At 45.5% G+C, this 144,179-nt stretch overlaps 3 protein-coding genes across 3 annotated transcripts in view; 1 reads left to right on the top strand and 2 right to left on the bottom strand.

Moving 5' to 3' along the window:
• Positions 1-7,283: 7,283 nt before the first annotated feature.
• LOC149453591 (ecto-ADP-ribosyltransferase 5-like) lies at positions 7,284-22,896 on the top strand. The gene is made up of 5 exons (XM_089688145.1): positions 7,284-7,462; positions 14,611-14,688; positions 15,487-16,171; positions 20,610-20,642; positions 22,674-22,896. The coding sequence occupies exons 2-5, from the start codon at positions 14,623-14,625 to the stop codon at positions 22,739-22,741; spliced, it is 852 nt and encodes a 283-aa protein (XP_089544271.1). The 5' UTR covers positions 7,284-7,462; positions 14,611-14,622; the 3' UTR covers positions 22,742-22,896.
• Positions 22,897-52,495: 29,599 nt separating this feature from the next.
• Positions 52,496-75,576, bottom strand: LOC149453590 (ecto-ADP-ribosyltransferase 5-like). Its single transcript, XM_089688141.1, has 6 exons — positions 75,495-75,576; positions 64,991-65,068; positions 60,557-61,238; positions 56,925-56,957; positions 56,107-56,139; positions 52,496-52,569 (listed from the first exon to the last, which is right to left on the bottom strand). The coding sequence occupies exons 2-6, from the start codon at positions 65,054-65,056 to the stop codon at positions 52,496-52,498; spliced, it is 888 nt and encodes a 295-aa protein (XP_089544267.1). The 5' UTR covers positions 65,057-65,068; positions 75,495-75,576.
• Positions 75,577-134,054: 58,478 nt separating this feature from the next.
• The window catches only part of TAF1C (TATA-box binding protein associated factor, RNA polymerase I subunit C), a 74,255-nt gene continuing 64,130 nt past the window's right edge, over positions 134,055-144,179 (bottom strand). Inside the window, exons 13-15 of the mRNA XM_089688157.1 lie at positions 142,629-142,806; positions 140,232-140,369; positions 134,055-135,775 (exon numbers count right to left, since the gene is read on the bottom strand). Of these exons, the coding sequence (XP_089544283.1) occupies positions 134,142-135,775; positions 140,232-140,369; positions 142,629-142,806 (1,950 nt within the window). The 3' untranslated portion in view covers positions 134,055-134,141. The remainder of the gene's footprint in view (positions 135,776-140,231; positions 140,370-142,628; positions 142,807-144,179) is intronic.

Below are 144,179 nucleotides of genomic sequence, written 5' to 3'. Positions count from 1 at the left end.
TGAAATGTGAAACCCTCCCATGGATAAAATATAAACTCATGAATTATTAATTTGCTGCACTTTATTTAGGAGCGCTGTTACTTTATTTCAGAATATTCGGTAAATCATAAGAGGATACTATTGTAACAGCAATAGGAAAGAGGAAAAAAAATAGTTTAGTGGTGCTGATTGGGAAACTGGGATTCTCTAAGCACAAGTGTCTAATATTCTGCATACATCTACTGTATATATATAATTTTTTTAATAAATTATTGAATATGGCCAAAATTGTAGTATTTCAAATATATGTTTATATATTTGGGAAGAATATTTTTAAAATATATTTCAGATATATTTTTCTTCCGTGTGGGCTAATACAGTGATAATATTATACATGGTCACTGTAATAATGACACTAGCTAGGAAGGAGTTAAGCAATCTCAGGGTAATCAAGGGGTTAAATGTGTGCCCAACAATGTAATGTGTGTAATATGTGCTGCTTTTTAACTAAAACTCGGTTTGTTTCTTCCCATATGGAAGAGAAATATATTTTCAATATATTTAGAAAAACAATTTATACATGCGACCTATATTTACAATATATTGGCCTACACAAATATATTTTAACATGTATTCCAAAAATGTCAATTAAAATATATTTTCCAAAGGCATATATTTAAAGATATATTTTTCAAAATATCTTTTCCAGATGTTTTTGAACATCTACAAAAATGCATTTAAACATAGATTTTTAAATATACTTTTTAAATGCATTCCAAATTACACCTTGATATATATGGCAGTGTGCGTTCTGAATATATATTTAATAATATATTCACAAATATATTGAAATATATTTTTTAAATATATTTAATACAGCCAAAATTTTAGTATTTGAAATATATGTTAGTATATTTGGGAAGAATATATTAAGAACGTATTTTTAAAATATATTTTTCTTCCATGTGGGTTCTCCCAGCTTTGTAGAGAGAAACGCGCAGATCGTTTCCTCTGTACAGAGCTCTGTGTGTTTGACAACACAGGACTCTAGGCTGTGATTGGACACAGCTGATTAGCAGGTCTCAGCCGTGAATCATTGGCTGAAACCTGCTGACAAAATCCTACTGTGTCCAATCACAGTGGGAGTCGGTGGGTGGCGTGCGTGCACGCCCTGAACCCAGAAATAAGAGCCAGTGTACAGGTACGTGGTAAACATAATCCGAAATATAAATGTAAAATATTGCATTTTTTTTCAATGGGGGCGTTACATTTTGTATAGTCCAAGTTAAACAAGATGGGTTATGGCTGCAAGGACAAGTCATCTCTTTAAAGTACGCAAAATGTAACATTTTACAAAATGTTAAATAAAAAAAAAAAAAAGAATCTTTAAATTTGTTTACACCCTCCATTTTCCAGATTTAATAGTATGAAGGGTAATATCAGCCTCTCTATAGGAGTCTATATGAGAAAAACAAGAAGCATCCCTTACCTGGTGATCTGTATCTCCGCCGCAGATGTGTTTGTCCTCTGGTCCTTAGCTGTGGTTTTTATTTATATCAGGCCGGTCCTTTTCACTTTCTGTATGACACAGCTGCACACAGCACCCAACCACAAACCAAAAGTAGATACAGATACAGGTTTTTTCCCCAAAATTTGTATGTTTAAGCAAAATAATAAAAACACACATTTCCCTGAGCTTTATCTCTGCAGCTTAACTAGTTCCCACCTAGGCAACTTCTGACTGTTCCTCTCCTGCATCATTATTTTATTTTTGCTATAAAATTACTCAGAACCCCCAAACATTTTATACATATATATATATATTTATATACAGTTGCAAGAAAAAGTATGTGAACCCCTTGGGATTACGTGGAGTTTTGCATGAATTGGGCATAAAATGTGCTCTGAATGTCATCTAAGTCTCAAAAATAGAAGAACACAGTCGGCTCAACATAATACTACACAAACATTAGATGTTGCCATGGTTTAATTGCACGTAACATGTAAACATTCACAGTGCAGGGAGGAAAAAGTATGTGACTCCCTAGCCTAATGACTTCTCCCAGAGCTAATTAGAGCCAGGAGTGCGCCAACCTTGACTCCAATCAGTGTGATGATATTGGATGTGTTGCTGACAGCTGTCCTGCCCTTAAAAAACACACACCTGTTTTGGGTTTACTGATTTCAAGAAGTACTGTCTGATGTGAACCATGCCTCGCAGAAAAGAGCTCTCAGAAGACCTACGATCAAGAATTGTTGACTTGCATGAAGCTGGAAAGGGTTACAAAAGTATCTCCAAAAGCCTTGATGTTCATGTGTCCACGGTAAGACAGACAGTCTACAAATGGAGAAAGTTTAGCACTGTTGCTACTCTCCCTAGGCGCGGTCGTCCTGTAAAAATGACTGCAAGAGCACAACGCAGAATGTTGCATGAGGTAAAGAAGAATCCCAGAGTGTCAGCTAAAGACCTACAGAAATCTCTCACACATGCTAACATTTTTGTTGACACATCTACAATAAGGAAAACATTAAACAAGAATGGAGTACATGGGAGGACACCACGGAGGAAGCCATTGCTGTCCAAAAAGAAGATTGCAGCACGTTTGAAGTTTGCCAAAGGGCACCTGGATGTTCCACAGCACTACTGGCAAAATATACTGTGGACAGATGAAACCAAGATTGAGTTGTTTGGGAAGAACACACAACACTATGTGTGGAGAAAAAAAGGCACAGCACACCAACATCAAAACCTCATCCCCACTGTGAAACATGGCGGAGGGAGCATCATGGTTTGGGGCTGCTTTGCTGCCTCAGGGCCTGGATGGATTGTTGTCATTGATGGGAAAATGAATTCCAGAGTTTATCAAGACATTTTGCAGGAAAACGTACGACCATCTGTCCGCCAACTGAAGCTCCGCAGAGGATGGGTGATGCAACAGGACAATGACCCAAAGCATACAAGTAATTCAACAAAACAATGGCTGCAACAGCACAGAATACGCCTTCTGGAGTGGCCCAGTCAGAGTCCTGACCTCAACCCGATTGAAATGCTGTGGCATGACCTTAAGAGAGCGATTCACACCAGACATCCCAAGAATATTGCTACACTGAAACAGTTTTGTGAAGAGGAGTGGTCCAAAATTACTTCAGATCGTTGTGCAGGTCTGATCTACAACTACAGGAAACGTTTGGTTGAGGTTATTGCTGCCAAAGGAGGGTCAACCAGTTATTAAGTCCAAAGGTTCACATACTTTTTCCTCCCTGCACTGTGAATGCTTACATGTTATGTGCAATTAAACCATGGCAACATCTAATGTTTGTGTAGTATTATGTTCAGCAGACTGTGTTCTTCTATTGTTGTGACTTAGATGACGTTCAGAGCACATTTTATGCCCAATTCATGCAAAACTCCACGTAATCCCAAGGGGTTCACATACTTTTTCTTGCAACTGTATATATACACACATATGTATACTGCTCAAAAAAAAAAAAAAATATATATATATAATGTTTTTGAGCAGTGTGTGTGTTTGTGTATATATATATATATATATATATATATAAAATGTATTTTAATTAATATTATATATATATATATATACACAAACACACACACTGCTCAAAAACATTATATATATATATCATATAAATAAAAGAATTAAAGAAATGTATGTATGTATATACATATACTGTATATACACACACGGCTCAAAAAAATGAAAGGAAGACTTTGAAAACACATCAGATCTCAATGGGGAGGAATCTCCTGCTGGATCTCTATTCTGACATGGACGGGGTGATGGGTGAGGAACGTAAGGACGCCCCATTGTTCGATGGAAATGAAAATGATCGACCTACAGAGGACTGAATTCAAAGACACCCCTGAAAATCAAAGTAAAAAAATATGCAGCAGGCGAGTCCATTTTGGTGAAATGTCATTGCAGCAACTCAGAATGGTCCTCAGTAGTTTGTATGGCCCCCACGTGCTTGTATGCATGCCTGACAACGTCGGGGGAGGCTCCTAATGAGACCACGGATGGTGTCCTGGGGGATTTCCTCCCAGACCTGGACCAGGGCATCACTGAGCTCCTGGACAGTCTGAGGTGAAACCTGGTGGTGTCAGATGGACCGAAACATGACATCCCAGAGGGGTTCTATTGGATTTAGGTCAGGTGAGCGTGGGGGCCATTCAATGGTATCAATTCCTTCATCCTCCAGGAACTGCCTGCATACTCTCACCACATGAAGCCAGGCATTGTCGTGCACCAGGAGGAACCCAGGACCCACTGCACCAGGATGAACCCAGGACCCACTGCACCAGGAGGAACCCAGGACCCACTGCACCAGGAGGAACCCAGGACCCCCTGCACCAGGAGGAACCCAGGACCCACTGCACCAGGAGGAACCCAGCACCCATGGCACCAGAAGGAACCCAGGACCCACTGCACCAGGAGGAACCCAGGACCCACTGCACCAGGAGGAACCCAGGACCCACTGCACCAGGAAGAACCCATGACCCACTTTACAAGTGTAGGGTCTGACAATGGGTCCAAGGATTTCATCCCAATACCTAATGGCAGTCAGGGTGCCATTGTCTAGCCTGTAGAGGTCTGTGCGCCCCTCCATGGATATGCCTCCCCAGACCATCACTGACCCACCACCAAAACGGTCATGCTGAAAGATGTTTCAGACAGCAGAACATTCTCCATGGCTTCTCCAGACCCTTTCATGTCTGTCACATGTGCTCAGGGTGAACCTGCTCTCATCTGTGAAAAGCACAGGGCGCCAGTGGTGGACCTGCCAATTCTGGTGTTCAATGGCAAATGCCAATCCAGCTCTATGGTGCCAGGCAGTGAGAACTCTGCTGACCAGCTTTATGAAGATAGGGATTTCATTTTCCAGCAGGACCAGAAGTACCAGTACCTGGTTTAATGATTATGGTATCACTGTGATTGATTGGCCAGCAAACTCTCCTGACCTTAACGCCATGGAGAATCTGTGGGGTATTGTCAAGAGGAAGATGAGAGACACCAGACCCAACAACTCAGACAAGCTGAAGGCCACTACCAAAGCAACATGGGCTTCCATAACACCTCACCAGTGCCAAAGGCTGATCACTTCCATGCCACTCCATATTGATGCAGTAATTCATGCAAAAGGAGTCCCGACCAAGTATTGAGTGCATGCTATACTGGACAAGGACAGACTTTTCAGTAAGCCAACATTTCTGTATTAAATTTTTTTTTTTTTTTCATTGGTCTTATGTAATATTCTAATTTTTTGAGATACTGAATTTTGGGTTTTCATTAGCTGTACGCCATAATGATCAAAATGAAAAGAGAGAAATACAGGATATATGTTACTCTTTGTGTAATGAATCTTTATAATATATGAGTTTCACTCTTTGAATTGAATTACTGAAATAAATTAACTTTTTAATGCAAAAAAACCACAATATAATATCCTTTTGTTTGGGGGGCCAAAATATAAAAAATGATGTTACGACAAGGAAATAATGAGGAATTTTTGAGGGTAATTATTTATGTATTTAATCATTTTTTTGAGGATAATACACTATTGAGTTTTCTTTGTTTTGAGGTACATGGTAATTATTGGAATCATACGGCAAGTTTTTTACAGAAATTGGAGAAAGATTTATGGACTTATTTTTGGGTTTTGTTTCACATAATTTGATGGACAATAAAAGGGTTTATTATAATTGATTTATACTTTCAAGGGTGAAAGTGGGACTTTTTGTATTATTTTACAGGGTATTGTAGAGTGTATAAGTTTAAGACACCGATTTATATTTTATAAAATACTCACCATGCCTCTTTTTAAATTCCTTGGGGTGTCTGCGTTCCAAAAAGGGGTCATTTGGGGGGTTTGGTGCTATTCTGGCATTTCAGGGCCTCTGAAACTGTGATAGGTAGTGAGGAAGTGAAATGAGGAAGTTGCGCACCTTCAGGCTTTCAAAGTGATTATTGGATTTCAGGTTCCTGTATGTGGCTAGGCTCACAAAATGTCTCACACATGTGATATCCCCATACTCGGTAGAAGTAGCAGAATGTACGTTGGGGTGTAATTCCACATATACCCATGGCTTGTGTGAGAAATATATCATTTAAATGACAAGTTTGTGTCAAAAAAATAAAAAAAAATATTTTTGTCATTTTCCAAAAACTTGTGGAAAAAAAATAAATGCTCCTCAGCAGATAGTTTAGGGTGTCTACTTTCCGAAAAGGGGTCATTTGGGGTGTTTGTACTGTCCTGGTATTTTAGCACCTCAAGAAATGTGATAGGCAATCAGAAAGTAAAAGCTGTGTAAATTCCAGTATCTATACCATAGTTTGTAGATGCTATAACTATCACACAAAGCAATAAATATACACTTATTATTTTTTTTTTCTAAAAACATGTAGCAGAATACATTTTGTCCTAAATTTATGATGTAATTTGAGTTTTTTGGACATTTTTTATGACAGAAATGAGAAAATATCGTTTTTTTTTTTTTAAAAATTCAAAAGTTTTTTTGTTTATAGAGCCAAAGATAAAAAGTGCACAGGTGATCAAATACCACCAAAAAAAATCTATGTTTGTGTGAAAATAAGGACGTCAATTTCATTTATGTACAGCATTGCATGACCGCGCAATTGTCAGTTAAAGTAGTGCAGCGCTGTATAGCAAAAAATTGTGTAAATTGCAGTATCTATACCATAGTTTGTAGACGCTATAACTTTCACACAAAGCAATCAATATACACATAATAGGATTTTTTTTTTTACAAAAAACATGTAGCAGAATACATTTTGGCCTAAATTTATGACTAACTTTGAGTTTACTCAAAGTAAATTATATATTTTTTATAACCAAAAGTAAAAAGTATTCTTTTTCTTCAAAATTTTCAGTCTTTTTTTTGTTTATAGCGCAAAAAATAAAAAGCGCACAGGTGATCAAATACCACCGAAAGAAAGCTCTATTTGTGTGAAAAAAGGGCGTACATTTTGTTTGGGTGCAGCTTTGCATGACCGCGCAATTATCAGTTGAAATAGTGCAGTGCCAAATAGCAAAAAGAGGCCCGGTCAGGAAGGGGGGTAAATCCTCTGGAGTTCAAATGGTTAATACAACTAAAAATACAATTGCCCACCTTGTTGGGGTCTGTAAGGAGGCTGCACCTGCAGGAAACGGGGTCTCCATATGTAACCATCAGATAAAGCTACCTCATGAGCAGTGCTTGTACAATCTACATAGAAACAAAGTTCCTGTATGCAAAATGTGAATCCGCCTTCCTTTCTAAGAGGAACCCTCGGCAAATAAAACAGACTGTTTTGTACAGAGGAAAACACAAGAAAGGACAGTCGACCCGTAAGTGGTCTGAATCGGCAAACAGTGCATCTCATCGGAAGGACAATCCCCATAACCCAGGGAGACAAGGGTGAAAGGCACAATTAGACCGAAGTCATAAGTAGGTCTTACTAATAAGGTGAGAGGCTGAAGGTGGTGGTATCTCCACAAGGTGGTGGTATCTCACAAGGTGGTGATGGTATCTCCACAAGGTGGTGGTATTTCCACAAGGTGGTGGTATCTCACAAGGTGGTGGTGGTATCTCACAAGGTGGTGGTGGTATCTCCACAAGGTGGTGGTATCTCACAAGGTGGTGGTGGTATCTCACAAGGTGGTGGTGGTATCTCCACAAGGTGGTGGTATCTCACAAGGTGGTGGTGGTATCTCACAAGGTGGTGGTGGTATCTCCACAAGGTGGTGGTATCTCACAAGGTGGTGGTGGTATCTCCACGTGGTGGTGATATCTCCACAAGGTGGTGGTATCTCCACAAGGTGGTGGTATTACATTTATCTGTTTCGTGCACTTGGATGGGAAGGACCTAACTATATGGATATTGAGAAGGACATATATATATATATACTGTATATATATATATATATGGATTATGTAATTTTGTATGTAGTGCTGTCCCAGATTTTTTGTTTATTGGTATACATGTGTGGTGGGATCATATTGGGACATAACATTGAGATGCATTCAGTTTCCATCTAGGAATATTATTGTTTATTTTATTTATTACAAGTGACTGTGCAAAGGTTTTTATTTTATTTTACCCATCATAAATATTGCAGCAATAGAGGCCACCAGAGAAGATACAGACCCCTTGTCTCCTCTAGGTAAGTGATGAGAATCACATCTATGAAAGGGATACCTTTAGCTACAGTACTGTGGAAAAGTTATAGGCAGGTGAGAAGAAAATGTTGTAAAGTAAGAATGCTCATCAAAAATATGTATTTTTATTGTTTATTGTTATCAATTTACAAAATGCATAGTTAGCGAACAGAAGAAAAATCTAAATCATATCAATATTTCGTGTGGCTACCCTTTTGGCTTCAAACCAACATCAATTCATTTCTTCAGGCTCTTTTGCAGAAGTACAAAGAAACGGGCAATGTTGAGGAGCATAGACTGGTCAGGATGAATGGTGTCCTCAATACTGAGAAATATAGGTAGATACTTATCCATCATGCCATACCATCAGGGAGGTGCACAATTGTTGCCAAATTTATTCTGCAGAAGGACAACGACCCCAAACATACAGTCAGTGTCATTAAGAACTATCTTCAGTGTAAAGAAGAACAAGTAGTCCTGGAAGTGATGGTTTGACTGACACAGAGCCTTCATCTCACCATCATGGAGTCTTTCTGGGATGACATGAAGACAGAAGGATTTGAGGCAGCCAACATCCACAGACGATCTGGGCTCAGTTCTCTAAGATGTTCAAAACAACCTACCTACCGAGAGCCTTAAAAAACTGTATGCAAGTGTACCTAGAAGTGTACTTACTGTTTTGAAAGCAAAGGGTGGTCACACCAAATATTGAATTCATTTGGATTTCTCTTCTGTTCATTTATTTTCCATTTTGTTAATTGCTAAAAATAAACTATTAAAACTTCTATTTCTGAAAGCATTCTTCATTCACAGCATTTTTTCACACCTGCCTAAACATTTTCCAGAGTACTGTAAATATTGCAGCAAAGTAACCAGAGCCTACCAGAGAAGATGCAGATCACCGTGCTTCCTCCAAGTAATTGATGAGAGTTGTGTCCGTGGATGGAACAAGCTTAGCATTTTGTAGAAAGGGGATCAGAGACCACCAGAGAAGATACAGATCACTGTGTCTCGTCCAGGTAAGTGATGAGAATCGTGTCCATAAAAACGACAAGCCAAACTAAATATTACAGCCAAGTGACCAGAGACCACCCTAGAAGGTGTAGATCACCATGTCTCCTCCCGCTTAGTGATGAAAATTACATCTATGAAAGCAAGCTTAGAATAAATATTGCAGTCAATGGGTCCAAGGATTTCATCCCGATACCTAATGGCAGTCAGGGTGCCATTGTCCAGCCTGTAGAGGTCTGTGCGTCCCTCCATATATATGCCTCCCCAGACCATCACTGACCCACCACCAAACGGTCATGCTGAACCATGTTACAGGCAGCAGAACGTTCTCCATGTCTTCTCCAGACAGTTTCACATCTGTCACATGTGCTCAGGGTGAACCTGCTCTCATCTGTGAAAAGCACAGGGCGCCAGTGGTGGACCTGCCAATTCTGGTGTTCAATGGCAAATGCCAATCCAGCTCTATGGTGCCGGTCAGTGAGCACAGGGCCCACTAGAGGACGTCGAGCCCTCAGGCCACCCTCATGAAGTCTGTTTCTGATTGTTTGGTCAAAGACATTCACACCAGTGGTGGCCTGCTGGAGGTCATTTTGTAAGGCTGTGGTAGTGCTCATCCTGTTCCTCCTTGCACAAAGGAGCAGATACCGGTCCTGCTGATGGGTTAAGGACCTTCTAGGGCCCTGTCCAGCTCTCCTAGAGTAACTGCCTGTCTCCTGGAATCTCCTCCATGCTCTTGAGACTGTGCTGGGAGACACAACAAACCTTCTGGCAATGACACGTATTGATGTGCCATCCTGGAGGAGTTGGACTGCCTGTGCAACCTCTGTAGGGTCCAGGTATGGCCTCATGCTACCAGTAGTGACACTGACCCTAGCCAAATGCAAAACTAGTGAAAAACAATCAGAAAAGATGTAGGGAAAAAAATGTCAGTGGCCTCCACCTGTAAAACCATTCCTGTTTTGGGGGTCATCTCATTGTTCCCCATCTAGAGCACCTGTTGTTAATTTTGTTAACACCAAAACAACTGGAAATGATTAACAACCCCTTCTGCTACTTACCTGACCAGATCCATATCCCAGGAGTTTAGATGACTTAATGCTAGACTCTGATTAAAAAGCCTTCCTTTATTTTTTTGAGCCGTGTATATATACACAGTGAAGGAAATGCGTATTTGCTCCCCTGCTGATTTTGAATGTTTGCCCACTCACAAAGAAATGATCGGTCTAAATATCGAATGTTCGGTGTAACACTGAGAGACAGAATAGCACCACAAAATTTAAAGAAATGCATGTCTAACAAATGATGACTGATCTGCATGTTCATGAGGGAAATAAGGATTTGATCCCCTTCACAAAACATGATTTAGTACTTGATGGCAAATCCCTTGTTGGCAATCACAGAGGTCAGACGTTTCCTGGAGTTGGCCCCCATGTTCACACACATCTCAGGAGGGATTTTGGCCCACTCCTCTTGGCAGATCCTCTACAAGTCATTAAGGTTTGTTAGCTGACGTTTGGCAACTCGAACTTTCAGCTCCCTCCACAGATTCCCAATCGGATTAAGGTCTGTAGACTGGCTAGGCCACTCCAGGACCTTAATGTGCTTCTTCTTGAGCCGCTCCTTTGTTGCCTTGGCCGTGTGTTTTGGGTCATTGTCATGCTGGAACACCCATCTATGACCCATTTTCAATGCCCTGGCTGAGGGAAGAAGGTTCTCATCCAAGATTTGACGGTACATAGCCCTGGCCATTGTCCCTTTGATGCGGTGCAGTTGTCACCTTAGCAGAACCCCCCCCAAAGCAGAATGTTTCCAGCACCATGTTTCACAGTTGGGATGGTGTTCTTGGGGTCATAGGCAGCATTCCTCCTCCTCCAAACACAGTGAGTTGAGTTGATGTCAAAGAGCTGGATTTTGGTCTCATCTGACCACAACACTTCCCACCAGTCCTCCTCTGCATCATTCAGATGTTCAGTGGCAGACTTCAGACGGGCCTGGACATGTTCTTTCTTGAGCAGAGGCACCTTGCGGGCACTGCAGGATTTCAGTCCTTGTTGTCGTAGTGTGTTACCAATTGTTTTCTTGGTGACTGTGGTCCCAGCTGCCTGGAGATCATTGACAAGATCCTCACGTGTAGTTCTGGGATGATTCCCCACTGTTCTCATGATCATTGACACTCCACGAGGTGAGATCTTGCATGGTGCACCAGACCTAGGGAAACTGACATTTGTTTTGTGTTTCTTCCATTTGTGAATGATTGCACCAACTGTTGTCACCTTCTCACCAAGCTGCTTGGCCATAGTTTGGTAGCCCAGTCCAGCCTTGTGTAGGTCTACAATCTTGTCCCTGACATCCTTGGACAGCTCTTTGGTCTTTGCCATGGTGGAGAGTTTGGAATCTGATGGTTTGATTGCTCCTGTGGACAGGTGTCTTTTATACAGATAACAAAATGAGATTAACAGCACTCCCTTTAAGAGACTGCTTCTAATCTCAGCTTGTTACCTGTATGAAAGACACCTGGTAGCCAGAAATCCTGCTGAATGATAGGGGATCAAATACTTATTTCCCTCATGAACATGCAGATCAGTCATCATTTGTTAGACATGCATTTCTGCTGAATTTGTTGTTGCTATTCTGTCTCTCAGTGTTACAATACACCGAACATTCCATTTTTAGACCGATCATTTCTTTGTGAGGGGCGAACATTCAACATCAGCAGGGGAGCAAATACGCATTTCCTTCACTGTATATATATATATATATGTATATACAGTGTATAAAAAAAACGTAAAAAAAGTTAATGTATTTTATTGGGATCTTCTGTGCCAGAGCAACACAAAGTGGCACATAATTGTGAAGTGAATGGGAAATGATAAATGGTTTTCATTATTTTTTACAAATAAATATCTGAAGAGTGTGGCGTGCATTTGTATTCAACCCCCTTTACTCTGATACCCCTAACTAAAATCTAGTGGAACCAATTGCTTTCAGAAGTCACCTAATTAGTAAATAGAGTCCACCTGTGTGTCATATGATCGCAGTATAAATCCAGCTGTTCTTTGAAGCCCTCAGAGGTTTGTTAGAGAACATTTCTGAGCAAACAGCATCTTCGATGGCCAAGGAACACATCATACAGGTCAGGGATAAAGTTGTGGAGAAGTTTATAGCAGGATCTCTCTCTGTCTCTCTCTCCCTCTCCCCCCCCCCCCCTCTCTCTCTCTCTCTCTCTCTCTATATATATATATATATATATATATATATATCCTGAAAGTTATAGCATCTACAAACTGTGATATATATACCGGATTTTTTATTTATTTATTTTTTTATACTAGTAATGGCGGTGATCAGCGACTTATAGTGGGACTTTGGTAGTGCGGCAGGCAATCTGACACTTTGTGGGAGCTGGCTAACTGGCATTGACATCTCCAGTAACACTAATACAGTGATCAGTGCTAATACTGTACACTGTCACTTTACTAGTTACCTGGGTTACCATCTCTGGGTAATCAAAGGGTTAAGTGTGCGCCTGACAAGTGCTAATGTGTATAATGTGTGCTGTTTTTTATGAAAGATCGCTTTGTTTCTTCTGCTTGCTTTGCAAACACAGAGATTGTTCATAAAAACAACAGTAGCCCCCCCCCCCCATCGTATCAGAAGCCCTCCAGCACATCACAAGTCCTCCCTTCACAATAGAAGCCCCCCCATCTCACCAGAAGCTATCCCTTCATATTAGAAGTCCACCCCCATTACATCAGAAGCCCCTCATCTCACCAGACATTCTCCCTTCACATAAAAAGCCCTTCATATTATAAGAAATCATCCATTCATATCAGAAGCCCCCCCCCCCCCCCAATTACATCATAAGTCCTCCCTTCACATCACAAGCTCCCATCTCATCAGAACTCCTGCCTTCATATTAGAAGCCCCCCCCCCCCATCACATCAGAAGACCCCCAGCACATTATGAGTCTTCCCTTCACATCAGAAGCCCCCATCTCATCAGTACTCCCCCCTTTACATAAGAAGCCCCCCATTTCATTAGAACCCCCCTTTACATAAGAAGTCCTCCCTTCACATCAGAAGCCTCCCATCTCATCTGTACCCCCCTTTACATAAGAAGTCCTCCCTTCACATCAGAAGCCTCCCATCTCATCAGAACCCCCCTTTACATAAGAAGTCCTAAGTCCTCCCTTCACATCAGAAGCCTCCCATCTCATCAGAACCCCCCTTTACATAAGAAGTCCTCCCCTCACATCAGAAGCCTCCCATCTCATCAGAACCCCCCCCCCCTTTACATAAGAAGTCCTCCCTTCACATCAGAAGCCTCCCATCTCATCAGAACCCCCCCCCCCTTTACATAAGAAGTCCTCCCTTCACATCAGAAGCCCCCATCTCATCAGTACCCCCCCCCCCTTTACATAAGAAGCCCCCCATTTCATTAGAACCCCCCTTTACATAAGAAGTCCTCCCTTCACATCAGAAGCCTCCCATCTCATCAGAACCCCCCTTTACATAAGAAGTCCTACCTTCACATCAGAAGTCCCCATCTCATTGGAACCCTCCCTTTACATAGGAAGTCCTCCCTTCACATCAGAAGCCCCCCATCTCATCAGAACCCCCCTTTACATAAGATGTCATTCCTTCACATCAGAATTCCTCCATCACACCATATGTCCTCCCTTTAAATCAGGAACCCACCTTCACATTAAAAGTCCCCCTTTCATATCAGAATCCCCCATCTCATCAAAAGCCACCCCATCTCATGAGAAGTCCTCCATCACATCATACGTCCTTCCTTCACATCAGATGCCCCCCATCACATCATACGTCCTTCCTTCACATCAGATGCCCCCCATCACATCATAAGTCCTTCCGTCACATCAGATGCCCCCCATCACATCATAAGCCCTTCCTTCATATCAAATGCCCCCATCACATCATACGTCCTTCCTTCACATCAGATGCCCCCCATCACATCATAAGCCCTTCCTTCACATCAGATGTCCCCCATCACACCAGATGCCCCCCATCACATCATAAGCCCTTCCTTCACATCAGATGTCCCCCATCACACCAGATGACCCCCCATCATATCATAAGCCCTTCCTTCACATCAGAAGCCCCCCATCACATCATAAGTCATTCCTTCATATCAGAAGCCCCCCCCATGTCATCATAGTCCCCTATCCTCTTACATAGGGGCCCCATCAGAGCCCCTCTTACATCAGTGTCGCCATCACAAAGAGAGACCAGTTGATCTGAATCCCCAGTCTGTTCACTGATGTAAGGGAATGCCACTGACCCCGGCCACAAATAAAATCTCGTAGTGGGCCACATGTGGGCTGTAGTTTGGAGACCCCCGATCCACAGAATTGTTACACGTAGCTCACTGCAGCAATTATTGTAGAATGATCATACAATTCATCACTTTCTTTGTTCCTGCAGGTTATTGTCAGAATGAGATTCTCTGCGGGTGTACTCCTTTCTCTCTGGCTGATGTTTGGGATTGGATGGACTCAAGAGGTATGTAGATGGAAGTAAATGGTCACCGAAGTGTAATTTACCATAATTGCTTGTGATTCAGCGGTTTGTTTTCTGACAATAATGGATGTAAGGTATATTCAGTGCCTGGCCAAGGTCATCTAGGGCAAACATGCTGAATTGCGCCCCCTCCAAGATGTATGAGCATTATACTGTCAGCAAAAATCCCCCCCAAACAAATCCAGCACTTATCTGCATGCTTACCCCCTAAGGATAAATCCCCCCTCCTCCCAGCACAAATCTTTGTTCTGCTATCCCCCTAGCTCAAATCCTTTCTCCCTCCATATGCCCAGCACAAACCCCCTCCCACCAAAAAAAAAATCCCCCTCCTTCCACAAATCCTCAACCCCTCATATTTCTCCTCCAAGCACAAATTTCCCCCTCAGTCCCAAAATTCCCCTCCCCCAATTTTCCCTTCCTAGCATGAATACCCCCAACCATCCCTACTAGTAGTCTAGGAAGCTGAGAACATGGGAGAAACTCACAAAGATACAAGAAGAACATACAGATTCCATGAAGGTACCATTCCTGGTAGAAGTGGAACCCAGGACAACATCATTGTAAACCCACCATGCCATCTACTAATCTGCTGTGATGGAGTTTGTATGTTCTCCCGTTCTTGTGGAGGTTCCTCATGGGTACTTTGATTACTTTCCATAGGCCAAAAAAAAAAAAAAAATTCTGGTGGGTCAACCGACTTCTGATTATTCTGACCCAAAATTCTACATGTGCATGTATGACTGTAGTATGACCACAGCAGAGTTCTTCTGATCATTGCAGGAACACACTCTAAATATGAATGACAACGCATTTGATGATCAGTATGAAGGCTGCAGAAAAGAGATGGAAAGTATAATAATAAAATCCCTACTTGCTGAAGAAAAACGGGCTGACCCAGTGTTTAATAGTACTTGGGATGCGGCAAAAGAGAAGTGGAACAAAGAGAAACTGAGAGTACCAAGAGGCTTTCGGGATGAGTACGGCATTGCCATTATGGCATATTCCAACCGCACAATTTATTCTAGCTTCAACAGGGCAGTGAGAAATTATAGCAGTTGGGACACGTTCCGTTACCATTCTCTTCACTTCTTCTTGACACGCGCTGTAGTGCTCCTTAGGTCGAGTTGTTGGTGGTCACGATGGAAGGTATACAGAGGGATGAGAGGCATATCTTTTAAGCCTGAAAGAATCGGGGGAGAAGTCAGATTCGGTCAGTTTGCTTCTTCATCCACCAGCCAAACAGTAGCAAAGATCTTTGGAGATGACACGTTCTTCAACATCACCAGCTGCTTCGGTGCCGACATCAAAAAGTATTCCTATTATCCAAAGGAAGAGGAGGTTCTGATACCAGTAGACGAGGTTTTCAAAGTGACCATCTTTACAAGGCAGGGAGGTAAAGGAAGATTTGTCCTTAAAACCACAAAGAGAAGATGTCACTACTACAATTGTGACTACCTAAAAAAAGGTTAGTAAACTTTACTTATTTGTCTTACTTGTTTGGTTTGGGCTTTAGTTGTCGGTCCAACTAAATATACACAAGAAATTCAAACTTAAAGTGGTTGTAAACTTCAGACATGAAATATGAACTAAGCATTTCCCTCCATAGTGTGTACTTGTCTCAATCCAAACCAAGTGTAGTTTCTGTTTGCTGCCTCCTCCCTCTGCATTCAGCATGAATCACTTCTGACAAGTTTTCCTGACACCAAGAGAAAAATGGTGACAAGGGAGGGAGCTCCAGCAAATTGACAGTCTCAGCTCTGTTCCTGTGTGCTGTGTGGAGGGTGTGTGTCCAGGGTGTATTTACCGCCAGGCAAAAAGGCATCTGCCTTGGGCAGCATTTTTCAGGGGCCGGTGTCGCCCCCCCAGCAGAAGTGACACTCTTGTGGCAATAGCACACAGGAGCCGTTATGTTTGCAGGCTTGCAGCAGTCTCCACTACATGGAACCCGAACCACGAGAGGACGGTGGTCGCTGGATCTGAAGGCCACACACAGGCCGGAGCTGGTAGAGAGGAGGAGCCGAGCAACCGGATGAGGAAGGAGCTCTGCTGATCGTTGAGTGCTGCCTGAGAGCGGCCAGAGCTTGGCTCTGCCCATTGTCTGTGTGGAATTCTGGGGAAGGAAGAGTGGAGGGTGCCGACTGTGGATGGGAGAGGGAGCCAAGCATGGGGGAGGGGAGATGGCTGGGGATGAGGGGGCGCACAATTTTTGTGTTGCCTACGGCAGCACAAAGCCTGAATAGGCCACTGGGTGTGTCTCTTCCCTCCAATCAGCTCTAAGAGTTCTCCTCACTGGCCTCTGCAGAGTGTAAGTCAGCTGTCCGCCCTGTTTTCTGAACTCCCAGGCAAGCTTTATAAATTCAGCACTTTGAAGTGATGTAGAGAAGAGAAGACTGCAGATGAATAGGTACAACTTATGTAGGAGGATTTGTTTCATCTGAGGACAGTCACTGCACTGGGAACATGTAAGGGTTCACAACCACTTTAACATGAGAAAAAACACCATAGAAATGACCTACAGTAATGAATTCTATACAGTAAGTACATAGATTGTCAGGCTGAAAAAGACACAAGTCCATTGAGCTTGACCAATAGTAAAATTAATAAAAAAAACCTGCAATTTACAAAGAAATAAACCCGCAGTTGATCCAGAGGAAAATAAAACTTACTTCAACAGGGTCCCAGTTTAGACCCCTGATATCTCACCACAAACCCCCCGCTACAGTACATAAATAAATAAAAATAACAACAAAAACAACGCAAAAGTAGCAAAAAAAGTAAAAACTAATTTTAAAAATATAAAAAATAATCTAAAAAAAATTGTAAAATATGATTTTTCAAAATTCTAAGACAATAATAAAGATTTGTAAAAAAAATAATTTTAAAATATTGTAAAAAATTATTTTAAAAAATGAAGGGCTCATTTACACGGCTCTCTGGCCCATACAAAGTGAATGAGCTGTTTGTTTGGAACCTTCTGTTACTCTATCAGGAGTAGGTGTGTGAGTATCCCTGAATACACTGTCCATACACATGTTTGTGTCCGCTGATAATGATTTCAATGTATTTTTAACCGCTTAAGGACCACCCTATAGCAGATATACTGCACACAGGGCAGCCCCTGTGTGAAAAATCACATATATATATATATATATACTGTATATATACCTAATTTAGCATTTTCGGGTAGTGGGCGCACGCGCCCTACTCGCGCTGCCATTTGCGGCTGCAGGTGTCAATCACCGGGTCCCGGAAGGTGATTACCCACTGGCACCCGGTGATTACCGGCGATCACCGATAGGGAGGAGGGCTGCTTTGTTTACCAACAGTCCTCCCTGTCAGTTTGGGGACACTGCTCGGGATGGCTGAGCACAGCCATCCCTGTCAGTGTGCTTACAGTGAAGCACCCCCCCCCCACCCCCTAGTAAAACACTCCCATCACACAGTTGACCCTTTGATCGCCCTTCATGTTAACCCCTTCCTCCACAGTGCCATTAGTACAGCATCAGAGCTTTTTGTTAGCACTGATCACTGTATTGTTGTCACTGGGGATGTCAGTGACACCAAGTCAGTTCCCCCCAGTGTCAGAATGCCCGCCGCAGTCCTGCAGTACTGCTATAGGTCGCTGATCATCGCCATAAGTCGCTGATCGCCACCATAAACCGCTGATCACCACCATTATTAGTATAAAAAAAATCCAGTATCTTTCCTGCCATTTGTAGACGCTATAACGTTCACATAAACCAATTAATTTACACTAATTGGGATTTTTTGTTTCAGCAAAGACATGTCGCAGAATACATTTTGGCTGAAATTTATTATGAAATTAGATTTTTGAAATGTTTTACTGTTTAATAGCAGAAAGTCCAAAATATTGTTTTTTTTCTTCAGAATTGTCAGACTTTTTTTTATAGCGCAAAAAATAAAAACACACAGGCGTTCAAATACCACCAAATGACAGCTCAATTCATGGGAAAAAAGGGACGTAAATTTCATTTGGGTACAGTGTTGCATGACCGCGCAACTGTCAGTTAAAGCAACGCAGCGAGGTAACACACCGCTTCTGTAACCGCTTCCTGACCGCCCTATAGCAGAAATACTGTTACAGGGTGGCACGGGTGTGCAAAACCACGTGTATGTATATATATACGTAATTCGCGCTCCCGTGGATTTCACGCCCCTCCCAGATAGCATCAGATTGCTCGTCAGTACACCAGTCATCACATTTAACCCCTTGATTGCCAGGAGCACGCCCATGTACAATAAACCTCCATTGCTAGCTTAGTGTCTGAACGGATCAATATCTTTGATCAGATCAGCGCTATACCAGCGTTCACATTAGTATAGCGTCCCCAAAATGTAGCGTTAGTGGAATCAGCCCCTGCACCTGCCAGCACCTGCGTTTAGCCCCTACGCTTACCCCCCCTTCTCCCCCAGCAAGTGCAGTGTCAGTAGGTCACTGTCACTTGATACATTGCACACAAAACCGCAGTGTTCGCAGAATCAGCCCTGATCTCTGTTAGCACTTGCCGGTAAAGCTGTGTCATTGGACACGGCTGATCACGTGGTAAAAGGTTGCTGTGATTGGCCTCTTTGCCGCATCATGTGATCAGCTGTGTCTGTAGGACACAGGGATCACAGAGATTGCCGGGTGCGCGCCGCTGGGGACATGTGGGAGGGCGTGTTCTGGGAGGACGTCATATGATGCCCTCCCAAAACTGGGCAACCGAGCTGTAGTTGTCATTTGGCTATAGCGCAGTTGGCAGGTGGTTAATGAAAAAATAATTTTGATATGTTCTGGGGTGGGGGGGGGGGCTGCGGTGGAGCTGTCAAGTAGGCTGTACAGGGCCCCATGATTTCTAACAGCAGCCCTGGCTATGCCAAATTAAACATTTTAAATAATGCCAAATAAACACAATATCTGATATAATATGAGAGAAATGCCCGTAGTGAATAGGGAAGAATGGAAATAGCGCAGGGCATACATGACGAGGCCCAGAGTGGTGTAGGGAACGGAAGGGGTTAAATTTAGTTCCAGGGGGTGGGGAATTGATTGGGAATTATATTATTGGCAGATGTGGAGTGTAGGAGGGGTCTGTGGTACCTTAGGGTGGGGGGTTCTGCGGAAGGGGCATCAGTGGAGCAGGACGTGGCGAGGACCAGAGCTTCCCTCCCGCCCTCCATGTTTTTGGTTAGGTATAGGGTCTTGTCCGGGGGCAGGTGAGTAAGACAGCGAAACAGAACACGACCACAAGAACAAACTGGACACCAGTTGGAAGGGGGGTTTTTCCGTTGGTTCGTGGGCGGTTGTTGGTCTTTGGAGGCGGTTCTCATCTTGGAAGGTAATACAATGGTGTGGGACCCCATCCGTGGTATGGGGGGCCCGGTGGATATTCCCAGTTAACCAAGGTTTAACTGGAAGGTGGTGTTGCTGCACTGCGGACGGTATGGTTGTCTCCGAGCTGGTTGGTTGCGGCTGGAGGCCTAGTGTATAGGGTTGTCCGCAGGTGCATTTTGGATCGTTTGTGGGTGCCTTTGAAGACCAACAACAATTCTTTGGTTTTCCGTTAAGGAACGGTTGATGTATGTTAAAATGTGAAGTTGTTAATAAAAGGCCATGTTGGCCATTTACTCCAAATGGTGTCATGTTTTTTGTAAAGTTTAGTTGGTTAAGGGGGGTGTGGAGGGGTATGGATAGGTAATGGTGGAAGTAGGAGTGGACAAGCCTATCTATGGTGCATTAGTCATGTTCTGATGATTTTACCCTGTATAAAGCAAAACCGCAAAATAATAAAAAACAAAGACCAGTAATCAATGCTACTGCTCACTGCGCTGGCTGTATTCCTTGTTGTTGTAGCTCCTGTGTTCTTGCTGTGATGTGACATATCTGGTCATTATTTTTACAGGTGGAAAATCCTCTACATGTATCCCCAGTAGAGGTGAGTATGAAACCCTCTCCTAAACTAATCATGAATACTATTACTTCTATCACAAGAAAGATAGACTATGTATTTCTTGATAGGAAATCCAAAACATCAAAGAGAATATTCCATACTTCCTAGTTCTACCTTTTATAGAGGGTCATGCTGAAGGGTGTGATATCCTGGTGGTGGGTGGAACTACACATTTCGAGAGAAGGCCAGGAGCAGAGTACTTTTTATCTTATGGAGGGTCATGTCGGAGGGTGCGATATCCCAGTGGTGAGTGTATTCAGAAAGGTGGAGAGAAGGTCAGGAGCAGGGTGTTTTCCATCTCATGCAGGGTCATGTTGGAGGTGTGATATGCCGGGGGTGAATGTAATCAGGAAGGCAGAGAGAAGGTCAGGAGCAGGGTGTTTTCCATCTCATGGAAGGTCATGTTGAAGGGTTAGATATCCCAGTGGTGGGTGTAATCAGAAAGGTAGAGGGAAGGTCAGGAGCAGAGTATATTCGATCTTGTGGAAAGTCATGTTGCAGAGTGTGGTATCCCAGTGGTGGGTGTAATTAGAAAGGTAGAAAGAAGGTCAGTAGCAGACTATTTTCTATCTTATGGAAGGTCATGTTGGAGGCAGGCCTGGACTGGCCATAGGGCACATTTGCTGGACGGGCTTTCTCTTTGCTGGTTTAGGTGTCGCTTTGCTGGTTGAGCTGTCTTTTTGCTGGACTGCTGTCTCTTTGCTGGATGAAATGTCTCTTTTCTGAATGGGCTGTCTCTTTGCTGGGCAAGATGTCACTTTGCTGGATGAGCTCTTTGCTGGACGGGCTGTCTCTTTGCTGGATAGCAATGTCTCTTTGCTGAATGGCAATGACTCTTTTCTGGATTGGGCTGTTTCTTTGCTGGATGGGGATGTCTCTTTGCTGGACTGCACTGTCTCTTTGCCCAGTTGGGTCCAGCAAAGAGACATCCCAATTCAGCAAAGAGACAGCCCAGTCCAAGAAGGGACATCCCCATCCAGCAAAGCGACATTTCTGTCCAATAAAGAGACACACCGCCTCTTTGTGGATTGGGATGTCTCATTGTGGATTTGGATATCTCTTTGTTACATAGAGATGTCTCTTTGCTGGACTGGGATGTCTCTTTGCTGGACTGGGCTGTCTCTTTTCTGGATGGGGATGTCTCTTTACTGGATTGGGCCATTCCTTTGAATATATAGGGGGCACTGTGATTAGATCTCTTGGGACACTGTAATGTAAAGGGGCACTGTGACATAAAGGGGACTGCGTTGTAAAGGGGCACTGTAATCAATACAGTGCCCCTTACAGTGCAGTCCTTTTTATATTCACTATGAATATTCACTATTCTGTCACTAACTGCCGCCACAAATGCCCTTGCACACCCAACTTCCCCCCACCCCCCCAGAAATTGGCTGATCAGTCTTTACCCGGGCCTATTTTTTGTCCCAGTCCAGGCCTGGTTGGAGTTGTGATATCCTGGTGATGGCAGTAATCAGAAAGGTAGAGAGAAGGTCAGGAGCAGAGTATTTTTTGCTCTATGGAAGTCTTACATTAAAGCAGAACTGGTGGCAAAAAACAGATTGTACTGAGCAGTGGGGCTGTGGCTGCACTTGCGGGGGCTAACTACTCGTTTGTGTCTAGGGGTGATAACAGCAAAGATATACTAACTTAATCCACCGATCCTCTGAGCGCAAGACCGGTCCCTGCCATCCCTGCATGCTAGTGGCTTTGGGAATAGACTGTTCCTGATGTCACCATGCCCATAGACCGTCTTCCGGGCATAAGGACAGCAGGAACAGTCCACCACTGGACATGGGGGAGCACTGTTTTTGGGAGGTTTGAAGGACAAGGTATAGTAGTATAGCCTTTCAGGGGACCTCTGGAACAGCCTCACTGCATGGGACAACAAAAAATTCACATGGAGTTCTGCTTTAAGGGTAATGATCCTTCAATTAATGATCCTGTCCTGTCATTGGAGATCTTTTCTCTGAATCAGTCTCTTGTTGTTCATTCATTTTACTTTGATGTTTTTTCCAGGGACACGGATGTTTTCATCCCTGGTCATGATACCTCTTCTTCTCTGCCAATATATCATCTTTAAATGAAAGTCCACCACTGCTTGTTGAGGAGCTCTTATACCAACTGACCATCTTGCCATTGACCATGAACTGATGCTGAGGGTCTGACACAGTAGTCTTCCAGGACGTACACTTTGTAATTTTCCTGCTCATACCTGTATAAAGTAGAACCCAAGCCACAATGTTACTTCCAGCTTTGCATGGAGTGGGGAATGGTGAGAACTTCTGTGTCCATTGGAGACAGTTCCCCTTCATTCCTGTTCTGGAGGTAAAGTAAGCAAAACGATTTTCAGTTTAGGCACAGGCAGCAAACATAATGGGGTTTATTTACTAAAGCTGGAGAGTGCAAAATCAGGCTAACTTTTGCAAAGAAACCAATCAGCTTCCAGGTTTTATTGCCAAAGCTCAACTGAACAAGCTGGGGTTAGAAGCTGATTGGTTTCTATGCAGAAGTGAGTCTGATTTTGCACTCTCCAGCTTTAATAAATAAACCCCATTGTGACAGCGAACTGAACATCTCCGCTCTATGCAAAATAAAAAAAAGTTGTTCTTCAAGTTCCATGTAAAAATAGATCATATTGGAGCCTTCTGATGATTCTGACCGTTTGTAAAGCTGTTCCAATCACGTTTCACATTTTGTGGTTAAAGTCTCAGCCTGGTATAGAGAACCAGCCGCATTTATATGTAGTGTATATGGCCAAGAGTATGGGGCCTCTGTCCATCACACCTACCCCTATGGCCCAAAGTATTGGGGTGCCCCTCCCAAGTAGTGATGGGCTGAACTCCCCCCCGTTTGGTTCTCGGTCGAACAAACCTAATGAAAGTTCGACCAAGAAGTTCAAACAGAGGGGACAAACCACTAAGCCTGGCAAACTCCCTTCCTGTTCGTTTGTTCGCCGAATACACAAATGTCTGATGTGCAGGACACTTTAGTTCCTCTACACCATACTGGTCAAACCATGTCATTACGGAGCTGGCTTTGTACACAAGGGCACAGTCATGCTGGATAGAGATGGGCTTGATGTACACAAGGGCACAGTCATGCTGGATAGAGATGGGCTTGATGTACACAAGGGCACAGTCATGATGGATAGAGATGGGCTTGATCTACACAAGGGCACAGTCATGCTGGATAGAGATGGGCTTGATGTACACAGGGGCACAGTCATGCTGGATAGAGATAGGCTTGATGTACACAAGGGCACAGTCATGATGGATAGAGATGGGCTTGATCTACACAAGGGCACAGTCATGCCGGATAGAGATGGGCTTGATGTACACAGGGGCACAGTCATGCTGGAAAGAGATGGGCTTGATGTTTGAGTCAGTCAGTTTGACTCAAACGTCAAGCCCATCTCTATCCAGCAAGACTGTGCCCCTGTGTACATCAAGCCCATCTCTATCCAGCATGACTGTGCCCCTGTGTACAAAGCCAGCTCCGTAAAGACATGGTTTGACCAGTATGGTGTGGAGGAACTCGAGGGTCCTGCACAGAGCCCTGACCTCAACCCTACTGAAAACTTATGGGATGAATTGGATTGTGAGCCAGGTCTTCTCCTCCATCTTCAGTACCTGACCTCACAAATGGCCACAAATGACATTTAAACAAACTCTAAAATCTTGAGGAAAGCCTTCCCTGAACAGTAGAAGCCGTTACAGAGGGCACCTCCGTATTATTGGCCATGGTTTCCAAACAGGACATCCAAAAAGCTCATATAGATATAATGGTCAGGTGGCCTCAAACTTGACAATATAGGGTCTATGCAGTGTGTTGGGGTTATCTTGTCTATGTTGGATGGTTGGATGGTTTCTTGATATGAAGAACAATTTAGTAATATTCATTACAAAAACATTAACACATTGGCTTGGTGGTTTAGGGTTTGCCATGCACTTAGGAAGAAGGTCAGGGGAAGGGTCTATTTTGTGTGCCATCAAGCCAGCGAATAGAAAGAGGGCATTATACTGTAGTCTATAAAGGAACACATTTATGGTTCTATTTTGGCAGAATTAAATAAAAATAGTAGAAAACCATTGCTTAGACGTGGTGGCTGCATTCGTTTTTTTTTAGGCTCTTTCTTTTGTTTTCATCTGTTGTTCCAGCCAGTAAGTCTGTTGTTTTTCAAAAGAACAAGCTCTCGTATAGATGTATGCAGAATATTAGACACTTGCGCTTAGAGAATCCCAGTTCCCCCAGCAGAAGCACAAAACTATTTTTTTTCCTCTTTCCTATTGCTGTTACAATAGTATCCTCTTATGATATACCGAATATTCTGAAATAAAGTAACAGCGCTCCTAAATAAAGTGCAGCAAATTAATGTGAAACCCTCCCGTGGATAAAGTGCAAACACATTCATTATTAAACTGCAATGCTCCAATAAATAAAGTGCAATGCTTCAATAATCAATAAAGTGCAATGCTTCAATAAATAAAGTGCAAACTCAATAATCAATAAAGTGCAATGCTCCAATAAATAAAGTGCAAACTCATGAATGATTAAAGTGCAATGCTCTGTATGTAACCTCCTATACTCTATTGCTAATGATTAAATATGCAGATTAAGTCGATGGTTTCCTCTTTCTTGTCTCTGTGTAATACATCATCTATAACGTGTCTATAAGTCCTGTTATAACAAATACACAGTTGTGCTCAGACATTTGCACCCTCTGGCAGAATCATGACATTTTGGCATTGATATTGAAACTAAGACTGAACATGACAAAAAACTGTCATTTATTCAAGGATAGTGATGATATGACTCCATTTATTATCACATTGTTGTTTGGCTCTTTTTTGCAAATCCTAATGATAACAGAAATCCCCTGAATGGCCCGGATCAGAAGTCTCCGCCCCCAGGAATGTTCGGCCTTGGTACAGACACACAAGGTGACACACACAGGATAAAACGGCAGTTAAAGGTTAATGTCCCACATTTGTGGCTAAATTGCAATTAATGTCTGTGTGTAAATAGTCAATGAGTTTGTTAGCTCTCACGTGGATGCACCAAGCAGGCTAGATACTGAGCCATGGGGAGCAGAAAACAACTGTCAAAAGACCTGCGTAACAAGGTAATGGAACTTTATAAAGATGGAAAAGGATATAAAAAGATATCCAAAGCCTTGAACATGCCAGTCAGTGCTGTTCACTTATAAAGAAGTGGAAAATCCAGAGATCTCTTGATACCAAGCCAAGGTCAGGTAGACCAAGAAAGATTGCAGCCACAACTGCCAGAAGAATTGTTCAGGATACAAAGAAAAACCCCGACAGGTAACCTCAGGAGAAATACAGGCTGCTCTGGAAATAGAGGGTGTGGTTGTTTTGAAGGCGCACAATACGGCAATACTGGAACAAAAATGATCTGCGTGGTGGAGTTGCCACAAAAAGCCCGGTTACTATAAACCTGACAACACCTTGACACGCCTCACTGGCCTTTTTGTGGCATTGGTGCTGTATAGGCTTCTTTCTGACAACTCCACCATGCAGCTTATTTTTGTTCAAGTTTCATCGTATTGCGCGCCATCAAAACAACCACTCCGCTTTTTCCAGAGCAGCCTGTATTTCTCCTGAGGTTACCTGGGGATTTTTCTTTGTATCCTGAAAAATTCTTCTGGCAGGTGTATAGGCCCGGGTATTTAGTGCAGAAATGGTGGGAACCCCTCATAATGGGCGCAGAAGATGTGCAGACCCAGGAATTCAGCACAGGGATGGTGGAAACCCCTCATAATGGGCACAGCAGGTGTACAGACCCGGGAACTTGGCACAGGGATGGTGGGAACTCTTCATAATCGGCGCAGCAGGTGTGCAGACCCAGGAATTCAGCACAGGGATGGTGGAAACCCCTCATAATGGGCACAGCAGGTGTACAGACCCGGGAACTTGGCACAGGGATGGTGGGAACCCCTCATAATGGGCACAGCAGGTGTTAGGGGGTTTAACTCTCCAGCATCCATTAGAGACTGATATAGCAGTTTTGGGTGGACTGACCCTTTCAGGGACTGGAGTTCTGAGTACAGGACTGTCTATATTATTGCAATATCACAAGTTCCAGCAGTTTATCTCGTCTGGGTCTGAACTTGAAGATTTTTTCACATACTCGGCGCTGGTTTCTGCTTTTTCTACTTCACTGTGAGAGTTGTGACCCGCGGACAGGAAAACCTCAGGCGGTTTCTGACAGTTTCCTGAGTCTGTGTTATATATGAGAATAAAAAAGCTGCATTTAAATCGTGTTATTTGGGCGAAAACCCCGAATTGAACCCTCTCATAGGAATAGCATCATAAAATGTACAAGAATCATCCAATGGGATCTAAAGGATGGAACAAAACACGTGAAACGGCCTTCAGAAAACGAAGGTCACACACAGTCTATGCAATGTGAATCAAAACCCAAACAATAAAAATGTAATATATTGCGGCTTACCAGTCCTTCGATGTGGTGGCTGACTTAGTTTTCCTTTTTCAGCCTTCTTCTTTTATTTTCACCCGGCGATCCTCAGGAGAATACACTTCCATAGACACACATGATGAATAACTCTCCTGTACTCTACCATAGAGCCGGCCTATTAGCCCACATAATGGGCACAGTGGGTGTGCAGACCCGGGAACTCAGCACAGGGATGGCGGGAACCCCTCATAATGGGTGCAGCGGGTGTGTAGACCTGGGACCTCAGCACAGGAAAGATGGGAACCCCTCATAAAGGGCACAACTGGTTTACAGACCGGGGAATTCAGCATGGAGATGGTGGGAACCCCTCATAATGGGCACAGCGGATGTACAGACCTGGGAACTCAGCACAGGGATGGTGGGAAATCCTCATAACCGGCACAGTGGGTGTACAGATCTGGGAACTCAGCACAGGGATGGTGGGAACCCCTCATGATTGGCACAGCGGGTGTACAGACCGGGGAACTGAGCACAGGGATGGTGGGAACCCCTCATAATGGGCACAGCGGGTGTACAGACCTGGGAACTCAGCACTGGGATGATGGGAACCCTTCATAATGGGCACAGCGGATGTACAGACCCAGGAACTAAGCACAGGGATAGTGGAAACCCCTCATAATGGGCACAGCAGGTGTACAGACCCAGGAACTAAGCACAGGGATGGTGGGAGCCCCTCATAATGGGCGTAGCGGGTGTACGGGTGTGCAGAGCCGGGAACTCAGCACAACGATGGTGGGAACCCCTCATAATGGGTGCAGCGGGTGTGCAGACCCGGGAACTCAGCACAGGGATGGTGGGAACCCCACATAATGGGCACAGTGGGTGTGCAGACCTGGGAACTCAGCACAGGGATGGCGGGAACCCCTCATAATGGGTGCAGCGGGTGTACAGACCCGGAAACTCAGCACAGGGATGGTGGGAGCCCCTAACAATGGGCGTAGCGGGTGTACAGATCCGGGGACTCAGCACAGGGATGGTGGGAACCCCTTATAATGGGCACAGTGGGTGTACAGACCTGGGAACTCAGCACAGGGATGGTGGGAACCCCTCATAATGGGCACAGCAGGTGTACAGCCCTGGGACCTCAGCACAGGATGGTGGAAACCCCTCATAATGGGCACAGCGGGTGTACAGCCCCGGGACTTCAGCACAGGGATGGTGGAAACTCCTCATAATAGGCACAGCGGGTGTACAGACCCAAGAACTCAGCACAGGGATGGTGGGAACCCCTCATAATGGGCACAGCGGGTGTACAGACCCGGGACTTCAGCACAGGGATGGTGGAAACCCCTCATAATGAGCACAGCGGGTGTACAGCCCCGGGACTTCAGCACAGGGATGGTGGAAACCCCTCATAATAGGCACAGCGGGTGTACAGCCCCGGGACTTCAGCACAGGGATGGTGAAAACCCCTCATAATGGACACAGCGGGTGTACAGACCCAGGAACTCAGCACAGGGATGGTGGAAACCCCTCATAATGAGCACAGCGGGTGTACAGCCCCGGGACTTCAGCACAGGGATGGTGGGAACCCCTCATAATGGGCACAGCAGGTGTTTGGGGGTTTAACTCTCCAGCATCCATTAGAGACTGATATAGCAGTTTTGGGTGGACTGACCCTTTCAGGGACTGGAGTTCTGAGTACAGGACTGTCTATATTATTGCAATATCAGAAGTTCCAGCAGCTTATCTCGTCTGTGTCTCGGGGCGGACTGACCATTTTGGTACTTGGGCACTGCCTGAGGGCCCAGGGTCAGTAGGGGGCCCCATGGGATGCCCTTGGTACCTCTCATAGGCTTTTTTGGGTGTGATTTGAGTGTGGGCGAGGACACAGGGGCCCCATGATCCCCTTTTGCCCGGGGGCCCCATGAGTTGTCAGTCCACCCCTGCCGTGTCTGAACTTGATCTCTTCACATACTTGGCGCTTGTTTCTACTTTCGCTTCCCTGTGAGAGTTGTGACCCGCGGACAGGAAAACCTCAGGAGGTTCCTGACAGTTTCCTGAGTCTGCGTTATACAGTTGTGTTCAAAATAATAGCAGTGTGCTGAAAAAAGGGAAAAAAGCTGAAAATCCTGCTAATAGCTTTTATTTCCATCCACACAAATGCATTGGGAACACGACACATTCTATTCCAAATCACAACATGAAGAAAAATACATCAAATTTGTGTTGTTCCTCTAAAAAAATGGAAGAAAAGTGAATATTAGACGGTTCAAAAAAATCGCAGTGTTTGTATTCTTCTTTACAAACTCAAACATTCACATTCAGAGGACCTTCCCTCAGCAATGGGTTTATTATAAAGTATTTTTTAAGTGACAGTTGTCTAATGAACTTATGCACATCTATATATGTATCAAATTTGTTCAGTTTGGTAACAGGTGTATAATTCCCAACAGCCCAATCAGTCCAGGCAGCCTTTTTTAGAGGTAGGCCATCCACGCAAAAGGAGAGACACAGGAGGGGAAAGAGAGGAGGAAGAAGGACGAAGGGATACTCCAAAAAAGAGAAGAATATAAAGGGCCAAGGGATCTTCAATTTAAGCAATGCCCAGTTAACTAATGAAGAACTTGGCCTTCTGGATAAGGGGTTGAAATATACACCTGTTACCAAACTGAACAAATTTGATACATACTGTATATAGATGTGCATACGTTCATTAGACAACTGTCACTTAAAAAATACTTTTATAATAAACCCATTGCTGAGGGTAGGTCCTCTGATAGTATTGTTCATTCCAACCTGAAAAATGCATCCACTTTTAATCCCCCTCCCCAATCAAATTCATACATTAACGTCTTCAAAGAGAAAGTCTTAAAAGACCTTGACAAAATACCCACCAAACGTATATATGACGGTTCTGGTGACAGATTAATGATTAAATCAATACTACATGTCTTTGGTGAAAATAACCCAAATTAGATGTATTATTTAGTCTGTAGGAAAGTTATAGAGTTCACAAACTATGGTATAGATCTGAATATTGATCAATCCTGAAGTACTGACAGCCAATCTAATTTCTTGAGGTCCAAGAATGTCAGAACAGTACAGATATCCCCCAAATGTCAGGACGGTACAGATATCCCCCAAATGTCAGGACAGTACAGATATCCCCCAAATGTCAGGACGGTACAGATATCCCCCAAATGTCAGGACGGTACAGATATCCCCCAAATGTCAGGACAGTACAGATATCCCCCAAATGTCAGGACGGTACAGATATCCCCCAAATGTCAGGACGGTACAGATATCCCCCAAATGTCAGAACAGTACAGATATCCCCCAAATGTCAGGACGGTACAGATATCCCCCAAATGTCAGGACAGTACAGATATCCCCCAAATGTCAGAACAGTACAGATATCCCCCAAATGTCAGGACAGTACAGATATCCTCCAAATGTCAGAACAGTACAGATATCCCCCAAATGTCAGGACAGTACAGATATCCCCCAAATGTCAGGACAGTACAGATATCCTCCAAATGTCAGGACAGTACAGATATCCCCCAAATGTCAGGACGGTACAGATATCCCCCAAATGTCAGAACGGTACAGATATCCCCCAAATGTCAGGACAGTACAGATATCCTCCAAATGTCAGGACAGTACAGATATCCCCCAAATGTCAGAACAGTACAGATATCCCCCAAATGTCAGGACAGTACAGATATCCCCCCAAATGTCAGAACAGTACAGATATCCTCCAAATGTCAGGACAGTACAGATATCCCCCCAAATGTCAGAACAGTACAGATATCCCCCAAATGTCAGGACAGTACAGATATCCCCCAAATGTCAGAACAGTACAGATATCCCCCAAATGTCAGGACAGTACAGATATCCCCCAAATGTCAGAACAGTACAGATACCCCCCAAATGTCAGGACAGTACAGATATCCCCCAAATGTCAGGACAGTACAGATATCCCCCAAATGTCAGGACAGTACAGATATCCTCCAAATGTCAGGACAGTACAGATATCCCCCAAATGTCAGAACAGTACAGATACCCCCCAAATGTCAGGACAGTACAGATACCCCCCAAATGTCAGGACGGTACAGATATCCCCCAAATGTCAGGACGGTACAGATATCCCCCAAATGTCAGGACAGTACAGATATCCCCCAAATGACCCCTTTTTGCAGAGTAGACAGTCCAATGTACTTCATAAGAGGCATGGCAAGTTTTTTGAAGTTGTATTTTTTTTGTCATAATTTTTCGGAAAATGAAAAAATTAAAAAAATTAGTTTCACTATTTTCTTTTTACATATTGTCACCAGTGCAGTACAGTGTCATCATATAACTGGCATGGCGGTGATCAGGGACACTGACTGGTGACAGTGTGAAAAAAAAAATATTTATTTTTTTATTATTTTTTATTAATTTTTTTTTCTTTTTTTTAAGATTTTTTTTTCATATTTCACTATAACCAAAGTAGTACAATGTTACCATAGTAACATTGTACTACTTTGGGGAAGTGATCAGTATTTTATTTTTTTTTTTACACAATGTGCTTATAGCAAAGAATTACTTTGCTATAAGCAAGCATTTACCTGAATGACATCGATTCATTCAGGGTTTTTTTTTTTTGTGCTGAGCTGTGATTTGGCCACAGCTAATCACATGACATGTGCATGTGATCGCTGTGACCATTCACAGCTAGACACTAGTATACAATGGATGGCATGAATGAAGCCATCCACTGTATACAACTGTCATGTGACCTGCTGTGATTGGTCAAAGCAGGTCACATGGTACCGGCAATGGGGCCGAGACTCAGATCTGTCATCGGCCGTGTCCGAGGTACACGGCCGGTGACAGATCGCTCTGCTGCACCGCTCTGCAGGAGCGCAATCTGCGCATGTGCGGGAGGAATGCTGATGACATTTACCGCCCGCCATTCGGCCATAGGGCGGGCGGCAAATGGTTAATTATAATGGAAAGATAGTGACCAGGTCTTTCTTTAAAGCCTCTGACCGAAACAGCTACATTCCAATTAATAGCTGCCATCACCCAAACTGGCTAGAGAATATCCCGAAAGGCCAATTCATGCGTATAAGGCGCAATTGTACAGAATTAGAGACATATTGGACTCAAGCCAATATATTAAAAGGCAGGTTCCTTGAAAAGGGCTACAAAGAAGCCAGCTTGGATAACACCTTACAAATGGTGGCTGAACTAGATAGGAACCAAATACTTTCATACAAACCCAGATTGGCACAAACAAAAGCATGTCCTTTCATAACCACCTTTTCTGTACAATTTAGCCAAGTGGGAAGAATAATTAAGAAAAACTGGGATATCCTAAAAATGGACCCAGTTCTATCCCAAATATTACCTAACAAACCGGAAGTTATATTTCGGAAAGCTTCTGATATTAGACATCAAATAGCATCAAATGTGGTTGATCCTCCTACCAAGATAACATTTTTTAATGAACTAAAAGGGTTCCATCCATGCAACAAGTGCATCATGTGTAGGTGCAATAATATTAGGAAACGCAGATTGGATACATTTGATTTGTTTACAACGGGGAGATCCTACGCTATTAACCTCCCTGGCGGTCTGATTATTTCAGATTTTTGGTGCTGAAAGCGGTACCATTTTTTTTGCATGGAAATATGTTGGTTTTTTTTTTGTAGGCTGTAATATTTAGGAATAACTCACTGAAATCTGTCCGAACAAGAGTCTAGTAAACATCCCGGGGATGATAAAACTTGAAACACAAAATCATAAATTATAATTTAATAAATAATCATAAAAAATAATAATATAATAATAATACATTTAATTAAATAATATAATCAAACCAAAAACACTGAAATGTGAAATAGAGCGCCAAGTTCGCACATCGCTGAGCAAAGTCGCAAAATCGTTTTCAGTGTCTGATGAGGAATTTCCCCCAACAAATCATTATCACTCAATTCTGCAAGTGGTTCTGATTTACTATCGCTGTTCTCTAGCCGGTCTAAAACCGCTTTTGACCTAAAGGGACGCTTTTTGGACGCCATGGACGTTTCTCAGTTTCCACGCAGAAAGAACAGTAAAAATGCAGGCAGGGCGCCGGACAAAGCACTCGGGACAAAATGTATGTGAAATGTTTTGAATCAGCAATGTTTTACTATGTAATAATAATTTTTTTAAAAAATGACTTTTTAAAAAATTTCAAATTTGCCGCCGGTTCCGGCGCCCGTACGTCCCGACGTCACAGGGACCGGAACACGGAAGCCGGATGCCGGCATCGGCTGGAGGAGATGGCCGGGGACGCTGCAGGGGACACATCGCAGGAGCGAAGGACAAGGTAAGTGCTGCAGGGACTCCCTGAGCAACGCCGCATGGTAAGCCCGAATGTAGCTCGGGGTTACCGCTTTTGGTACTGAAACTCTACCCCGAGCTACACTCGGGAATACCGCCAGGGAGGTTAAACAATTTATATCATGCTATAGTAAGTTCGTAGTATATCTCCTCTGGTGCCCTTGTAACAAACAATATGTGGGTCGGACCACCAGACGCCTACGCAATCGCCTACGAGAGCACGTGACAAATATAAAGAAGGGCTATAGGGAACACTCTCTCTCCAACCACTACAGACTTTTTCATGATAAGGATCCTTCTTCTTTGAAATTTGTAGGCATAGAGGTGGTTTCACCATATTGGAGAGGTTTGCATAAAACTAGAGCTGTTTCGCAGGCAGAAACCAGATGGGTTTACGAATTGGATACTTTATACCCACGGGGTCACAATATAGAGGTCGACATTAATTGTTTCATAGATAATAGTTAGATCTTTTATTTACTCTATATTTTTTAATCAAATGAATTTGACATCCCCATTGTTCTGTCTGATTTTATTATAACATATTCTATATTTTACATTTTAATGCGAATATGTATTATATTGTTTTTATCCATAATTTGCTATGCATGATTTTATTATATTTATTGGACGCATTATTCCCTATTTATGTGGATGATTATTGACTCTTTTATTAATGATGATTGTATATCATGTATTCATTTAATGCTGAGTACCTTTATGCCGTGGACGATTTAATATATAGTTTTTATATAATTTTTATAAATTTTACAGTGGGGCAAAAAAGTATTTATTCAGCCACCAATTGTGCAAGTTCTCCCACTTAAAAAGATGAGAGAGGCCTGTAATTGGCATCATAGGTAGACCTCAACTATGAGAGACAAAATGAGAAAACAAATCCAGACAATCACATTGGCTGATCTGGAAAGAATTTATTTGCAAATTATGGTGGAAAATAAGTATTTGGTGAATATGAAAAGTTCATCTCAATACTTTGTTATATATCCTTTGTTGGCAATGACAGAGGTCAGACGTTTCCTGTAAGTCTTCACAAGGTTGGCACACACTGTTGCTGGTATGTTGGCCCATCCTCCATGCAGATCTCCTCTAGAGCAGTGATGTTTTGGGGCTGTCGCTGGGCAACAGGGACTTTCAACTCCCTCCAAAGGTTTTCTATGGGGCTGAGATCTCTGAGATCTGGAGACTGGCTAGGCCACTCCAGGACCTTGAAATGCTTCTTACGAAGCCACTCCTTCATTGCCCGGGCGGTATGTTTGGGATCATTGTCATGTTGGAAGACCCAGCCACGTTTCATCTTCAATGCCCTTGCTGATGGAAGGAGGTTTGCACTCAAAATCTCACGATACATGGCCCCATTCATTCTGTCCTGTACATGGATCAGTCATCCTGGTCCCTTTGCAGAGAAACAGCCCCAAAGCATGATATTGCCACCCCCATGCTTCACAGTAGGTATGGTGTTCTTTGGATGCAACTCAGCATTCTCTCTCCTCCAAACACGACGAGTTGTGTTTCTACCAAACAGTTCTATTTTGGTTTCATCTGACCATATGACATTCTCCCAATCCTCTTCTGGATCATCCAAATGCTCTCTAGCAAACTTCAGATGGGCCCGGACATGTACTGGCTTAAGCAGGGGGACACGTCTGGCACTGCAGGATCTGAGTCCCTGGCGGCGTAGTGTGTTACTGATGGTAGCCTTTGTTACGTTGGTCCCAGCTCTCTGCAGGTCATTCACTAGGTCCCCCCATGTGGTCCTTGTGATCATTTTGACCCCACGGGGTGAGATCTTGCGTGGAGCCCCAGATCGAGGGAGATTATCAGTGGTCTTGTATGTCTTCCATTTTCTAATTATTGCTCCCACAGTTGATTTGTTCACACCAAGCTGCTTGCCTATTGCAGATTCAGTCTTCCCAGCCTGGTGCAGGTCTACATCTTTGTTTCTGGTGTCCTTCGACAGCTCTTTGGTCTTCACCATAGTGGAGTTTGGAGTGTGACTGTTTGAGGTTGTGGACAGGTGTCTTTTATACTGATAACAAGTTCAAACAGGTGCCATTGATACAGGTAATGAGTGCAGGACAGAGGAGCCTCTTAAAGAAGAAGGTACAGGTCTGTGAGAGCCAGAAATCTTGCTTGTTTGTAGGTGACCAAATACTTATTTTCCACCGTAATTTGCAAATAAATTCTTTCCAGATCAGCCAATGTGATTGTCTGGATTTGCTTTCTCATTTTGTCTCTCATAGTTGAGGTCTCCCTATGATGCCAATTACAGGCCTCTCTCATCTTTGTAAGTGGGAGAACTTGCACAATTTGTGGCTGACTAAATACTTTTTTGCCCCACTGTATATATATATTATATATCCCCTTTTACCACTAAGGGTTAAATGCCTCTATCATATTTATTAGGAGGAGGGAGATAGCAGGTCTTAATCTATTATCGCTGTGAGTCACTAATTACATTTTTCCCCGGGGGATGGGCACGGATCTCATGTGCCTTGTCATCATGTTTCAGCATGATCCCACATCTATCTGTGTATTCACACAGATCGCATTATAAGATCCACGGCAAAATGTTAGCCCGTTTAAGCGCGCATGCGCAGTTTCCCCCGCTCCTCGGGAAGATGGCGTCGATCCGTGTGCGCATGCGTGGACACCGCTTCATAAGGATAGATGTCCAGTCACACTGCTGTTGGCCTCCCCTCTGATGAAGTGCCGTAGCACGAAAGGCCTCAGGAGGACCCGGCAGCACGTGTGACGTCATACACCGCTGCGACCACGAGGAGGTCCGGCGGCCATTTTCCTTGCTGGGTCAGTACAATATTCATTCCCACTAATGCTGGCAGTTTTGTATTTGTACTTGAACCCATGGATTTTTTACTGCATGTGACCAATAGACTAGTTTGAACCTACTACACTATTGGCACTCCCTCTTTGTTTTGACCCTCTTTTTGAGGGTTTCAGATCTACAGCAGCTGGTTTCCAGTTTATCTCATATCCAGAAGAGGGAGCCCATTCACCTAGATCAGTGGTTCTCAACCTTCCTAATGCCGTGACCCTTTAATACAGTTCCTCATGTTGTGGTGACCCCCAACCATAAAATTATTTACCCAGTAATTATAATTCATGAGTGTCGTTTTACCACCAATACTGCTGCTTTCAACATAGTAGCTGCTTTCAGCACAGTAGCTGCTTTCAACACAGTAGCTGCTTTCAACACAGTAGCTGCTTTCAACACAGTAGCTGCTTTTAACACAGCAGCTGCTTTCAACACAGTAGCTGCTTTCAACACAGTAGCTGCTTTCAACACAGTAGCTGCTTTCAACACAGTAGCTGCTTTTAACACAGCAGCTGCTTTCAACACAGTAGCTGCTTTCAACACAGTAGCTGCTCTTTACACATCGGAAATATGTGTTTTCTGATGGTCTTAGGGGACCCCTGTGAAAGGGTCATTCGACCCCCAAAGGGGTCGCGACCCACTGCTTGAGAACCACTGACCTAGGCTGTCCATTCACTGGTTTTAAGTGGTCTCTGAGTCCTGCTGCATATCACTACACCCAAGGCTGACGACTTACCTTTGAGGGATGTACCGTGTGTTTTGCTGACTACCTGGATTGATGGTCATATACATGCGCATTTATAATGCGCGGTTGGTGAGTGCGCATTTTTTCTGTACAGTTCCAGTCACCAATACATTATAAGGAAGTCTTTCACTTCAAGTTTCTCTTCATGTTTTCTGTATAAATATCTATATGAAGATTATATGAACTATTCATTTATCTTAGATGGCAGCGCTGCACTATATTTTCTTTGATTCTGATACAAGGTTTTTGTGATTCCTCTGAGTGTTCTAGCAGCTGATTATATGAGCGCTCGCTGTACTCCTTTTATATTGTAATTTCAGTTTATGTGATTTTATTTCAGTTTTATAGAATTATTCACAGAAGTAAATTCAGTTTTGGAATGAAGTACAATCCTGCTTCTGTTAGTTTTGTTAGCTAACTGTCAGCTAACCGTTAGTAGGACAGCTTACCAACATATTAATATTCCCGATCTGGGCCTGCTGTACCATGTAATTGCATGAAAAAACTATCCCGTTCTCTTGGTTTTGTTTTCTTTGTGTGAATCCCTGCTGTTCTTGCCAGTTCCTCAGCTTTCTTATTAAAAACTGACCACAATAAGCATGAAAGCACAGCGTGGCCAGTTCTCTAGCTGTGCTCTCCTCCAATGATCAGATTTGTTCTGACACCCTCCCCACTGGCACAGCCATTTACTGTGAAGATCAGTGTGCTGCTGTTTCTCCTTCCCCAGCTCACTAAGCTCCTTATGTAGTTAAGAACGGAGATCTGGATCATATTTTTGTAATCATTTTGAAGATCATAGCACAGGTTTGTCAAGTGAATTCAAAAGTCCATGATATTTTAACACCACAATATTGAAAGGAGTCAGAAAAGTTTTCTGCGTATATCCTCCAAGTGGGGGCAATTTAGACCCGGAGCAGGGGCGGACTGACCATTTGGAAACTCGGGCACTGCCCGAGGGCCCGGGGTCAGTAGGGGGCCCCATGAGATGCCCCTGGTACCTTTTCATAGGCTTTTTTGAGTTTGGGCAAGGACACAGGGTCCCCATGATCCCCTATTGCCCGGGGGCCCCATGAGTTGTCAGTCCGCCCCTGACCCAGAGTGTATTCTTACTGAATCCCAGTCTATGCCCGTGCATGCTCATTGCACTGTGTGTTGTTCTCACCTCGTCTCTGAGACAAATGTGTACATTACGCTCCAAAATTCTGGAGAAATGTAACAACTCAGAAGTCCCGTCCTGCGCAGTGCACAGTCCTAGAACCTTCTGTCGGATTGCAGAGAAAGAAGACGTGAGAATCCAAATAGGCCGGCTCTATGGTAGAGTACAGGAGAGTTATTCATCATGTGTGTCTATGGAAGTGTATTCTCCTGAGAATCGCCGGGTGAAAATAAAAGAAGAAGGCTGAAAAAGGAAAACTAAGTCAGCCACCACATCGAAGGACTGGTAAGCCGCAATATATTACATTTTTATTGTTTGGGTTTTGATTCACGTTGCATAGACTGTGTGTGACCTTCGTTTTCTGAAGGCCGTTTCACGTGTTTTGTTCCATCCTTTAGATCCCATTAGATGATTCTTGTACATTTTATGATGCTATTCCTATGAGAGGGTTCAATTCGGGGATTTGGCCCAAATAACACAATTTAAATGCAATTTTTTTATTCTCATATATAACACAGACACAGGAAACTGTCAGAAACCGCCTGAGGTTTTCCTGTCCGCGGGCCACAACTCTCACAGTGAAGTAGAAAAAGCAGAAACCAGAGTCAAGTATGTGAACAAATCTTCAAGTTCAGACCCAGACGAGATAAACTGCTGGAACTTCTGATATTGCAATAATATAGACAGTCCTGTACTCAGAACTCCAGTCCCTGAAAGGGTCAGTTCACCCAAAACTGCTGTATCAGTCTCTAATGGATGCTGCAGAGTTAAACCCCCTAACACCTGCTGTGCCCATTATGAGGGGTTCCCACCATCCCTGTGCCAAGTTCCCGGGTCTGTACACCTGCTGTGCCCATTATGAGGGGTTCCCACCATCCCTGTACTGAATTCCTGGGTCCGTACACCTGCTGTGCCCATTATGAGGGGTTCCCACCATCCCTCCGCTGAGTACCTGGTTCTGTATAGCTGCCAGAAGAATTTTTCAGGATACAAAAGAAAAACCCACAGGTAACCTCAGGAGAAATACGATGAACCTTGAACAAAAATAAGCTGTATGGTGGAGTTGTCAGAAAGAAGCCTATACAGCACCAATGCCACAAAAAGGCCTGGTTATGCATGTCAAGGTGTTGTCAGGCGTATAGTAATTGGGCTGTTTTGTGGCATTGGTACAGTAAAAGCTTCTTTCTGGCAACTCCACCATGCAGCTCATTTTGTTCCAGTATTTCCGTATTTTGCTCCTTCAAAACAACCACGCCCTCTATTTCCAGAGCAGCCTGTATTTCTCCTGACGTTACCTGTGGGGGTTTTTCTTTGAATCCCAGACAATTCTTCTGGCAGTTGTGGCTGCAATCCTTCTTGGTCTACCTGACCTTGGCTTGGTATCAAGAGATCTCTGGATTTTCCACTTCTTTATAAGTGAACAGCACTGACTGCCATATTTAAGGCTTTAGATATCTTTTTATATCCTTTTCCATCTTTATAAAGTTCCATTACCTTGTTACGAGGTTTTTTGACAGGTCTTTTCTGATCCCCATGGCTCAGTATCTAGCCTGCTTGGTGCATCCACGTGAGAGCTAACAAACTCATTGACTATTTATACACTGACACTAATTGCAATTTAGCCAGAGATGTGGGAAATTAACCTTTAACTGCCATTTTATCCTGTGTGTTTCACCTTGTGTGTCTGTACCAAGGCCGAACATTCCCGGGGGCGGAGACTTCTGATCCGGGCCATTCAGGGGATTTCCGTTATCATTAGGATTTAAAAAAAAAAAAGAGCCAAACAACTACGTATGTGATAATAAATGGAGTCATATCATCACTATCCTTGAATAAATGACAGTTTTTTGGCATGGTCAGTCTTAGTTTCAATATCAATGCCAAAATTTCATGATTCTGCCAGAGGGTGCAAATGTCTGAGCACAACTGTGTATTTGTTATAACAGGACTTATAGACACGTTATAGATGATGTATTACACAGAGACAAGAAAGAGGAAACCATCGACTTCATCTGCATATTTAATCATTAGCAATAGAGTATAGGAGGTTACATACAGAGCATTGCACTTTAATCATTCATGAGTTTGCACTTTATTTATTGGAGCATTGCACTTTATTGATTTTTCACTTTATTTAGTTATTGGAGCATTGTACTTTAATAATTCATGAGTTTCCACTTTATTTAGTTATTGGAGCATTGCACTTTAATAATTCATAAGTTTGCACTTTATGTATTGGAGCATTGCACTTTAATAATTCATGAGTTTGTACTTTAGTTATTTAGAGCATTGCGCTTTATAGATTGAGTTTTCACTTTAGTTATTGGAGCATTGCACTTTGATTATTGAGTTTGCACTTTATTTCGTTATTGAAGCACTGCACGTTATTAATTCATGAGTTTGCACTTTATTTAGTTGTTGGAGCATTGCACTTTAATAATTCATGAGTTTGCACTTTATTGGAACATTGCACTTTATTATTGAGTTTGCACTTTATTTATTGGAGCATTGCACTTTATTGATTTTCCACTTTATTTAGTTATTGGAGCATTGTACTTTAATAATTCACAAGTTTCCACTTTGATTATGGAGTTTGCAGATTATTTAGTTATTGGAGCATTGCACTTTAATAATTCATAAGTTTGCACTTTATGTATTGGAGCATTGCACTTTAATAATTCATAAGTTTGCACTTTATGTATTGGAGCATTGCACTTTAATAATTCATGAGTTTGTACTTTAGTTATTTAGAGCATTGCGCTTTAGAGATTGAGTTTTCACTTTAGTTATTGGAGCATTGCACTTTGATTATTGAGTTTGCACTTTATTTAGTTATTGGAGCATTGAACGTTAATAATTCATGAGTTTGCACTTTATTGGAACATTGCACTTTATTATTGAGTTTGCACTTTATTTAGTTATTGAAGCGTTGCACTTTAATAATTCATGAATTTGCACTTTATTTATTGGAGCATTGCACTTTAATAATTCTTGAGTTTGCACTTTATTTATTGGAGCATTGCACTTTATTATTGAGTTTGCACTTTATTTAGTTATTGGAGCATTGCACATTGATTATTGAGTTTGCGCTTTAGTTGTTGGAGTATTGTACTTTATATATTATTGAGTTTGCACTTTATTTAGTTATTGGAGCATTGCACTTTATTGATTGAGTTTTCACTTTATTTATTGGAGCATTGCACTTTATTGATTGAGTTTTCACTTTATTTATTGGAGCATTGCACTTTATTGATTGAGTTTTCACTTTATTTATTGGAGCATTGCACTTTATTGATTGAGTTTTCACTTTATTTATTGGAGCATTGCACTTTATTGATTATGAAGTTTGCACTTTATTTTAGTTATTGGAGCATTGCACTTTATTGATTATTGAGTTTGCGCTTTAGTTATTGGAGCATTGCGCTTTATTGATTATGAAGTTTGCCCTTTATTTTAGTTATTGAAGCATTGCACTTTATTATTGAGTTTGAGCTTTAGTTATTGGAGCATTGCGCTTTAATAATGAATGAGTTTGCACTTTATCCACGGGAGGGTTTCACATTAATTTGCTGCCCTTTATTTAGGAGCGCTGTTACTTTGTTTCAGAATATTCGGTATATCATAAGAGGATACTATTGTAACAGCAATAGGAAAGAGGAAAAAAAAAAGTGGTAAGAGGAAAAAAAAAAAATGCGGTGCTGCTGGAAAAACTGGGATTCTCTAAGCGCAAGTGTCTAATATTCTGCATACATCTATATGAGAGCTTGTTCTTTTGAAAAACAACAGACTTACTGGCTGGAACACCAGATGAAAACAAAAGAAAGAAAGCCTAAAAAAAACAAAACCTAATGCAGCCACCACGTCTAAGAAATGGTTTAATACGATTTGTATTTAATTCTGCCAAAATAGAACCATAAATGTGTTCCTTTATAGACTACAGTATAATGCCCTCTTTCTATTCGCTGGCTTGACGGCACATGAAATAGACCCTTCCCCTGACCTTCTTCCTAAGTGCATGGCAAACCCTAAAGCCACCAAGCCAATGTGTTAATGTTTTTACAATGAATATTGCTAAATTGTTCTATCAAGAAATATTCAAAAGCTCCCAAAACTCACTGGGGGGGGGGGGGGGGGGCGACGACCACGAAATCATGTAACCATCCAACAAAAGCAAGATAACCCCAAGACACTGTATAGACCCTATATTGTCAAGTTTGAGGCCACCTGACCATTATATCTATATGAGCTCTTTGGATATCCTGTTTGGAAACCATGGCCAATAATACGGAGGTGCCCTCTGTAACGGCTTCTACTGTTCTGGGAAGGCTTTCCTCAAGATTTTAGAGTGTGTTTGTGGTCATTCGTGGCCATTTTTGAGGTCAGGTACTGAAGAAGACCTGGCTCACAATCCAATTCATCCCATAGGTTTTCAGTAGGGTTGAGGTCAGGGCTCCGTGCAGGACCCTCGAGTTCCTCCACACCATAATGGTCAAACCATGTCTTTACGGAGCTGGCTTTGTACACAGGGGCACAGCCATGCTGAATAGAGATGGGCTTGATGTTCGAGTTGAAACTGACCGACTCGAACATCAAGCCCATCTCTATCCAGCATAACTGTGCCCAAGTGTACAAAGCCAGCTCCGTAAAGACATGGTTTGACCAGAGGGTCTCAAGGAACTCAAGTGTCCTGGACATCAGGCATTCGTGTATTCGGCAAACACAAGAACAGTAAGGGTGTTCGGCGGGCTCAGTGAATTGTCCCATCTGTTTGAAGTTCTCAATCGAACTTTCATTAAGTTTGAATGTTCGACCGAGAACCAAACAGGGGGCCATCACTACTTGGGAGGGGCACCCCAATACTGTAAAATCAGGCTCACTTCTGCAAAGAAATCAATCAGCTTCTAACCTCAGCTTGTTCAGTTGAGCTTTGGCAATAAAACCTGGAAGCCGATTGCAAAATCAGGCTAACGTTTGCAAAGAAACCACTCTCCAGCTTTAGTAAATAAACCCCATTGCGTTTGCTGTCTGTGCCTAAACTGAAAATAGTTTTGCTTACGTTGCCTCCAGAACAGGAATGAGGGGGAACTGGCTCCAATGGACACAGAAAGAGAGAACCTGACTGAAGTTCTCACCATTCCCCACTCCATGCAAAGCTGGAAGTAACATAGTGGCTTGGGTTCTACTTTATACAGGTAGGAGCAGGAAAATTACAAAGTGTACGTCCTGGATGACTGCTGTGTCAGACCCTCAGTATCAGTTCATGGTCAAGGGCAAGATGGTCATTTGGTATACGAGCTCAACACGCAGTGGTGGACTTTCATTTACAGATGATTTATTGGAAGAGAAGAAGAGATATTATGACCGGGGATGAAAACATCCAGGTCCCTGGAAAAAACAAAGTTAAAAATGAATGAACAACAAGAGACTGATTCAGAGAAAAGATCTCCAATGACAGGACAGGATCATTAATTAAAGGATCATTACCCTTAAAGCAGAACTCCAAGTAAATTTTTTATTGTCCCATGCAGTGGTGCTGTTCCAGAGGTCCCCCGAAAGGCTATACTACTATACCTTTTCCTTCAAACCTCCCAAAAACAGCGCTCCCCTATGTCCAGTGGTGGACTGTTCCTGCCGCCCTTACGCCCGGAAGCCGGTCTACGGGCGTGTTGACATCATGAACAGTCAGCTCCCAAAGCCACTAGCATGCAGGGGTGGCAGGGACCAGTCTTGCGCTCGGAGGATTGGTGGATTAAATTAGTATATCTTTGCTCTTATCGCCCTTAGACACAGATGAGTAGTTAGCCCCCGCAGTGCAGCCACAGCCTCACTGCTCGGTACAATTGTTGTTTTTTCCCGGAGTTCTGCTTTAATGTAATACTTCCGTAGAGCAAAAATACTCTGCTCCTGACCTCTCTACCTTTCTGATTACACCCATCTCCAGGATATCACGCATCCAACATGACTCTCCATGACATAGAAAATACTCTGCTCCTGACCTTTTCTCCACCTTATTGATTACACCCACCAGTGGGATATCTCACCCTTCAAGATGATCCTCCATAATACAGAAAATTCTCTGCTCCTGACCTTTTTTTCCACCTTATTGATAACACCTACCACCAGGATATCACATCCTACAACATGACCCTCCATGAGATAGAAAATACTCTGCTCGTGACCTTCTCTCTACCATTCTGATTACACCCACCACCGGGATATCACATCCTCCAACATGGCCCCCCATAATACAGAAAATTCTCTTCTCCTGACTTTCTTTCTAGGTTTTAATTACACCCACCACTTGGATACCATACTCTCCAACATGACTTTCCACAAGATAGAATATACTCTGCTCCTGACCTTCCCTCTACCTTTCTGATTACACCCACCACTGGGATATCTCATCCTTCAACATAACCCTCCATAATACATAAAATTCTCTGCTCCTGACCTTCTCTCCACCTTACTGATTACACTTACCACCAGGATATCACACCCTACAACATGACCCTCCATGAGATAGAGAGAACGTCAAGAGCAGAGTATTTTCTATCTCATGGAGGGTCATGTTGTAGCGTGTGATATCCTGGTGGTAGGTGTAATCAATAAGGTGGAGAGAAGGTCAGGAGCAGAGAATTTTATGTATTATGGAGGGTCATGTTGGAGGGTGAGATATCCCAGTGGTGGGTGTAATCAGGAAGGCAGAGAGAAGGTCAAGAGCAAAAGTATTTTCTATCTCATGGAGGGTCATGTTGGAGGTGTGATATGCCAGGGGTGAATGTAGCTACAAAGATAGAGAAGATCAGGAGCAGAGAATTTTCTGTATTAATGGAGGGTGGTATCATGGTTGTGGGTGTAATCTGAATGGTGGAGAGAAGGTCAAGAACAGAGTATTTTCCATCATGGAGGGTCATATTGGATGTGTGATATCCCATTGGTGGGTGTAATCAGAAAGGTAGAGGGAAGGTCAGGTGCAGAGTATGTTCTATCTTATGGAAAGTCATGTTGGAGGATGTGATATCCTGGTGGTGGGTATAATCAGAATGGTAGAAAATACTCTGCTCTTGACCTTCTTTCTACCTTTCTAATTACACCCACCACTGGGATACCACACTCTCCAACATGACTTTCCACAAGATCAAATATACTCTGCTCCTGACCTTCCCTCTACCTTTCTGATTACACCCACCACTGGGATATCTCATCCTTCAACATAACCCTCCATAATACAGAAAATTCTCTGCTCCTGACCTTCTCTCCACCTTACTGATTACACTTACCACCAGGATATCACACCCTACAACATGACCCTCCATGAGATAGAGAGAAGGTCAAGAGCAGAGTATTTTCTATCTCATGGAGGGTCATGTTGTAGCGTGTGATATCCTGGTGGTAGGTGTAATCAATAAGGCGGAGAGAAGGTCAGGAGCAGAGAATTTTCTGTATTATAGAGGGTCATGTTGGAGGGTGAGATATCCCAGTGGTGGGTGTAATCAGGAAGGCAGAGAGAAGGTCAAGAGCAAAAGTATTTTCTATCTCATGGAGGGTCATGTTGGAGGTGTGATATGCCAGGGGTGAGTGTAGCTACAAAGATAGAGAAGATCAGGAGCAGAGAATTTTCTGTATTAATGGAGGGTGGTATCATGGTTGTGGGTGTAATCAGAATGGTGGAGAGAAGGTCAAGAACAGAGTATTTTCCATCATGGAGGGTCATATTGGATGTGTGATATCCCATTGGTGAGTGTAATCAGAAAGGTAGAGGGAAGGTCAGGAGCAGAGTATGTTCTATCTTGTGGAAAGTCATGTTGGAGGATGTGATATCCTGGTTGTGGGTGTAATCAGAATGGTAGAAAATACTCTGCTCTTGACCTTCTTTCTACCTTTCTAATTACACCCACCACTGGGATACCACACTCTCCAACATGACTTTCCACAAGATCGAATATACTCTGCTCCTGACCTTCCCTCTACCTTTTGGATCTCACCCTCCAACATGACACTCCATGAGATGGAAAATACCCTGTTCTTGACCTTCTCTCCACCCTTCTGATTATGCCCACAATCATGATACCACACTTTCCAATACCACCCTCCATAAATACAGAAAATTCTCTACTCCTGATCTTTTCTCTATCTTTGTAGCTACACTCACCCCTGACATATCACACCTCCAACATGACCCTCCATAAGATGGAAAACACCCTGCTCCTGACCTTTTCTCCATCTTTCTGATTACACCCACGACTGGGATATCGTACCCTCCAGCATGACCCTCCATAAGATAAAAAATACTCTGCCCTCCTCTTCTTGAAATGTGTAGTTCCACCCACCACCAGGATATCACACCCTTCAGCATGACCCTCTATAAAAAAGGTAGAACTAGGGAGTATGGAATATTCTCTTTGATGTTTTGGATTTCCTATCAAGAAATACATATTCTATCTTTCTTGTAATAGAAGTAATAGTATTCATGATTAGTTTAGGAGAGGGTTTCATACTCACCACTAATGGAGATACCTGTAGAGGATTTTCCACCTGTAAAAATAATGACCAGATATGTCACATCACAGCAAGAACACAGGAGCTACAACAAGGAATACAGCCAGCGCAGTGAGCAGTAGCATTGATTACTGGTCTTTTTTTTATTATTTTGCTTTATACAGGGTAAAATCATCAGAACTTTATTATTATTATTGTTATACAGTATTTATAAAGCGCCAATAGTTCGCTCAGCGCTGTACATTACAAAGGGGGACAGAACATGTGACAGAACAATACCAATACAATGCAAAACATGAGGGGATTGAGGGCCCTGCTCCTTGGAGCTTACAATCTAGGAGGGAGGGGATAGTGGTACAGGAGGAGATAGCTGTGGGGGATGGAGTGGTAGGAAGAGTGGAGGTGGTCGGCAGGTTAGCAGGGGGTGGGGTAGGCTTCCCTGAAGAGATGGGTTTTCAGGGTGCGCCTAAAGGAGAGGAGAGTAGGTGATAATCTGATGGGTTGGGGCAGGGAGTTCCAGAGGATGGGTGACACCCTGGAGAAGTCCTGGAGGCGGGCATGGGAGGAGGAGACCAGGGAACTAGAGAGAAGGAGGTCTTGTGAGGAGCGGAGTGTGCGTGCTGGGCGGTACTTGGATATTAGGTCAGTGATGTAGTACGGGGCAGTATGGTGGACAGCTTTGTACGTCAGTGTTAGGATTTTGAATTTGATCCGTTGCGCAATCGGAAGCCAGTGGAGGGATTGGCAGAGGGGGGTGGCGGAGATGGAGCGGTTGGAAAGGTGAATGAGTCTGGCAGCTGTATTCAGGATCGGCTGAAGCGGGGATAGCCTGTGGCTAGGCAGGTCAGTGAGGAGGGAGTTGCAGTAGTCAAGTCGTGATATGATGAGGGAGTGGATGAGCTGTTTAGTGGTTTCTGGAGTTAGGAACGTGCGGATTTTGGCGATGTTGCGGAGGTGGAGTCTGCATGAGTTAGGTAAAGATTGGACTTGGGGCTGGAAGGATAGCTTGGAGTCCAGAATGACACCCAGCACTCTGGCCTGCGGGTGGGTTTGATGGTGGCGTTGTTGGACGTGATGGAGAAGTCAGTGGGGGGTGGTGTGCGGGCTGGGGGGAAGACAAGAAACTCGGTTTTGGAGAGGTTCAGTTTAAGGAAGTGGAGCGACATCCAGTCTGATATGTCGCTCAGTAGGTGTGTGATTCGGGCGGAGACTGAGGGGGTGAGGTGGGGGGTTGAGAGATAGATTTGTGTGTCGTCGGCATAGAGGTGGTAGTTGAAGCCGTGAGAGTGTATGAGTTGGCCAAGGGAAGAGGTGTAGATGGAGAAGAGAAGGGGTCCGAGGATAGAGCCTTGATTGACCCCAACAGAGAGGGGGAGTGAGGGGGAGGTGGTAGCATTATAGGTAACGCTGAAAGAGCGTTTTGACAGGTAGGATGAGAGCCAGGAGAGAGCAGAATCTCTGAGGCCGAGGTAGTGTAGTTTTTTGAGGAGGAGGGGGTGGTCAACTGTGTCGAAGGCCGCAGAGAGGTCAAGGAGTAGGAGCACTGAATAGTGGCCATTAGCTTTGGCGGTTAGCAGGTCGTTGGAGAGTTTGAGTAAGGCAGTTTCGGTGGAGTGGAGTGGACGGAAGCCGGACTGTAGGGGATGGAGGAGGTTGTTGTCGTTAAAGTGAGAGCATAGGCGGGTGTAGACTAGGTGCTCCAGGAGTTTAGATGTAAATGGGAGCAGGGAGATGGGTCTGAGGTTGTTCGGGTCATTGGGGTCCAGGGAGGGCTTTTTAAGTATGGGGGTGATATGTGCATGTTTCAGAGGGGAGGGGAAAGTGCCGGAGGAGAGGGAGAGATTAAAGATGTGGGTGAGGGAGCGTAGGAGTTGTGAGGGGATAGGGTCGAGGGGGCAGGTGGTGAGGCGGGCATCAGAGAGGATCTTGGACACTTCCTCGATGGTAGTAAGGTCAAAGGTGTGGAGTGTTGGGGGGACTTCAGTATGAGGAATGTAGGGTGGGGTGGAAGTGGAGGTCAGAGCAGTGGTGGGGCTGTGGGAGAGGGGTGATGAGGGGGTAGTTGAGTGAGGGGGAACGGGGTTGGAGGGAGTTTGAGCAGTGAAGAAGTCCCTGCAGGTTATGTCGAGGGAGAGGGGGGATGAGGGGGTAGCTGTGTGAGAGGGGACTGGTCAAGAGGGCGTGTGAGTTGCGGCGATGTCCTTGAGAATTGTGTCAATCTTGTTTTTGAAGTGATTGGCAATCTCAAGGGCAATGAGTTAGGTGCTGGGTGGAGGTGGGGGTGGTGAGAGTAGAGAGTTGAAGGTGGAGAAGAGTCAGCGAGGATTGGAGGAGAGCGCCTTGATGAGGGTCAGGAAGTAGGCTTGTTTGGCTGCGTGGAGGGAGGAGGTGTAGATGCAGATTTGTAGCGGGTGAAGGCTTGTTGGGATTTGGTTTTGCGCCATAGTCTTTCCAGGGCACGACTGCGTCGTTTGAGGGTTTTGGTGTGATCAGTCTGCCAGGGCTGGAGCGGTCGGGGTCTGATGTTGCGTGTGGTTAAAGGCGCTAGTGAGTCAAGGGCTGTTGACAGCGCGTTGTTGTAGGCAGTCATAGCCAAGTCGGGGCAGGACAGGGGGAGGATGCTGTCGTGGAGTTGATCAGCTGCAGAGTGGAGGGGGGCAGGGTTAAGGTTGCGGAGGTTACGGCTGGTAGTAGTGTGACATTTGGAGGGGTAGGCGTTGGAGGACAAGGAGATAGAGAAGGTAATCAGGTTGTGGTCAGAGAGAGGGAAGGGGGTGTTAGTGAGGTTGTGGGGAGCGCAGTGGTTGAAGAAGACGAGATCAAGGATATTACCGTTGGAGTGGGTGGTGGATTGTATGCACTGTGCAAGTGCAAAGGAGGAGGTTAAGTGGTGGAGATGGGATGTGTCCGGGTTGCCGAGGTTGACAGGAATGTTGAAATCCCCTAGGATGATGGTGGGTAGCTCAGAGGAGAGGAAGAAGGGTAGCCAGGTGGAAAAGTCATCCAGGAAGCGGGATATGGATCCAGGCCGGTATATCACAACAATTTTCAGGGGGGTTAGGGAGAATAGTCTGACGCAGTGGGCCTCGAAGGAGGAGAAGGATTGGGAGGGGGGGTTTGGGAGGACTAGGAAGGTGCTCTGTGGTGACAGGAGCAGACCAACCCCACCACCTTTACGACCGTTAGGTCTGGGTGAGTGGGTCCAGGTGAGACCTCCATAGGAGAGTGCAGCAGGGGAGGTAGAGTCAGTGGGCTGGATCCAGGTTTCCGTGATCGCTAGGAGGTTGAGGGAGCGGGAAACAAAGAGGTCGTGGATGGCGGTAAGCTTGTTGCACACCGATCGGGCATTCAGGAGTGCACATGAAAACGGGGGGGAGATTTTAGGGAACAGGGGGACAGATACTAAGTCACGGGGGTTGCGGCAGGACGTGGAGGTGGGAGGGTGCTGTGCGGGTGCGGGAGGGGGTGGAGGGCCAGGATTCAGGGAAATGTCCCCCGCGGTTAGGAGGAGGAGAAGGGTGAGAAAGGTGGCTTGGGAGCGGGATGTGCAGGAGCGTGAGAAACTACTAGTGGAGGTGTTGGGGTCAGTGGGAGAGTGGAGTAATAGGAGGAGGTGGTGGGTGCCGTAGAGGGGAGAAGGAAGTAGTGAGAACACAATATACAATTGTTTAGGAGGAGCAGAGGAATATAGTGAATGGATTTTGGGAACGGAGGAGAGGAAAATGAGAAGGAGGAGTGGAAGAGGCATTTTGGGGAGGTGATGAGAGCAGTAGTAGAGAGATGATAGCAATGAGGGGGAGAAGTACAAGTTTTGGGGTGGAGCAGAGGGGTAAAGAAATGAGATTTGGGAACAGAGGATAGTAATATGAAGAGGAGAAGAGGGGACATGTTATATAAAGGTACACGGAGTGGGACTCAGGTATGTAAGAGATGTTTCCCAGGGTGTTTGCTTGCAGTCTGTCCAGCATGCAGTAGAGTTTCTTGCTGTTGTTGTGTCTTCCTGCTGCTTAAGTTCTCCTGCTTTAGTTCAACTGCTGTGTTTAACTGCATTGCACTCCTTCAAAGCAGCACTGCTGTGTTTAACTGCATCGCACTCATTCAAAGCAGCACTGCTGTGTTTAACTGCATTGCACTCCTTCAAAGCATCACTCAATCAGAAGCAGCACCCCCATCAGAGACTGTGCCCCCCATCAGTGATCTCCCCCCATGAGCTGATCTAAATTTATAGGGAGATGCTCAAATGAGCATTCAACTCCACCCCAATTAGAAGCTGATAAGGATCACATGAATAGTGGGGGATGTTACAGGGAGCAGGCTACAGTCATAAACTGGGTGCAGCTAGAGGTGAGGACTGGTCAACATACACACAAAATATAAATACACCATTTGTTCTGAATTTAACAGGAGTCTGTTATAACCGCCTGACAGAGTCTCTAGAAGCCCACCGCACGGATGCCCTCAGGGCGCGGGGTCCAAGTCCCAGCCTGCTGTTCACCAGGGCCCCTGATGGTGGGGATTGACTTGGTGCAGACTGGAACCAGGTCGCGACCCCCGAGTGCGTTCTGCGGTGGTAGAGAGTACTGACAGGGGAGTACAGGAACAGAATCTAATTTGGAAGAGGCAGACAGATACACTGGTCTGATCCGAGCCGGATGGATGGTCGGGTACGGTATGCGTGGTCAGACAGGCCGGGTCGGTATTATGCGGGCAGCGAGGTACAAGAGGAGCGAGCTAAGAATGGTCAGGTCACAAGCCAGGTTCAGCAGGGTGCGAGCAAATACAGTACCTGGGATCAGATGGAAGAGTAGTCAGGCAAGCCAGGGGTTAAGCAGGAGAAGAGTAGGATCAGGAACAAGCAGAGGTCGGCAACGGAGTATACAGCAACACAGGAACAGGATACAAGATACAAGACCAAACGGCAACTTGACATACCTGTTCCTATGTTTAAATAGCCCGCCTCCCGCTGTCATTGGTGCCAGGTGCGCGTCCGCGATCCCGAGTGCGCATTCGCGAACCCCGCCGCTGCCATGCGCGCCCAGGTCCTATCGCCCGCCGGGTAGTGAGTGTTGGTGTTCTGCGCATGCGCCGCCCGACGCGATGCCGCAGAACACCCGGATCCTGACAGAGTCAATGCGTTTTTCTAGTTAAGAGCGGAGATAGGAGATAGATGCATTTACCCAGAGGAAAGCAGCTATATCAGATTATGTTCATTTGGCAATTATTTAAAAATGTTTCATTTGGTATGGCCAGGGCTGCTGTTAGAAATCATGGGGTCCTGTACAGCCTACTGGACAGCTCCACCGCAGCCCCCCCAGAACTTATCAAAATTATTTTTTCATTAACCACTTGCCAATCGTGTTATAGCCAAATGACAACTACAGCTCGGTTGCCCAGTTCTGGGAGGGCGTCATATGACGTCCTCCCAGAACACGCCCTCCCGCATGCCCCCAGCGGCGCGCACCCGGCAATCTCTGTGATCGCTGTGTCCTACAGACACAGCTGATCACATGATGCGGCAAACAGGCCAATCACAGCGACCTTTTACCACGTGATCAGCCGTGTCCAATGACACAGCAGATCACAGAGTAAATACAGTTGCTGGCCTTCTCTCGAAATGTGTAGTTCCACCCACCACCAGGATATCACACCCTTCAGCATGACTTTCCATAAGGTAGAACTAGGGAGTATGGAATATTCTTTTTGATGTTTTGGATTTCCTATCAAGAAATACATATTCTATCTTTTTTGTAATAGAAGTAATAGTATTCATGATTAGTTTAGGAGAGGGTTTCATACTCACCATTACTGGAGATACCTGTAGAGGATTTTTCACCTGTAGAGGATTTTTCACCTGTAAAGATAATGACCAGATATGTCACATCACAGCAAGAACACAGGAGCTACAACAACAAGGATTACAGCCAGCGCAGTGAGCAGTAGCATTGATTACTGGTCTTTTTTTAAATTATTTTGCTGTTTTGCTTTATACAGGGTAAAATCATCAGAACATTAATATTATTATTATTACACAGTATTTATAAAGCGCCAATAGTTCGCTCAGCGCTGTACATTACAAAGGGGGACAGAACATGTGACAGAACAATACCAATACAATGCAAAACATGAGGGGATTGAGGGCCCTGCTCCTTGGAGCTTACAATCTAGGAGGGAGGGGATAGTGGTACAGGAGGAGATAGCTGTGGGGGATGGAGTGGTAGGAAGAGTGGAGGTGGTCGGCAGGTTAGCAGGGGGTGGGGTAGGCTTCCCTGAAGAGATGGGTTTTCAGGGTGCGCCTAAAGGAGAGGAGAGTAGGTGATAATCTGATGGGTTGGAATAGGGAGTTCCATAGGATGGGTGACGCCCTAGAGAAGTCCTGGAGGCGGGCATGGGAGGAGGAGACCAGGGAACTGGAGAGAAGGAGGTCTTGTGAGGAGCGGAGTGTGCGTGCTGGACGGTACTTGGATATTAGGTCAGAGATGTAGTACGGGGCAGTATGGTGGACAGCTTTGTACGTCAGTGTTAGGATTTTGAATTTGATCCGTTGCGCAATCGGAAGCCAGTGGAGGGATTGGCAGAGGGGGGTGGCGGAGATGGAGCGGTTGGAAAGGTGAATGAGTCTGGCAGCCGTATTCAGGATCGACTGAAGCGGGGATAACCAGCGGCGAGGCAGGCCAGTGAGGAGGGAGTTGCAGTAGTCGAGTCGTGATATGATGAGAGAGTGGATGAGCTGTTTAGTGGTTTCTGGGGTAAGGAACGTGCGTATTTTGGCAATGTTTCGGAGGTGGAGTCTGCATGAGTTAGTTAAAGATTGGACTTGGGGCTGGAAGGATAGGTTGGAGTCCAGAATGACACCCAGTACTCTGGCCTGCGGGCGGGTTTGATGGTGGCATTGTTGGATGTGACGGAGAAGTCAATGGGGGGTGGTGTCCGGGCTGGGGGGAAGACAAGAAACTCGGTTTTGGAGAGGTTCAGTTTAAGGAAGTGGAGCGACATCCAGTCTGATATGTCGCTCAGTAGGTGTGTGATTCGGGCGGAGACTGAGGGGGTGAGGTAGGGGGTTGAGAGATAGATTTGTGTGTCGGCAGCATAGAGGTGGTAGTTGAAGCCATGAGAGTGTATGTGTTGGCCAAGGGAGGAGGTGTAGATGGAGAAGAGAAGGGGTCCGAGGATAGAGCCTTGAGGGACCCCAACAGAGAGGGGGAGTGAGGGGGAGGTGGTAGCATTATAGGTAACACTGAAAGAGCGTTGTGACAGGTAGGATGAGAGCCAGGAGAGAGCAGAATCTCTGAGGCAGAGGGAGTGTAGTTTTTTGAGGAGGTGGGGGTGGTCAACTGTGTCGAAGGCCGCAGAGAGGTCAAGGAGTAGGAGCACTGAATAGTGGCCATTAGCTTTGGCGGTTAGAAGGTCGTTGGATAGTTTGAGTAAGGCAGTTTCGGTGGAGTGTAGGGGACGGAAGCCGGACTGTAGGGGATGGAGGAGGTTGTTGTTGTTGAGGTGAGAGCTTAGGCGGGTGTAGACTAGGCGCTCGAGGAGTTTAGATGTAAATGGGAGCAGGGAGATGGGTCAGAGGTTGTTCGGGTCATTGGGGTCCAGGGAGGGCTTGTTAAGTATGGGGGTGATATGTGCATGTTTCAGAGGGGAGGGGAAAGTGCCGGAGGAGAGGGAGAGATTAAAGATGTGGGTGAGGGAGCGTAGGATGGAGGGGGTAGGAGTTGTGAGGGGATAGGGTCGAGGGGGCAGGTGGTGAGGCGGGCATCAGCGAGGATCTTGGACACTTCCTCGATGGTAGTAAGGTCAAAGGTGCGGAGTGTTGGGGGGGCTTCAGTATGAGGAATGTAGGGTGGGGTGGAAGTGGAGGTCAGAGCAGTGGTGGGGCTGTGGGAGAGGGGTGATGAGGGGGTAGCTGAGTGAGGGGGAATGGGGTTGGAGGGAGTTTGAGCAGTGACAAAGTCCCTGCAGGTTATGTCGAGGGAGAGGGGGGATGAGGGGGTAGCTGTGTGAGAGGGTACAGGTCGAGAGGGCGTGTGAGTTGCGGCGATGTCCTTGAGAATTGTGTCAATCTTGTTTTTGAAGTGATTGACAATCTCAAGGGCAGTGAGTGAGGTGCTGGGTGGAGGTGGGGGTGGAGAGAGTAGAGAGTTGAAGGTGGAGAAGAGTCGGCGAGGATTGGAGGAGAGGGTCTTGATGAGGGTCAGGAAGTAGGCTTGTTTGGCTGCGTGGATGGAGGAGGTGTAGGTGCGGAAGGCAGATTTGTAGTGGGTGAAGGCTTGTTGGGATTTGGTTTTGCGCCATAGTCTTTTCAGGGCACGACTGTGTCATTTGAGGGTTTTGGTGTGATCAGTCTGCCAGGGCTGGAGCGGTCGGGGTCTGATGTTGCGTGTGGTTAAAGGCGCTAGTGAGTCAAGGGCTGTTGACAGCGCGTTGTTGTAGGCAGTCATAGCCATAGACAGGACAGGGGTAGGATGCTGTCGTGGAGTTGATCAGCTGCAGAGTGGAGGGGGGCAGGGTTAAGGTTGCGGAGGTTACGGCTGGTAGTAGTGTGACATTTGGAGGGGTAGGCGTTGGAGGACAAGGAGATAGAGAAGGTAATCAGGTTGTGGTCAGAAAGAGGGAAGGGGGTGTTAGTGAGGTTGTGGGGAGCGCAGCGGTTGGAGAAGACAAGATCAAGGATATTACCGTCGGACTGGGTGGTGACAGAGTCAATGCGTTTTTCTAGTTAAGAGCGGAGATAGGAGATAGATGCATTTACCCAGAGGAAAGCAGCTATATCAGATTATGTTCATTTGGCAATTATTTAAAAATGTTTCATTTGGCATAGCCAGGGCTGCTGTTAGAAATCATGGGGTCCTGTACAGCCTACTTGACAGCTCCACCACAGCCCCCCCCCCCCCCCCCCCAGAACTTATCAAAATTATTTTTTCATTAACCACTTGCCAATAGTGTTATAGCCAAATGACAACTACAGCTCGGTTGCCCAGTTCTGGGAGGGCGTCATATGACGTCCTCCCAGAACACGCCCTCCCGCATGCCCCCAGCGGCGCGCACCCTGCAATCTCTGTGATCGCTGTGTCCTACAGACACAGCTGATCACATGATGCGGCAAACAGGCCAATCACAGCGACCTTTTACCACGTGATCAGCCGTGTCCAATGACACAGCAGATCACAGAGTAAATACAGTTGCTGGCCTTCTCTCGAAATGTGTAGTTCCACCCACCACCAGGATATCACACCCTTCAGCATGACCCTCTATAAAAAAGGTAGAACTAGGGAGTATGGAATATTCTCTTTGATGTTTTGAATTTCCTATCAAGAAATACATATTCTATCTTTCTTGTGATAGAAGTAATAGTATTCATGATTAGTTTAGGAGAGGGTTTCATACTCACCTCTACTGGGGATACATGTAGAGGATTTTCCACCTGTAAAAATAATGACCAGATATGTCACATCACAGCAAGAACACAGGAGCTACAACAACAAGGAATACGGCCAGCGCAGTGAGCAGTAGCATTGATTACTGGTCTTTTTTTTTATTATTTTGCTGTTTTGCTTTATACAGGGTAAAATCATCAGAACACTTGTAATATATCAGATTATGTTCATTTGGCAATTATTTAAAAATGTTTCATTTGGTATGGCCAGGGCTGCTGTTAGAAATCATGGGGCCCTGTACAGCCTGTACAGCCTACTTGACAGCTCCATCGCAGCCCCCCCAGAACTTATCAAAATTATTTTTTCATTAACCACTTGCCAACCGCGCTATAGCCAAATGACAACTACAGCTCGGTTGCCCAGTTCTGGGAGGGTGTCATATGACGTCCTCCCAGAACACGCCCTCCCACATGCCCCCAGCAGCGGCGCGCACCCGGCAATCTCTGTGATCACTGTGTCCTACAGACACAGCTGATCACATGATGCGGCTAAGAGGCCAATCACAGCGACCTTTTACCACGTGATCAGCCGTGTCCAATGACACAGCAGATCACCGAGTAAGTACAGTTGCTGGCCTTCTCTTGAAATGTGTAGTTCCACCCACCACCAGGATATCACACCCTTCAGCATGACCCTCCATAAGGTAGAACTAGGGAGTATGGAATATTCTCTTTGATGTTTTGGGTTTCCTATCAAGAAATACATATTCTATCTTTCTTGTGATAGAAGTAATAGTATTCATGATTAGTTTAGGAGAGGGTTTCATACTCACCACTATTGGAGATACATGTAGGGGATTCTCCAACTGTAAAAATAATGACCAGATATGTCACATCACAGCAAGAACACAGAAGCTACAACAACAAGGAATACGGCCAGCGCAGTGAGCATTAATTTAATTACGTTTTTTGTTTTTTTTTGTTTTTTTGCAGTTTTGCTTTATACAGGGTAAAATCGTTAGAACACATATTATATCAGATTATGTTAATTTGGCAATTATTTAAAATTTTTAATTTGGCATAGCCAGGGCTGTTAGAAATCAAGGGGCCCTGTACAGTCTCCTTGACAGCTCCACTGCAGCCCCCCCCCCCTTCCCAGGACATATCAAAATGATAGTTTTATTAACCACTTGCCAACTGCGCTATAGCCAAATGACAACTACAGCATGGTTGCCCAGTTCTGGGAGGGTGTCATATGATGTCCTCCCACGCGTCCCCAGAGGCGGTCACCCAGCGATCTCCATTATAGCTGTGTCCTATGACCACAGCGACCTTTTACCACGTGTCCAATGACACAGCAGATCACGGAGTAAATACAGTTGCCGGTTATCGGCAGCACTTTCCTTACGCTGTCACAGCATGAGGAAAGTACTGCTGATAACCGGCAATTGTCACAGAATAGATTGGCCACCCATTAGTGCCCCCACCAGTGCCCAGCAGTGCCGCCCACCCACCAGTGCTACCCATTAGTGCCACCCACCAGTGTCACTCATCATTGCCCATCAGTGCTGCCTCTCAGTGCCCATTGTGATAATTGTGCACTTAGACACATGGACGCTGACCACCATTTTGTTAAGGTCTACCATCTTGTATCATGATCTGAAAATATCATTCGCACTCCGTCCAGTCCCCCCCCTCCCCTTTGAATGGAATGTGGTCTGTGTGTGCACTGGGGTCACAAGTGCATAAGGCACAGCTGGATATGCTTCATGGCTGTAACCTCAATTAGCCTGGTGCCAGAGTATCTGACAAACCCTTTCCTCTGCCGGGTCGTAAAACTATAACTCGGTCGGTCACTTGACATGTAAGCATTACAGCAAGGGCCATAAAAACGTGCATTCCACAAATCATTTTTCATACAAATTCATAACTTCAGCAGGAACTAGGGCACATTGATATAAAGCATATATTCAGATAGGTCATTTTAATACAAGTCACATGACATCTTACATCCCTATGTGGCGTCTACAAGAGGGCAGAAAGCAATATATTTTTATCCGGAGTGGCAGGATATGCCATAATTGATATCTGGATGTTCGGAATATGATTCTGCATATTAATCTGCCAGTTACTAGGATGCTACCTGTACCTATTGAAGGTTATTGACTATGGTATAAACTTGTAAGGAATTTGGTCATTGCCTGGGTCCCCGCCTAACACCCATCCCCAAATGAGGCAACTGGCCCTTTGCTTTCAGGAGACACCTCTTTGGGTTACTAGAAAAAAGGCTGACATGGCTGGAGAGAGGTAAGAAGAAGAGATAACTCCCTTTTAACATCAGGAACATCTTTGGGAGAAAGGCAACCTTTTTGTTCGGACGACTGGATTCTGCTCAAACCAAGTACTCTTGAAAGTATCCTGCCTTCTGAATTTTCTCTTTTATTCCTCTGTTTTATTGCTCTCTCATATATATATATATATATATATATATATATATATATATATATATATAATTTGTTACATCTTTTCTGTAAACATTTTAATTGCACCATTTTGACCTTTTTAGTAATAAATCCTATTTTCCGAAAAGTGTTGAAACTGTCTCTAAAGCTTTTAATGCAAACTAAAAGAATCCCTGTCTCTGGAGAGTGCTACTGTATGTATTAACCCTCTGCATACATCTGTCTGCGGGGACAGTGTGTATACAGACGCTTATTCAAACATCATAGTGTTACTGATAAGATTTGTGAGTTTCCTCCTTCTCTGTAAAAAGGAGGTGGTGGCAGTGTGAAGGGTTAATTGCGTAATTAACCTGACCCAGTAACAATCGCTCTCAGGCTACTGGCACATAGATTGGGGTCCAGCGAGCTGGAAAATCTTTGTGCAGGGTGCAGATGAGAGTGGCATTGTTACGCAAGTGGCAGCGCGGTCTTAGATCGGCTGGTCCTTCGGTCACAAGTTGTTGAGAAGGGCTGGGGTCTGACGCCGCGCACCGTCACACCCATCAGCGCTGATCATTACTGCATATCAGTGAAGTCTATCAGTGCTGCCTAACTGTGCCACATCATCAGTGCTGCCTATCAGTGCCACCTAATTAACGCACATCAGCGAAGGAGAAAAAATTACCTGTTTTGCTAAATTTTATAATAGAAACAGAAAAACCCTTTTTTTAATTTAAATTTTTTGCTCTTTTTTTTTTTGTTTATTAAAAAATAAAACACCCAGCAGCGATTAAATACCACCAAAAGAAAGCTCCATTTGTGAGAAAAAAAATTATACAAAATTTCATATAGGTGCAGTGTTGCATGACCGCGCAATTGTCATTCAAAGTGCGACAGCACTGAAAGCTGAAAATTGGCCTGGACAGGAAGGGGGTAAAAGTGACCGGTAGGCGAGGGGTTAAAAATGCACCAAAATCATTATTAGCGGACACAAACATGTGTATGGACAGTGTATTCAGGGATACTCACACACCTACTCCTAATAGAGTAACAGAAGGTTCCAAACAAACAGCTCATTCACTTTGTATGGGCCAGAGAGCCCGTGTAATATGAGCCCTTCATTTTTAAAAATATATTTATTTTTTTAAATATTTTTTTTACAAATTTTTATTGTATTTCTTACAATTTTGAAAAATTATATTTTACAATTTTTTTAGATTATTTTTTATATTTTTTTTATATATTAAAAAAAAAATAATAAAAAAAGAGTTGATTGAGAGTTGATTGGAGGGAAGAGACACACACAGTGGCCTACTTAGGTTTTGTTCTGCCATAGTCAACACAAAAATCGTGTGTGCCCTCCTCATCCCCAGCCCCCCCCCCATGCTTGGCTCCCTCTCCCATCCACAGCCGACACCCTCCACTCTGCTTTCCCCAGAATTCCACACAGACAGACAATGGCCGCTCTCGGGCAGCAATCACCGATCAGCGGAGGCTCCTTCCTCGTCCGTTTGCTCGGCTCCTCCTCTCTACCAGCTCTGGCCTGTGTGTGGCCTTCAGATCCAGTGACCTCTCGTGGTTCGGGTTCCATGTAGTGGAGACTGCTGCAAGCCTGCAAACATAACGGCTCCTGTGTGCCATTGCCACAAGAGTGTCACTTCTGCTGGGGTGGGCGACACCGGCCCCGGCCCCTGACAAATGCTGCCCAAGGCAGACGCCTTTTTTGCCTGGCTGTAAATACACCCTGGACACACACCCCCTCCACACAGCACACAGGAACAGAGCTGAGACTGTCAATTTGCTGGAGCTCCCTCCCTTGTCACCATTTTTCTCTTGGTGTCAGGAAAACTTGTAAGAAGTGATTCATGCTGAATGCAGAGGAAGGAGGCAGCAAACAGAAACTACACTTAGCAGTCTGGATTGAGACAAGTACACACTATAGGAGGGTTCTTGTGTATATTTAGTTGGACCTACAAATAAAACCCAAACCAAACAAGTAAGTCAAATAAGTAAAGTTTACTAACCTTTACATAGGTAGTCACAATTGTAGTAGTGACATCTTCTCTTTGTGGTTTTAAGGACAAATCTTCCTTTACCTTCCTGCTCTATAATGTTGGTCACTTGGAAAACCTCGTCTACTGGTATCAGAACCTCCTTTTCATCTGGATAATAGGAATACTTTTTGATGTCGGCACCGAAGCAGCTGGTGATGTTGAAGAACGTGTCATCTCCAAAGTCCTTTGCTACTGCGTGGTTGGTGGATGAAGAAGCAAACTGACCGATTCTGACTTCTCCCCCGATTCTTTCATGTTTTAAATGCATGTTATTCATCCCTCTGTATACCGAGTGCGAACAAGTCGACCTAAGGAGCACTACAGCGCGCGTAATGAAGAAGTGAAGAGAATGGTAATGGAACGTGTCCCTACTGCTATAATCTCTCACTGCCCTGTTGAAGCGAGAATAAAGATTGGAATTTTTGTTGGAATATGCCATAATGGCAATGCCGTACTCATCCTGAAAGCCGTCTGGTACATTCGGTTTCTCAGTGTCCCACTTCTTTTTTGCCTCATCCCAAGTATTACTAAACACTGAGTCAGCCCGTTTTTCTTCAGCAAGTAGGGAGTTTATTATTTTATTTTCCATCTCTCCTGTGCAGTCTTCGTACTGATCATCAAATGCGTTGTCATTCATATTTAGAGTGATTTCCTGCAATGATCAGAAGAACTCCGCTGTGGTCATACTACAGTCATACATGCACATGTAGAATTTTGGGTCAGAATAATCAGAAGTCGGTTGACCCACCAGAATTTTTTTTTTTCAGTCTGTGGAAAGTAATCAAAGTACCCATGAGGAACCTCCACAAGAACGGGAGAACATACAAACTCCATCACAGCAGATTAGTAGATGGCATGGAGGGTTTACAATGATGTCGTCCTGGGTTCCACTTCTACCAGGAATGGTACCTTCATGGAATCTGTATGTTCTTGTATCTTTGTGAGTTTCTCCCATGTTCTCAGCTCCCCTCCCATTGCCCACTAATGTGATGACTAACTGGCCTCTGTTTTTGCATATCTGTGATGGAGATATAAGGTCCTGCATCAACGGGCTTTTGTTCGCTTCCCATACAAGTCTATGGGGATGCATGCAGGTCAGAAGATCTCAAACTGATGACATCAGCACAAGTCTGAAGCCTGTCAACACTGATCTTCAGTTTGCCAGCCTTGCTTCACCCCTCCCCCGCCTTACTAAAGGGAATATACAGTTTTTTTACCTGATTTGTTTCCTTACTTAGGGTTTCAATTTAAAAATACAACTTTAATGTTTCTAATCAGGTAAATCTGAATATTGTATATAAACTAGTTTGTATTTTCAAATGCAGGAAAGCAAAATTTTCCAACTCCTTATTGCACTTTTCAGGCTTCCCTATTGGTTGCTGAGCCCAATAGCTCAAGCTGAAATGTACACAGTGACTCCTCCCCTTCTCTTTGGATGTCTCTGTTCACTGCCCTGTTACATGAGTTTTAAAGTCCCGTTGAAACATTACTTTATATCAGCAAACTACATTCCAGGTGCACCAAGACAGAAGGTGGCTGAAGTCTTACAGTTGGTTTTCTTTGGAAAGCAGCCACATCCTTCACAAAAAACTCTGTCCCCTGCCAGTATGCTGCAGAGAAGGCCCCTTGATTTCTGTGTGAAAGCAGTGGTCTCTCTGCAGAGGTCCAACACGCCTCTTGCCAGAGTCAGAGCTACAGATCTCCGACCAGCAGGGAGCATTAGCTTTATTTATTGCACAACTATAGTTCTGACTTAACCGGGGTCTGTGTCTAACCTCTGCAGAGAGACTACTGCTTCCGCAAAGAGAAAAGCGGTACTTCTCTACAGCATGCTGGCAGGGGACAGGCTTCTCTACACTTGCTGGGGCTGCTTTATAAAGAAAATGCAATGTAAGACTTTGGACACCTTTTGTTTGGTGCAAAGCTGTCTTAACTCTTGCTAGTATAAAACATGCAATTGGAGACAGAGCTAGAAGGTCATCTATATCAGCTGTACATTACAAAAAGGCTTGTGTAGAGATGTCATACACGGCTCAAAAAAATTAAAGGAAGAATTTTTAATCAGAGTCTAGCATCATGTCAATGAAATTCCTAGGACATTGATCTGGTCAGGTAAGTAGAAGAGGGGGTGTTTAATCAGTTTCAGCTGCTTTGGTGTTAATTAAATTATCAACAGGTGCACTAGATGGGCAACAATGAGACTACCCCCAAAACAGGAATGGTTGTACAGTTGGAGGCCACTGAAATTTTTTTCTCTACCCATCTATTCTGACTGTTTTTCACTAGTTTTGCATTTGGCTAGGGCCAGTGTCACTACAGGTAGGCGATACCTGGACCCTACAGAGGTTGCACAGGCAGTCCAACTCCTCCAGGATGGCACATCAATACGTGTCATTGCTAGAACGTGTGCTGTGTCTCCCAGCAAAGTCTCAAGAGCATGGAGGAGATTCCAGGAGACAGGCAGTTACTTTAGGAGAGCTGGACAGGGCCATAGAAGGTCCTTAACCCATCAACAGGACCGGTATCTGCTCCTTTGTGCAAGGGGGAACAGGATGAGCACTGCCAGAGCCCTACAAAATGACCTCCAGCAGGCCATAGGTGTGAATGTCTGACCAAACAATCAGAAACAGACTTCAGGAGGGTGGCCTGAGGGCCCGATGTCCTCTAATGGGCCCTGTGCTCACTGCCCGGCACCATAGAGCTGGATTGGCATTTGCCATTGAACACCAGAATTGGCAGGTCCACCACTGGCACCCTGTGCTTTTCACAGATGAGAGCAGGTTCACCTTGAGCACATGTGACAGACGTGAAAAGGTCTGGAGAAGCCGTGGAGAACATTCTACTGCCTGTAACATGGTTCAGCATGACCGGTGGTGGTCTGGAGAGGCATGGTTCAGCATGATGGTGGGTCAGTGATGGTCTGGAGAGGCATATCCATGGAGAGATGCACAGAACTCTACAGGCTGGACAATGGCACCCTGACTGCCATTAGGTATCGGGATGAAATCCTTGGACACATTGTCAGACCCTACACTGGTGCAGTGGGTCTTGGGTTCCTCCTGGTGCACGACAATGACCAGTCTCATATGGCCCCACGCTCGCCTGACTTAAATCCAATAGAACACCTCTGGGATATCATGTTTCGGTCCACCTGACGCCTCCAGGCTGTACCTCAGACTGTCCAGGAGCTCAGTGATGCCCTGGTCCAGAGCTGGAGGGAAATCCCCCAGGACACCATCCGTGGTCTCATTAGGAGCCTCCCCCAATGTTGTCAGGCATGCATACAAGCATTTGGGGCCATACAAACTACTGTGAACCACTCTAAGTTGCTGCAATGAAATTTCAGAAAAATGGACTAGCCTGCTGCATCATTTTTTCAGTTTGAAGGAAATGAAAATGGTCAACTTACAGGAGGACTGAATTCAAAGACACCCAACAAATCAAACAATGGGGCATCCTTACGTTCCTCACACATTACCCCGTCCATATCAGTATAGAGATAAAGCAGGAGATTTTTCCCCATTGAGATCTGGTGTGTTTTCAAAGTGTTCCTTTGAATTTTTTGAGCCGTGTATGATAAATATAACCAGGGCTGGGACAAGGGGTGAGCAGGAAGGGCAGCTGTCCCAGGCACTCTGGTATCATATGAGGTAGGGGGCACCATTAGGAGACTGGGGGGAGGTATTTGTGTTAGGAGGGGGGACTTGGGATAAGAATAGTTCCAGGAGGGTACATTTTGGGAGGTGTGCTAGGAGTGGTGATTTGGGGGGATTTGTGTTGGGAGTGGGAAAAGAGGATTTGTGCTAGGAGGGAGGATTTGGGTTGTTTGTGCTGGAAAAGGCGATATGGTAGAGGGGGAAGGGCTATTTTTTCTTCTTCTTTTTTTTTTTTGGGGGGGGGGATTTGTACTAGTACAAATGATTGGGGATATTTATGCTAGGAGGGGAAATTTGTACTGGGAAGAGGGATTTTTGGACTGGGGGGAAGATTTGTGCTCGAAGGAGAAATCTGACGGGTAAAGGATTTGTGGAATGATGAGAATTTTTTTTTAGGGGGGGAGGTGAGATTTTTGCTGGGCACATGGAGGAAGAGAGTATTTGAGCTGGGGGGATGGGGGGGAACAAAGATTTGTGCTGGGAGGAGGGGGGATTTATGTTTAGGGTGTAAGCATGCAGATTAGTGCTTGATTTTTTTTTTTTTTGGGGGGGTGGGGATTTTTGCTGACAGTATAATGCTCATACATCTTGCAGGGGGTGCAATTCGGTATGTTTGCCCTGGGCTCTAGATGACCTTGGCCAGGCACTGAATATACCTTACATCCATGATTATCTGAAAACAAACCGCTGAATCACAAGCAATTATGGTAGATTACACTTCGGTGACCATTTACTTCCATCTACATACCACTTGAGTCCATCCAATCCCAAATATCAGGCAGAGAGAAAGGAGTACACCCGCAGAGAATCTCATTCTGACAATAACCTGCAGAACAAAGAAAATGATGAATTGTATGATCATTCTACAATAATTGCTGCACTGAGCTACGTGTAACAATTCTGTGGATCAGGGGTCTCCAAACTACAGCCCACATGTGGCCCACTACGAGATTTTATTTGTGGCCGGGGTCAGTAGCATTTCCTTACATCAGTGAACAGACTGGGGATTCAGATCAACTGGTCTCTCTTTGTGATGGCGACACTGATGTAAGAGGGCCTCTGATGGGGCCCCGATGTAAGAGGATAGGGGACTATGATGAGATGGGGGGCTTCTGATATGAAGGAAGGGCTTATGATGAGATGGGGGGCTTCTGATATGAAGGAAGGGCTTATGATGTGATGGGGGGCTTCTGCTGTGAAGGAAGGGCTTATGATGTGATGGGGGGCTTCTGCTGTGAAGGAAGGGCTTATGATGTGATGGGGGACATCTGATGTGAAGGAAGGGCCTATGATGTGATGGGGGGTTTCTGATGTGAAGGAAGGGCTTATGATGTGATGGGGGGGCATCTGATGTGAAGGAATGGCTTATGATGTGATGGGGGGCTTCTGATATGAAGGAAGGACTTATGATGTGATGGGGGGCTTCTGCTGTGAAGGAAGGACTTATGATGTGATGGGGGGCTTCTGCTGTGAAGGAAGGACTTATGATGTGATGGGGGGCTTCTGATGTGAAGGAAGGGCTTATGATGTGATGGGGGGCTTCTGATGTGAAGGAAGGGCTTTTGATGTGATGGGGGGCATCTGATGTGAAGGAAGGACTTATGATGTGATGGGGGGCATCTGATGTGAAGGAAGGACTTATGATGTGATGGGGGGCATCTGATGTGATGGGGGGCATCTGGTGTGAAGGAAGGGCTTATGATGTGATGGGGAGCATCTGATGTGAAGGAAGGACCTATGATGTGAAGGGGGAGGGATCTGATGTGAAGGAAGGACCTATGATGTGAAGGGGGAGGCATCTGATGTGAAGGAAGGGCTTATGATGTGATGGGGAGCTTCTGATGTGAAGGAAGGGCTTATGATGTGATGGGGGGCTTCTGATGTGAAGGAAGGGCTTTTGATGTGATGGGGGGCTTCTGATGTGAAGGAAGGGCTTTTGATGTGATGGGGGGCATCTGATGTGAAGGAAGGGCTTATGATGTGATGGGGAGCTTCTGATGTGAAGGAAGGGCTTATGATGTGATGGGGGGCTTCTGATGTGAAGGAAAGGCTTTTGATGTGATGGGGGGCATCTGATGTGAAGGAAGGACTTATGATGTGATGGGGGGCATCTGATGTGAAGGAAGGACTTATGATGTGATGGGGGGCATCTGATGTGATGGGGGGCATCTGGTGTGAAGGAAGGGCTTATGATGTGATGGGGGGCATCTGGTGTGAAAGAAGGGCTTATGATGTGATGGGGGGCATCTGGTGTGATGGGGGGCATCTGGTGTGAAGGAAGGGCTTATGATGTGATGGGGGGCATCTGATGTGAAGGAAGGGCTTATGATGTGATCGGGGGCATCTGATGTGAAGGAAGGGCTTATGATGTGATGGGGGGCTTCTGATGTGAAGGAAGGACATCTTATAATATGGAGGGTTTCTGATGTGAAGTTGAACTTCTGATGTGATGGGGGGCTTTTGATGAGATGGGGGGCTTCTGATGTGAAAGGAGTACTTTTAATGTGATGGCGGGTTCCTGATGTAAAGGGAGGACTTATGGTGTGATGGAGGGATTCTGATGTGAAGGGAGGACTTCTTATTCAAAGGAAGGGGGAGTTCTAAAGATATGTGAGGGCTTCTGATGTGAAAGGAGGACTTCCTATGTAAAAGGGGGGCTTCTAATGAGATGGGGGGGGGTTATGTAAAAGGGAGTGGGGTTCTGATGAGATGGGGATTCTGATGTGAAGGGAAGACTCGTAATGTGCTGGAGGGCTTCTGATGTGAAGGCAGGAGTTCTGATGATGAGATGGGGGCTTCTGATGTAATTCGGGGGGGGGGGGCCTTCTGATATGAATGGATGATTTCTTATAATATGAAGGGCTTTTTATGTGAAGGGAGAATGTCTGGTGAGATGAGGGGCTTCTGATGTAATGGGGGGTGGACTTCTAATATGAAGGGATAGCTTCTGGTGAGATGGGGGGGCTTCTATTTTGAAGGGAGTACTTGTAATGTGCTGGAGGGCTTCTGATTCGATGGGGGGGGGGGGGGCTTCTGATGTTTTTAGGAACAATCTCTGTGTTTGCAAAGCAAGCAGAAGAAACAAATTGATATTTGATAAAGAGCAGCACACATTAGCACTTGTTAGGCACACACTTAACCCTTTGATTAACCCAGAGATGGTAACCCAGGTAACTAGTAAAGTGACAGTGTACAGTATTAACACTGAGCACTGTATTAGTGTTACTGGAGATGCCAATGTCAGTTCCCACAAAGTGTCAGTGTCAGATTGTCCGCCACACTACCAAAGTCTCACTATAAGTCACTGATCACCGCCTTTACTAGTATTAAACAAAAAAAAAAATTCCAGTATTCCATATATATAAAAATATAATTACTAATATTATACAGGATTTCTATAGCGCCAACAGTTTGCTCAGCGCTTTACAATATAACGGGATACAATACAGCAACAATACAGTTCAATACAAGAGGGTGAGGCGGGCCTGATCCTTGGAGCTTACAATCTAAGGGGGAGGGGATAGTGGTACAAAAGGTAGTAACTGTGGGGGATGGACTGATAGGAGTAAAAGATTCCATTATTAGCTGAGGGCAGGATAGGCTTCCCTGAAGAGATAGGTGTGACGATTGCGACGTCAGACCCCAGCCCGTCTCACCAAACTCGTGACCAAAGAACTAGCTAATCTAAAACCGTGCTGTCACGTGCGTAACAATCCCACGCCCAGCTGCACCCTGCACAAAGATTTTCCAGCTCACTGGACCACAATCGATGTACTGGCAGCCTGGGAGCGATTGTTACTGGGTCAGGTTAATTACGCAATTAACCCTTCACACTGCCACCACCTCCTTTTTGTACAGAGAAAGAGGAAACTCAGCAATATTAGCAATAACACTAGGATGGTTGGATAATCGTATGTATACCACTGTCACCACAGGCAGGTTATACAGAGGGTTAAACACACTTACAGTAACGCTCTACAGCGGCAGGAATTCGTAATTTCCATTAAAGAGCTTTAGAAACAGTTCACTTTCAAAAAGTAAGATTTATCACTAAAAAGGTCAAAATGGTGCAATAAAAATATTTACAGAAAAAGATGTAGCCAATATATATATAAATATACAGAGAACAATAATACAGCAAAGAGATAACAGAGGGAAGTTTAGGTAGATAAGTACTTGCCAAAAAGCCTTGGGTTAAGCAGCTTCAAGTCTCATGAGCCAAAAAGGATTTCTTATCTCCCACTGTCAGTTTCAATGTTACAGGAAGAATCTTCAACTCTTCACACACACGGCTCAACTCAGCCTCGCTTAGCTTTTCTAGCCACCCCACAGGGTGTCTCCCTGGAGCAGTAAACCAATCGCCTCATTTGGGAGGGAGTTGGTAGGTGGAGACCCAAACTCTGACCAAAAACTCTCATAGCTTCTATTACGATTCATAACTTATTCTCGGGGCATTTAGTAGCCGTGCCTCTAGTAGATTAATATGCAGACGTGTCTGCGGAATGGTTAGATATTAAATATTTGCATGAATGGTTCAGGAGATAGAATTTTCTGCTCTCCGGTATATGTCAGATAGGGGGTGTAATATACATGGGAATTTGTATTAACGTCAGCCGTCCGAATATGTGCTCCAGGTTTATGTAAGTCTTCCATAATCCAAGATATGGAATCATAGGGGAAAATGGATGTTGAATGTGGTGTCTAGTTTATGACTTATCTGGAATGTCTTTGAACTCAGTGAGGGACTCGGTTTACGCTTTTATGATCCCTTTCCAAGCAAGAGTTTCTTAGAGGGGTACCGAGCTAGTGAGGTTTTATAGCCAGGACGCCCTCCCATTGAGTGTGTTGCCTGTGATCTCTGCAAACACACACTGACCACATGTCACTCAACAGAGAGGGAGGGGGATGAGGGAAGAGGGAGAGCGAAATAATTATACAAGATGGACGGTCCTTTGCCAAAATTGAGGTTCCCATCCATCTCTGTGTGCATGATTGCTACAATAGGTTTTCAGAGATCGCCTAAAAATGAGCAGAGTAGGCAATAGTCTGATAAATTGGGGTAGAGTGTTCCCAGAGGATGGGGGAGCTCTGGAGAAGTCCTGGAGACAAGCATTGGAGGAGACAAGGGAGGTAGAAAGCAGGAGGTCGTGCGAGGAGTGGAGAGGACGGTTTGGGTGATATTTGGAGACAAGATTGGTGATGTAATTTGGGGCAGAGTTATAAATGGCTTTATATGTTATTGTTAATGTTCTAAATCTTATCCGTTGGGCAAGGAGAGGCCAGTGGAGGGATTGGCAGAGAGGGGTGGAGGACACTGAGTGGAGGCCAGTGGAAGGATTGGCAGAGAGGGGTGCAGATACAGAACGGTTAGTAAGGTGGATGAGTCTGGCAGCAGCATTCATGATAGACTGAAGAGGGGATAGCCTGCGATGAGGTTGGCCAATGAGGAGGGAGTTACAATAGTCAAGGCGAGATATAACAAGGGAGTGAATAAGTTGCTTAGTGGTTTCTGAGGTTAGGAACGGCTGTATCTTGGAGATGTTGCGGAGGTGAAGTCTACAAGATTTGTACAGCGATTGGATCTGGGTCTGAAAGGACAGATGGGAGTCTAGGATTACAACTAGTACCCTGGCATGAGAGAAGAGACTGATGGTTGTATTATTGATCTTAATGGAGAAGTCAGGGGAGGGGGTACAGGCTGGAGGAAATACTAAGAGCTCAGTTTTGGAAAGATTGAGTTTGAGGAAGTGGAGTGGCATCCATACCGATATGTCACTTAGTAGGTTAGTAATGCGAGAGGAGACTGAAGGGTTGAGGTGAGGGGTAGAAAAATAGATTTGTGTGTCATCAGCATAGACCTGGTACTTAAAGTCAAGGGAGTTTATCAAGTGACCAAGGGAGGAGGTGTAGATGGAGAAGAGAAGGGGTCCTAATGGACAGAACCTTGAGGGACCCCTACAGAAAGAGGGAGTGGAGAGGAGGAGCCAGAGTTATAGGTAACAATGAAGGAGCGCTGCAATAGGTAAGAGGAGAACCAGGAGAGAGCAGAGTCTCGCAGGCCAAAAGAGTAGAGTTTTTTGAGGAGGAGGGGATAACCAACAGTATCAAAAGCCGCAGAGAGGTCAAGTAGTAAGAGTAAGGAGTAGTGGCCATTGGTTGGGATGAGTATGGAGTAGTGGCCATTGGTTGGGATGAGTACGTAGTAGTGACCATTGGTTGGGATGAGTATGGAGTAGTGGCCATTGGTTTTAGCAGTTAGTAGATCATTAGTGATTTTTAGTAGGGCAGTTTCAGTGGAGTGGAGTGAGTGAAAGCCAGACTGTAAAGGGTCAAGAAGGTTGTTGTCAGTGAGGTGGGAGCTCAGGTGATTGTAGACTAAGCGTTATAAGAGTTTAGAGGTAAATGGCAGCAGGGAGATGGGTCTTAAGTTGTTCAGGTTGGTGGGGTCCAGGGAGAGCTTTTTAAGTATGGGAGTGATGTGTGCATGCTTTAGAGGGGAGGGGAAGGCACCGTTAGTGAGGGAGAGATTGAAGATGTGAGTGAGGGAGCATAGGATAGAAGAAGAGGGTGACTGTAGTAGATGTGAGGGGACAGGATCCAAGGGGCAGGTAGTGAGATGGGCTTCTGAGAAAACCTTAGTGACCTCTTTGGTAGTAGCAAGGTCAAAAGAGAAAAGTGTTGAGGGAGGTTTAGTATAAGGTATGCTAAGCGGGATGGATGTCTGTGCAGTAGAGATGCTCCTACGAATTGCATCAATCTTGGTTTTGAAATGATTTGCAATCTCGTAAGCAGTGAGTGAGGTACTGAGTGGAGGTGGAGAAAGTAGAGAAGACAACGAGGACTGGATGACAAGCTATTGATGAGAGTGACAAAGTAGGCTTATTTGGCAGCATGGAGGGAGGAATTGTATGTTAAGAAACCAGATTTATATCGGGTGAATGCTTGCTGAGATTTGGTTTTACGCCACAATTGCTCCAGTGCACGACTATGTCGCTTAAGATTTCTGGTGCCGTCAGTCTAGCAAGGTTGTAGCGGTTGGGGCCTGATGGTTCATGTAGTTAGAGGAGCAAGTGAGTCTAATGTGGATGAAAGTGAACTGTAGACAGTGGTGGCCAGGTCAGGGCAGGACAGGGGAGAGATTCTGTTATAGAGTTGGTCAGTTGCAGAGCGGAAAAGAGAAGGGTTTAAATTGTGAAGGTTTCTTCTGGTATTTGTTTGCTGTTCGTAGGGATGTTTGAAGACGAGGACACTGAAGGTGATTAGATTGTGATCAGAGAGAGGAAAGGGGGTGTTTGTGCGGTTGTAGGGAGTGCAAAGATGGGAGAAAATAAGGTCTAATGTATTCCTATCAGAGTGAATGGAGGACTGTGTCCATCACAGTGAGTGGAGGACTGTGTCCATCACAGTGAGTGGAGGACCGTGTTCATCAGAGTCCATGGAGGACTGTGTCAATTGTGTTAAGGCAAAAGATGAGGTTGGGTTGAAGAGTTGGGATGTAGCCGGGTTGTTCACATTAATGGGGATGTTACAATCTCTAAGAATGATAGTGGATTTTTTTTTACCAAAGATATGTAGAAGAATACATTTTGACCTAAATTTAAGAAATTTGATTTTTTTAAACTTTTTTTATTGGATGTGTTTTATAATATATACCGTGTATATAGGCCACTGACATTTTTTTCCCTACTCATCTTTTCTGACTGTTTTTCACTAGTTTTACATTTGGCTAGGGTCTGTGTTACTACTGGTAGCATGAGGCGACACCTGGATCCTAAAGAGGTTGCACAGACAGTCCAACTCCTCCAGGATGGCACATCAATAAGTGCCATTGCCAGAAGGCTTGCTGTGTCTCCCAGCACAGTCTCAACTGCATGGAGGAGATTCCAGGAGACAGGCAGTTACTCCAGGAGAGCTAGACAGGGCCGTAGAAGGTCCTTAACCCATCAGCAGGACCGGTATCTGCTCCTTTGTGAAAGGAGGAACAGGAGGAGCACTGCCAGAATCCTACAAAATGACCTCCAGCAGGCCACTGGTGGGAATGTCTCTGACTAAACAATCAGAAACAGACTTCATGAGGGTGGCCTTAGGGGTGACGTCCTCTAGTGGGACCTGTGCTCACTGCCCGGCACCATAGCGCGTGATTGGCATTTGCTATTGAACACCAGAATTGGCAGGTCCACCACTGGCACCCTGTGCTTTTCACAGATGAGAGCAGGTTCACCATGAGCACATGTGTGGAGAAGCCGTGGAGAACGTTCTGATGCCTCTAACATGGTTCAGCATGACCGTTTGGTGGTGGGTCAGTGATGGTCTGGAGAAGCATATCCATGGAGGGACGCACAGACGCCTACAGGCTAGACAATGGCAATCTGACAGCCATTAGGTATTGGGATGAAATCCTTGGACCCGTTGGCTGCAATATTTATTCTAAGCTTGCTTTCATAGATGTAATTTTCATCACTTAGCGGGAGGAGACATGGTGATCTACACCTTCTAGGGTGGTCTCTGGTCACTTGGCTGTAATATTTAGTTTGGCTTGTCGTTTTTATGGACATGATTCTCATCACTTACCTGGAGGAGACACAGTGATCTCTGTCTTCTCTGGTGGTCTCTGATCCCCTTTCTACAAAATGCTAAGCTTGTTTCATCCACGGACACAACTCTCATCAATTACCTGGAGGAAGCACGGTGATCTGCATCTTCTCTGGTAGGCTCTGGGTATTTTGCTCCAATATTTACAGTACTCTGGAAAAGTTTTAGGCAGGTGTGAAAAAATGCTGTAAATTATTATTATTATTATTATTATACAGTATTTATAAAGCGCCAATAGTTCGCTCAGCGCTGTACATTATAAAGGGGGACAGAACAATACCAATACAATGCAAAACATGAGGGTATCGAGGGCCCTGCTCTTTCAAGCTTACAATCTAGGAGGGAGGGGATGGTGGCACAGGAGGAGATAGCTGTGGGGGATGGAGTGGTAGGAAGAGTGGAGGAGGTCGGCAAGTTAGCAGGGGGCGGGGTAGGCTTCCCTGAAGAGATGGGTTTTCAGGGTGCGCCTAAAGGAGAGGAGAGTAGGTGATAATCTGATGGGTTGGGGCAGGGAGTTCCAGAGGATGGGTGACACCCTGGAGAAGTCCTGGAGGCGGGCATGGGAGGAGGAGACCAGGGAACTAGAGAGAAGGAGGTCTTGTGAGGAGCGGAGTGTGCGTGTTGGGCGGTACTTGGATATTAGGTCAGAGATGTAGTTCGGGGCAGTATGGTGGACAGCTTTGTACGTCAGCGTTAGGATTTTGAATTTGATCCGTTGCGCAATCGGAAGCCAGTGGAGGGATTGGCAGAGGGGGGTGGCGGAAACGGAGCGGTTGGAAAGGTGAATGAGTCTGGCAGCCGTATTCAGGATGGACTGAAGCGGGGATAGCCAGCGGCGAGGCAGGCCAGTGAGGAGGGAGTTGCAGTAGTCGAGTCGTGATATGATGAGGGAGTGGATGAGCTGTTTAGTGGTTTCTGGAGTTAGGAACGTGCGGATTTTGGCGATGTTGCGGAGGTGGAGTCTGCACGAGTTTGTTAAAGAGTGGACTTGGGGCTGGAAGGATAGGTTGGAGTCCAAAATGACACCAAGTACTCTGGCCTGCGGGGCGGGATTGATGGTGGCGTTGTTGGACATGATGGAGAAGTCAATGGGGGGTGGTGTCCGGGCTGGAGGGAAGACAAGAAACTCAGTTTTGGAGAGGTTCAGTTTAAGGAAGTGGAGCGACATCCAGTCTGATATGTCGCTCAACAGGTGTGTGATTCGGGTGGAGACCGAGGGGGTGAGGTGGGGGGTTGAGAGATAGCTTTCAGAAATAGAAGTGTTAATAGTTTATTTTTAGAAATTAACAAAATGGAAAGTAAATGAAAAGACGAGAAATCCAAATGAATTCAATATTTGGTGTGACCACCCTTTGCCTTCAAAACAGTAGGTACACTTGCACACAGTTTTTGAAGGCACTCGGTAGGTAGGTTGTTTTGAACATCTTAGAGAACTAAGCCCAGTCGTCTGTGGATGTCGGCTGCCTCAAATCCTTCTGTCTTCATGTCATCCCAGAAAGACTCCATGATGGTGAGATGAAGGCTCTGTGGCAGTCAAACCATCACTTCCAGGACTACTTGTTCTTCTATACAGTGAAGATAGTTCTTAATGACACTGACTGTATGTTTGGGGTCGTTGTCCTGCAGAATAAATTTGGCAACAATTGTGCACCTCCCTGATGGTATGGCATGATGGATAAGTATCTACCTGTATTTTTCAGCATTGAGGACACCATTCATCCTGACCAGTCTATGCTCCTCAACATTGCCCGTTTCTTTGTACTTCTGCAAAAGAGCTTGATGAAATGAATTGATGCTGGTTTGAAGCCAAAAGGGTAGCCACACCAAATATCGATATGATTTAAATTTTTCTTCTGTTCGCTAACTTTGCATTTTGTAAATTGATAACAATAAAAATACATATTTTTGATGAGCATTCTTACTTTACAACATTTTCTTCACACCTGCCTATAACTTTTCCACAGTACTGTAGCTAAAGGTATCCCTTTCATAGATGTGATTCTCATCACTTACCTAGAGGAGACAAGGGGATCTGTATCTTCTCTGGTGGCCTCTGGTCACTCTGCTGCAATATTTACGATGATTAAATTAAAAAAAAAAAACCTTTGCGCCAGATAGAAGATGGATTTAGATGGAAACTGAATGCATTTGAACACTGTTGCTGCTATGTCCCAAATATGATCCCACCACACATGTATACCAATACACAATAAAATCTGGGACAGCGCTACATACAAAATTACATAATGATAGATAGATAGATAGATAGATAGATAGATAGATAGATAGATAGATAGATAGATAGATAGATGAGACCTTCTCAATATCCATATAGTTAGGTCCTTCCCATCCAAGTGCACAAAACAGATAAATGTATTACCACCACATCGTAGAGATACCACCACCACCACCTCGTGGAGATCCCACCACCACCACCTCGTGGAGATCCCACCACCACCACCTCGTGGAGATCCCGCCACCACCACCTCGTGAAGATACCACCACCACCTTGTTAAGATCCCACCACCGCCACCTTGTGGAGATCCCACCACCATCTTGTGGAGATCCCACCACTGCCACCTTGTGGAGATCCCACCACCATCTTGTGGAGATCCCACCACCATCTTGTGGAGATCCCACCACCACCTTCAGCCTCTCACCTTATTAGTAAGACCTACTTATGACTTCGGTCTAATTGTGCCTTTAACCATTTTATCCCTGGGTTATGGGGATTGTCCTTCCGATGGGATGCACTGTTCACCGATTCAGGCCACTCACCGGTCAACTGCCCTTTCTTGTGTTTTCCTCTGTACAAAACAGTCCGTTTTCTTTGCCCAGGGTGCCTCTTAGAAAGGAAGGCGGATTCACATTTGAAACTTTGTTTCTATGTAGATTGTGTAAGCACTGCTCATGAGGTAGCTTTATCTGATGGTTACATATGCAGATCCCGTTTCCTGCAGGTGCAGCCTCCTTACAGACCAGACCCCAACAAGGTGGGCAATTGTATTTTTAGTTGTATTAATTAACACATGAGGAGTATTTAAGTAACTAGATAATAATGGTGAGTAAAATGTATGTTTACTTGTTTCTTTGTAATGTTCAAGGAGTAAAAGCTTCTCCCCCTTCCCTTTCCAAAACAGCAAATGGACGGGAGGGGCATAACACGTGCTATAGCAGACGCACTGCTACAGGGTGTCAGGGCTGTGCAAAATCACACACACATATATACAGTATGTGTGTGATTTTGCAGTTTCAGATAGGGGGTGCAAGCGTGTGTGCACCGCCCTGCCTGCCCCGCCATTGGCGGCTACAGCTATTGATCACCAGGTCCCGGCTGGAGGTTCCCCGCTCGCCGTGGAACACTGACAGGGGAGCACAACATAGCGAGAAAGTTGACAGATATATTGCTGCTTTGAAAAAGATCAAGTTGCAGGGCATGGCCGGCTGCTGATGGGGATGGCCGCATAGTCTGAGAGCTTGGGGATCCGCTGGCATCTTCCGCGGCTCACAGCGATGAGGGACAAAAGAGATCAAACCTGACATACCTGCCACCTGCCCTACGTGTGAGGACCCGACAGGGGGGACAATGGGGGAAGCGTAAAATCAAAGAGGGGCTCCTCAAATTAACGGAGTTCTTCACTCCGGCAGGCGGCCCCTCCATGGCGCTGACCCCAGCATCTCTGGGGCCACATATGGCAGAGGAGAGCCCTTGCTCCCATTCTCAGCCTCCTAGCCCAGTACAGTCCGCAGGCACTACACCTACCAGCAGCCCTCAAAAGGCAAAAAACAGCGCTGCTCCCCACATCCACAGCTACCCGGTGAGTATAGTGTATGGCCAGGCTAAAGCAAAAATCCCAAGAAAATTGTATAATGTATGGCCAGAATTAGGCTGGCCATACATTATATAATTTTCTGTCCAATTTCCTTTAGATTTACCTTGAACTATGTAGCACAAGGGCCTGCCTAATTGGATACAATTGACGGTGTTGTTAGGTTTGACCTCATATTATATGGTTTTTGGTAAATCTAAACCAAAATTCTCAAGAAAATTGAATAATGTATGGCCGGCCTAAGATACAAGTCAGATTTTGGGCATCCCCTGCAACAAAAATGTCATTTTTGATGAGATACTCCCAAAAAGGGAAATCACATCTAAAAAAGGGATGCAGACCCTGCCGCTTTCTTCACTAGAGCCCTGCAAGTGCATCAGCTGGTTGATCATTACGCTCCCATACAGATTCGCTCTGCACGCGGCTACTTCTTCAGAACGACAAAAGGTAGAAATCTGCAACAAAGTTTGTTCCAATCTTTGCAACGTACGTAGAACACCCAGAGGAGAGGGGTTTTTCTTCTCAAACTTTTTAAAACCGTAAAAATAAACTCTTTGACAATTAAAAGCACGCACAAAGTTATGCACCCCCTTTTTATTTTTTCACACTTGCAAACCGTGCCGATCCTGAATATTGGCGCCAATGGACATCTGGTTGGACTGAGCATGATAGGTAATATCAGCCTCTCCATAGGAATCTGTGAGAATACAAAGAGTGAAATGACTCGCCTCCCTTACCTGGTGATCTGTATCTCCACCACAGCAGTGTGTGCCCTCTGGGCCCTAGACGTGGTATTTATTTATATCAGGCCGGTCCCTTTCACTTTCTGTATGACACTGATGTATTCAGCACCCCGTCAGACCACAGATCAAAGGTTATCCTTTATTTTCAAATAGGCTTAAAAATCAAAACAAACCCATCAGAGAGATAGCAAAAACATTAGGCGTGGCTAAAACAACTGTTTGGAACATTCTTAAAAAGAAGGAATGCACCGGTGAGCTCAGCAACACCAAAAGACCCGGAAGACCACAGAAAACAACTGTGGTGGATGAGCGAAGAATTCTTTCCCTGGTGAAGAAAACACCCTTCACAACAGTTGGCCAGATCAAGAACACTCTCCAGGAGGTAGGTGTATGTGTGTCAAAGTCAACAATCAAGAGAAGACTTCACCAGAGTGAGTACAGAGGGTTCACCACAAGATGGAAACCATTGGTGAGCCTCAAAAACAGGAAGGCCAGATTAGAGTTTGCCAAACGACATCTAAAAAAGCCTTCACAGTTCTGGAACAACATCCTATGGACAGATGAGACCAAGATCAACTTGTACCAGAGTGATGGGAAGAGAAGAGTATGGAGAAGGAAAGGAACTGCTCATGATCCTAAGCATACCACCTCATCAGTGAAGCATGGTGGTGGTAGTGTCATGGCGTGGGCATGTATGGCTGCCAATGGAACTGGTTCTCTTGTATTTATTGATGATGTGACTGCTGACAAAAGCAGCCGGATGAATTCTGAAGTGTTTCGGGAAATATTATCTGTTCATATTCAGCCAAATGCTTCACAACTCATTGGACGCTTCACAGTGCAGATGGACAATGACCCAAAGCAGACTGCAAAAGCAACCAAAGAGTTTAAGGGAAAGAAGTGGAATGTTATGCAATGGCCAAGTCAATCACCTGACCTGAATCCGATTGAGCATTTCACTTGCTGAAGACAAAACTGAAGGGAAAATGCCCCAAGAACAAGCAGGAACTGAAGACAGTTGCAGTAGAGGCCTGGCAGAGCATCACCAGGGATGAAACCCAGCGTCTGGTGATGTCTATGCGTTCCAGACTTCAGGCTGTAATTGACTGCAAAGGATTTGCAACCAAGTATTAAAAAGTGAAAGTTTGATTTATGATTATTATTCTGTCCCATCACTTTTGGTCCCTTAACAAGTGGGAGGCAGATATGCAAACTGTTGTAATTCCTACACCGTTCACCTGATTTGGATGTAAATACCCTCAAATTAAAGCTGACAGTCTGCAGATAAAGCACATCTTGTTCGTTTCATTTCAAATCCATTGTGGTGATGTATAGAGCCAAAAATGTTAGAATTGTGTCGAAGGCCCAATATTTATGGACCTGACTGTATGTCTAGACAGAACTGCAAAAAAAAAAAAAAACCACTTACACACACAACACGTTCAGTACATATCTGCAATGCATGCACATTTCCACATGTTTTGTCTCGTTAAATATTAAAAAACAGAAAATTTGCGCCAAAAAAATAAATCAAAACTAAATGCTGCTGTTTAAAAAAATGACTAAGCATCAAATATTTCAAAAAAATGACTACGCATGAAATGTTTAAAAAAAAAATGTGTTGTGTTAGGGGGACAGACTCTGATGCATGGGGAAACTGTTGTGATGACACCTTAAGTATATAGGCACTGCACTGTGATGGGGACACCTGATGGATGGGGACACTGATGGTGACACCTTATATATATGGACACTATGATGGCGAAACCTGAGGAATGGGATCACCTGATGCATGAGGACATTGTGAGGATACCTGATGGATAGGACAGTTGTGATGGAGACACTGATGGAGACACCTGATGTATGGGGACACTGATGGGGGACACCTGATGTATGGGGACACCTGATGTATGGGGACACTGATGGGGACACCTGATGTATGGGGACACTGTGATGGGGGACACTGTGATGGGGGACACCTGATGTATGGGATCACCTTATGGATAAGGACATTGTGAGGAGGGCACCTGATGGATAGGACAGTTGTGATGGAGACACTGTGAAGGGGACACCTGATGTATGGGGATACTGTGATGGTGACACCTGATGTATATGGACACTGTGATGGGGACATCTGATGGATGGCAACACTGTGATGGGGACACCTGATCGATTGGGACACCTTGTGTATATGGACACTGTGATGGAGACACCTAATGGATGGGGACACCTGATCAATTGGGACACTGTGATGGGGACACCTGATAAATGGGGTCACCTGATGGGTAAGGACATTGAGAGGAGGACGCCTGATGGATAGGACAGTTGTGATGGAAACACCTGATGTATGGGGACTGTGATGGTGACACCTGATGTATGGGGACTGTGATGGTGACACCTGATGTATATTGACACTGTGATGGATGGGGACATCTGCTGGATGGCAACACTGATGGGGACACATGATCGATTGTGACACTGTGATGGGGACACCCTGCATAGATGGACACTGTGATAGCAACACCTGATGGATGGGGACATTGTGATGGGGAAACTGATGGGGACACCTGATGGATGGGGACACGATGATTGTGACACCCTATGTATATGGACATTATGATGGGGACACCCAATGAATGGGACACTGTGATGGGGACACATGATGGATGGGGACACCTCATGTATTATACATGGAGATCATATCCCCCCTTATGTGTTATACATGGAGATCATATCCCCCCTTAATCTCCTCTTCTCAAGAGAGAATAAATTCAGTTCCTCTAATCTTTCCTCATAGCTGATCTCCTCCATGCCTCCTATCAGTTTGGTTGCCCTCCTCTGTACTTTCTCCAGTTATCCAATGATCTTTTTGTGAATTGGTGCCCAAAATTGAACTGCATATTCCAGATGAGGTATCACTAATGATCTGTACGGGGGGGGGGGTGATATCTCTCTCTCTGGAGTCTATACCTCTCCTAATACAAGTATCATATATACACGCCGTGTTCCAAATGATATTTTTCTCATTTACCTAAATAATTGATGTAAATAACAGTCAGCATAATTCTCATATTATCAACTATTAAGAGTACAATTCACATTTTATTGAACAAACCTCCTAATGATAACAGGATTTTTTTTAAACATAAAACACTTACAATGCACTGTTCCAAATTATTCCGCACAGGAAGTTTGCAGCATATTTACTGAAATCAAAAGCTATTTCAATCAAACTTTTAACAACATTGTAACTTTGTAAACATTTGAAGCGGTCACGTTACATTGTAACATAGGACCCCTTATCTGACAGCAGATCACAAGTCTTGCATCCATTGAACTTGTGAGTTTTTGGACAGTTTCTGCTTGAATTTGTTTGCAAGATGTCAGAATAGCCTCCCAGAGCTGCTGTTTGGATGTAAACTGCCTCCCACCCTCATAGATCTTTTGCTTGAGGATGCTCCAAAGGTTCTCAATAGGATTGAGGTCAGGGGAGGATGGAGGCCACACCATGACTTTCTCTCCTTTTATCCCCATAGCAGCCATTGATGCAGAGGTATTCTTTGCAGCATGAGATGGTGCATTGTCATGCAGGAAGATGATTTTATTATTGAAAGCATAGTTCTTCCTTCTGTACCAGGGAAGAAAGTGGTCAGTCATAAACTCCACATACTTTGCAGAGGTCATCTTTACACCTTCGGGGACCCTAAAGGGGCCGACCCGCTCTGTTCCCATGATTCTGGCCCAAAACATGACTCCACCACCGTCTTGCTGACGTCGCAGCCTTGTTGGAACAGGGTGGTCGTCCACCAACCATCCACTACTCCATCCATCTGGACCATCCAGGGTTGCACGGCACTCATCAGTGAACAGGACTGTTTGAAAATTAGTCTTCATGTATTTTTCTGCCCAATGCAGCCGTTTCTGCTTGTGAGCATTGGTTAGTGGTGGCTGAATAGAAGGTTTATGCACAGTTGCAAGACTCTGGAGGACTCTACACCTTGATGTCCGTGGAACTCCAGAGGCACCAGCAGCTTCAAATATCAGTTTGCTGCTATGTAATGGTGTTTTAGCAGCTGCTCTCTTGATCCGATGCATGGATCTGGCAGAAATCTTCCTCAATGTGCCTTTATCTGCACCAACCCGTCTGTGCTCTGAATCAGCCACAAATCTCTTCATAGTGCGATGATCACGGTTAAGTTTTCATGAAATATCGAATGTTTTCATACCTCGTCCAAGGCATCAAACTATTTCACTCTTTTCGGCAGCAGAGAGATCCTTTTTCTTCCCCATATTGCTTGAAAATGGTGCTCTGCTTAATAATGTGGAACACCCTCCTTTAGTAGTTTTCCCTTAAATTGGGCTCACCGGCCAATCTAATTATCACAGGAGTCCGAGATTGTTTTCAGTGATCAAAAGAGCCCTGACACACAATGCCATCCATGAGTTAAACTGAAAAACAAAATATTTCATCTTTGTGACACTTAAATAGAATTTGCATAATAATTTGGAACGCGGTGTATGTATATTGCAGCTTCCCTCTGCCACTGGTTCTGAAGGGAGTTGCGGATACTTGCACCTGTTGCATCACTAGGGACCACTGACATGACTGGGATTCTATGCCACATAAGCATAGGGACGGGGATAGCAGTGACATCAATGCCCAAATATAACCAATGGACATATTTGGCCAAGGATGTCACCAATATCCACACCCCTTCCCTTATATAGCTGATGACAGATTGGGGAGCTGTCATCCAGATCATGGTACCATCAGCATCAGTCAAGTGCTAGGTTTGTGCCTATCCATATGGAAGAAAAATATATTTGAAATATACTTAAAAAGTATTCTTCCCAAATATATTGACATATTGGAAACAGTAGAATTTTGGCCATATTCAATAAATTATATATATATTTATTTATTACACACCCACACAGCATGTTGAAATGTGTTTTTATTAAAAAGTATTTTTAAAAATACATTTCAAATATATTCTATGTCTTTAACCACTTGCTGCCCTGCCACTGTAGATATACGGCGGCAGGGCGGCACTCGCAGGCAAAACCACGTTTTAAAACGTGTTTTGTAAACAAATAGGGGGCGCGCGCAAGGCGCGCTGCCGCCCTATCTGTCCCGAAGTTCACCGCCACAGATGTGAGTCGCCGGGACACAGCCGGTCCTTAGCGGCTATCTCCCGGCGATCGGCGGCAAACAGTGACAGAGAGCACAGCTGCAGTAACTGTGCTGTCTGTCACTTCCCTGTCAGCTCGAGGATGAGCTAATCGAGAAAGAAGAGTTTCTCTTTCTCGATCAGCGGTGTCCCGTCCAGTACACACCCCCGCCCCCTAGTAAAACACTCCCCCTCACTCCTATAACCCTTCCCTGCAAAATAAAGTTAACCCCTTCCTCCCCATTGCCATTAGTACAGTGTCAGTGTTTTTTTTTTTGCACTGATCACTGTATTAGTGTTTTTGGGGATGTCAGTGACCCCAAGTCAGTACCCCCCAATGTCAGAATGTCCGCCGCAGTCCCGCCATAAGTCGCTGGTCGCTGCCATAATTCACTGATCGATTATTAGTATAAAAAAAAAATTAAAAATCCCAGTATCTTTCCCGCCATTTGTAAACGCTATAACTTTCACGTAAACCAATTCATTTACACGTATTGGGTTTTTTTTTAGCAAAGACATGTCGCAGAATGCATTTTGGCAGAAATTTATGACTAAATTTGATTTTTGCATTTTTTTTTACTGGACATGTTTTATAGCAAAAAGTCCAAAATATTGTTTTTTTTTTCTCAAAATTGTCAGCCCTTTTTTTTATAGCGCAAAAAATATAAACCGCACAGGCGATCAAATACCACCGAAAGCTCAATTTGTGGGGAAAAAAAGGATGTAAATTTCATTTATGTACCGTATTGCATGACCGCGCAATTGTCCGTTAAACTAGCGCAGCGCTGTATAGCAGAAAAATGGTGTAAATTGCAGTATTTATACCATAGTTTGTAGACGCTATAACTTCCACACAAAGCAATCAATATACACTTATTGGGATTTTTTTTACCAAAAACATGGAGCAGAATACATTTTGGCCTAAATTTATAACCAACTTTGAGTTTACTATATATTTTTTATAGCTAAAAGTAAAAAATGTTTTTCTTCAAAATTTTTGGCCTTTTTTTGTTTATAGCGTGAAAAATAAAAAGCGCACAGGTGATAAAATTACACCAAAAGAAAGCTCTATTTGTGTGAAAAAAAGGATGTAAATTTCGTTTGGGTGCAGCATTGCATGACCACGCAATTATCAGTTGAATTAGTGCAGCGCCGAGGTATGGGTAGGCATAGAGCCAATACTCAACAGACCAGGCCTCGGAACCCAACTGAAACCTTATGCAATAAACTTCAACCCCAAAGACATCGGATTTCCTGTTTATATTCATCATTGTTTGGGGAACTATCAGCCTTTTCTAGCTCCTATTATTCAACATGGGAGCGAGACCTTGGAATTTCATTGGAGGAAGAGGAATGGGAAGCGATCTGTAATGAAGTTCAAAAAGGTTCCATGAATGTACCGACCCAAGAGTGTGGCTCTAAGATTATTATATTATTATTATTATACAGTATTTATAAAGCGCCAATAGTTCGCTCAGCGCTGTACATTACAAAGGGGGGCAGAACATGTGACAGAACAATACCAATACAATGCAAACATGAGGGAATAGAGGGCCCTGCTCTTTGGAGCTTACAATCTAGGAGGGAGGGGATAGTGGTACAGGAGGAGATAGCTGTGGGGGATGGAGTGGTAGGAAGAGTGGAGGAGGTCGGCAAGTTAGTAGGGGGTGGGGTAGGCTTCCCTGAAGAGATGGGTTTTCAGGGTGCGCCTAAAGGAGAGGAGAGTAGGTGATAGTCTGATGGGTTGGGGCAGGGAGTTCCAGAGGATGGGTGACACCCTGGAGAAGTCCTGGAGGCGGGCATGGGAGGAGGAGACCAGGGAACTAGAGAGAAGGAGGTCTTGTGAGGAGCGGAGTGTGCGTGCTGGGCGGTACTTGGATATTAGGTCAGTGATGTAGTTCGGGGCAGTATGGTGGACAGCTTTGTATGTCAGTGTTAGGATTTTGAATTTGATCCGTTGGGCAATCGGAAGGCAGTGGAGGGATTGGCAGAGGGGGGTGGCGGAGATGGAGCGGTTGGAAAGGTGAATGAGTCTGGCTGCCATATTCAGGATGGACTGAAGCGGTGATAGCCTGTGGCGAGGCAGTGAGGAGGGAGTTGCAGTAGTCGAGTCGTGATATGATGAGGGAGTGGATGAGCTGTTTAGTGGTTTCTGGGGTTAGGAACGTGCGGATTTTGGCGATGTTGCGGAGGTGGTGTCTGCATGAGTTTGTTAAAGATTGGACTTGGGGCTGGAAGGATAGGTTGGAGTCCAGAATGACACCAAGTACTCTGGCCTGCGGGGTGGGTTTGATGGTGGCGTTATTGGATGTGATGGAGAAGTCAATGGGGGTGGTGTCCGGGCTGGGGGGAAGACAAGAAACTCGGTTTTGGAGAGGTTCAGTGTAAGGAAATGGAGCGACATCCAATCTGATATATCGCTCAGTAGGTGTGTGATTCGGGCAGAGACCGAGGGGGTGAGGTGGGGGGTTGAGAGATAGATTTGTGTGTCATCAGCATAGACGTGGTAGTTGAAGCCGTGAGAGTGTATGAGTTGGCCAAGGAAGGAGGTGTAAATGGAGAAGAGAAGAGGCCCGAGGACGGAGCCTTGAGGGACCCCAACAGAGAGGGGGAGTGAGGGGGAAGGTGGTAGCAGTATAGGTACGCTGAAAGAGCGTTGTGACAGGTAGGATGAGAGCCAGGAGAGAGCGGAGTCTCGATGGTACAGGACCCCAGCCCTTCTCCATAAGTTTTCATCAGCAATTCCCAACACACGCCGGTGCTGCGAGCAAGATGTTGCTGCAATGCTACATGTCTGGTGGTCCTGCCCCAAAACTACAACCTTTCTGGGAAACGGTGCACAGATGACCACGATGGTCACTACGGATAGTCTGGCATTTTCGCCAGCACAATATCTTCTTCACCACAACCCAATATTTCCAAGTATTGCAGATCCCCAGCAATGTTTCTGATAAATGCTGCAAGACATTGCATTCCGTGCCATTGGCGTTCAACTAGAGCTCCACCCCTTAAAGAATGGTTTCAGAGACTGACAGCGATGGAAGAAATGGAAGAACTGATATGTCTTTCCTAAGAGAACATTTCAAAACATTCCTCTGCCTGGCATGGTTGGACTCATTTTAAAACAACCCAATATTATCAGGATCTTTGTCGCTAGTGGAAATATTGTACTTCCACAATGAATCTGTAAGACATCCGTTCTTCGTGAGCTAAAGATACTAAATGAGCTTTTCTCTCTTGGGCTGATCCCCGATTGAGGCGCGAGGGGTGGAGCTTGACCAGCGTACTGGTCTTATCCACTCTTCCACCCCCCCCCTTTTTCTTTTCCTCTCTTTCCTTTCCTCTCCTTTTCCTGTTCTCCTCTATTTGGCTACTTTCTCTTGCGAAGTAGAATTCTTGTTATTTACTTTTTTTTTGCATCCAGTTAACATATCTAAAGGTTATTGTTAATTAGTTTTAGGCACCACCTTGGGCTGATCAGTTGTGTATTTAGGTATTGTGCTGCCCTAGGCAACACAAAAAGTGGCTGCCCCCCCCAAGGGGAGATCCTGACACCAACCAACACCACCCCTCCCCCCTCCACACTGACCCCCCCCCCACCTGAGAAAGCCTTCCACTACCACCACCCTCCATACACCAGCCACCCCCCCAGAGAGAGAGAGAGAAAGATACTCACCTTTACAGCTCCAGACATCCCCGGGAATGATAGTCAGACTCTGCATATACCATCACCCGCAACCTCTCTCTCCCTTCTGTCCCAGTGCTGCCCCCCTGAAAAATGCCACCCTAGGCAGTTGCTTTTTGTGGTAAAAATACTCCTGGGGCTGATAGCTGAGATATGGTGCCATTAAGGATTATTAAAACCTTGGTTATGCCGGCCATACATGGGTCAAAATTTGACTGATTTTCTGTCCGTAAATCGGACCTGAGAATAATCGGGCGATTTTTGCTCTGTTAGTAGGTCAATGGCACAGGCCAATTTTCATGGTTCCTCCCTGTCACAGTGTGCCCGCTGCCCCTGCTCCCTCCCCCCCCCCCCCTTTCCGCATCCTCTCATCCTGCACACAGCCTTTGAAGCAGGCTGTGCAGGATGAGGTGAGGGGACCCCTGTGGTGAAGATCACAGCCCCCCGGCAATCTAGCCGGAGGAGCTGTGACCCCCCCCGCCAAGAGACCCCGCCAGGCCGCCAGGATGTCTCCACGTACCCCCGGCGGGCGCAGCGCGGGCACAGGGCTTCCCACGCTTGCCAAAGCATGGCCCAAGACAAGGGGGTGTGCCTCATTGCCCGGGCAACACGGCGCTGGACGTTGCAGGGGCAACCTGGAAGCGTCCTGCCCGGCCTTAAAAAGGCCGGCGCGGGATCAGGCCGGTGTCTTCCTTGCCTGCCGCCACCGCTGTATGTTGGGAGGTCCGGGTGGGGACCGGACCTCCGCTGCCATACCCGCTGGGCACTCTGCAGGAGACTCTTCTCCCCCCCCGAACAGGTCAGAGATAATCCTCCCAGGCTGGCAGTACCTGCTGCAACTCTGCTAAGATACCCAGGGCTGGGAGTACCCACACCACTCTGCTAAGATACCCAGGGCTGGGAGTACCCACACCACTCTGCTAAGATACCCAGGGCTGGGAGTACCCACGCCACTCTGCTAAGATACCCAGGGCTGGGAGTACCCACGCCACTCTGCTAAGATACCCAGGGCTGGGAGTATCCACACCACTCTGCTAATATACCCAGGGCTGGGAGTACCCACACCACTCTGCTAAGATACCCAGGGCTGGGAGTACCCACACCACTCTGCTAAGATACCCAAGGCTGGGAGTACCCACACCACTCTGCTAATATACCCAGGGCCAATACCCAACTATTAACAATGAACTTTGTTTCCAAGCTTTTTACACACCTAGAAGAAGCAAAGTGTTCAGTTCTTGAGCAGAACCTCAAAAAGAATGTTTGGGCTTTTACTGTATGATAACTATGGAGGGCAGGATATTTTTTGTAATTGGCCACTAGCCCTGAGTACTGCACCACAAGAGCAGGTCATATTCTCTTTAAAGTCTACACTTTCACCCAACTATACACATCTTTCCACCGTTCCCCTTCTTCCACTCATTTTTCCCTAAGGGGGGTGAGATGGCCTACTCCCTTGGTGCAATGCATGTGCCTAGAGGCTAATTACGAGGCCTGACCACTGTCTCATGACCGAAGTGGTGACTCAAGCCTCACAGGGTGATTCGCATTAGAAGTGGTCTTCTGAAGCCATTTGTTTGAATGTTACCACCGTGGTGCACATCAACAGTGTGTGGAGTTTTTTGCCATTTTGTTGTGGACTGAACATTGAATCTGTTGAGCCTTTGCCAGTGTAGAGCTACCCTCGTGAGGTTCACCGTGTTGTGGGTATCCCTAAGCCTCTCCCCCGCCCAGCCAGGCAACAGGCATTTCTCGCACCAACTTGTCTCCAAGGTCAATGACCAGGCCATAGGCTTGGTTTTATTAGGGAAAATCAACTTGGGTGGAGAAATAGCGATTACGGGATGCCCAGTTTGGCTTGGAAGGAGGACACTTCCCTCTTGTAGACAAAGGCAAATCCTGAACCGTCCTTTTCCTGAAGGACGTCAGTTATTGCGGATCAGTAGAGCTGTCCTTTATTGGCGAGGAACTAGCAGCCCCTCAAAAATCACTTTACTTCTCGTAGCTACATGCAGAAACGTCCTCTCTACCCAGGGGCGGACTGACAACTCATGGGGCCTCCAGGCAATAGGGGATCATGGGGCCCTTGTGTCCTTGCCCAAACTCAAAAAAGCCTATGAAAAAAAGGTAGCAGGGGCATCTCATGGGGCCCCCTACTGATCCCGGGCCCTCGGGCAGTGCCCGAGTTTCCAAATGGTCAGTCCGCCCCTGTCTCTACCCCAATTGAGCTGCTCCCAGCTCCACAGCCTGCAAGGCTAGCAGCCCTCCTGGCATCTCAGAAGATCTCCCAGGACAAGGATAAAGGATTGAGCCCAGCGCTGTCCTTAGAAAGCTTGCTACGTATGGAAGTCTTTCCCCTTGTAGAACCCAGAGTGTGCTGGTGTACCTTTCCGTGAGACACCAACATACTTGCTGGGGGCGCGCGCTCTCAGCACATATGTATTTTCAAATGGTACGCAAATATGCGACAGCTTAGCATCAAAGCCCAGATGACGAGAGGCAGCATATTTGCGTACGCTCGGCCTCAAGGGATTCATGCAGGATTGCCCTGTCAAATTTAGAACAGTTGGTATCTATGATAATACGATCTGTATTTTCTCAATTTTATGTCATTCACATGATTTGTTTTGTAACTCTGGAACAGGGGCGGACTGACAACTCCTGGGGCCCCCGGGCAATAGGGGATCATGGGGCCCCTGTGTCCTTGCCCAAACTCAAAAAAGCCTATGAAAAAGGTACTAGGGGCATCTCATGGGGCCCCCACTGACCCCGGGCCCTCGGGCAGTGCCTGAGTTTCCAAATGGTCAGTCCGCCCCTGCTCTGGAAGGTATTCTGATCGTTTATTAGGTTTCGTTGTATGTCAATTAAAATGATCAACTGTGGGTGTAGGATTATAACTTTTTTTTTTTTTCTATGGTTGAACTGAATGGACTTTTGTCTTTTTTTCAGCCAGACTAACTATGTAAAAAACGTTCTTTCACCATGAATTCAACTAAAGATAGTGTTGATTTCCTACATAATTCTCTTTCTGGTCATTTTTTGAGAGCAAGTATCAGTACCGTTGCATTGGCCTTGGTGGGGAATATCCAGCCGAGGACTGATAGTTGCCAATAAGTACTGTACATATCAAGAAGGCCGTTCCAGTTGGGGAATTAAACACAACTTAAGTGCAATTGTATTGACACAGCAATTTACAAGCCAATTTCCTGCTGGACAGCTTCCATGTACCAGAGGATGTGCGCATGAAGAATGTGGTTCTGTTCCTGCTGTCCAGCGATTACAGACGAGAGAAGGATTTGGAATTCCTTGTGAATGTCTGAAAAGGGACTTTGGGGATCCAGAACGAGGAAATTTAGATTTTGCTGAACTATACAAGTCAGAGGATCTTTGATGTTTAGGCTATGGTTGGCTAAAAGGTGTTATGGAGGACGATCGTTGAGGAGTGAAGATTATTCTGCACCATAAAGGAAGGAATTGTGGTGGTAAAAATGTATTCACCCTATGGAAGGCTCAGGTTGGGGATGATCAATTAGGACCTTTTCTACAGGAATTCCAGGAAGAATGGACACACAAAAGAAGTATAGCGGGAAGTGTGGTGAGCCAATTGAAACCAGAAAGGTCAAATTTCCAGAAAACTTAGGACAAGACGTTCAATTTATGCCAAGATTCTGGTAATTTATACAGTCAACAAAATATTGGCACCCCTGCATTTCTGTTAGAGAACGAACCACTTCACCCAGAAAATTGCTGCAATTACAAATGTTTTGCCATTCTCTTGTTTCTTTCTTGTGTTTGTATTTTTATGACACAAAAGTGGAGAAACAAAAAGCCAAATCTGACGTATTCCACACAAAACCCCAAAAATGAACTGGACAAAATTATTGGCAGCTTCTGTGACAGAACACGGAGCCCGATCCCTGCCCTTCTCACCAACTTGTGACAAAAAGGACCAGCCGATCTCGCACCGCGCTATCACTTGCGTAACAACGCCACTCTTAACTGCACAAAGTTTTTCCAGCTCGCTGGACCACAATCTATGTGCCAGCAGAATGAGAGCGATTGTCACTGGGTTAGCTGTCGCTGGGTTAGCAAAAGTGTCTGTAACACGCACTGTCACCACAGATGGGGATATTCAGAGGATCATTACACGTTGTCACCACAGACAGGGAAATTCAGAGGATTATTACACACTGTCACCACAGACAGGGATATTCAGAGGATTATTACACACAGTCACCACAGACGGGTATATTCAGAGGATTATTACACGCTGTCACCACAGACGGGGATATTTAGAGGATTATTACACGCTGTCACCACAGACGGGTATATTCAGAGGATTATTACACACTGTCACCACAGACGGGGATATTTAGAGGATTATTACACGCTGTCACCACAGACGGGGATATTTAGAGGATTATTACACGCTGTCACCACAGACGGGGATATTCAGAGGATCATTACACACTGCCACCACAGATGGGGATATTCAGAGGATTATTACACGCTGTCACCACAGACGGGGATATTCAGAGGATCATTACACGCTGTCACCACAGACGGGGATATTCAGAGGATCATTACACGCTTTCACCACAGACAGGGATATTCAGAGAATCATTACACGCTGTCACCACAGAAGGGGATATTCAGAGGATCATTACACGCTGTCACCACAGACGGGGATATTCAGAGGATCATTACACACTGTCACCACAGACAGGGATATTCAGAGGATCATTACACGCTGTCACCACAGACGGGGATATTCAGAGGATCATTACCCACTGTCACCACAGACAGGGATATTCAGAGGATCATTACACGCTGTCACCACAGACGGGGATATTCAGAGGATCATTACCCACTGTCACCACAGACAGGGATATTCAAAGGATCATTACACACTGTCACCACAGACGGGGATATTCAGAGGATCATTACACACAGTCACCACAGACGGGGATATTCAGAGGATTATTACACACTGTCACCACAGACGGGGATATTCAGAGGATTATTACACACAGTCACCACAGACGGGGATATTCAGAGGATCATTACACGCTGTCACCACAGACGGGGATATTCAGAGGATTATTACACACAGTCACCACAGACGGGGATATTCAGAGGATCATTACACACTGTCACCACAGACGGGGATATTCAGAGGATTATTACACACTGTCACCACAGACGGGGATATTCAGAGGATTATTACACACTGTCACCACAGACGGGGATATTCACAGGATTATTACACACTGCCACCACAGACAGGGATTTTTAGAGGATTATTACATGCAGGAGCACTTTTCAAAAGACAGGTATTCTTTAGTTTGCATTAAAAGCTTTAGAGACAGTTTCCACACTTTTCAAAATGGGGCTTATTACTAAAAAAAAAAACAAAAAAAGGCAAAATGGTGCAATTAAAAATATATACAGAGTAAGATGTTACAAAGACATAAAAAAGGAACAATAAAGCAACAGAGAAATAAAAGAAAGGCGTTAAGAAGGCAGAATACTTGCAATGTCCTTGGTTTTAGCAGAGTCCAGTTGTCCGAGAAAAAATGTTGCCTTGGCTCTCAAGTCCATTAAGATGTTCTTTGGTTGATGTTAAATGAGAGCTCCCTTCACCAGGCCTGCCAGTGCTTTTCTATGATATTAAAGGGGTGCCGCCTGAGAAGAACTGGATTGTTAGTTCTAACGAGCAGGGCCTCCCGTTTCCTCTTGTACCAAATTGTATTGTAACTAATGTCTACCTTCATTTTGTAAAGCGCTACACAAACTGTTGGCGCTATATAAATCCTGTATAATAATAATCTAATAAAGAACTGACCAATAATCCGGTTTAGGGGATGGGTGCTAGGAGGTCACCAACTTTATGACCGAGTCCAAACTACAGTTCCATACTAATATTAAAAATTTCCAGTATGTGCAGGTGGTATTCTAGCAACTGGCAGATTAATATTAAAAATTATATTTCAAACCCAGGGATACCAAACACAACGTACCCTTTTCCCCCAGGAGGGAAGAGACTGTTTATTCCCCTTTCCTAGCTGCTAACATAGTCATGTTGGACCTTGGTTTGTTCAGCCTGATATGCTCTATTCAAATATATACCTAATATTATTGTACCTAGTTCCTGTTGAATGGTATGTGGAATTGTTACATGTGGAATAGACATTTTATGACACGCTCCGCATTCCTAGAGCTCTAATGGCCTAAGAGGTCATGTGTGACAGCTGGACTGAGTTATTGTTTTACATTAGGGCAGAGGAAAGTGGTTTTCATCTTTATTGAAAATTAGACATCCTGCCAAGACTAAATTAGCAGTTTACAGCTCTGGAGCTGCATCTATTTGTGCTTCAATTAAGATAAGACGTTAGTTACAAGCTACAAATTCAATTTTCAAGAGGAGGGAGGAGGGGAGAAAGGTGATTGTTCATGAAAAGCAAAAAGGCTGAGACTTTAAGAATGCTGTTGCGTACAGCTTCCATGTCTCTTTTGCACAGAATCATTACACTTTCAATTTAATAGCACACCTCTTGGTTACAGGAAGCCATCAATTTCAGTTATATTTCCATCAATGAGTGTTTTCCACCTCTCTGCTGGAGTTTTGGAGCGCTCTAGTTTCGCCAACTGCTCCAGGTATTCAGATTGGAAGGGTTCCTTTTCCCAACTGCTGTTCTGAGATCTCTCCACAGGAGCTCTATGGGATGGAGATCTGGACTCATTGCTGGCCAGATCAGTCCTCTCCAGCGCTTTGTCTAAAAACATTTCTGGGGGCTTTTGACGTGTACTGTGGATCATTGTCCTGCTGTAAGACCCATGACCTCTGATTGAGACCCAACTTTCTGACACTGGGCCTACATTGCACCCCAGAATTCTTTGGTAGTCTTCAGATTTCATAGCCATGCACATGGTTAAGACATCCAGTGCCTGAACCATGTGTGACTGTAGGGACTGGATTCTTTTCTTTAAAAGGCCTAATTTATTTTTCTGAAAACAGTAGAATGATGGGCTTTACCAAAGGCATCCTCAGGTAAGTTTTGGCAAACTCCAATCTGGCTTTTTTTATGTTTGTGTCAGCAGTGGGGTTCTCCTGGGTCCCCTACCATAGAGTCCCTTTTCATTCAGATGGTGACGTATAGTGCGAGCGGACACAGGTGTACCCGGTGCCTGAAGGTCAGCTTGAATTTGTCTGGAAGTTGATGGAAGCCACCATTCCAACAATCCTTTGTTGCAGTCTTTGATCAATTTTTCTCTTTCGTCCACATCCAGGGAGATTAGCTACAGTGTCATGGGCTGTAAACGTCTTGACAATGTTGCGCACAGTGGACACAGGAACATTAATATCTCTGGAGCTGGACTTGTAACCTTGAGATTGTCCATAATTTTCCACAATTTTTGTTCTCAAATCCTCAGACAATTCTTTGCTGCTCTCTCTCTTCTCCATGCTCCATGTGGCCCACAGACACACAACAGAAAGGTGGAGTCCAATTTTCACCATTATAACTGGTTGCCGGTGTAATTTCTATGTTGTCAATACTGGTTAATTGACACAGGTGAGTTTAATTACAAAATGACAGGAGCATCACAAACTTGGAATGCAATTATTTCTTTCAATTTTGAGAAGGTGCCAATAATTTTGTCCAGTCCATTTTTGGGGTTTTGTATGGAATGTGTCAAATTTGGCTTTGTTTTTCCACTTTTTTGTGCCATACCAATACAAAACAAAAGAAATAAAACACAAGAATGCTTAAACATTTGCAATTGCAACAATTTTCTGGGCATTTTGTGACAGAAATGCAAGGGTGCCAATCATTTTGGTCATGACTGCATACCCAAAAGGAAGGGAGAGATAAACAAACATAGAATAAACAGGGAGTGCAAGAACAGAAGAAAGCAGGCCTAGCAATAGGGCACACTGGGCATTTGCCCGGTGGGCCAGGGCTGCTGGGCTTAAGAAGAGCAGCCTGGCCACACAGTGGGAGGTAATCAGTGACCCCGGTCTGGACAGGGATAACACAGATCGCAGCCACCACCCACTATGCGGCTTTGCCGGACTACGTAGGGCCGACAGAAGGAACGGCATAGACGGCTCCAGCGACAAGCAAGAAGTGCTGCAAAGCACAAACAGACATCTCCTCGGCCGGCCGCTGCACACACAGCCGCACTGAAGAGACATCGATGGCCTCTCTCCTTCACTGGCTGGCACTTTGTGACAGCCAAACATTCTTGCACTGTAACGGCAGTGAATTGGGATGTCTCTTTGATGGACGGGATGTCTCTTTGCTGGATCCCCATCCAACAAAGGTACATCCCCATCCAGCAAAGAGACATTCCAATCCAGCAAAGAGACATCCTGTATTTGTGGATTGGGATGTCTCCTTGCTGGATGAGCATGTTTCTTTTTTGGATTGGGATGTCTCTTTGCTATATGGGAATGTCTGTTTGCTGGACTGGGCTGTCTCTTTATTATATAGTCCAGCAAAGAGACAGCCCAGTCCAGCAAAGAGACATCCTTCTCTTTGTGGATTGGGATGTCTCTTTGTTTTATGGAGATATCTCTTTACTGGACTTGGCTGTCTTTGCTATATGGGGATGTCTGTTTGCTGGACTGGGTTGTCTCTTTGCTATTAGGGGCTGTCTTTTTGCTATATGGGGATCTCTGTGCTGGATTGGGATGTCTCTTTGCTGAATATATAGGGGGAACTGTGATTAGATCTCTAGGGGCACTTTAATGTAAAGAGGCACTGTGATATAAAGGAGACTGCACTGTAATCAATACAGTGTCCCTTTACAGTGCAGTCCCCTTTATATCACAGGGCTCCATCACATTACAGTGCGGAGGACCAACTCTGTGAATATTCCATCACCAACTGCACAAACGCCCTTGCAGCCCAACTCCAACCCCACCCTCCACTCGAAAAAAAACTAGCTGTTCAGACTAAATGCCCAGGCCTATTTTTTTGTCCCAGTCCAGGCCTGGAAGAAGATAAGGTAGTGGTATCTAAAAAAAAAAGGACGAACTAGGAAGAAGAATAAAGTAGAAGCAAACAAACAAGCAAAGATCACCCTATTTAAAGTGTTTTTTGTTTTGTTTTTAAAGGAAACATATACAAAAAGGGTGACCGAGCCTGGCTCCCTCTGTGCTCAGTACTTTATGAGGCCAGTAGTATGAAGAACTGGTGTCTGGTCAGTAGCTCAAAACAAATGTAAGCATTTAGATCTACCTATAGCCAGACACTTCTTTAAAAAGTAGCTGAACAAGGGCATCCTTCCATTTTCTCCATAAAAGTTTTTTTTTTTTTACAATATTCATATAATTGTTGTTAACGTTTAATACAGAACAAAGGATTCCCAAAGCACTATGGGTTATCTAGAGAGAGTACATGGGGGTAACGGTCTCCTTTTGGACAGCCTGCAAGTGCACAATCCAAACGCACACGTTCCTGTGATAAAAATGGCTGTGTGTATAAGTGGGTGCTGCAGCGACCGTCAGCTGGAACCGAACAGAATCAGCAAGGGAGAATGACACCAGCACACCGAGGATCACCAATATGGGTCCAAAAGTTTGAATGAACGATCACATAGTTACAGCAAGGCAACGTATCGGAGTCTCACAGGACCCCTTCATCAGGCTGGTGAGGGGTCCTGCGAGACTCCAAAACATTGCCTTCCTGTAACTATGTGATCGATCATTAAAACTTTTGGACCCATATTGGTCATCCTCGGTGTGCTGGTGTCATTCTCCTTTTGGACAGCGACTCTCATTGAAATCTCATGCCATCTGATAAGGGTGGAGTTACTACGATGGGTCATTCATTGGCATGTGTAAATATCTCCTTGAGCTACTGAGCTCAGTAAACAAAAGGTATCTCTTTAGCAGAACGCATACACGGGTAATTATCTGAAAAACTCAGAACTTCACTGGCTCAAAATGACAATACAAGGTGTTAATAGTCTCTATGTTTTTAACTATGAAAAATACAATCATGCATTCCCTCCAGTGATCTCCAGAACTCTATTGACAATGTTTTCATTTTCCTTACTCTCACTTTTCGTACTTTATCTTTGTATTGATGCTGATGGGTTGTAGTATCACAGAAGACTGCAGGGTGTTCCAGAAACAGATCATGATGACAACATCATTCAAACTGTAATCTGTTTACGGTTTTATGGCTTCACTCTAATTTGTGATTAGAGTGTCAATGTACAATGACTGCCCCAATTACTGATCAATTCCTATAAAGTGTATACAAAAAAAAAACAAACAAGATTATGTGATTTCATGGTTAAGGTCATTATTAACCAATAATTAACTTTCTTATTTCCAAGCATTTCACAGACCTGGGAGAGGCGAAGGAGGTATTTACTAATAGTGGAGGGTGCAAACGTTGGCACACCTTTGTATAGAAACCAATTCGCTTCCAGGTTATTGTCAAAGCTTAAAGTGTAACTAAACATAGGACCCTGCATTCACTATATCCGCTCTCCCCGGACCCCGCATTCACTATATCCACTCTCCCCGGACCCCGCATTCACTATATCTGGTCTCCCCAGACCCCGCATTCACTATATCCACTCTCCCCGGACCCCGCATTCACTATATCTGGTCTCCCCGGACCCCGCATTCACTATATCCACTCTCCCCGGACCCCGCATTCACTATATCCGGTCTCCCCGGACCCCGCATTCACTATATCTGGTCTCCCCGGACCCCGCATTCACTATATCTGGTCTCCCCAGACCCCGCATTCACTATATCCGCTCTCCCCGGACCCCGCATTCACTATATCTGGTCTCCCCGGACCCCGCATTCACTATATCCACTCTCCCCGGACCCCACATTCACTACATCCGCTCTCCCCGGACCCTGCATTCACTATATCCGCTCTCCCCGGACCCTGCATTCACTATATCCGCTCTCCCCGGACCCTGCATTCACTATATCCGCTCTCCCCGGACCCCACATTCACTATATCCACTCTCCCCGGACCCTGAATTCACTATATCCGCTCTCCCCGGACCCTGCATTCACTATATTCGCTCTCCCCGGACCCTGCATTCACTATATCCGCTCTCCCCGGACCCCACATTCACTATATCTGCTCTCCCCGGACCCTGCATTCACTATATCCACTCTCCCCGGACCCTGCATTCACTATATCTGCTCTCCCCGGACCCTGCATTCACTATATCCACTCTCCCAGGACCCTGCATTCACTATATCCGCTCTCCCCGGACCCCACATTCACTATATCCACTCTCCCAGGACCCTGCATTCACTATATCTGCTCTCCCCGGACCCTGCATTCACTATATCCGCTCTCCCGGACCCCGCATTCACTATATCTGCTCTCCCCAGACCCTGCATTCACTATATCCGGTCTCCCCGGACCCTGCATTCACTATATCCGGTCTCCCTGGACCCTGCATTCACTATATTCGGTCTCCCTGGACCCTGCATTCACTATATCCGCTCTCCCCGGACCCTGCATTCACTATATCCGGTCTCCCCGGACCCTGCATTCACTATATCCAGTCTCCCTGGACCCTGCATTCACTATATTTGCTCTCCCCGGACCCTGCATTCACTATATCTGGTCTCCCTGGACCCTGCATTCACTATATCCGCTCTCCCCGGACCCTGCATTCACTATATCCGATCTCCCCAGACCCTGCTTTCACTATATCCGCTCTCCCCGGACCCTGCATTCACTATATCCGCTCTCCCCAGACCCTGCATTCACTGTATCCACTCTCCCCAGACCCTGCATTCACTATATCCGGTCCCCCTGGATCCTGCATTCACTATATCCGGTCTCCCCAGACCCTGCATTCACTATATCTGCTCTCCCCGGACCCTGCAGTCACTATATCTGCTCTCCCCGGACCCTGCATTCACTATATCCAGTCTCCTCAGACCCTGCATTCACTATATCTGCTCTCCCCGGACCCTGCATTCACTATATCTGCTCTCCCCGGACCCTGCATTCACTATATCCAGTCTCCTCAGACCCTGCATTCCCTATATCTGGTCCCCCCGGATCCTGCATTCACTATATCCAGTCTCCCCAGACCCTGCATTCCCTATATCCGGTCTCCCCAGACCCTGCATTCACTATATCTGGTCGCCCCGGACCCTGCATTCACTATATCCGGTCCCCCCGGATCCTGCATTCACTATATCTGGTCTCCCACAGTACACAGAACATGGAAATGCAATTACTTTAGTAGATATAAACTGCTAAATCCCTTTTCTCATCAGCAGTATATAGCAGTCTTGTGACTTATATCAGTGTCCAGCCCACCACTAGCTAAAGCTTGTAGGAGGAGTTTTCTTTCTGCTCTAGGAGGATGCAGAACCCCTGACCTCTGTCTGGACAGTGCTGATTGGCCCTGTGCTGATCACATGCACTCTCCCAAGACTCCACACGGTATGTCTTATCAGGAGATAAAAGGGGGGCACTGGAAGAAGAGGAGGATCAGAGAAGACAGGAGCGTTTTTACACACTGCGGAGGATTAACCCCTTAGGTTCCACAGTGAGTATAACAAGCATGCTTTACTGCATCTACAGACTGATTGTACTGTTGTGGGTTTAGTAACACAAGCTGATGTTAGAAGCCGATTGGCTACCATGCACAGCTTCACCAGATTCTGAGTGCACCAGTTTTAGTAAATCTCCCCCAAAGTGTATAGTCTTGCTGGTTTCTAGACCTCAAGAACAAGGCTTGGATTTTCCAGATAAGTACCGTATTTTCCTGCGTATAAGATGACTTTTTAACCCATGAAAATCTTCTGAAAAGTCGGGGGTCGTCTTATAGGCCGGTATACGGCAAGCCGGTGTCAGGGCGGCACTTTTTCAGGGGCCGCGCCCCCCCCCTTCCAACGGAAGGGACACTAAGTACAGGGGCGGGCAGGGGGCTGCTGTTTCTTACCTGGCTCCAGTCCCGGGTCCAACGACGATCCAGTCCAGGAAGTGCGACTGCTCCTTCATTCAGTTCGGCCGCTCGACTCCGCCTCCTCACCGGTGATTGGGCGCCAGACCTGTACCTCAGGAAAGGCACACAGGCGGCCAATCAATGGCGAGGAGGCGGAGCCGAGCGGCCCCGCAAAAATCGAGTGAGGGAGCGGCTGGTAAGTGTGCAGCAGCACCATGCTGGAACACTATTGGTACTATTCCCTCCCCCCCACTGACACCAACCATGGGGCACTATTCCTCCCCCACTGACACCAACGATGGGGCACTATTCCCCCCCCCCCCACTGACACCAACGATGGAACACTATTCCTTCCCCCACTGACACCAATGATGGGGTACTATTCCTGCCACTGATACCAATGATGGGGCGCAATTCCTGCCACTGACACCAATGATGGGGCGCAATTCCTGCCACTGACACCAATGATGGGGTGCTATTCCTCCCACTGACACCAATGATGGGGTGCTATTCCTCCCACTGACACCAATGATGGGGCACTATTCCTCCCACTGACACCAATGATGGGGCACGATTCTTCCCAATACCAATGATGGGGCACTATTCCTCCCACTGACACCAATGATGGGGAACAATTCTTCTCACTGACACCAATGATGGGGCAATATTCCTCCCACTGACGGGGCACTATTCCTCCCACTGACACTAATGATGGGACACTATTCCTCACACACTGACACTAATGATAGGGCACCATCAATGCGGTCAGTGGGAGGAATAGTGTCCCATCATTGGTATCAGTGGGAGGAATAGTGCCTCATTATTGGTATCAGTGGGAGGAATAGTGACCCATAATTGGTATCAGTGGGAGGAATAGTGCCCCATCATTGGTGTCAGTGGGGGGAATAGTGCCCCATCATTGGTGTCAGTGGGAGGAATAGTGCCCCATCATTGGTATCAGTGGGAGGAATAGTGCCCCATCATTGGTATCAGTGGGAGGAATAGTGCCCCATCATTGGTGTCAGTGGGGGGAATAGTGCCCCATCATTGGTGTCAGTGGGAGGAATAGTGCCCCATCATTGGTGTCAGTGGGAGGAATAGTGCCCCATCATCGGTATCAGTGGGAGGAATAGTGCCCCATCATTGGTGTCAGTGGAAGGAATAGTGCCCCATCATTGGTATCAGTGGGAGGAATAGTGCCCCATCATTGGTATCAGTGGGAGGAATAGTGCCCCATCATTGGTGTCAGTGGGAGGAATAGTGCCCCATCATTGGTGTCAGTAGGAGGAATAGTGTCCCATCATTGGTATCAGTAGGAGGAATAGTGTCCCATCATTGGTGTCAGTAGAAGGAATAGTGCCCCATCATTGGTGTCAGAGCGAGGAATCGTGCCCCATCATTGGAATACCATACTGAAATACCATACCATATTGAAATCAAATCTGATGTTTTTTAATTTTTATTTGGTGTGTGTTGGAAGAGGGGTAGTCTTATACGGCGAGTATAGCCCAAACCCTATATTTTAACAGGAAAAGTAGGGGGTCGTCTTATATGCCGGAAAATACGGTACTATAGACGCTCACTTGAGGGGCATATCTTCTGACACCTATAAAAAGGCAAAATAAAAGACACCATCACCAAGCCCAGGAAAGGGTCTCTTTAAAGTGTACTCTCTCACCTTCACATTGGTTCCCTAAAGTTGGCCATATGTGGAGAGAACTTAGGCAGGTGTTTGATAAAGCGGCTGAAATTCAAGCTATGGGTGGCTCTAACGGAAAAACTACAGCCAACATACTTTAAGATGAAAATTGAAGGAGCCTAGTGGAAAGTTGTTGGTGAAGAGCATGGCAGTCTGGACATGTCACCAACCCTCATAACTAATACCAGCTACTACTATCCCTGTATGCAATCTGTCACCAACTAGCAAAGGTATTCCTGCTTGCAAGAGATCCGGCACCATTTATCCCAGGGACACGTCTAGGTGTGCTGCGTGCAGGGGTGGACTGACCATTTGGAAACTCGGGCACTGCCCGAGGACCCGGGGTCAGTAGGGGGCCCCATGAGATTCCCCTGGTACGTTTTTTATAGGCTTTTTTGAGTTTAGGCAAGGACACAGGGGCCCCATGATCCCCTATTGCCCAGGGGCCCCATGAGTTGTCAGTCCGCCCCTGGCTGCGTGTTCTTTTGAGACGTAAGAAGTCAAGGGAAACATAAGGAGGCACTGTCATTATTCAGGCAAGAGCGGGTAGGTCTGGAGCGTAAACATTCTAAAAAATGACAGTACAGATATGTCATGCTGCAGTCATGGATGGGTTGATTCGGAATGTACGCGACATTTTTTTATACTACAGTATCAAAGGGAGGCCAAACGTTTACCCGCCTCCCACCCGCCATATAAGGTAATGACTGACGGGCGGTGGCTCCCTCGCTCTGGGAGGACGTCATGACGTCCTCCCACTCTAACCCCTGGGGCGCGCAGCGCGGCGATCGGTGGTGCGCTGTGTCCCTGGGACACAGCGGATCACCGATCAACGGAAAGAGCCAATGACGCTGGTTCTGTCATGTGATCAGCTGTGTCCAATCACAGCTGATCGCATGTAAATAAGGAAACGCCGGTAATTAGCATTCCTCTCCTCACGCTGACAGCTCGTGCGGAGAGGACAGCTGGTAATCAGCATTACTCAGAGGGGACATGTACACTGATCATCACGGCACTGATGATCAGTGCAGCCCCATCAGTTCCACCTGCCAGTGCCCATCAATGCCATCCGCCAGTGCCCACCAGTGCACATCAATGCCACATATCAGTGCCATACATATGCTGCCTGTCAATGCCCATCAGTGCCACCTATCAGAGACCTATCTCCATGCACCAGCTGTGCTTCTGGGTGGACCACCAACCTACACTCCTACAGGCAACCTGTGCAACTTTGGGCCTTACTCCTGCTGTCCCACTCTCAAGGGAGTCTGGAACTTAGCCGCAAGGGAAGCCCTCTCTCCATTGGCCTCCATCACCAGGTACGTGATAAATATGGTCATCACACTTGGGTGCTCACTAGGAGAGGAAATATTTAGTTCCTAGTTGTTGTAGAATCCCAACCATACATAGAAATCCTCTTAATCCACCGGCTAGACCAACAGTCAATGGTATTGGTTCAATCTCTGCAAGACTGGGCCAATACCTTGGGGTATTTTTACAAACTAATGTTGGGGCAACTAAAGATTTTTTTTTTTTTTGAGGAAGTCTTTGAAATTTTGTCTCTCTCATAATTACTTTTGGTATAAATGGGGATTTTTTTCTCTCAGAAGAGAGGTGTGGAGATGGGCGCACGTTTTGCGCCAAGTATAGCCAGTTTATGACGGAATGGGAAGATAAGTTTGTCTTCAGCCATGGTCATAAACAGATTCTGCTATACAAAAGATATATTGACGACCTGTTCTTTATATGGGCAGGTCCCGAGGGAGAACTGGTTCAATTGCTGAACAGTTTAACCCCTTGACGCCGACGTCACACAAATATGCGGTCTCTCAGAACTGGTCTTTTTTCCGTGGGGCCGCATATATGCGTACCTGTCTTTGTGCTGGGAACACGCTGCACAACGCGCTCCCAGCACAAAGACCACGGTGTCACTGAGAGCCCCGGGTCCCGTTCTAACGATTGAGACCTGGGACTCCCAATTCCTAGTCACATGATCGCTGTGATAGCCTCTGATTGGCTATCACAGTGATCAGTCACTGTACAGCCCAGACCCCTTGTTTTTTTCTCTCTGTGAATGGAGGAGAGAGATACGTTGTGTCTCTCTAACTCCTGGCATAGAGGGGAAAAAAGATAAAAATATTAAAAAAAATAAAGAAAAAATACCTAGATCAAGGTTTGATATAGTTCAGTGCCAGGGTTAGTGTTTGGGTCAAAGGTCAGGATAAAAAAAAAAAAAAAAAATCAGTGTGTGTTTTAGGTTAAAAAAAAAAAATGTGCACTATTGTTTCTGGGCTGTATTATGGGTACAATCAACAAATAAAATACACATATATGGTATCGTTCTGATCGTCAAGAGCTGAAAAATGTATTTTGGGTTGTTCTTTGATGGTAGGTTATGGTAGTAACAAGAAACACACAGCTAAATAAAAAAAGGATTTTTTTTTATTATTTTGGGTCAGTTTTTCTTTGATAATAGAAAAAAAAAATATCAGGAGATGTCCATTACCATTTTATTATTATACAGTATTTATATAGTGCTAAAAGGTTTGCTCAGCGCTGTACATTATAGTGGGGGACAGTACATGAGACAATACAGTAACAATACAATACATGAGGGGTTCAAGGGCCCTGCTCTTTCGAGCTTACAATCTAGGAGGGAGGGGGTAGTGGTACAGGAGGAAGTGGCTGTGGGGGATGGAGTGGTAGGAAGAGTGAAGGAGATTGGCTGTTAGGTGAGGGCGGGGTAGGCTTCCCTGAAGAGATGGGTTTTCAGGGTGCGCCTAAAGGTGAGGAGGGTAGGTGACAGTCTGATAGATTGGGGTAGTGAGTTCCAGAGGATGGGGGAAGTCCTGGAGAAGTCCTGCAGTCGGGCGTGGGAGGAGGAGACAAGGGAGCTAGAAAGTAGGAGGTCTTGCGAGCAAATTTTATATATTTCAAATATTTTGTGTTTAGAAATTCACATTTAGGACTGCTGCTATATAGGTATATTATATATAGTTAATTCTTTCACATACAGTGGGGCAAAAAAGTATTTAGTCACCACCAATTGTGCAAGTTCTCCCACTTACAAAGATGAGAGAGGCCTGTAATTGGCATCATAGGTAGAACTCAACTATGAGAGACAAAATGAGAAAACAAATCCAGACAATCACATTGGCTGATCTGGAAAGAATTTATTTGCAAATTATGGTGGAAAATAAGTATTTGGTCACCTACAAACAAGCAAGATTTCTGTCTCTCACAGACCTGTACCTTCTTCTTTAAGAGGCTCCTCTGTCCTGCACTCATTACCTGTATCAATGGCACCTGTTTGAACTTGTTATCAGTATAAAAGACACCTGTCCACAACCTCAAACAGTCACACTCCAAACTCCACTATGGTGAAGACCAAAGAGCTGTCGAAGGACACCAGAAACAAAATTGTAGACTTGCACCAGGCTGGGAAGACTGAATCTGCAATAGGCAAGCAGCTTGGTGTGAACAAATCAACTGTGGGAGCAATAATTAGAAAATGGAAGACATACAAGACCACTGATAATCTCCCTCCATCTGGGGCTCCACGCAAGATCTCACCCCGCGAGGTTAAAATGATCACAAGAACGGTGAGCAAAAATCCCAGGACCACACGGGGGGACCTAGTGAATGACCTGCAGAGAGCTGGGACCAACGTAACAAAGGCTACCATCAGTAACACACTACGCCGCCAGGGACTCAGATCCTGCAGTGCCAGACGTGTCCCCCTGCTCCCCAATCCGCAGATCTGATCCATCCTTCGGGGATCGATCTCCGATCCATTATGCTCCCCAATCCGCAGATCTGATCCATCCTTCGGGGATCGATCTCCGATCCATTATGCTCCCCAATCCGCAGATCTGATCCACCCTTCGGGGATCAATCTCCGATCCATTATGCACCCCAATCAGCAGATCTGATCCATCCTTCGGGGATCGATCTCCGATCCATTATGCTCCCCAATCCGCAGATCTGATCCATCCTTCGGGGATCGATCTCCGATCCATTATGCTCCCCAATCCGCAGATCTGATCCATCCTTTGGGGATCGATCTCCGATCCATTATGCTCCCCAATCCGCAGATCTGATCCATCCTTCGGGGATCGATCTCCGATCCATTATGCTCCCCAATCCACAGATCTGATCCATCCTTCGTGGATCGATCTGCGATCCATTATGCTCCCCAATCCGCAGATCTGATCCATCCTTCGGGGATCGTCAGCTTTCTTTACAACTTACCTTTTCGTGGAGCGGGTCCGGTGTCAACCACTATAGGTTGCATGCCGACGATCCCCGCAGGTTGGTTCGGATCTGCGGATTGAGCATAATGGATAGGAGTCCGATCCATTATGCTCCCCAATCCACAGATCTGATCCATCCTTCGGGGATCGATCTCCGATCCATTATGCTCCCCAATCCGCAGATCTGATCCATCCTTCGGGGATCGATCTCCGATCCATTATGCTCCCTTAATCCGCAGATCTGATCCATCCTTCGGGGATCGATCTCCGATCCATTATGCTCCCCAATCCGCAGATCTGATCCATCCTTCGGGGATCGATCTCCGATCCATTATGCTCCCCAATCCGCAGATCTGATCCATCCTTCGGGGATCGTCAGCTTTCTTTACAACTTACCTTTTCGTGGAGCGGGTCCTGTGTCAACCACTATAGGTTGCATGCCGACGATCCCCGCAGGTTGGTTCGGATCTGCGGATTGAGCATAATGGATAGGAGTCCGATCCATTATGCTCCCCAATCTGCAGATCCGATCCATCCTGTGGGGATCGTCGGCATGCAACCTATACGGGGTGGCACTGGACCCGCTCCATGAAAAGGTAAGTTGTAAAGCAAGCCGACGATCCCCGCAGGATGGATCGGATCCATCCTGCGGGGATCGTCGGCTTGCTTTACAACTTACCTTTTCGTGGAGCGGGTCCATTGTCACCCGGTGTGGTCGGTGTCACCCGGTGCGGGCAGCACTCCCCGCCCCTGCCTCAGGACGCCACTGGTACCACCCACAAGTGCCCAGCAGTGCAGCCTATCCACGCCCATCAGTGCCACCTATCTGTGCCACCTCATCAGTGCTGCCTCATCAACGCACATCAGTGAAGGAAAAAAATTACCTGTTTGCAAAATTTTATAATAGAAACAAAGAACTTTTTTTTTCAAATATTTTGCTCTTTTTTTGTTTATAGCTCAAAAAATAAAAACACCCAGTGGCAAGTAAATACCACCAAAAGAAAGTACCCATATGAAATGTTTATAATTTTTTTTTCACACAATGTTGCATGACCGCACAATTGTCATTCAAAGTGCTACAGTGCTGAAAGCTGACAATTGGCCTGGGCAGGAAGGGGGTATAAGTGCCCTGTAGGTGAGGGGTTAAATCATTAGTAAATGGGAAAGAATTTGATGTTACTACTTTCATAGCGTGTGAGACCACCCATGTTGTATACACTTTGGAATGTCTATGTGGCCTTATTTATATTCAGTCGCACAAAAACATCTTCGAAAAAAGGATTAATGAACATCTACACAATATATCTATAGGATACAAGAATCACAGTGTGTCCATGCACTTTAGAATGCATCACAATAGGGACCCTTCTTGTGTGACGTTTTGGGGAAGAAGACACTATTCCTCGTTCTTGTTGAGGTTCCGATAGGGTGAGGGAATTATCCAAAAGGGAAACCAAATGAATTTACCTCTCCGAATGGCTTAAATATAGAGTTAGATATTAATTGCTTTATTAGCCGCATCCCACATCGCTAACCTACTGAGCGACATATCGGCATGGATGTCACTCCACTTCATCAAACTCAACCTCTCCAAAACTGAGCTCCTAGTATTCCCCCCAGCCCGTGCCACCCCCCCCCCCCGACTTCTCCATCAAGATCAATAACACCATCAGTCCCTCCCCTCATGCCAGGGTACTAGGTGTAATCCTAGACTCCCATCTGTCCTTCCAGCCCCAGATCCAATCACTGACAAACTCATGTAGACTTCACCTCCCCAACATCTCCAAGATACGTCCGTTCCTAACCTCGGAAACTACTAAGCAACTCATTCACTCCCTTATTATATCACGCCTTGACTACTGTAACTCCCTCCTCAGTGGTCTACCTCACCACAGGCTATCCCCTCTCCAGTCTATCATGAATGCTGCTGCCAGACTCATCCACCTTATTAACCGTTCTGTATCTGCCACCCCTCTCTGCCAATCCTTCCACTGGCCTCCACTCAGTGTCCTCCACCCCTCTCTGCCAATCCCTCCACTGGCCTCCACTCAATGTCTTCCATCCCTCTCTGCCAATCCCTCCACTGGCCTCCACTCAGTGTCCTCCACCCCTCTCTGCCAATCCCTTCATTGGCTTCCACTCAGTGTCCTCCTCCCCTCTCTGCCAGTCCCTCCACTGGCTTCCACTCAGTGTCCTCCATCCCTCTCTGCCAATCCCTCCACTGGCCTCCACTCAGTGTCCTCCACCCCTCTCTGCCAATCCCACCACTGGCCTCCACTCAGTGTCCTCCACCCCTCTCTGCCAATCCCTCCACTGTCCTCCACTCAGTGTCCTCCACCCCTCTCTTCCAATCCCTCCACTGGCCTCCACTCAGTGTCCCCCACCCCTCTCTGCCAATCCCTCCACTGGCCTCCACTCAGTGTCCTCCACCCCTCTCTGCCAATCCCTCCACTGGCCTCCACTCAGTGTCCTCCACCCCTCTCTGCCAATCCCTCCACTGGCCTCCACTCCGTGTCCTCCACCCCTCTCTGCCAATCCCTCCACTGGCTCCCAGTTGCCCAACGGATAAAATTCAAAACTCTAACTATGACATACAAAGCCATCCACAACTCTGCCCCAATTTACATAACCGATCTCAACTCTAAATATCACCCAAACCGTACACTCCGCTCCTCGGAAGACCTCCTACTCTCTAGCTGCCTTATCTCCTCCTCTCCAAGACTTCTCCAGGGCATCACCCATCCTCTGGAACTCCCGACCCCAATCTATCAGACTATCACCTACTCTACTTGCCTCTCGGCGATCACTGAAAACCTATCTCTTCAGGGAAGCCTATCCCGCCCTGTGCTAATTCCGTAATCCTCTAATCTTCCAACAACTCCATCCCCCACAGTGACTACCTACTGTACCACTCACCCCTCCCTCCTAGATTGTAAGCTCCAAGGAGCAGGACCCTCAACTCCCTCTTGTATTGAACTGTATTGTTGCTGTATTGTCTCCCACTGTAGTGTAGAGCGATGAGCAAACCGTTGGCGCTATATAAATCCTGTATAATAATAATTAGCGATTATTGATTTTTATATCATTATCAATTTCTTGTTATGAATGATATAAAAGATATTAATTGCTGCATCAGTGATTATTGATTTTTGTATCATTATCAATTTCTGGTACGTTATGAATAATTGATAATCTATTTTAAAATTGTTATTTTAATTTTATGTATCAATTTGTACATTTATATCTTATATATTTATCAATTCATTCAATGTCTAGTATGTTGTAATTGATCTGGCAGATCAGAATTGGTCAGGAAGAGATCTTAATCCTTAATCTTTACCACTTCCCATCCGGCCCATGTACATAAACGGCCAGACGGGAGCAGTGCAGGAGCGGGTAGCCGTTTATAAATGTCCTCTCGATTCCCTGCCTGTGTACGCTCCCTGGGAGCAATCTGGTGCCCGCAGGACACAACAGAACACCGATCATTGTACGGAACCTCTGTGCGAGGTCCCGATCATGTGATCACTGACTGGCCAATCTGTGATCAAATGAATAGCAGTAAGCAAGATGTCACGTTCTGACATCATTGCTTACTACGTGTGAATTCTGAATGATCACAGAGGTCACATGGTACAGGGCTATTCACAACAGCCTTGCATCATGTGACAAGCTGTGACCAATCACAGCTCACACAGTATTTCTCAATAGCTGCAAGAATGCAGCCAGAGAGGAGAAATGATTGCTTTTACAGCCTTTATGGGTATAAAAAAAAAAATTATTTATCACCATCCACAAGTAGTACAGTGTCACTATGGTGACACTGTACTGCTAGGGTGACAGTATGTAAAAAAAACAACAAAAAAACCCATAAAAATAAAAAAAATACAAATGTAAAACTTTTTTTGAAAAAGGATCATTTTTGGTTATAAACTAATTTGGGTTATTTTTTTTTTTTTACCAAAAAGATAGAGTACATTTTGGACAGGATTTATGAAGAAAGATTATTTGCAAAATTTTATAAGAAAACTTTTTTCAAAATGTTTGGACTTTTTCATTTATTATAGCAAAAAAAAAAAGTGGTGAAAAGATAACACCAAAATAAAAGTTTTATCTGGCTCAAAAAAATGCTAAAAAATTAATATGGGTACAGTGTTGCATGACTGCGCAATTGTCATTCAAAGTGTGACAGCTCTGAAAGCTGAAAATTGGGCTGGGCAGAAAGAAAGGGAGGAAGGGAAAGAAAGGAAGGAAGGGAAAGGAAGGAAGGCGAAGGAAGGAAGGAAGGGAAAGGAAGGGAAAGAAAGGGAAAGGAAGGAAGGCAAAGGAAGGGAAAGGAAGGAAAAGGAAGGGAAAGGAAGGAAGGGAAAGGAAAGAAGGAAGGAAAGGGAAAGGAAGGAAGGGAAAGGAAGGAAGGGAAAGGAAGGAAGGAAGGAAGAAAGGGAAAGGAAGGAAAAGGAAGGGAAAGGAAGGGAAGGAAAAGGAAAGGAAGGGAAAGGAAGGAAAAGGAAGGGAAAGGAAGGAAGGGAAAGGAAGGAAGGGAAAGGAAGGAAGGAAGGGGAAGGAAGGAAGGGGAAGGAAGGAAGGGGAAGGAAGGAAGGGGAAGGAAGGAAGGGAAAGGAAGGAAAAGGAAGGGAAAGGAAGGAAGGGAAAGGAAGGAAGGAAGAGGAAGGGAAAGGAAGGAAGGGAAAGGAAGGAAGGGAGAGGAAGGAAGGGAAAGGAAGGAAAGAAGGAAGGAAGGAAGGGAAAGGAAGGAAGGAAGGAAGGAAGGAAGGGAAAGGAAGGAAAGAAGGAAGGAAGGAAGGGAAAGGAAGGAAGGAAGGGAAAGGAAGGAAGGAAGGAAGGAAGGAAGGGAAAGGAAGGAAGGGAAGTTTAAGTACATACATCAAGCATATACGGAGGGGGGGCCCACATGTCCACAGATGCAGGAGTGAATACATACTGGGTGTGGCTGATGTAAAGGATAGTAAACTAGCAGTAGTAAAATGCAAAAAAGATGACAACATACATCTGAACACACAGTTGCTAATATAGATAAATAAACCGGTATAGACCCCTATGAGCCAGGATGATGTGACAGGTACTTGGGATATCACAGACCTTGAAGAATGGATTTGGGTGCAGAGGATACACTTGTAGGTATGCGGAAAGACCAAGAAGATGCATGAGATCTGCAATGAGTGGATGGATAATAGCAGTGTGTGCAGTGAAGCAAGGAGGCTGGGAAGCACGCCAGCAGGAGAGGAGGAGGGGGGGTTACGCTAATAAGAGAGGGATGTCATGTAGTCGTATAATATATAAACAGAGCAAGATCAAATGACAGAAAGTATGAATGAATATCACGTATACATGGCAGGAGACGTGGAAGTGGCTCCTAGTGTTCGAAAAAAAAAATCTATATCTAGAGAGTGTGAGAGAGAGCGAAACAGAGAGAGAGAGAGAGAGAGAGAGAGAGAGAGGGTGTGAGAGAGAGAGAACGAGAGAGAGTGAGGGGGGGATCGAGAGAGAGAGAGGGGGGGAGGGAGAGAGAGGGAGAGACAGCGCACAAGAGGGGAGAGGGAGAGATATAGAGAGGGAGTGTGAGAGAGAGGGAGAGAGAGTTTGAGAGAGAGAGGGAGAGAGAGAGCGTGTGTGAGAGAGCACGCGAGAGAGGGAGAGAGGGAGAGAGAGTGAGAGAAAGTGAGAGGGGGGAGAGATAGAGAGAGAGAGCACGAGAGAGAGGGATCGAGAGAGAGAGAGAGGGCGAGAGAGAGGGGGGAGAGATCGAGAGAGAGAGTGAGAGAGAGAGATTGAGAGAGAGCGTGCACGAGAGGGAGAGAGATATAGAGAGAGAGCGAGAGAGGGAGAGGGAGATCGAGAGAGAGAGAGCATACAAGAGAGAGGGGAGAGAGAGCACACACGAGAGAGAGAGAGGGCGAGAGAGATCGAGAGAGAGAGCGCGCGAGAGAGAGGGAGAGAGAGATCGAGAGAGAGAGCATACAAGAGAGGGGGGGAGAGAGAGCACACGAGAGAGAGGGAGAGAGATCGAGAGCGTGAGAGAGAGCATACAAGAGAGAGGGGGAGAGAGAGCACACGAGAGAGAGAGAGAGGGAGAGAGAGATTGAGAGAGAGAGCGCGAGAGGGAGGGAGAGAGATCGAGAGAGTGTGTGTGAGAGAGAGAGATTGAGAGAGAGTACGCGCGAGAGAGATCGAGAGAGCGCACGTGAGAGAGAGGGAGAGAGAGATAGAGAGCGAGAGAGAGAGCGCAAGACTGGTGCTTGCCAGTGGAGGTTTCTCAGAGGTGTGATCATCATACAGAACCCAGTATTTAAGGAAAGCCTCCTCCACATGGGCCTCACTATATCCTTTTTCCAGGAACTTTATTCTCAGAGTTGCTCCTTGCTGTTCATAATCAGACCTAGTGGTGACCAACAACTGGCACCAACAACCATGTCAGGTTCAAAGTCACTTAAATCCCCTTTCTTCCCCATTCTGATGCTCGGTTTAAACTTCAGCAAGTCGTCTTCACCACGTTTAGATGCCTAAATGCATTGAGTTTCTACCATGTGATTGTCTGATTAGCAATTGGTGTTACCAAGAAATTGAACCGATGTACCTAATAAAGAAGTCGATAAGTATTTCTATTGTACTCTGTGAAAACTTAAATAAAAAAATGTATTGGAAAAAATGCCTCTGTACAGGCGTAGGTGTTTTTACTGCTCTTTTGCCGCGCTTACTGAGCATTTTTAAAGGACACGTGACTTAAAAGCTGCACCAAAAGTGCTTCTCAGAGGCGTTTTCCATTGATTTCAATGGGAAGAGGCGTTTTGTTTTTTTTAACTCACCAAACATGCCCCAAAGATGCTGTAAGCAGGAGTTTTTACACCACACCACAAGCACAAATCCTCAGTGTGAAAACATACATAGAAATGCATTCACATACATAGGGAAGAGTTTTTCTTGAACTTTTTAGGCGCTTTTTTTAATGCAAAAATACTTAAAAAATTCCTCAGTGTGAGAGCAGCCTTATATCACGTGTCCTCATCAGAGTGCCCCCTTGCATCCGGTGTCCTCATCAGAGTGTCCCCTTGCATCCGGTGTCCTCATCAGAGTGTCCCCTTGCATCAGGCGTCCTCATCAGAGTGCCCCCTTGCATCCGGTGTCCTCATCAGAGTGTCCCCTTGCATCAGGCGTCCTCATCAGAGTGCCCCCTTGCATCCAGTGTCCTCACCAGAGTGCCCTCTTGCATCAGGTGTCCTCATCAGAGTGCCCCCTTGCATCAGGTGTCCTCATCAGAGTGCCCCCTTGCATCCGGTGTCCTCATCAGAGTGCCCCCTTGCATCCGGTGTCCTCATCAGTGTCCCCTTTCACCAGGTGTCCTCATCAGAGTGCCCCCTTGCATCCGGTGTCCTCATCAGAGTGCCCCCTTGCATCCGGTGTCCTCATCAGAGTGCCCCCTTACATCAGATGTCCCACATTGGATCAAGTATTCCCAAGAGAGTGCCCCATTACATATGACCAGTTATCCCTTTAACCAGCGTATACCCAGAGACTGACGCAGGCCTCCATTTTGTTGAGAATCTCCATTTTCTCCCCTCATACTTTTCCCCTTCCCTCTCTGAGAGGCACAGTGACATTTGGCCAGTGTGTGTGTATGGTAGGAGTGTCACAGGAGGCCAGAGCCCAGCAGGGGGCTACGTGCTATAAATTCCCCAAGGGAGCTGGGGCCCAGCTGTCCAAAGAACCTGTGCAATGTAACACCTCGTATAAGATAAGGCAAGCTTTCCCAGGAAACACGACCAGATGACCTTTGTTAAAATCCATTTTTCCCCCTATGTCTCATATCTTGGAATATGGGAGACTTACATAAAAACCCGGACAGATCGTCAGATTGGCTAAGAGAAGACAAACAGTTTGATAGGTCACTCTCCTTGTCTCGAATACATAGGAAAGCAGAAAAGTAGATCTCGTGAACCGTTCAGTGTATAATTTCATAATTCATATCTAATCAATCCTCAGACATGTCTGCATAATAATCTACCCGCAGGTGGAGTGTCACTTGTACAAATCTCTCGTAACTCATATTTTGGCTCTAGTTTAGGGCTACGCCCAGACCTCCACGCCCTAAACGGGGTATTGGTCCTTGACTTCAGAGACACCCCCTGCTGGGGGAACTACAAATTGGGCTGTCAGGCCTAAGAAGAAAGTTGAAGATGTCTCCCATTTTACCATCAGTACCACCTGGGGAGACCCGTGCCCTTTCGCTCTGAAACTTGGATCTGCTAACCCAGGACTTTAGCAAGTACCTTAACCCTTTCACCTCTCGCTGATATCTCTTTGCTGTACTGTTGGTCTCTGTATATTTTTATATATATATATATATATATATATATATATATATATATATATATATATATGTTACATCTTTTTCTGTAAATATTTGTATTGCACCCGTTTGACCTTTTAGTAATACATTTTTCCTTCTGAAAGTGTTGAATTGTTTCTATAGCGCTTTATTGCAATTTACAAATTCCTGCCTCTAAAGAGATTGCTACTGTGTTTGTTTAACCCTCTGTATAAAAGAGTTATACAGACGATTACCTCAACCATTATAGTGTTTTAGCTGATATTGCCGAGTTTCCTCTTTCTTTGTACAAAAAGGAGGTGGTGGCAGTGTGAAGGGTTAATTGCGTAATTAACCTGACCCAGTAACAATCGCTCAGGCTGCCGGTACATCGATTGTGGTCCAATTAGCTGGAAAAGTGCAGGGTGCAGCTGGGTGTGGCATTGTTACGCACATCACATCGCGGTTTTAGATTGGCTAGTCCTTCGGTCACAAATTTGGTGAGAAGGGCTGGAGTCTGACACCGCGGTCGTCACATATTGGTGACAGCGATCGTGGAATCGTCACATATTGGTGGCAGCGATCTCGCTTCCGTGACAATCCCCATCAGATTGCCCCTTATATCAAGTGTCAAAAATCAAGGAAAAAAAAAAAAAAGGGAATTGAGAAATGCTGGGGAATCCACGTAAAGTGTCTAAAAGTGGAGGAGCCACCAGAGTGTCTGGAAGGGTGCTACCTAATCAATATGCAAAAAAACAAAAAGAAGGGAAAAAAAGGCTGCATACCTAAAAAGGTTAACCTCAGAAGAAACCTATTATGCACCATAAACAGTAATAGGCCATCGGAGACATGATAACCCTGCATGACAGAGGACTCTACCCCCCCCCGAGATATCAAGAGGGAACCCTCAAAGATGGACCAAGGATGGAGTTGGTCTATTAAGACTAACCTGACCCAAACCACCCCCCCAACCCCTCAATACCCCCACAAGGAACCTCTCCCCTAGATGGAGGAGCCTCACATAGGAGAGAAGAGCTGAGGGAGATAATACCAGCCAACTGACACACACAACACCCACTAGATGGAGAGTAAGCCTACTGCACACCGGGGGGGGCTCCTGGAAGTGCCAACCATACAGATCTATTACACAGCTAAACAACAAACATCAATGCATAAACATATAGCATCATGCAAAGGCCAGTGTGGCCACGGCCGCCGGCCAAAGAGGATCACAAGGTATAAAGCCACTGTACAGGGTGAAAGCCTCAAAGTCCATGCAATACGTGGTATAAATAACCTCTTGTGTGAGCAGAAGCAGATCGATGGAAGCAGGAATGAAGGGAAGGCAATGCAAAATGTATTACATGTAAAAGTTGCGAGTAAATGGATGCAGCCTGCTGAAAGCAATCAGCTAATAGCCAGAGAAGGCTTGACAGCCATGGAGTGAGGATGGTCAGCTAGTAACTGGGAGTTCAGTACTGTAGTACACGGTACCCAGCCTTCGTAGTAGAGGATATCATAGGAGTAAATCAGCGACATGAACATGTATGACCAGTCCAGCCTGCGATCTGCACAGATGATATGACTAAAGGTAGCATCACAAATCGCTAGTACTCACAGTCCAACGGGACCCCTGGGTCCTGTGATGAGAACGGCTCAAATAAAAGTGGAACCTCCAAGTCCAGCAAAAAAAAAAAAATCTACCTGCACTCCCTCAGATGGCAGCCACTCCTCAAGTTCAAGCCTAGCCAACGGCTCAAGGATGGATGTACAGCTGTGAAAGGTCCAGGTATGTGGAGATGGCATGTGGATATCAGAGGGGAGGCACGTCCCGCCCACTTCAGGGACTTCTTCAGAGCTATTGGTTGTACGGGCTGTCAGTCGGTACTTATAGATCTCCAAAAGTATCTGCCCTTGCTCTCCTTAAAGGGATCCTGACCTTATAGTGATAGTCTGTCATCCATTTGACGTCTAGTGGATAGGAACATAAAGGGAACACAAGCCAATGATTGGAAATAATAACATATCATAGTAATACCTAAATCAAGAAAATTATACATGAGCATATAAAAGTTACCAGCTGACCATCCTCACTCCATGGCTGTCATGCCTTCTCTTGCTATTAGCTGACTGATTCCAGCAGGCTGCACCAGTGTCAAACGTTTCCTTACAACCTTTGCATGCATTACCTTCCATTGCCAAGCCCCTTACGCGTTACAGCATTCCCACGTGACTTCATCAGAGGCATTTGCATGCAATACCTTCCACTGCCAAGCCCCTTACGCGTTACATCATGCCCACGTGACTTCATCAGAGGTATTTGCATGCAATACCTTCCACTGCCAAGCCCCTTACGTGTTACATCATGCCCACGTGACGTCATCAGTGGTATTAGCATGCAATACCTTCCACTGCCAAGCCCCTTACGTGTTACATCATGCCCACGTGACGTCATCAGTGGTATTAGCATGCAATACCTTCCACTGCCAAGTCCCATACGCATTACATCACGCCCACGTGACTTCATCAGAAGTATTTGCATGCAATACCTTCCACTGCCAAGTCCCATATGCATTACATCACGCCCATGTGACTTCATCAGAGGTATTTGCATGCAATACCTTCCATTGCCAAGCCCCTAACGCGTTACATCATGCCCACGTGACTTCATCAGAGGTATTTGCATGCAATACCTTCCACTGCCAAGCCCTATATGGGTTACATCACGCCTATGTGACTTCATCAGAGGTATTTGCATGCAACACCTTCCATTGCCAAGCCTCTTACGCGTTACATCACGTCCACGTGACTTCATCAGAGGTATTTGCATACCATACCTTCCATTGCCAAGCCCCTTACCCGTTACATAATGCCCACGTGACTTCATCAGAGGTATTTGCATGCAATACCTTCCATTGCCAAGCCCCATACGCGTTACATCACTCCCACGTGACTTCATCAGAGGTATTTGCATACTATACCTTCCATTGCCAAGCCCCTTACGCATTACATCATGCCCACGTGACTTCATCAGAGGTATTTGTATGCAATACCTTCCACGTGACTTCATCAGAGGTATTTGCATACTATACCTTCCATTGCCAAGCCCCTTACGCATTACATCACGCCCACGTGACTTCATCAGAGGTATTTGTATGTAATACCTTCCATTGCCAAGCCCCATATGCGTTACATCATGCCCATGTGACTTCATCAGAGGCATTTGCATGCAATACCTTCCACTGCCTTCCCTTCATTCCTGCCTCCATCCATCTGGCTCTGCTCACACAAGAGGTTATTTATACCATGTATTGCATGGACTTTGAGGCTTTCGCCCTGTACAGTGGCTTTATACCTTGTGATCCTCTTTGGCCAGCGGCCGTGGCCACACTGGCCTTTGCATGATGCTATATGTTTATGCATTGATGTTTGAAGTTTAGCTGTGTAATAGATCTGTATGGTTGGCACTCCCAGGAGCCCCCCGGTGTGTGCAGTAGGCTTACTCTCCATCTAGTGGGTGTTGGGGGATTGGGGGTGTCAGTGGGCTGGTATTATCTCCCTCAGCTCCTCTCTCCTTTGTGAGGGGGGTGGCAGGACGTGAGGGTCCTCCATCTAGGGGAGGGGTTCCTTGTGGGTGTATTGGGGGATGGTGGAGTGGGTTGGGTCAGGTTAGTCCCAGTGGATCGACTCCATCCTTGGTCCATCCCTGAGGGTTCCCTTTTGATATCTCGGGGGGTAGAGTCCTCTGTCATGCAGGATTATCATGTCTCCGATGGCCTATTACTGTTTATGGTGCATAATACATTTCTTTTGAGGTTAGCCTTTTAGGTGTGCAGCCTTTTTTCTTCTTCTTTTGTTCTTCTTTTATCAGGTGTCCCCATCAGAGTGCCCCCTTACATCAGGTGTCCCTATCAGAGTATCCCCTTACATCAGGTGTCCCCATTAGAGTGTTCTCTTACATCAGTTGTCGTTATTTATCATATACCTGGTGATGGAGGCCAATGGAGAGGGGGCTTCCCTTGTGGCTAAGTTCCGTACTCCCCTGAGAGTGGGACAGCGGGAGTCAGGCCCAAAGTTGCACAGGTCCCCTGTAGGAGTGCAGGTTGGTGGTCCACTCAGAAGCACAGCTGGTGCATGGAGATAGGTCTGCAGACAGGAGGCGCCTGTACGTGGTATGCAAGCCCTTCCGGGATTTAGATGTTTACTGGGTAGGCGGTTCAAGCCAAGGTCAGGTACCAGGTGGGAATCAGAGCAGATGTAGTCAGATGGGATAGCCGAGGTCATACACAGAGGAGCGAGAGAGAGAGAGAGTATCCGTAAGCCAGGCCGAGGTCAGATCAGGGGTAAGGCAGAGTAGATAGGTCCAGGAGCAAGCCAAGTCGGTAACAGCAAATCACAGGTCAGACTCACAGGAACAAGGCATGGGGAGCTAGAGATCATCCAGCAACTTGAGGAAGTGATAAGCCTCCTTATAAAGGCCATCTGGCACCAGACTGAGGCTGATGTGTACTTCTGCGGCCATGCAGAGTACTGGCAGAAATTCCAGATCTTCTGCTGTGGACAGGACCCTAACATTATTAGAGTAATCCCCTTACATCAAGTATCCCCAACAGAGTGCCCCCTTACATATGACTAGCTAACCCCATCACATTGCCCCCTTGCATCAGGTGTCCCCAGAGTGCCCCTTTACATCAGGTGTCCCCCCCACTGAAGTCGCCCCTTACATATGAACAATAATCCCTATCAGAGTACCCCCTTACATCAGGTGTCCCCAGAGTGCCCCCTTACATCAGGTGTCCCCATTAGAGTGCTCTCTTACATCAGTTGTCGTTATTAGAGTAATCCCCTTACATATGACTAGCTAACTCCATCACATTGCCCCCTTGCATCAGGTGTCCCCTTACATCAGGTGTCCCCATTGAAGTCTCCTCTTTCATATGAACAATAATCCCAATCACAGTGCCCCCTTACATCAGGTGTACCCAGAGTGCCCCCTTACATCAGGTGTCCCCATTAGAGTGCTCCCTTACATCAGTTGTTATTAGAGTAATCCCTTTACATATGACTAGCTAACTCCATCACATTGCCCCCTTGCATCAGGTGCCCCCAGAGTGTCCCCTTACATCAGGTGTCCCCATTGAAGTCTCCTCTTACATATGAACAATAATCCCTATCACAGTGCCCCCTTACATCAGGTGTCCCCAGAGTGCCCCCTTACATCAGGTGTCCCCATTAGAGTGCTCCCTTACATCAGTTGTCGTTATTAGAGTAATCCCCTTACATCAAGTATCCCCAAGAGAGTGCCCCCTTACATATGAATAGTTAACTCCATCACATTGTCCCCTTGCATCAGGTGTCCCCAGAGTGTCCCCTTACATCTGGTGTTCCCTTACATCAGGTGTCCCCATTGAAGTCTCCTCTTACATATGAACAATAATCCCTATCACAGTGCCCCCTTACATCAGGTGTACCCAGAGTGCCCCCTTACATCAGGTGTCCCCAGAGTGCCCCCTTACATCAGGTGTCCCCATTAGAGTGTTCTCTTACATCAGTTGTCGTTATTAGAGTAATCCCCTTACATCAAGTATCCCCAACAGAGTGCCCCCTTACATATGAATAGCTAACTCCATCACATTGCCCCCTTGCATCAGGTGTCCCCAGAGTGTCTCTTTACATCAGGTGTCCCCAGAGTGCCCCCTTACATCAGGTGTCCCCATTGAAGTCTCCCCTTACATATGAACAATAATTCCTATCACAGTGCTCCCTTACATCAGGTGTCCCCATAGGAGTGCCCCCTTACATGGATTGTCCTCATCGGAGTGCCTCCTTACTTAATGACAGCCTGATGAAGGAGCACGCATGTTCCAAAAGCGTGCCACACACACTGCAATGCTGACGTCACGCCCGGCGCCTGCAGAGCCTCTGGACTATCCAGGAAGTGATGGAAGCTACCAGCTCCACCGAGGATTCCCTCTCCAGTGGGACTCTGAGCGTGCAGCAGCCATTACCAGCGGTACCACCAGTGGACAGCGTCTTTCTCTGATGAGCATTTGTTTTTATCTGTATTTTGTAAGTGTGCAATTTTTGTCGTAATAAATCCATTGTTGGAAGCACCTGGGACATAAGAAGTGATTACACAGGTTAGGAGACTTACACCCCGGTCACATCGGGTGCGACTTGGCATGCGATTTCCATGTCCCGCATCTTGCAAATCGTATGCCAAGTCGCCCCCCCCATTGCCCGCTATCAGAACGGTTGTATCGGTGCGGTTCCGACTTGGTCGCACCCATTTCTAAAATAGTGCATGCTCTACATTTGGTGCGATTTGCATAGACCTCTGTGTCAGATTTCTTGCAAATTGCAACTGAAGTCGGCAGCTTCACTGTAAGTCGCACGATTTCAAAATCGGCTTTGATGTGACCGGGGGCTTAGCTTACTTTCACACTGAACGCATTGGCGTTTTTTAAAGGACACGTGACTTAACCCCTTGCCGTCCGCCTGCTGTTTATAAACGGCAGGGCGGTGGCACTCCAGGGGCGGGTTGCCATTCATAAACGACACCCGCCTTTTCTAGCTGTGCGCGCTCCCTGGGAGTGCGCAGCACCGCGATCCAGTGCCCGCTGTGTCCTCCGAACACAGTGGAATACTGATCGTCGGATGGGACCTCTGTGCGAGGTCCCAATCATGTGATCACCGATTGGCCAATCAGTGATCACATGCAAAGTAGTAAGCAAGATGTCACTTCTGACATCATTGCTTACTACGTGTGAAATCTGTGAATGATCACAGAGGTCACATGGTACAGGGCTATTCACAGCAGCCTTGTACCATGTGACAAGGTGTGACCAATCACAGCTCACTCAGTATTTCTCAATGGCTGCAAGAATGCAGACAGAGAGAAAGAGAAATGATTGCTTTTACATCCTATATGGGTGTAAAAGCAATCACTGTAAAAAAAAAAAAAAAACTTCATCACCCCCCCACAAGTAGTACAGTGTCACCATGGTGACACTGTACTGCTAGGGTGACAGTATGTAAAAAAACAAAAAAAAAACAAAAAAAAAAAACATAAATAATGTTATAAAAAAATAAAAATGTAAAAAAAATGTTTAAAAATTATAATTTTTGGTTATAAACTAATTTGGCTTATTTATTTTTTTACTAAAAATATAACGGAATACATTTTGGTCAAGATTTATGATGAAAGATTATTTATTTGCAAAATTTTATAAGAAAAACACTTTTTTTCAAAATTTTTGGACTTTTTCATTTACATAGCAAAAAAAATAAAAATCCCAGCGGTGAATAAATACCACCAACATAAAGTTTTATCTGTCTCAAAAAAATGGTAAAAAATTCATATGGGTACAGTGTTGCATGACCGCGCAATTGGCATTCAAAGTGTGACAGCGCTGAAAGCTGAAAATTGCCCTGGACAGGAAGGGGGTGAAAGTGTCCGTACTGGAAGTGGTTAAAAACTGCTCCAAAAACGCTTCTCAGAGGAGCTTTTCAGGCGTTTTCCATTGATTTCAATGGGAAGAGGCGTTTTTGGGGCTTTTTTTTCACTCACCAAAGATGCTGCAAGCCGGAGTTTTACACCGCAGCGCAAGTGCAACGCCGCAGTGTGAACACATATATAGATATACGTTCACATACACAGATATACGTTCACATACACAGATAGACGTTCACATACACAGATAGACGTTCACATACACAGATAGACGTTCACATACACAGATAGACGTTCACATACACAGATAGACGTTCACATACACAGATATACGTTCACATACACAGATATACGTTCACATACACAGATAAACGTTCACATACACAGATATACGTTCACATACACAGATATACGTTCACATACACAGATATACGTTCACATACATAGATATACGTTCACATACACAGATATACGTTCACATACACAGATATACGTTCACATACACAGATATACGTTCACATACACAGATATACGTTCACATACACAGATATACGTTCACATACACAGATATACGTTCACATACACAGATATACGTTCACATACACAGATATACGTTCACATACATAGATATACGTTCACATACACAGATAAACGTTCACATACACAGATATACGTTCACATACATAGATATACATTCACATACACAGATATACGTTCACATACACAGATATACATTCACATACATAGATATACATTCACATACACAGATAAACGTTCACATACACAGATAAACGTTCACATACACAGATATACGTTCACATACACAGATATACGTTCACATACACAGATATACGTTCACATACACAGATATACGTTCACATACACAGATATACGTTCACATACACAGATATACATTCACATACACAGATAAACATTCACATACAAAAGGAAGCGTTTTTCTTGAGCTTTTCAGGTGCTTTTTTTTATCGCAACAAACGCTTGAAAAACTCCTCCGTGTGAAAGCGTCCTCAGAACAATCGGGACATGAGTCAGCAAGCCCACATTGTGCAGATGTAGTCACTTAGTGTAGGGGCCCTGGACAGTGCAGGAGGTGGTGGTCCTGCACCAAGACCAGCTGCTTGTAGTCATCCTGTCTTCTATGGTGGTGGAGGCTAGAGCGGGTTGCAAAAGGCCTTTTAACCCCCCCCCGGCCCCTTCCTGACCAGGCCATTTTTTGCATTACGTTGCTGCATTAACTGACAATTGCACGGTCATGCAACGCCGCACCCAAATTAAATTTGACGTCCTTCTTTTCCCCATGAATACAGCTTTCTTTCGGTGGTATTTGATCCTGTGCGGTTTTTATTTTTTGCGCTATAAACAAAAAAATACCAACAATATTAAAAAACAATGTTCTGGTGCGTTTTTGGTGCATTCCAGTAAATTTTTTCCCCTCTCTTTTTCTTCAATTGAAATAGGGACATGTGCGTTCCTGACATAAAGTTAGGCCAAAATGTATTCTGCTCCGTGTCTTTGCTAAAAAAAAAAAATCCCAATACGTGTAAATTATTTGGTTTACAGGAAAGTTATAGCGTTTACAAATGGCGGTATATATACTGGGATTTATGTTTATTTATTTTTGTTATAATAGTAATGGCGGCGATCAGCGACTTATAGCAGGACTGCGGCGGACATTCTAACACTGAGGTGAAACTGACTAGCTACCACTGACATCCCCAGTGACACCAATACAGTGATCAGTGCTAATAAAAAGAAGCACTGACACTGGGCAGGAAGGGGTTAACATGAGGGGTGATCAAAGGGTTAACTGTGTGCTGTGTGTGTTTTACTGGGGAGACATTCTGCTGTGCAGAGAGATACAAAGCAACATGTCCATGCTGACAGGAGCGAGATCTGTGTTTACACACAAATCTCTCCCCTCTTATCCCTGCCGACAATCACCAAGTCCCAGCCGGGAATCGCCATCTGGGACCCGGTAAATGACATCCCCAGAAGCCAACAGCGGTGCAGGTAGCGCCCCCTACCCAGAAATGAAAATCATGTATCTATATGTGATTTTGCCACCCTATAGCAGTACAAATGGAAAGAGTACGGCACAACTGCAAACCTAACAAGACATGGCTGTCCACCTAAACTGACCGGCCGGGCAAGGAGAGCATTCATCAGAGGAGCAGCCAAGAGGCCCATGGGAACTCTGGAGGAGCTGCAGAGATCCACAGCTCAGGTGGGAGAATCTGTCCACAGGACAACTATTAGTCATGCACTCCACAAATCTGGCCTTTATGGAAGAGTGGCAAGAAGAAAGTCATTGTTGGAGGAAAGCCATAAGAAGTCCCGTTTGCAGTTTGTGAGAAGCCATGTGGGGGACACAGCAAACATGTGGAACAAGGTGCTCTGGTCAGAGGAGACCAAAATGGAACTTTTTGGCCTAAAAGCAAAGCGCTATGTGTGGCAGAAAACTAACACTGCACATCACCCTGAACACACCATCCCCACCGTGAAACATGGTGGTGGCAGCATCATGTGGTGGGGATGCTTTTCTTCAGCAGAGACAGGGAAGCTAGTCAGAGTTGATGGGAAGATGAATGGAGCCAAATACTGTTAGGGTCTGCAAAAGACTTGAGACCAGGGTGGAGGTTCACATTCCAGCAGGACAACGACCCGAAGCATACAGCCAGAGCTACAATGGAATGGTTCAGATCAAAGCATATTCATGTGTTAGAATGGCCCAGTCACAGTCCAGACCAAAATCCAATGGAGAATCTGTGGCCAGACCTGAAAATTGCTGTTCCCAGATGCTCTTCATCCATCTGACAGAGCTTGAGCGATTCTGCAAAGAAGAATGGGCAGAAATGTCCCTCCTAGATGTGCAAAGCTGGAGGAGACATCCCCAAAAAGACTGGCAGCTGGAATTGCAGCAAAAGGGGGTCCTACAAAGTATTGACTCCGGGGGGCCGAATACAAATGCCACCACACTTTTCACAGATTTATTGGTCACAAAAAGAAATGAAGCCTTTCAAGAAAAGAATCCAGTCCCTACAGTCACACATGGTGGAGGTTCACTGATGTTTTGGGGTTGATTTGCTGCTTCAGGCACTGGATGTCTGGACCATGTGTATGGCATTATAAAATCTGAAGATTACCAAATAATTCTGGGATGCAATGTAGGGCCTGGTGTCAGAAAGTTGGGCCCCCGTCAGAGGTCATGGGCCTTGCAGCAGGACAATGATCCAAAGCACACGTCAAAAAGCACCAAGAAATGGTTTCAGACAAAGAGCTGGAGAGGACTGAACTGGCCAGCAATGAGTCCAGATCTCCATCCCATAGAGCTCCTGTTGATAGATCTCAGAACAGCAGTTGGGAAAAGAAACCCTTCCAATCGGAGAGACCTGGAGAAGTTGGCGAAAGAAGAGCGCTCCAAGGTGGAAGAAACTCATTGATGGTTACAGGAAGTGTTTGATTTTGGTTATTTTTTCCAAGGGGTGTGCAGCCAAATATTAAATTGAGGGTGCCGATAATTTTGTCCAGTCCATTTTTGGGGTTTTGCATGGAACATGTCAGATTTGGCTTTTTGTTTCTCCATTTTTTTTTTGTGTCATACCAATACAAACAAAAGAAATAAACATGAGAATGCCAGAACGTTTGTAAATGCAACAATTTCCTAGGTGTAGCGGTGCATTACCTGACAGAAATGCAGGGGTGCCAATATTTTTGGCAATGACTGCATCTCAGTGCTCTGAACACCTCCAACCCATTCGTGTTCAGCAACGACTTCATGGCATTTCTCAAGGTGGGTTTCAATGGTGGACCATGCCCACTAAACATTTTGGCATTGCAGTTTTCAGTCTACATCTGAAGCTCACATGACAGGGTGACAACACAGGAGGCACGACTGGGAAACAGGGATAGAGCGTTGTCACCCTATGACAGGAAGTAGATGCGCTAAAACCCTCATTGGCAGAATCACTAGAGATTACTGAAGCTGCATCATTAAAAATATTGAAAACAACTTGAGAGATAACATCATAAAGCCTATGTGAGAATCAAGTGATCGGCTTTACATCTACTTTATCCTCAGTATTTAGCACACAACATTAAAGGTGATCAGAACAGATTTTATTGCATCATAAATAAACCAAGACATTTACAAATTTGATATAACATCTCTTGCATAGCTCCATTATTAATACGTATGCTGTAACAGGAGGTATCAGGCGTCAGAATAAATACAGATTTGATTATGTAGTTTCCATAATAATACCGCCGCCTCGCTCATTATTTATGGCATTGGCTTTTCATTGCCAGACTGATTTCAGGTTTTTTTGGCTGCGGATGCTGTAGATTATAAGGCACTTTGAATGGTGGAATTGATTTTGGCTCTGAAGAGTTTGTATAAAAAATAACAACTCCAATTAGAAAGCATTTGGAATGCCAGAATATATAATATAACAGCACCATTCTAGTATCATTTATAAACAATGTATCGATACATCTTACGGTGTCAAAAAGATACATCATTTACCATTATGGTGGACCAATGGAATTGACAAACATCTGAATGAAATTATCAAACACTGTGCCACAATTGGTTGATGTAGAGTTATATTGTAGATTTTATCCCTTCTGGCATTAATAATATTCCTATTTAAATTTGGCATACACGCTATATAGCAGAACTATTGTCAACCAGCATTGTGTGGAGCCCTACCATAGCTCCAGAGATTGCCAGGGGTTCCTTGAGCTGTGTTTGTTTGACCTTCCATTTGATCCTGCACAGTTCTGGGGCCAATGCCATTTGGCAGAGCCAATACACTTCATCTGTATCAGCCTTCATCCCACTGACCACCAATGTAAGGACCATGCTTCTTAGTGACCACCAATGGTAGAGGGCATTCTACTCACTGATCACCAATGTAAGGAGCATTCTTCCCACTGATCACCAATGTAAGGGGCATTCTTCCCACTGATCACCAATGTAAGGGGCATTCTACCCACTGATCACCAATGTAAGGAGTATTCTTCCCACTGATCACCAATGTAAGGGACATTCTTCCCACTGATCACCAATGTAAGGAGCATTCTACCCACTGATCACCAATGTAAGGGACATTCTTCCCACTGATCACCAATGTAAGGGGCATTCTACCCACTGATCATCAATGTAAGGGACATTCTTCCCACTGATCACCAATGTAAGGAACATTCTTCCCACTGATCACCAATGTAAGGGGCATTCTTCCCACTGATCACCAATGTAAGGGACATTCTTCCCACTGATCACCAATGTAAGGGACATTCTTCCCACTGACCCCCAATGTAAGGGACATTCTTCTCACTGATCACCAATGTAAGGAGCATTCTTCTCACTGATCACCAATGTAAGAGACATTCTTCTCACTGATCCCCAACGTAAGGCGCATTCTTCCCACTGACCACCAATGTAAGGACCATTCTTCCCACTGATCACCAATGTAAGGAGCATTCTTCCCACTGATCACCAATGTAAGGGACATTCTTCCCACTGATCACCAATGTAAGGGACATTCTTCCCACTGATCACCAATGTAAGGGACATTCTTCCCACTGATCACCAATGTACGGGACATTCTTCCGTCTGACCACCAATGTAAGGACCATTCTTCCCACTGACCACCAATGTAAGGAGAATTCTTCCCGCTGACCATCAATGTAAGAGACATTCTTCCCACTGATCACCAATGTAAGGAACATTCTTCCCACTGCCCCCAATGTAAGGGACATTCTTCCCACTGATTACCAATGTAAGGGGCAATTTTCCCACTGACCACCAACGTAATGAGCATTCTTCCCACTGACCACCAATGTAATGAGCATTCTTCCCACTGACCACCAACGTAATGAGCATTCTTCCCACTGATCACCAATGTAAGGAACAGTCTTCCCACTGACTACCAATGTAAGGAACATTCTTCCCACTGACCACCAATGTAAGGAGCATTCTTCCCACTGATCACCAATGTAAGGAACATTCTTTCCACTGACCACCAATTTAAGGAACATTCTTCCCACTGACCACCAATGTAAGGAACATTCTTTCCACTGACCACCAATGTAAGGAACATTCTTTCCACTGACCACCAATGTAAGGAACAGTCTTCCCATTGACCACCAATGTAAGGAACATTCTTCCCACTGATCCCCAATGTAAGGAACATTCTTTCCACTGACCACCAATGTAAGGAACATTCTTTCCACTGACCACCAATGTAAGGAACATTCTTTCCACTGACCACCAATGTAAGGGACATTCTTCCGACTGACCACCAATGTAAGGGGCATTCTTCCCACTGACCACCAATGTAAGGAACATTCTTCTCACTGATCACCAATGTAAGAGACAGTCTTCCCACTGACTACCAATGTAAGGAACATTCTTCCCAGTGACTACCAATGTAAGGGACATTCTTCCCAGTGACTACCAATGTAAGGAGAATTCTTCCAACTGATCACCAATGTAAGAGACATTCTTCCCACTGGCCCCCAATGTAAGGAGCATTCTTCACACTGACCACCAATGTAAGGAGCATTCTTACATGTTTAGTGGAAGGAAAATGATTTTCAATTTTTTTTACAAATAAATATCTGGAGTGTGGTGTGCATTTGTATTCAGCCCCCTTTACTCTGATACCCCTAAAATCTAGTGGAACCAATTGCCTTCAGAAGTCACCTAACGAGTAAATAGAGTCCACCTGTGTGTCATGTAATCTCAGTGTAAATACAGCTGTTCTGTGAAGCCCTCAGAGGTTTGTTAGAGAACATTAGTGAACAAACAGCATCATGAATGCCAAGGAACATTGCAGACAGGTCAGTGATAAAGTTGTGGTGAAGTTTAAAGCAGGGTTAAGTTATAAAAAAATATTCCAAGCTTTGACCATCTCACGGAGCACTGTTCAATCCATCATCCGAAAATGGAAGTACGGCACAACTGCAAACCGACCAAGACATGGCCGTCCACCTAAACTGACAGGCCGGGCAAGGAGAGCATTCATCAGAGAAGCAGCCAAGAGGCCCATGGGAACTCTGGAGGAGCTGCAGAGATCCACAGCTCAGGTGGGAGAATCTGTCCACAGGACAACTATTAGTCGTGCACTCCACAAATCTGGCCTTTATGGAAGAGTGACAAGAAGAAAGCCATAAGAAGTCCCGTTTGCAGTTTGTGAGAAGCCATGTGGGGGACACAGCAAACATGTGGAAGAAGGAGCTCTGGTCAGAGACCAAAATGGAACTTTTTGGAAGAATGGGCAGAAATGTCCCTCTCTAGATGTGCAAGGCTGGGAGAGACATCCCCAAAAAGACTTGCAGCTGGAATTGCAGCCAAAGGGGGTCTGTGACAGAAGTGTAGGCGGGACAGAACACACACGGAGGATGATAAACACACAAAGTTTTATTGAAATGGGAGAGACACTCAATCAGGGTAGGAATGTAGCGTCCGGGTACCCAAAAAGGGGGAAAGAGTCCAGTTATAATCTGGCCCATGATAGGGCGGTTCGGGTAGCGATGGCCCGAGCACTCGGGGGGGGGCAGTCCAGGTAGCTACGATAATCCAGACACGCAATAGGCAGTCCCAGCAAGTATTAATCCAAGTAGGCAGTTCCAGCAAGGATAATAGATTCAGTGGGGCAGTCCAGACAGGGAAAGTATGGGTGCATTCAGTGGGGCAGTCCAGAAAGGGCAATATATGGATTCAAGGGGGCAGTTCAGGCAGGAGAATATGAGCACTTACAGTTTAGGCAGGGGTAACTTCCCAGAGGCACTCAGCAGTCAGGGACCTGTGCAGCACTCAGCTTTCCAGGGACAACAGCGATCAATAGACAGGGACCCTCACAGCAGTCAGCTTTCCAGGGACAACAGCAGGCCTACAGGGACTCAGCGGGGGTCCTGGCTGTGGGGTCTGGCCTCAGCTCAGACACCACACAGTGCTTCCCTCAAGAGCAGGGGACCAACAGGCTTGCAGGGACTCGGCAGGTTCTTGGCTGTGGGGTCTGGCCTCAGCTCAGACAGCACCATCCCGAGCGGGGGACGAACCGCCTATCCGGGTCCTGCTCCGGTCTTTTATCACTGGAGCAGGACGCTTCCGGGTTGCACCGGCAACGGCCAGCCCGGCGATAGGTTTCCGGGGCAACAAGCCCTGCCCCCTCACTCTGGCCGTGCACAGGGAGCGCAGCCTATGTCTCCGGTGGGCGCAGAGAGCGGGAAACTCGGGGCCGCGCTGTGCCTGCCGAGACAAGGGGAGGGGGGCGCGCAGAGACACCCAGGTGGGGTGGTGCGAACCGCACCGCAGGGGGCAGATCTCTGACATCTGGCACAGCCTTTGATGTAGGGACCTGTAAGGGGAAGGATGAAGGAGAGCAAGGGGGAGACCTTGACAGGGTCCTGCAAAGTATTGACTCTGGGGGCTGAATACAAATGCCGCCACACTTTTCACAGATTTATTTGTAAAGAATTTTGAAAAACATTTCTCATTTTCTTTCCACTTCACAATTATGTGCCACTTTGTGTTGGTCCATCCCATCCAATCCCAATAAATACATTGACAGTTCTGCTTGTATGACAAAATGTGGAAAATTTCAAGGGGTGTGAAGACCTTTTCAAGGCACCGTATGCAGCACAGATGGGCACTGATAGACACTGACTGGTGGCACTGATTGGCAGTACTGATGGACACTGTTGGGGCTGCACTGTTTCAGTTGCCAGCTACCGGCTCTCCTCACGCTGTGATGTGAAGAAAGTGCAGCCAATAACCGGCAACTGTGGTTATATCATGATCAGCTGTGTCATTGGACACAGCTGGGGAGAATGTCACCAGCACACCGAGGATCACCAATACGGGTCCAAAAGTTTTAATAAACAATCATATAGTTACAGCAAGGCAATGTTTCGGAGTCTCGCAGGACCCCTTCATCAGGCACATATACACAGCCATTTTTAACGCAGGAATGTGTGCATTTGGATTGTACACTTGCATATTGTACACAGCTGATCACGTGGTAAAGGGCCCCTGTGATTGGCCCTTTACCATGATCTGCAGATCATGTACTAGGTGTGTGATCCAGCACAGAGTGGCCGCCTTGCCTCAGTAAATGTGCTTTGGTGTAGTCCTCATCTGGTTAAACAGGTGTCCATATCATTCATTGTGAATTGCCAGGATAAGCAGATATTCTCTTCTTTTCTTGTGGGCCCATCATGGAGATCCACCATCTTCAGCTCCACTGTAAACCACATAGGGATCTCTATTGCGTCTGTCTAAATGGCTTAGAGGACCAAACACCAACGATACCCAAGTACCCACATAGATCTGTATGTCATGTTTTGTACATATACCCCATTCCTGCTGCTGAACATTACTCCGATCCTGATAAAGGATCCCCAGAGCTCGCAGGGAAGCCTAATGCTTTCGTGGGCCCCAGTAGATCTCACTGGCTCCTCATGCTGTTCTCAAGGTCATCAGTGTCTTCTCTCATAATGTGGGGGTCAGCAGGAGGAATCAGTAGGAGATAGGGGCCACAGAGATGGATGCTCCCTGAATCATCTGTGAGCGGAGCAGGGCCTGTTAATTCAGAAAATAAATTGATAAAAACCAAGTTAATAACTTGTTCCCTTAGAAGGTGTATTAAAGCTCAACAGTTTGGATAGATCTAGGGAAGGGATTAGATCTTATTTTAGTTTTTTTGATTGATGTCCATGTCCCTGTTGAGGAGACTTCCCCGAATTTCCTGTCAGGACAGGAAGTGATGGGTAATCTCTCCAATAGGGCCACAGACAAAAACAAAATGTTAAAGCTGAGTTTTAACCTGCTTTTATTTTACTTTCCCTGGTTCTTCATTTACACTCTTCATGCGCATGCTAATTATTATTTTTTTTATAAAATATATAAAACTTTCATAAAATGTTCAATATATTATATATCTTACGTTAGACTCAGTGGGGGGAAAAGTACTAAAGCTGGAGAACTCAGAATCTGGTGCAGCTTTACATGGGAGCCAATCAGATTCTAACTTCAATTAATGTTTGTCAATAAAACCTGGAAGCTGATTGGTTTCAATGTGGAGCTGCACCAGATTTTGCACTCTCCAGGTTTAGCAAATAATCCTGAAAGACTTCACGGGGTGTCTGTGCATCTCTATGCACTGCAGGCATATCATGGTTGGTGGGAGGGGCCGGCGAGGTGCTGGCTGTACATAGCTTCCTGAAAACATCACAGCACCCTGCCTTAGTGCTCCTCTTAAAGCAGAGTTCCACCTAAAAAAAATCCCAAAAGTTAGCAGCTACAAAAACTGTAGACTTTTAAAATACAGCCACTTACCTGTCCCTCGGTCCAGCGGTGTCCTCACCACCGCTGGTTTCACCAGCCGTCTTCTATCCCTGGTGCCAGCATCTTCAGTGTGGGCACCTGGCTGCGCATGCGTGAGTAGTGCTGCGCTTTGTGAATGGCCCCGCAGTCTTCTGGGACCTGTCAGAACACTACGGGGGAGGACGACAACTTCCGATCGCCTAGGCGATCGCAGCAGAAATGGGAGCGGGTACCTGTCAAATTTGGGTACCCGCTCCTCAAAGGTGCCAATCCTTAATGGGGAGCGGGGGACAAAGGCTTAAAACGGAACTTCCCCTTTTGGGTGGAGCTCCGCTTTAAGAGTCCTCAGAGATGATGCAAGCAGGGGGCTGGCTTTTAGGAGGAGCTATGCAAATATCAAAATGCCTTGATGGGCGGGTGTCATTCTGGAGGAGTGGGCGTTCATTGCATGTAGACTGCTTTAGGTAAAGCCCACATGTGATAATGAGCCTCCATGATTGAAATAACTAAAATCCAATGAATGAAAGGGGTGAGCCAGGGGCACTCAGGCTGCAGAGAAAAGGGCTAGCTCGGCCATTCTCCACCAGGTTCCTCTGAAGAAAAAGGTTGAAAAAGGCTGAGTGTCCTCCAACCAGGAAATGAGACGGAGCTCTCTATGAGATGGTGAGATTTCGTAGTATGCAGTGAAATCAGAGTAAGCCATTTCAGCAGAAGAGAGGAGCCGGTACAATTGTGCAAGACTGAGGGGTACAGGGGATGGCCAAAAATATGGAAACACTACATGACTTCTAAGTGTGAAAGTGATGATATGATTTGCATTGAAAGCGGAAGCGATGTAACATTCTTTTGCTTCCACTGTGTGATGAGACACCTAACAGGTGGGAAGCCTCACTTTGGTCATTCACTGCTAGTAATATGGAGTCATGTCAGAGCTTACTGAGCTTCAAAGAGGGCAGATTGTTGGTGCCGCTTATCTGTGACTGATGTTACAGATTTATTTGCCGTGCCATGCGGTACAGCATCAAAAGTTATGATGACATGTACAGTTTCTGAGAAACGTCGTCTGAGAAGCATAAGCGCGGTCCACACGGTCAACTGACCGAAAGAGGCAAAAGGACATTGCACAGGATTGTGACCCGGAATAAAAAAAACAACTGCTGCAAAAATGACTGTAGAGCTCAATCTCAGTCTTCCAAAGCCGGTGTCCGCAAAAATGGCGGAGGGAACTCCCTCAGCAGAACATTCACGGGCGAACTGTAACCACTAGTGACCGATATTAACCTCTTGGCGCCGGCCGAATGCAAATGTGCGGCCTCCCGCCGTCTGGGCCTAGATGCCAAGCGGCCACACATTTGCGTTCCATTGAAAAAAAAAATATGTGCTGAGAGCGCGCGCTCCCAGCACGCATGTCCGGTACTTACAGAAAGGTCCCAATCTCCTCTTTTGATCGGGACCTTTCCCGATCACATGAACCCAAACCCCGCCTCCTGAAACCCTTAAAAGGCTGGAAGGCACCGGCGCCAAGGGGTTAAAGCTCAGAAGAAGAGACAGTGGTGCAACACACATAAATCGTGGACTATCGATCAATGGAAGACTGTAATATGGTCCGATAAATCGAGCTTCACAATGTTCCCAACCATCGGACGTGTTTACATGTGGCCAACACCGTCCAAAGCTGACCGCCAGGACTGTCTTGTGCCAACTGTAAAGCATAGTGGAGGTGCAACCCTGGCTTGGGCAGCCGTATCTTGGTATTCACATAAACTCTTGCGTTGGAGGATGGACTCCACAGAGGTTTGGGACCACAAGTGGGGTGCCTGGAAACTGTAGGCCTTGCTGCCCTCAACGGACCAGGAGGATCCAGAAACAGAAACAAACAGAGGGCACATGGGCCTAGTGCATTATGTTTTAAAAGATTGTTTGTGAGTATATTACCATTTATTTATTCATAAAGGAACAAATGTCAAGGGCACATTATATATAGTACAGCAAGGTCCAGTCACACTGGATGATATCCGTAATGGGACTCCTAGACCTCCAAATGGCTTCTCTTGGATGTGATGAAGAGGAAAGCCCTTGAAACGTGTCAGCCATTTGGAGGTCTAGGAGTCCCATTACGGATATCATCCATTGTGACTGGACCTTGCTGTAGTATATATGATGTGCCCTTGACATTTGTTCCTTTTGTGGGTATATTCCACATATCTTGGTGTTCTGCAGGCCCCATCATCACTTTGAAAGGTAGAATCACTGCCAGCGACTACGTACAAATTTTGGCCAACCATGTGCACCCCATGGTGCAGACATTGCTTCCAGAAGACAGCGCCACTTACTAAAATGCACCAATTCAAACAGCTGGTGATGTCAAATCGTGGTTTGACAAGCATGCAGCCAAAGTTTCGCCCCTTCCCTGGGCGCCACAATCGCCGGACCTCAATATCATAGAGCCACCATGGTCAATTTTGGTGAAGAAGGTTCAGACTCGTTATCCACCTCTGGCATCTCTGCAAGAACTGGGCCTATTTTTGCATGAAGAGTGATATCAGATTCCATTATCCAAGACTTATATTTTGTCAATTCCCAGAAGGATTCAGGCTGTCTTGGATGCCAAAGGTTGTCCAACACCATATTAAGTAACCGTTTTGTTCTTTTACCTGGTGTTTCCATAATTTTGTCCAACCCCTGTACTTTAATCAGAAAAGGGCATACTTCATTATACAAATACAGCGATAAAAAAAAACAAAACACAAGGGAATTATCAGACTGGTTTTAAGAATCTGTCACAAGAGCACCAGGAATGGTAAAGCTGCACTGGGTCAGTGACTACAGTCACGGAGGTAGATCAGAAGCCCATACGAAACTTTTTAGTGGGTGGTCGCTGCAAACGGGTTTGCGTTGCAGAGCGCTGGGAGTAAGTCTGCATCTGGGAGGAGGTCTGTGGCTGGAGGCTTTGTGGGAGGAACTGGGTACTCTGAGAGTGCTGTGAGTGGGTTTGCATCCCAGGGCGCGTAGGGAGAGTTTGAGTCTGTGAGTACCGTGAAGGAGTCTGTGGATGGACAATGGTCTGGGAGTTCTGAGATGGGGTTATTCTCCGAGAGAGCTGTGAGTGTGTTTGTGCCTCAGTGAGTGTTCGAATCTGGGAGCACTGTTGGGGGGTCTGTGGCTGGAGGCTTTGCGAGAGGGTCTGGGAACTCTGAGAGAAGGCTATACCCTGAGAGGGCGGCGAGCTGGTTTGCGTTTCAGTGCGTTTTGAGAGAGTTTGTGTCTGGGAGTACCGTTGAGAGATCTGTGAACTCTGAGATGTTGTTATCTCCTGAGATATCTGTGTAGGAACGCTGGCTGGTGGGTCTCTGCTCTCCCCAAAGAAAGTCATGAAGTCTTGCAGCGTCCTCCTCCTTTCTCTGGGGATCCCCTTAGAGCGCAGGGACTGTGAGGAGGTAATAGAACAAGATACTGATGACTTTGCGTCGCTTACTTTTGAGTTGGCTTGTGCCTGTCTAACACGGAAGAGGTCTGGCTTTGTTGAAGGCCCTGAATGGAAGCTCCAATTAGCACCCTGTTCAACAGAAACTGAACTACCCTGCGTTTCAGCAGAATAGACCATCGTGTCCACGTCTGACACTGGACCGCTATCGTATGACCATGGGGAACTGGCTTCCGTGTTGAAAATATCTGAACCAAAACTGAGAGAGGACAAGAGACTTCCTGTTAAGGAACTTTGGCTTCGAGCCCTCTGCAGCTTTTGCCTTCGTCTCTTCTCTCGAAGAGCCTGAATCTTGCTGAGCTTATTCAGGCCTAAGTGGTCATCCCACCACAGTCCAAGCTGACCCTCCCAGGCTGCAGTAAGCCTCTGGCTTAACGGGTCTTTCCAGTTCTCGGCGCGCACAAGCTCCACTGTCGCAGAACTGGTTGGGGAGTCCAATTTTATGAGTTTGCCCGCTCTCATACCTTGACGTAAGCAATCTCGCAATCTATCTACCTTCTGAGGGGTTTCACCTAATTCTACAGCACTGAACAAGTTGTTAATCTGGCATCCTGGACGCTGGAGGACCTCCACGCTTCCTTTGCGAAGTAAATGTTGGATCCACTTGTTGAAAGAAACTTTAGCCTTAGTGCTGAAAGAAGGTGGAGAACCTGAGCTAGACGGTACTTCATGGATAGGACTTATGGCACGAATTCCATTGGCGGAGACAGTTTCAGGAGACCGATCCACAGCTCCTAGATTTAGTTCACTTTCTGGTTCTTGGCCAGAAATGTCTAATTCAATGGTGACGTCTTCTGAAACCTGCTCTGTTGGAGTGCCACTAGGCACTGTCTTCTCGGCAGTACAAGCTGGATTCCTCCTGGAAAAATGGTTGGAGCTTGGAGCCAAAGACTTGTTATACAGCAACCGCTGACTGAAGACATCACCGGCGTCTGTCAGATGGAAAACCATCAGGAATTCTGGATTTAGTGCAGTGCATGCTGCAGCCAACCCTGGGAACAGACAAAGAATTCAGGGAAGTGAGACATTTTAAAAGGAAACAATGGTTTTTGGTCAACAGTGTCTTAATATTGCAAGCTGTTACCCAAAATCTATTTTCAGTATGTCCCTCATTGTATTTCACAGTTTACTTTTTTTTTTTTTTTTTTATATTAAAGAAGCAATAATAAAACCTGGAAGCGGATTGGTTTCTCTGCAGAGCTGCACCAGATTTCAGTCTTCGTAGATAACCCCCAGTGTGTCTAAATTTGACCATCTGACTGACGGTCAGCTTTGAGATAAATAAAAAAAAAAGTGTAAAAAATTAAGCACTTAAAATCACCCTCCAAAATGTTTGAGTGCCCCAACACATGTTTGCAAATGCACATGTAGCCTTAGACAGTGGCGTACTTACCAAAAGGCAAGCAAGGCACTTGCCTAGGGCGGCATTTTTCAGGGGGGCAGCATCTCCCCCCAGAAGAAGGGAAGAAAGAAGGGACATGCAGCCATAGGAACCAGGTGGGATCCAAGAGAGGCTGTGGGCTGCTTGATGGTGTATGTAGAGCCTGACTCCCGTTCCCAGGGATGTCTGGAGCTTTGAAGATGAGTGTCTTTCCCTCCATTGCTGAGGGGGGTAGTGGAAGGCTTTTCCAAGTGGGGGGCAGGGATATTGTTGGTCAGTGTCAGGATCTCTCCGCAGAAGGCGGGGAGTTGTTGGTTGGTGTCCGTTGGGGCAGACGATTTTTGTGTTGCCAAAACCTAAATACACCACTGGCCGGAGATGAAGCTATTCAAGCAAGACCTGTGTCCTAAATAGCTGCACTGGAGGTAGGAAAGAAATTGGAATCTAATAGACCCTCAATGTCTCCATGAAGTGTACCTGTCACCTGCCCATGCTATCACATATGGGGCTTGGTAGCTCCCTTGTGACAGCAATAAAGTTAAAAAAAAAAAAATAAAAATAAAGTGTGAATAAAAAATAATTACATAAAAGAAATCAAAATTTTACAAATCCAAATTTCACCCCTGTAAACACCCCATATAAAAAAGTGGAGTGTAGGGCGAGAACGTATGTAAATATCAATTGTGCCACACGTGTGAAGTATCTTCACAAACGCTGGAGTGCGAGCAATTATTCTAGGGCTGCCGTTCACGGTTAAAGTGTTAATGAAGTTAATTTTTTTTTTTATATATCGAAGTAAAATAAACATGTTATACTCACCTGCTGTGTGCATTGGTACGGCACACAGCGGCCCCGATCCTCCTCTTCTTAGTGTCCCCCACCAGCGATCTTGGCTCCTCCTCTTCTTAGTGTGTCCCCATAGCAAGCTGCCTGCTATGGGGGCACATGGTGTCTGCTCAATCCTGAGCGCAGCTCCATAGACACACATGATGGGACGTAGCCCAGTGCCTTTGATCGAGTACTCGTATAAAGAGGAGAAGTGGGGAGAGTAGATGCAGCCATGCATAGAGCTTCACACAGGGAAGGGAGAGGACAAAGATATATAAAACGTTTTTTTACCTTAACCGCTTTCCAGCTGCCCTATAGCAGAAGTGCTGCTACAGGGCGCCACAGGTGCGCAAAATCATATATATATATATATATATATACATATATATATATATATGGGTGTGTATATATATATATGTAATTTTGCATTTCTGGGTAGGGGGCATGACCAACCAGCGTGCACCCTACCTGCCCCACCATTCGGGGTCTCGGCTGTCAATCACTGGGTCCCGGCAGGTGATTACTCGCCTGCACCCGGTGATCGCTGAGTATTACTGACGGGGGAGAGAACTGTATATAAACAGTTGTCAGCTCTTGCACACTGCTTTGTATGGCTCTGCATAGCAGTGTGCTTACAGTGGAAAGCATACACACAGTCTCATAGTAAAGCACACACAGCACACAGGTAACCCTTTGATCGCCCCAGATGTTAACCCCTTCCTGCCCAGTGCCATTAGTACAGTGTCAGTGCTTTTGATTACCACTGATCACTGTATTGGTGTCACTGGGGATGTCAGTGACACCAAGTCAGTCCCCCCCCCAGTCTCAGAATGCCCGCCACAGTCCCGCTATAAGTCGCTGATCGCCGCCATTACTAGTAAAAATTAAAAAAAAATTCCCAGTATATATCCCGCCATTTGTAAACGCTATAACTTTCACGTAAACCAAATAATTTACACATATTGGTATTTTTGTTTTTAGCAAAGACATGGAGCAGAATACATTTATGCCAAAATTAGATTTTTTTAATTGTTTTACTGGACATGATTAATAGCAAAAAGTAAAAAATATTGTTTTTTTTTTTCTAAAAATTGTCAGCCTTTTTTTTTTTATAGCGCAAAAAAAATAAAAACCGCAGAGGCGATCAAATACCACTGAAAGAAAGCTCGATTTGTGGAAAAAAAATGACATACATTTAATTTGGGTGCAGCGCTGCATGACCGCGCAATTGTCAGTTAAAGTAACGCAAAAAAAAAGGCCTGTTCAGGAAGGGGGGGGGGGGGGGAATCCTCAGGAGGGCGAGTGGTTAAAACAAGCAATGCATTAACTCTTTCGCTAACAGAGCCGTTTTTGCATTTTTTTTTTTTTTTGCACGCATTTAAATAAAATCGTTTTAGGCCTGAAGATGACACAAAACCCCCAAACATGATCTCATTTCTGAAAGCAGACACCCCAGAGAATAAAATAGCGGTAGTTTCAATTTTTATGTCACACCATATTACCGCAAAAGTCTAGGAAATCCCAAATTTCAGTAAAAAAACACACTAAAGTGAATTTTAAGGCAAAAAAAAAAAACGCAATAAATTACCCAAATTTTTGGCAAAATATAAAAGACGAGGTTGTGCCGAGTAAATAGATACCCAACATGCCAAACCTTTGTGTGCGCCTATGACTGGCGACAAACGTCAGGACCCTATATTTTCTATAGGCGAGGCTTCAAAAGCCCCCTACAGGTCATCAGTTCAGTGTTACTGAGGAGGTGCTGGAATTATTGTTCTTACTCCGACGTGCGTGGCGGAATGTAATGTGTGCCGCAATCAGCGTTTTCACGTGTAGGCGCCCTGACATTTATTTCAGGTACTTATATAGCTCTGTCAATTTACGCCGCGCTTTACATATATATTGTACATTCACATCAGTCCCCGCCCCCGAGGAGCGTACAATCTAAGGTGGTGGCTCACTGATAAAAAGAAAACAAACAGAGGGCGCACCGGCCTAGTGCATTACCTTAAAAAACATTTATTAAAGCGATAAAAGTAGGTATTATACCCTCACAAATGACAATAATGTCAAAGGCACATCATGAAAGAACAGCTCTGTAATAAATGGTTTTTTAACCCTTTCAATATTGGGCACTTATACCCCCTTCCTGTCCAGGCCAATTTTCAGCTTTCAGCGCTCTCACACTTTGAATGACAATTGCGCGGTCATGCAACACTGTACCCATATGACATTTTTATCATTTTTTTCACACAAATAGAGCTTTCTTTTGGTGGTATTTAATCGTCACTGGGTGTTTTATTTTTTGCTAAATTAAACAAAGAACACCTGAAACTTGAAACAAAAAAACGCACTTTTCTTCGTTTCTGTTATAAAATTTTGCAAATAAATAAAATATCTTCATAAATTTAGATAAAAATGTATTCGGATACATTTCTTTGTTGAAAATAATAATACTAATTGAATTTGTATTTTCTTTTCAAACGTTTCTATTATTTTTTATTACATTTTTTTTTTACTATTTTATTTTTCGGCACACTGTGACCAAATCAATACAATGTTACCATAGTAACATTGAACTACTCTGGACGAGTGATCAGGATTGAGTTTTTTAGCACATTATGATTGCTAACACCGATGTATTTAATTGATATTTGCAATCATTGTTACTGAATGAAACTGATTTATTCAGTCTTTTGTTGTGATTAGCTGTGATTGGGCAAAGCTGATCACATGATACAGATGGTCTGTGATTGGCCCTGTCTGTATCATGTGACCTCCTTGACCAGTCACAGCTAACAACATAATTGTATACAATGAATGGCATGATAGGAAGCCATCCATTGTATACAATCGACATGTTATCTGCTGTGATTGGTCACGGCAGTCACATGACACTGGCAATGGGTAGGTGTAGTGATATGTCATCGTTGTGACAGAACGCACCACTGCGCGAGCGGCTCGTTTTGACAGGATGTCATATGACGCCCAGCCACAATGGCGAGTGTCCCACCCGGCCTATAGCAGATTGACGGCTAGGCAGGACACTCACCGTTGTGATTGGGCGTCATATGACATCCTGTCAAAACGAGCCACTCACGCGGCCGCAGGGCCGTGTAGCGGCGCGATCTGTCACCAAGGTGTTAGACCAAGGATCTGCCTGTCTGAAGATGAAGTGTAAGGACTAATGGTCCTTCATCAGGGATGTCATTCCTCATGCCACACACAGGAACACTTACCTGCCATCGGAGATGCCAGTCTCTGTGCCGCAATCTCCCGTTCGTGGGGCAATAATGGATCCAGATGATGGAGGGACCCTGAACTCTGCGAGAGTCTCACTGCGGGTAGATGCAGTTGGCAAGGGTTCAAATCACCTCCTGGAGAAAAAGCAACACACAAATCAATGTGAGTACCCCACACATAAAAAAGTAGCGCCACCTAGAGGAGCAACCTCCCAAACCCCCCCCCCCACACACACACACAATCCTATTGGCCCATTACTATACAGTTGCAAGAAAAAGTATGTGAACCCCTTGGGATTACGTGGCGTTTTGCATGAATTGGGCATAAAATGTGCTCTGAACGTCATCTAAGTCACAACAATAGAAGAACACAGTCTGCTGAACATAATACTACACAAACATTAGATGTTGCCATGGTTTAATTGCACATAACATGTAAACATTCACAGTGCAGGGAGGAAAAAGTATGTGAGGCCCTAGCTTAATGACTTCTCCCAGAGCTAATTGGAGCCAGGAGTGAGCCAACCTTGACTCCAATCAGTGTGATGATATTGGATGTGTTGCTGACAGCTGTCCTGCCCTTAAAAAACACACACCTGTTTTGGGTTTACTGGTTTCAAGAAGCACTGTCTGATGTGAACCATGCCTCGCAGAAAAGAGCTCTCAGAAGACCTACGATCAAGAATTGTTGACTTGCATTAAGTTCAGAGCACATTTTATGCCCAATTCATGCAAAACTCCACGTAATCCCAAGGGGTTCACATACTTTTTCTTGCAACTGTAATTCGTGCAGGACGTAAAGCAGCCCCTTACAGCCAGACTCCGGGCAGATTTAAAAGGCACAAATGAATGCATCCCCGTATTCATCATTACATGTAGTATCAACCTCTCCTAAACCCTTGTAAGCTCAGACTGTAGAAGGGAGATGAAGCACAAGGAACCAATCAGATCTGCTGCAGTGCTAGGAGCACACTGATAGGAGGAGAGAGCAGAGTGACAGAGAGATGACCTCATCCAATTGCTGCTTCTTCTTTCACTGTCCTGTTACAGGCTGGGGGAGGGGACAAGACCTGGATGTATTACTGAACTGCAGCAGAGAAAAAAAATCAGATCTCCTATACTGCCAGACAGGACCTTGCTGTGTGACACAGCTGTGTAAATCTCAGAACTGTATGGACAGAAACACAAAGCCTAAACTCCAGCACTTTAGCAACAGATACTCTACTCGGGGGTGCCCAGTATTGGACAGCCGTCAGAAACTCTACTCGGGGGTGCCCAGTTTTTGGACAGCCAGCGGATACTCTACTCGGGGTGCCCAGTACTGGACAGCCGGCAGAAACTCTACTCGGGGGTGGCCAGTATACTCTACTCGGGGGTGGCCAGTATACTCTACTCGGGGGTGCCCAGTACTGAACAGCCGGCGGATACTCTACTCGGGGGTGGCCAGTATTGGATAGCCGGCGGATACTCTACTCGGGGGTGCCCAGTACTGAACAGCCGGTGGATACTCTACTCGGGGGTGCCCAGTACGGAAAGCCAATGGATACTCTACTCGGGGGAGCCCAGTATTGGACAGCCGGCAGAAACTCTACTCAGGGGGTGCCCAGTATTGGACAGCCAGCGGATACTCTACTCGGGGTGCCCAGTACTGGACAGCCGGCAGAAACTCTACTCGGGGGTGGCCAGTATACTCTACTCGGGGGTGGCCAGTATACTCTACTCGGGGGTGCCCAGTACTGAACAGCCGGCGGATACTCTACTCGGGGGTGGCCAGTATTGGATAGCCGGCGGATACTCTACTCGGGGGTGCCCAGTACTGAACAGCCGGTGGATACTCTACTCGGGGGTGCCCAGTACGGAAAGCCGATGGATACTCTACTCGGGGGAGCCCAGTATTGGACAGCCGGCAGAAACTCTACTCAGGGGGTGCCCAGTATTGGATAGCCGGCGGATACTCTACTCGGAGGAGCCCAGTATTGGACAGCTGGCGGATACTCTACTCAGGGGTGCCCAGTATTGGATAGCCGGTGGATACTCTACTCGGAGGAGCCCAGTATTGGACAGCCGGCGGATACTCTACTCGGAGGAGCCCAGTATTGGACAGCTGGCGGATACTCTACTCAGGGGTGCCCAGTATTGGATAGCCGGTGGATACTCTACTCGGGGGAGCCCAGTATAGGACAGTCGGCAGATACTCTACTCATGGGTGCCCAGTATTGGACAGCCGGCGGATACTCTACTCATGGGTGCCCAGTATTGGACAGCCGGCGGATACTCTACTCATGGGTGCCCAGTATTGGACAGCCGGCGGATACTCTACTCGGGGGAGCCCAGTATTGGACAGCCGGTGGATACTCTACTCGGGGGAGCCCAGTACTGGACAGCCGGCGGTACCTGAGTACTGCAGCAGTACCGTCTCCTGGCTGTGCTGAGTTCCCAGAAGGATCTTGTTAGTCCGCTCAGATTCGCCTCCTGGAATGACGCTGACAAACACAGGCGGCCTCTCCAGCATGTGTATCCATTTAGCCAAGGGGACCAGAGGAAATCGGTCATCCATGATGTACATAGAGAACTACAAGAGAGGAAAGAAGGAGAACAACAGACCAGAAATAAAGACCAGCGCTGGAAAATATATTCAGTATTAGTTCTATGGCTCCAGAATAAAAGCCTCCAATCTGTGATTCTAAAATGTGAACCTGTGATTGGCTCAAGAAGAATAAAGTAACAAGCCCTAACCTCCCACCCCCTCTAGTCCTAACCCCCCACCCCCTCTAGTCCTAACCCCCCACCCCCTCTAGTCCTAATCCCCCACCCCCTCTAGTCCTAACCTCCCACCCCCTCTAGTCCTAACCTCCCACCCCCTCTAGTCCTAACCTCCTACCCCCTCTAGTCCTAACCTGCCACCCCCTCTAGTCCTAACCCCCTACCTCCTCTAGTCCTAACCCCCCACCCCCTCTAGTCCTAACCCCCCATCCCCTCTAGTCCTAACCTCCCATCCCCTCTAGTCCTAACTCCCAACCCCCTCTAGTCCTAACTTCTCACCCTCTCTAGTCCTAACCTCCTACCCTCTCTAGTCCTAACCTCCTACCCTCTCTAGTCCTAACCTCCTACCTCCTCTAGTCCTAACCTCCTACGCCCCTATAGTCCTAACCTCCTACCCTCTCTAGTCCTAACCTCCTACCCTCTCTAGTCCTAACTTCCTTCCCCCTCTAGTCCTAACCTCCTACACCCTCTAGTCCTAACCCCCCACCCCCTCTAGTCCTAACCCCCCACCCCCTCTAGTCCTAACCTCCCACCCCCTCTAGTTCTAACCTCCCACCCCCTCTAGTCCTAACATCCCACCCCCTCTAGTCCTAACCTCCTACCCCCCTCTAGTCATAACCTCTTACCTCCTCTAGTCCTAACCTCCTACCCCCTCTAGTCCTAACCTCCTACCCCCCTCTAGTCCTAACCTCCTACCCCCCTCTAGTCCTAACCCCCTACCCCCCTCTAGTCCTAACCCTCTACCCCTCTAGTATTAACCCTCTACCCCCTGGACAACAAGCTGGTTGTGTACTTTCATCTTTGTAGTTGATTTCTAAGAGCAACAGTCATTAGTTCTCAATTTGTTGTAGCGGGAGCAGCTGGGCATTTCAGACTCCAGATCTGTCCCACCCATCATGACATCATACAGTGGGGCAAAAAAGTATTTAGTCACCACCAATTGTGCAAGTTCTCCCACTTAAAAAGATGAGAGAGGCCTGTAATTGGCATCAAAGGTAGACCTCAACTATGAGAGACAAAATGAGAAAAAAAATCCAGACAATCACATTGGCTGATTTGGAAAGAATTTATTTGAAAATTATGGTGGAAAATAAGTATTTGGTCACCTAAAAACAAGCAAGATTTCTGGCTCTCACAGACCTGTACCTTCTTCTTTAAGAGGCTCCTCTGTCCTGCAATTAT

The sequence above is a fragment of the Staurois parvus genome, unplaced genomic scaffold (genome assembly GCF_062004578.1).
Source record: "Staurois parvus isolate SC_StPar_1 unplaced genomic scaffold, SC_StPar_1.0 ptg000447l, whole genome shotgun sequence".
NCBI lineage: Eukaryota > Metazoa > Chordata > Amphibia > Anura > Ranidae > Staurois > Staurois parvus.
Note: the sequence above shows the minus strand (reverse complement) of the source record. Positions and strands in the feature narration are given on the sequence as shown.

Coding starts and splice junctions, on each gene's coding strand:
- LOC149453591 (XM_089688145.1), top strand. CDS start 14,623: ATGAGATTCTCTGCGGGTGTACTCCTTTCTCTCTGGCTGATGTTTGGG. Junction 14,689..15,486: donor GGATTGGATGGACTCAAGAG/GTATGTAGATGG, acceptor TGATCATTGCAG/GAACACACTCTAAATATGAA. Junction 20,643..22,673: donor TACATGTATCCCCAGTAGAG/GTGAGTATGAAA, acceptor TGTTTTTTCCAG/GGACACGGATGTTTTCATCC.
- LOC149453590 (XM_089688141.1), bottom strand. CDS start 65,056: ATGAGATTCTCTGCGGGTGTACTCCTTTCTCTCTGCCTGATATTTGGG. Junction 56,958..60,556: donor TTGTGACTACCTATGTAAAG/GTTAGTAAACTT, acceptor TTATTTTTACAG/TTGGAGAATCCCCTACATGT. Junction 52,570..56,106: donor TACATGTATCCCCAGTAGAG/GTGAGTATGAAA, acceptor TTATCTTTACAG/GTGAAAAATCCTCTACAGGT.